At 39.4% G+C, this 139198-nt stretch overlaps 1 protein-coding gene across 4 annotated transcripts; it reads left to right on the forward strand.

Moving 5' to 3' along the window:
• The first annotated feature begins 236 nt into the window (after positions 1 to 236).
• Positions 237 to 111330, forward strand: USP6NL (USP6 N-terminal like). 4 transcript variants are annotated; one of them, XM_062491707.1, is made up of 15 exons: positions 237 to 312; positions 5337 to 5426; positions 51838 to 51911; positions 53945 to 54027; positions 70880 to 70919; positions 75566 to 75646; positions 84014 to 84121; positions 86001 to 86110; positions 88322 to 88370; positions 89964 to 90084; positions 93071 to 93165; positions 94706 to 94771; positions 94858 to 94957; positions 97094 to 97246; positions 108077 to 111330. In XM_062491707.1, exons 2-15 carry the CDS (start codon positions 5423 to 5425, stop codon positions 109513 to 109515), a joined length of 2523 nt encoding a protein of 840 aa, XP_062347691.1. In that variant the 5' UTR covers positions 237 to 312; positions 5337 to 5422; the 3' UTR covers positions 109516 to 111330. The 4 variants fall into 4 exon arrangements, with proteins under 4 accessions (XP_062347691.1, XP_062347692.1, XP_062347688.1 ...); XM_062491708.1 differs by lacking the exon at positions 237 to 312 and adding an exon at positions 1576 to 1603; XM_062491704.1 differs by lacking the exons at positions 237 to 312; positions 5337 to 5426 and adding an exon at positions 23176 to 23248.
• Positions 111331 to 139198: the final 27868 nt, after the last annotated feature.

Genomic DNA, 139198 nt, shown 5'->3' on the forward strand with positions numbered 1-139198 from the left:
GCTGTCCATACTTGGTAGCTCCTGCAGCACAGCCAAGGAGTTTCGAGCGGCACCAGGCCTGTTTCGTGCTTCCCCCCTTCCTCCCCACTGCAGCCCGCGGTCCCGGACAGGCTCCTCGTCCCGAGCCAAGATGGCGACCGCGGCGGGTCAGCCCTGTGGGAGGGACGGGGGCGGGGAGGGTTTCCATAGCGGCGGTGTCACATCGGGGCACTTCCTGGTCGGAGGCCGCCGGTCCCGGGGCAGCGAGCAGGGACGCGCCGCTGGGGAAGGCGGCGGAGGGAGGCCCCGGGAAGAGGAGGAAGCCGAGCAAAGGTAGGGAGAAGCCGGCATTTGCTCCGGCCATTGTGGGGCCACGGGGGTGGATGGCTGGACCCGTCCATTGCGGGGGTGCGCGCGCGCGCCCGTGTGTAGAGGTGCCGCGCCGGACCCTCCATTGAAGCGGGCGGGTTCCTCCCGGCTGAGGGGAGGCGGGCGCTACCATCCTCCCCCGGGGGGAGCGCTCACCCCCGTGGGGCCGGGGAGGTGGAAGTGGCGGGAGCCGGCTCCCGCAGGGCAGTGGGGTGCTCGGACTGTTCCATTGGCGGCGAAGGGGTGTGCGTGCGCCCTACTCTTTATGCTGGGAACGGGGCAGGGCGCGGGGGGCTGCGGGACGCGGCGGAGACGGGAGTGCTGGGGGAGCCCGGGGGAAGCCCTGTGGAGATTCCCCCGGTCCCATTGTAAGGCTGAAGTGGGGTGTGGCTGCGTGAGGAGCCGCAGTCAGAGCGGGGCTGGGGCGCATGAGGGAGTCACGGCTGTAGGTCGGATACCTGGGGCCTCCTTGAGGCCCCCCTTTTCTGACCATGTGGGAGGCGACACTGCCACCCTAGTCGGGAGTAGGGAGGATTTCGATGGCTGAACCCTTTAATGTGACTTTCTGGCACCGCCGCTCTCTCTGTACCTGTTCCCTCCTCTGCTTTTTGTAATGCTTCAGGTATGCGGTGGAAAGTGCCAGGCTGGAAGCGGTGGGCTGGGACAGAGGGCGTCCCCCAGGCTGTGCTCAGCCCTGGGTCTCCATGGCCCTCTCCCCGCCCTCAGTCTCCGCTGGGACTGCCAGCAAAGAGCCAATTATTATCAGGTGTTTCAGGTTCTTTCTGTGGCGTGGATGGCTGCCTGTAGAAAACCACCCAAGCCACTGAACTGCCTGCTGAACGAGAGTCAAGTGGTGACTTAAAAGCCACTGTCTCCAAACTCCTGTACCAGTTGTTCATCCGCATATGCTCCAGAATAACTTTCTTTGTGCCATTTGCTGCTTGGAGGAGGCAGCTGCACTGAAAGCTGGCTGTGAGGGGAGCTGGTTTTCAGCTTTCCCTGAATTACAGAGGAGTGAAAACAAATCCACATCTGTCCTGTTCACAACAAGTGTATCTTGTGGAGGATCATTTCAGTTAGGATAATTATATTAAATAATTGTTTTCTATGGTTTTCTAGCTTGCTGCGTGCCCTGCAATCTAGAGCTGCTGCGTGACAGTCGAAACTTCAAGTCTACCAGGCGTGTGTGTATTAAACGCAGCGGCCAATCAGCAATGCCTGAAACTAAAGGCGATTTGCCTCGACGCTTTGTAGTGTAAATATTCCTGCTATGAACAAAGGAGGGTGTGTCGTTTGGTTTGTTTCATTTGTACTTCCATGTGCTTCCTCATCTCTGGCCAGTCAGTGTTTCTGTGTAGGTTCTGAAACAGTAGCAATTTTACTTTGTTGTGAATTGTGCGTTTGTGCTGTCTTGGGCATTTTACTGAGCTGGAGTGCTGAGAGGCTTGGTGCTATATTAGGCATTTTTGTTGTGTTCTTTTTAATAACTGTTCTCTGAAGTGACTTAGTTTTGCTCATTTTTAACTTTTGTTGTTTCTGATTGTAACTTTTTAGTTAATTCAGCTGAGATGCAGTGTAAAATAACTATTTAGTAGAACTGCCTTTTAACTAGCTGCTCCTCTGCCCTCTGATTATGCAGCACAGAAACCACCAATTTCAGACTTAATGTTTGCTATCCAGCTGTCTGTGCAACTCTAAAACATAGTGCTTCTGAAGTCTGTCTGTTTTCTGTGAGGAGCCATAACGTTTGGTTTAAAGAAGATGGTAAATGACACTAAAATACTGATTTGTGCAAGGCAGGCTCTCTTTAGACTGTTTTGTCTTTGTGTGTTTAAGCAATGCAGTTGCATGCTGCTCCTGTGCTTGCTGGTTCTTGGGAAGTGAGGGTATAAATTCTTAATGTTAGCTCCTTGGTATCTAAGTTAAACAGATACTGCAGTAACACACACACAGGTTAGACCTGAATCTTTAATTTCCATCTTAAACGAAAATCTCTTCTCCGGGTGGAATCATACTGTGTAGAAGTACAAAATGCTGTAATCTGCTTGTAATCTGGCTCCTGCTAATTATCCTGAAATAGAGTATTGGGTAAAAAAAGACCTGGCACCAGCTATGGAAACAGGTAATTGAATGTATTATGAGTGTGTGTGAATTTGAAGTTGCAAAGAGCTTCACTCTGCAGGTATTCCTTTCAAATCTCAGCTAAAATGCCAGTAGTTTGACAGCTACTGAAGGTGATACTCCCAAGAGTGAGTAGATATGTGTCACTAGAGGAAGCATGGAGTGGAATAGAAGGGTTAGCTCTTCAGGAAAAGACGAAGATCAAAGGTGGGTGGGTGTTTTTAAAATTTTGTTTTTGTTATAGCCTTGTGGATTGCAAGGAAAAGCAGAAAGAGTGTCAGGCACTGTTTTGAATTAGAAGTTTTTCCAAGATGGTGTCTTTCAGAAAGACACTGAACAAGTAATATGCTTCTTTCTGTTTGGTAGTAGTTGATAATATTTCTGTGTGGGACAGAACCCTACAAGGATTGAAATAAACCAGGTTGGCTGAGAAAGCAAAGTGAAAACAGTTTAGTTTCTAACACACACCCCTAGGAAAAGGTGCTGCTATTGGAATGCAATAGAAAGCAGGAACTCTGCTGTTTGGCAGCATTGGCTTTCAATACTGCTTGCTATTGCTGTACTCAAAATTACAGATGAAAGAACAAAACTTCCCTTTTTTAAAGAAGTTATTTACCAGGGAAATGATATAAAACACACTACATATGTTATTACAGAGAACAACAACTGAATTTACCAGAAATCTGCATTGTCTGCTGAACAGATGCTAGCAATGGCTAAAGAAAATATTTAGACACTGAAGGCAATAGAGGAGTAGCACTTTATGGCTGGGAGTTGGAGGTCCAGTTGCTCTCGTGCACTGGAGCATTCACTTTTCACATGTTTAGGTAGAATAGAGCTTCTGTATCATCCCCATCTCATTTCCTCAGTGATACGTGACAAGGTTTTTATAAGTGATGAGGATGCATAATTAAGCTATTATTAGCCTTAAGTGGTTTTCAGAGCTGCTGTTTTGTTTTTTCCTAATGAACAGCCTTTTCCTGTACATCCACACAATAAAATGTCATGTAACACGATGTCTCAGAGGCAAAGTATTGTTAGTTCATATTTACAAAACTAAGGTGAGATAATGCTTCTGGAAAACCACGTTGAATGGGACACTCATCTTCCAGTTGATTATGTGTAAGATTCAAGAAGAATTTGGGCCCAAAGGTAATGTGAAACTGGTCAAAAGTGCTTTGGACCTGTTTGAGGGCTGTCTGATCTGTTTGATGTTCTTAACATAATAGGTGTTATTAGCCCAGTAAATAATTAAACATCATGGAAGTTATATTTGCTAATTTTGACACCAGTAATCAAGAGGAAGCTGAGAAAGCTGCAGTTCTAAAGATATGTTTTAACAGACACTTCTTTTTTTTGATTGGGCTTTGTGTGCTTAAATATTTAATTTAACAGACATTCATGGAAAGTTGACAGGGCCTGTAGTTCAAACTGTTTGCCTTCACTGATGGTAGCATCTCATGGCTTTGTGTTTATCTCTGCTTATTTAGATTATTTGTGTGTGGATTTTTTCAGCTGCTTTATTTCCCTACTGAGTCTCTTCCCTTTTACTTTTTCAGTGCAAAAAGGTTGGTTGTAATTTTCAGTCTGCAGTTTTACCAAAGGCTTTCTTTTGGCAGATGGATTTCTTTTTTTTTCTTTTTTTTTTTTTTTTGAGATGCGTGTGGCTTTAACATTTTTTAACTTTTCTTCTAATTGTTTTAGCAGTTAATAAAGGAACCTTCTTGTGATGTCCTGTGGTAGTTCCTGTACTATTTTGCCATGTGCTGTAGATCCGTAAATGTTATATGATCTCATATTTTAGAAAAAGTTACATCTCTTCTTACATATTTTTGCATTTTACTTTGCTTTTTTTCTTTTTGAGCATGAAGAGATCAGGAGAGTTGGGACTTGAAATCTGAGTCAGCACAAGCTAGCTGTCTGGATTAGCACAGGTGGTGGGGTTCTGCAGGTTCTAATTGGTTTTGAAAAGAGGAAATGCATCACATAATATTCCGTAATTTACAGATTTTACCTCCATTTGTGCAGGTATTAGAAGAAAACTCTGTGTAGCTTAGTAGATGTGTTGGATTTCTTCTTTTCATTTCAGCTGTGAGGTGAAGATTCTCTCATTTAACTGTTCTATCAGACTTGTATAAACTTGCTTTTAGCAGCAGGAGGGAGATTATATAATAATTTTTTTCAAAATGTACTTGCTGTGCTGTTGTTGTTGGAGATTAAGTCCTCTATATTTGGCTTCAGGGAGGGCCAGGCTTGTTATTAGTGAATCCATATCTGCCCTACTTGGGTATCTTCTTTTTAAATCAATGAGGAATTTGATGGAATTGTAGGTTTATAAGTGCTAAAAATGGTAACTTTTCCAGGTTTTATATCTGAGAAGGAAATATTGGATGTCAGTGCCGACCTGTGCATGTTTAGTAATCTTAATTGCCTTTCTTGTGTTTTAAAAAGTGCTTTTTTTGCATCGTTTTGCCAGCTGAGGTTGCTGAAGGAAAATACTACTTTGGAATTTTCAGTTACTATATCCATGTCATAGTTGTATGCTTTAACTTTTTAACTGCTCCCAAGAGATAACAAACATTATATTTTATGACACTTTTTTTTTAGCACATATGCAAGTTTTTAATTTGATTGTTAGTAGAAGGTGCACATTTTGAGTCAATAGACTGCAAAATATAAGCATAAAGCAGTAAAGCTCCCCAGTCATAACAAACACGTCTTTGTGTTCCCTTTTATTATTTTTTTTTTTTTTTTTACAAAGAGGATGAAAAGAGAGTAGGAAAGACAGTTTATATATATAAACATATAGTCTAGTGATTTGAAGTTGAAAAAATTACTTGTATTTTTTTTTTAACTCCCACCTTCAGGACATGTATACCTCTGAGAAACCTTCTCCAACAAGATACCTTGCTTCAAGACCTGTCTTGGATTATATACAAACAAGTTTCCAGTCATGAGTAAGTAGATTTCTTTCTTTCAGAAAAAAAAAGAAACCCTTAGTTTGTAGTAGTAGGTTTGGGGAGGTGGCTGTTCCTCAAAAATACTCATACTGAGTGTTGTATCTTCAGTCCTGTAAAAATAACCAAATAAAGCTAAGATTTGGAAGATGCCATTTTTAACCTGCAAGTTTTTGATCAATGTGTGCTCTGTAAGACTTCTCTGTAGTCTGGTCTCATTTTCAAGAGGTTGAGTTCTGTAACAAGATGATGTTTGTTTTGTTCAGTATAAATAAAACACGTAACTCTGAGGGGAAAGGGCCTTGGGTTTGTTAAGAATTCCAAAATTTGTGACTGCCTAGTGAATTACAATAATTGATAACTGGTAAAAATCCAACATGAAATAAATGGACTTCATTTTATAGGAAAAAAAAATAAATATGTTACTCAAAATCCAGTATAGAGGGCCGAGCCTAAAGGAATTCTGGCATGTATTGGAATGATCTGAGCCGTAGATAACTGTGACTTAATATCTGTTATGGTGGAAAAAACCAGATGAAAGACACCGGAGGTTTTGGTTTAGGTCATATCTGATGGGTAAGATAACCTCTTTTTAGTGAACTCCTTTGAGTATTTAAAAGCTCTTGTAAGTTTTGCAGATGGGAGACTTCATGCAACTTTTGTCAGCAGTGTTGCTTGGCCTTGCCTCATGTAGAAATAAGGATAAAACTTTGTTTGCACAGGAACTGTATTTGTAATGTAGCTCAGCTTCAGCACAACTGTACTGAACGTTTTAAAGGAAAAGCATCTTGTTCATAGGATAATTATATCCTTTGATAGTAAAATAAGACCATTTGGTCTCATTTCTGGGAGGAAGTAAGTAAAGAAAATTGTTGGTTAAATTTCTTGTCAAACTAAATGAAAAATGATTGCTCTTGACATCTGGAAATAAAAAAGAATGATGAAGGAAATGCTTGCTAAATGCAGCAGAGGGAAAATTACACCGAAAAAAGGCCTGAAAGAATTGCTGAACTATAGGGTTCATGCTGATAGAACTGTTTTAGTTCTTACACAGATTCATTTCTATTTTCTTTCATATTGCTGTTCACACTAGTTTGCTTTCTGATATTTAAAGTATTTGCTGTATTGCATAGAGGGCAATTTTCCAGGCAGTTATTGAAGTACTGGGATATCCTGATTTGTCAAACACTGTATGTGAATCTTCATTTGTTTTGTAGGGCTTTTCATGTGCAGTCATTGCCTTATGTACAGTCTTACACGTAACAAATAACTGAGTCATAGCTGCTGTGTTAAGTGTGACTTCCAGGGTGCTGCTGTGATGATGTTGGTTTGGGTACAGCACATGCAGACAGTGCTAGAGCAAAACACCCTTGGTTTTGGTCAGATTTTGAGCTGATTCTAGACTGGAAGGTTCAGCTATTAGGAAGAAGGAAGACCCTTATCAAAATGCAAGGCAATATTTTGGCAGTACTTTTTATGGTGGTCAGTAGCAATGTTCTTCAATGCCTGATGCTCCATTCTTGTGGTAGAGTAGATGCTTAAACCTGTGCTGTCATGGGCTTCAAGGGCACAACACAAAGTGCCACCCTTTAAAAATACAGTTTAGAGAGGATTAGATGTTTTATATTTGGCTGATGTTGAATTTCTTAGTTTATGGTTTACTTGAGAGAAACTTGAACTATAAGACCTTAGTTGTATGCTCCTCTTTCCTAAATGTTTCAGACAATAAGGTAAGTATCATATCTTATGAAGCTGCTTTTATTTGCATAGTTCTGTGTATATGTGCTTATTCACAAAATCTGTGGGCACCTAGATTAGCTAGATATATTAAAAATGGTGGGAGTCTGGTATTCCTAAATTGTGCATCACCTTGTGTCATTCAAACAAAAAAAAACTATCTAAAATGAGGTAATCTCAGCCTTGAGAAGGCCACTAGAAACTCAGAGTGGTGTTATGTGCAGGCTACTTGGTATTTGCTTGTGATGTGCTTGATTTAATATATATTTCCATTGCTCATTGTGAAGGGCCATGTTAGATGCTATCTAAGTCATAAAATGATTAAATCCTTTTTCTAATATCTGTCCTAAATTTCTTCACAGGCAGATCATATATTTTTGGGTTTTTTGCCAACTTTATTCTCTGTCTTAAGTAATTTTTGCCATTTTACATAAATCTTATTATTTTATTTAAATACCTTGTAGAAGTAAATTTGTTAATATCCTGGTACTTAATGAAGCACACACATGCTTATTTTTAAGCATGTTAAATTTTTTTTGAAAGTGAATGAGAGAACTACTTTTTTTGTTTAACTTTTTTAATAGTTACCAGGTATGTAAGTGCATGCTTTAGATCCTGTTGTACTGGATCTTCCCGTGTGCTGGGGAAGAGCATTGACAGAATTGCAAAGTTCACCATTCATGGTGGTAGTTTGTTGTTGGACAATACAAAAGATCTGTTAAAACTGAGGCAGTCCCTGTTAAGGCTTTTATTTCCATGGAATAGCTTTGTGTGCTTTCATAAATAAGGGTAAGATAGATTTGTGTTTGAAATCATGTTTTTTTCCATTGTATGCTGTATAGGACGCTGAGGTCATATCCTTAAAGGGTTTGCCATAGTATCAAGTGTAGCAAAGTGAAGTTGATTATTGATTTGTTTTGTATTTAAAGATAACTTTTCAGAGAAATCCTGGTGGATGCAACCTGTTTAGAATGTCTCACTACAGAAAGAGTTTATTTAATCTACTCCATATATTTAGAGGCCAGAAAGTGTGTAGTGTCATGATAAATTCTTAATATGATAAACTCTGGTCTTTTTGGGGGGGATTTTCCTGTGCTTCTCTCCTTTGAGGAAAGGTCACTACAATGAAATCATTTGAGCTGCTGCAGTGAAATTTAAGATTAGTGCACACTATTACAGCAAGCTGCTGACAACTTCATTTTTTCCCCCTTTAATGTATAAGATGCAGTGCCAATTTTTAATGCAGTATATTTCTTTCCTGACTTTGTCTTTCTGCTTGTAGTTTTATTTCTAACATACTAAAAACTTAATGCTGCATGCAGTTGGGAAGGTCACCTGTTTCTTTGTGCTTCATTCCCATCGATTCAGGTTTTCTTTTTGTTTAGCTGAGGGTAGGAACAGATTTTGTGTGAGAGAACGCATTTTGAGAGCTGCTGTGCAATGTTATTTTACCTTCTGCAAATGGTTGGTGTGGTCTGGTAATGATGGGGGCAGTTTTTGCCTCCCCAGTTCAAACCAAGCCCACAATGGTGTGATTAAAGGCTGCTTCTCTTTGATGATTGGTTACATACCTTGACCTCTCATTACAGCTATGGCTTTCTAGTCTGTGTTCACAGAGGAACCTAATGGTTTTAGGATTTCTAAAAACTTAGATTTTTTTTTTTCTTTCCTTCTGTGTTCTTGTAGCATATGTAAAGAAATAGTTTTGGCTGTCAATTTCCTTGTTCATGAACAGTGAACTTGGGAATTAAAACTAATGCTAAGGTGAGCCATAGCAGATCAAGATGCAGTGCTGTAACCAGTCCCTCTAGGCCAGGTTGGATGGGGCTTGGAGGAGCTTGGTCTAGTGGTAGGTGTCCCTGTCCATGGCAGGGGGATTGGAACTGGATGATCTTAAGGTCCTTTCCAACCCAAACCATCCTACACATTATTATTTCTGTGCTTGCAGCTGAGCAAAGTCTTCTGGGCATCTGTAGAGCCCCCTGTCCTAAGGAAAGTTTGTGAGTTAAGGCTGGCTCATTTTCCCCCCTCACCCCCAGTCTTCCCTCCTGGTGTGTCAGAATGAATCTGTAATGAACTGAGGACCAAGTCAGAATGTTCATACAGTAAATACTGGGAGGCAGACTTATTGTTTGTTTTACCCAAAGTGTAGGTGGCTGTGCATTTTATGAATTGTGGGTAAAGTGTTGCAAATAATTTTAAAGCTGAAGGATTTGGTGGAAGAGGCTTTATAGTCATCACTTCTTTGCAGTGATCTGAGATTGAATGAAAGAAAGGAAAAAGTCTAGGTTCTGATTCACTGAGAGGACTGCATGCTGGGAGAGGAAAGCTTACAAGTAAACTAAATTACTTTAATAATATATAATAAGGAATAGTTAAAGGATGTCAGATTATTATGTTACATGCTATGTTTTTGTTTTATTTTTGAACCATGAAGTCTGAAAGCCTAGTCATGAAATGCAAGTTTGAAGTTACGGTTAGTGAAATGTTTTCACAATTGTTGGGATTTCACAGCACAGTTATCTTCTAATCTTTATAAGTACTGCGACTTGAGAAATAAAGAAGCTGTTTTGTCTCCTGGGTTGTCTTTCCTGAATCTTGGATTAGTAATTCTCTGTGAAAAACTGAAGCTCTGCATAATAAAAAACTGTTGGATACAGGGGACAAAGAGACACAGTGAAGATGGCTTTGAAGACTAGTGATAAGTTTGTAAAAGTTTTTAAGAGTTAAGTAATACTACCCCCCTGCAACTCAGCTATGTGAAAAAGAAGGAAACCCACAAGACTCTTAAGTAGTGAACTACTATATATTAGTGACCCCTTAAAAATGGCTTCATTTATAATATCAGTGTTTATTTAATTTTTCCTCCTTTTTTATTGAAACTGTCAAAGGAATTCACCACTGTAACTGTAGTGACACATAATTTGGATCAGTAGTAGTGTAGTAATACACTTTTAACTCTTTTACAGTGGGGTGTTGAAGCATGAAAAAGATGTTTGGCTCTGAAATCTCGTAGTAGGAGAATTTGTCACTTGGTATTACTTCACTGTTACTCTTCTGTGTTTGCTTAATTTTTCATATCTGTTTTCTTGGGGTAATGCCTCTTGCTGCTCTATCTCCTCGTTATATTGCAGCTGGTGAGACTGTCAGCAACTGGGCTGGAGATAGTTTTTTGACTCAAAATACAGATTCAGACATCAGAATTAATGAGTTACAGAAACCTGTATGGTCTTGACAAGGAAGTTTGGAATGAAGTTTCATTAGAAAGGTCTGGGCTGCAGGAGCCAAGGTTGAACTCAGAGTCTTAAAATTTCATTACCTCTTTAAAATGTTGCCCATGCCAGTAATGGTTGTTGTCCTTTGCCTGCCTGAATTCCTGCATTCTTCCTTAAGGGTTCCAGGAGCATTGATGAGGCTGACTGGAATTGGGTGGGCTCCCTAAGCTCTTGCCTAGGTGGCTGCATCCATAGTTGCACTGCTGCCCTGCAGGGAGAGCAGTGCAGGGATGGGGATCAGTGATCCGTGGGTGAGATTCTGGTAAATGCTGTTTTTCCCTTGCTGGAAGTGTGCATGGAACTTAAGTTGTTCAGGAATGTGGTAATCTGGGACTTCCTCTATGCTAAGCAAGAAGAGGCATCTCCTGAGGGCTAATCAGATCTTGGATGACCCAGTTTCTCACCAATACCGTGATTAAACTGCTCCCATGAATACAAAGAGTGCATGAGTAGCAATAAAATATAAACCCAAGTATTTTGCACAAAACTGATGTATCACATGGGGGAAATGCAGGCACGCTAGTTGAAACTTACTTGTTGTTTTAATATCTGCATTTTATTATGTTGGATTTTTATTTATTCAATTGACGTAATGATGCAGCTTCTCAGACCTTGTGGATTTTTTTTTTGCTTATAGTACAGTTATTTAAATAAATAACACAAATGAAAACTTTTTGGAATTTGTCTGTATTTCAACAGATGTAAAATAAATTTAAAATTTTGTTTTCATAATCCTTCCTTTATTTTTGGTCACTTTTTAGGATATTTATGGCTGGTAAGTTGTTGCTTCCCTTGCACTTAAAATTTAGTTTTAGGTCAAAGAGGCAGATAAACAGTTTTTTGAATTTTATTGTCATGTATTTACTTGAACAAAGTAAGTCTTCAATCTCCATAGTCTGAAATGAAGTTACATCTTTGCAGGAGGTTGCAGTTATCAAAAATGTATTCATCAGATCCAGAATCTGTGTTTGCAGGTGGTAGGTTCAAATTCAGTAATGTCTCTTTTTATTGGGTTTTGCTAACAGAGGTATTGTATCATACTTACTCTTTAATTAACGTGTAGTAAAGTTAAATTTGTAAAACCCTATATATACATTTCAGATACATTGACTGAACATTTTTTAAAAGGTATTATATTTATTTTTAATTTTATTTTTCCATAAAGGGAACTTCAGATCTATATTCTTTCATTTGGACTTTTTCCTGGCAGGTTGTTGGGGCTTCTCTAAATAAATTAGTGCAACATGACACCTACTTTTAAAGATATGGAATTTCTGTTTGTAAACCAAACTGTTGGCACTGGCAGGAAAGTATTGGTAGTTTTGAGCTGACAGGGAGCTGTGGCAGGAAAATTACCATCATTAATGTTGTTGGAGTTCCAGTGTTTTTGTATATGCACACTGTTCCCCAAATGTGTCCTTTTTAGGCATTTGCACTTCACATTTATTCTGCTATGTTTGTACTGGAAATTAAGGTTGGATTGTTTTCAAATTATTTACTTTATGGTACACCAGCTGTGTGTGTCTCTAAAACAAGAAGGATGATAGAAGGATGGTTATGATAATAATTTATGTATATTTAAGCATTCATTGCATGCTTTATTTGTCATATATATTATGTAATTATTTTCTCTTTACAGTGTAAAACTGTATTCCAACATAAAATATATTAAAATTATTTTATTTATGTTTTTACAAATAAAGGAGAGTCATCTTTTAACACTGTCTTCCTCAGTGTTTTGATTGATGGCCAGTAAGGAGTGCTGAATTATTACAACTAATTGACATACACAGGAGTACATGCCTTTGGCATGATAATGTTCTCCCATTACATAGTTTTTTATTTAAATCTTAGTCTTTGGGCCTCTGTGCTTCTTTAGAAGAACATTGCACAATGATGCCTTTATGGTAGGTCTTTGGTGCAGAAAGAGTGAGTAGCACAAGAACACTGTAACCTTGTTCTCTGGAGTGAGTATCAAGTATCTGACGCTATGTAAGCAATTCATATTTCTAGGATCCTATTCATCCTGTGATAAGTTGAGGGTGGTGTTCAAGTACATTCCAAAGGGGAAGGATGCAGAAATTCACAAGTAAAATATAGATGAAAAGGACCAGTTAAAAATGTAGATGTTTGGGTGGGCACCCCCTTCTCTGCTTAAGGCATTGCCTTAGTGGCAGAACAATGTTGCAGTTACTGCAGGAGGACTTCTAAGCTTCCTAACGGTGGTGTTATTTCCTGTTGAATCAAAGAATTCACAAAACAGCTGAATGGGATGAAGGATTAGAAATGGACTAAAGAAGAACTTTCCCAACAGCAGTGTTAAATGAGATGTTCACAGGACTTTCCTTGCCTGTCGTGAGTCATGTTGATTCTCACTTTCCATGCAAATGATTGAATAATACACAGACTGTGTAGGAAAAGTGAAGTACTGCTGCTTAGTGGTGTAACTTTATCACAGATACGTAAAATAATTGAGCTGCAGTCTCATTCTGTGTTGTTATTCATGTTTATATTCAAGAAACAATGTGCCTGAGATGTGTGGTTATTTTAAGCTAAATTGACTGTGTTTCAAGAAAAACTATTTTGACATACTTTACCCAATTACTGATAGGAAGCAACTTCTTTGATTTGCAACACAGTTGGAAAATATTTGGGGTTTTTGCCAGAAGTGGGGTTTTGCAAGAAAGTCAGCGAGATTACTGGCTCCGTATTTGTTTAAATGTAAGATCTTTTCTTTATTTAAACTATCCAGCCTCTTATCCTTTCACAGTTTATGAGGATGGTTGCAGATGTTTGTGGTAACAAAGCCGCTGCACTGGGTGATATCCTATCAATCAACTAATTGTAGGACTTGTTTAAGCTCTCATTGCAAAGGACCCTCTCCCCTATAATTAAGATACTTTAATTCCTAAAATTATGTGGGAGATTGGCAAGATAGCACTGGAATTTTTTCAACGCTATTGGTAAACCTATGCTGCTCAGAATTCCTGAAGCAAGCACAAAGTTGCATAGAACTCCGAAGTTCTTCTGTTTGGGAAGCTGGTGTGATGTGTTGTTTTCTTTCTTCCTTTATTTCCTCAGTTTTATTTTATGTAACATAATGCTATCCAGAATGGAAGGCATACCAACACGCTGTAGAACCTGTGCTTTTGGCCAGAGCAGCCATTAATCTAAGAGATCACTAATGTAAAAGGGCACTTTGTTTTAATAAAGCACTTTGGTTTGCCGTAGGAGAATAGTCTTGAATGCAGTCTTTCTGTTTTAGCCTTGAAAAGCTCTTTGAAAACCTGCCTAATTCTGTGGTGGAGTACTGAAAGCCTTACTCAGAACTCTTTTGAGCACAGCTCACACTTGCCAGAATTTTTAGGGACATCGGGAAGCAAGTCTCTCACCAGAATGTTCTGTTTCATTCAATATAAAGCTTTTTCCTTCTCTTTTTTTTCGTTGCAGTAGAATTTTATACAGCATTATACAAGGGATTTTATTTTGTGGTGCTACTGTGTCTGAATTGTACAATCAGTACAATGGCATAACCTTCCCTTCCTGCACATCCCCAAATTCAGCTTTGGAGGTGACACTTTTGGGCTGCAGTTCTGAGTTCTTGGAGTGATGCTGTGCTGCAGCCATGCTTGTGGTCAGGCTGCTCTACAGACTGTTTGCCTTGGGAGCTTCAGCACAGTTACAGCTCGTATTATTTTGTATCTGGCTGCAAGAAATAGACAAGCTTTTAGCTTCTCTCTTCCCCAATTGCATCAGATTACTGTAAGAATGTTTGAAGGATGTCATGGTTGGTCTTGGAGAACAGGGGAGAAAAAATTTGGTCTGCTGTAAAGAGATGAGGTACAAATTGAAAAGTGTCAATTTTGCTTTTTATTTCCTCACTTGCTTCCCTCCCTCTCCCCCCTCCCCCCATGTCAGAAGCAGTGACAAAAATATTTGTACGTTTTGCGCTAAGTATGTGGTAGGAAAGTTTTCTTTTTAGGGCAAAGGCTAATGAGTCACTTTTAGTGACATTTCAGTATTTATTTATTCCTTGTGCATTAAAACAAACTAAAAGAAATAATATTTATGTGAAAGTCACTGTAAGGCCCTTGAGTGTTTTTTTCCCCTCTTATTAATGCAATCAGTCATTAAGTGGAACATCAGTTTAGGAGAAGTAGCACAATTTGTGTTTTTGTTTAATACTGTACATTCAGTGGACTTACAGGATGATATAGCAAGGCCTGGTTACCTGGGTGTTATTCAGTGAAATTTAACAAGGATAAATCCACTGCAAGGGGTGTCAATGCACTTCTGTTCCTTTAGCATTGCTGTAGTGCCAGTGGGAGTTGAAATTCTAGGTTGCGCTGACTGAATGTAATACTAGGTAAAGTATTAGGTCATTACCTAGGTAAACTAGGTAAAGGCCCTTCTTGTCTGGGCCATGGCAGTTTGTTGGCTGAAACTTGGCATGATTTTAAATTCTTCACAGCTGCAGAGAACATAGAGAACAGTAAATATGCTACAGTTTTCCATCTGTCAAAACTGTGACGGTGTTAGTTGGTTTCTCTGCTCTTGTTCATGCAATAAGTAGGTAAGACATTTTCCATTTGGATAAATTGGTTGTCTTAATGTGAAGCTGACTAAAGAAGTCTCAGATGCCCAAATGTTTCCACCATTTTTTCATTGAGGGAAAAGGAGAACTCTTCAACAGAGGAAGCATTTATATGTTTTTTATGGGAAATAGGATTGGATATGAAGGAACTGGGGCCTACTCGTTACAGTGCACTAAATAAATCCAGATGTAAGAACAGAGGCAAAACAGTGATAACCATTAAGGTAGCCACAACCAGTCACTTAGACAGAAAACATCTCAAATATAGCTCTAGCATTAACCTTAAGTAATCACAGTTAACATGATGGTCACATTCAAGTTCTAAGACTTGATTTTTAAAACACCTTAGTTAAAATTTGCTTTGAAAGACTGCATTTCTGGGTGAACATAGGAGGAGAGCAGGAGGCAGAAGTCAGAAAGTGAACAGGTAATGGTGTCTCCCATTAGAACACAACTGCAGGAAGCAAACAGACCCAGGTACACTTCCTTTTAAAGGAAGGTGGTTCCCTTCTGCTCTGTGTGACCTTTGGGTTAATTTCCATTGGGTACTTTTGAAATGTTGAATTTGTTCTTCTCTTTCAATGTCTCTTTGTAATAGTTTTTTCATGACTAAGGTAGGTTGCATTTCTGGGATTAGATGCCTCCTTGGAGTTAGATTAGACTATTACAGAACATTCAAAAGCTTGTATTGAAAGTTTTGATTTTTCTTGCAGAGACAGAAGGCCACACTGTATACTATTTGCTGTACAAACCATGGCTGCAAATACATGGACTTAATAAAAATAGTGTATATTTTGCAGTGGACTAATAAGGTTTGATGTTCTTCCTGGTGCCTCTCTATGGCTGCATTTTATTACTTGTAGAAATGTACATGAAGTGAAGGATGTAATCAGGGTAACAAATAGCAGTGCATAGAATTTTCTAGTTTTTCTTTGCCTCAGGGAGGTACAAGATTATTAGTCTCATTCATATCCTCAAAAGGAAATCAAGTAAGGGTTTAAATTAAAAGCAAAGTTTTTATTTTTCTTCTTTCTTTGAATTGAACACCCATGCACTTTTATCGGTCTATGCCTGATTAAACTAAGGAATGTACTTTGACTTCAGTATTAGCACATGTAAGATAGTAATGGGCTTGATTTTTGTTTAATATTGCAAAACTGAAAAAAGTCTTTAATGGCTAGTGTGGCTTCTTTCTGTGTGCTTTGGTTTTACAGAACATTTAATGATATCCTTTAGCTTAAGATAAATTTGTTGATTAGCACTACAGCCATGACCTAAATCCAGGCAGTGTAAAATTGCTGCATATTCTGTTTGAAATGATGTAAATGCAAAAAATACTGCATATTATTGGGGAATATAATTTAAATAGCTTTTGTTATAATTTCGACTTCATTCATGTCTGATTTCTTTTTGAGACTTCTAGTATGGAACCTTTTCCTCAGAAAAACCTTCATTTGCAGCTAAAGTTATATGAAAACTTGCCATCTAATATGAGGAAGACTGAGAAATCCTGTGGGGCATGTGCATTCACTGAGATGAGATCTTGTACTACCATCCTCTTTCTTCCTCCTGTTTAAAACACCCCACCAAACATTATTTTATCAATCATTTAAAATGGACTGCTTAGATTCAGCCTTTTTTGGAGGGAGTGTGGGGTGGTGGTGGAATTCCATTTGCTTTGTTGTTGCTTCCTTGACCATATGTTGAGCCTTATAAAGGGACCGTTTGGCCTTTGAAGGGCATGGTGTGAGTGTGAGGAGAAAGGAATTAATTTGAACATTCATAATAAGAAATACTCTTTTCTAGATTCTATTCTTACTAATTTTCATAACCTTTTGTAGTTTGCTTAGCACAAACCTAATCACATAGACCCAAAAGACATAAGTACCTTTTTATCTAAGGAATTCTGCACTGCAGCCTGAGCTACTCCTCTTGCCAAGTCTTTATGGGTTACATATCCAAGAGCTTTTGGAATCCTTTGAACTGTTGCTAAATGGTGCAGTTTAGATGCACTTGTATGTCTAAATCTACAGTTCTGTAGAAAATATATGAACAAAGAAGAAGCATTTTGTCTTGGAGGTGACAGATATAAAACAGATTTATTGGGAAAAAAATAAATTGTACATCTATACATGCTTTTTTTTTTAAGATTTAGGTGAGTACAAACTTCTGGTGCAGATCTCCATTTGTGTCTGGTGTCTGTTGTCAGGGTGCTAAAAGTGATCTACACAGGCATTTCCCTTGGCTTCATTGTGGTGCTCTGGGAGACTCCCTGTCTGTCTTCTTGTAGTCTAGAGCCACTTGCAGAATGTGTTGTAGCAAGAGCTGAGGAGGTGAAAACTGATGCAAGAGGGGTGACAATGAGAGCACTGAGCAGGGATGGGATTGTGCAATGTGTAGTGTTCCTTCACTGTGTGCAGTAAGCACTGGGGAATGTGGCCCTGTGTTTTTCTGTCTTCCCTTTTCTCCCAGTTATAGCATTTGTTTTTCTGTTTTGGGTTTGTAGAGTTTTTTTTCCTGAAACAGGTAGAATTACTTTCATTGACCACTTATTGAAGTTTTCCATCATCTGAATTTAATGAACAGCTTTCTTGCACATTTAAAGCATAAAGAAAAACAGACTTCAAAAAATAGCTTTTTCTTGAAATTATTACTTTTCCAGCCTGTAGATCAAGCCACTTTCTCTTCCCAAGAAGATGCCTTCTAAATAAGGCTCCTAGATCTTCATCAGTTTGTTTTAAAAACTGCAGCTGTAGTTTTGTGCTTTAAAATTGGTAGCAAGCCTGCTAGAAATGAAGAAATATTTCTAAGTGGATGCAAATTCCATTGGATTAAGCAGTAACTGACTCTGAAGGACCATTGAGAAGACTGTGAGGATGTTTATTTATTTTTATGGATGCTTTGCAAAATGCATAGCCAAAAGCAGTCATTTTTGAAAAATGAGCTCCTGAATAATAAATGGAGTTGTGTCACTGGTGCAAACATTTTTACAGGAAAGGATATCAGAATTTCACACAGGAATTCTTGAGAGCATTAGGTTTTCTGCTTTTTGCCTCTTTCATGCTTCAAAGAATGATCTGTAGAAAACAATGAAGATTAAGAATTTAAAGTTCCAAAGATTTATGGGGACAGTTAATTTTTGATCTGGAACTCCAGAATTCTCATCCAACTAAAATACATTATTGAGAGCAGTAAATAAAACAAAACTGTAGGCTTCAATTCAGAGATTGGAAAATTAATTCAAAATATTAGTGAGAAACAATAGATAACCTACTTCATAGCAGCTGTAGTAATAATTTGTATTAGGATCTATTGCCTGTCTTAGAGCTCAATGCCTAATTATTTTGAGATAATAATTTGAAGACCAGCTGTGACAGGAAAATTCAAAGAGGAGTATCATAAACCAAAATGTTCCTGGGGATAGTTAAGGTATTTGCCTTAGCTGCTGGATAGACTTTATCTGAATTCATTGTTCTTGCAAGGAATAAGCAGTGTTCTAATAATATACTCTTCCTTTTATTTGATATTTAAAGAATCTTTTCCCTGATGCCTGACTTGTGTTTCCTTTATCCTTTAATCTGTTCTTGAAAACTTTTATCCCGCATATGAGGTAGTGGTTCCTGATGGGAAAATCATCTTCATTTTCTGAGGCTCTTTGCTAAGATGGGTGGGACGATGAAGCGGTTGAGGCAGTTGTGCCATAAGTGGTTTCTGAAACTGTAGGTTTTAAAGCAAACATTCCAATGGGTCATTAAGAGCAGGTGCCCTCACTTCCGATGGCAGTGGAGTTTTTACAGCCCCTGTTGCAGACAGCCCTGCTGACTCACACCTTCTGGGTGTTATAGCCTAGAAAGGAGGGTCCAAAGAACAAATGCACCCTGCTCTCTCTCGTACATCCTCTTCTCCTGCCTCTAACGTCAGACTTTGCTCTATTGCAGAACTAGCGTCACCAGGAGTGTTCTGTGTATTTATTTGTTTTCTAGAGGACTTAAGACTTGATCCTGCTGCCCTTGACAGAACTCCCCTGGGCTAGGACCTTCTTGGCCATTTTGGTATGGGCTCTCCATTCCCTGGGGTGTCAGGCCTGAAAGCTTGGCATTTTACCCACGTGTGGAGTCTAGCAGGTAGGGAAAAGGACATAATTCTGGCTGTGGGGAGCACAGGGGAGGATGATGAAGCCAGACCTGCACAGGTTTCTGCAGAGATGTTGGGCATAATCAATGTGCAGAATATCTGAATCCTGGACAATTCAGGGTGATAAGAAGTCGAAAAAACAGTGACAGTAACTTTGCATCTTCGCTCAAATGTGTGCAGGGCTGTTGTTCATGTGAATGAAAGGCCTCAAGCCACTGCAGTGGATTTGGGGTTTTTTTTTTTTTGTTAGTAGCTTGTACATCTTTCTGTAAATGAGGACACAACAAGCAGGCACTTTTTGGGTAGCTGCAATGCTGCCTGGGAAAACCCTGAGGGTTCTTGATGGCTTTTTAATAGCCATTTTTAATAGCCATTTTTAATAGCCATTTTTAATAGCCATTTTTAATAGCCATTTTTAATAGAATGCTGTGAATATATAAACATTACAGATTAGAAGAAGAGAGTGGAAGAGAAAATATTAAGTCTTCCTCAGACTTAAATTCTGATCTTCCCCACCCCCTGTCAAATACCTTTGACAAATACTCACTGAGCCATCCTTCTGCAGCATCATTTGTGCTGTAAATGTGTTACCTCCTGGCAATATGCTTCATGAAAAAGAACTGCTTCCAGTTCAGTTAATTATAATTATGTTAACGGAAGCATTTTTATTCTGAATTATGGTAGCTGACTAATCAGGATGCAGGTAATTTTTTTTTTTTTTAATTATGCTTGGGAGAGATCAAGGGCTGAACACAGTGATTCATAAAATCCCATCCTGGTTAACTGTTCCTCCCAATACCAGTATATTTCATCAGGTTGATAACGTGCATAATTTCTGTATTCCCTACAATTTTGAAGTCGAGGAAGAAAAGCAAAATCCGAGAACGTTATCAAGCACATATTCCTTAGCAAGCTCTCTGTTGAAGAGGAAAAATGCTTGGCAGAGATCTGTGGTCTATGCCTTAAATATGTAGCACTACTTTTTTTCTCAAAGAGAATCTACTTGAATTGTTATACTAAACTTATGATTTCTTTGTGGTTCACCTTGTGACAATTCTGACAATTGTGTGTCAAAATTGCTGTGAACTTCCACCTGGTGTATCCTTGCCCACAGCAGGTGTTTGGTCAGGATGTGTGGTCTGAGAGGTGGCAGTTGTACTGACAGATTGTATGGAAGTATCAGTTGGTTCAGTATCACTCAATGATAAGAGTGAACTATAACCAAGTTCTGGCTCATGAGTAACAGATGAAAAGATATAATTTAACTAGTTAGTGTGTTTTATTTCTAGAAGTCTTTTTGATATTGCCTCTATACTAAAGCAGGTTTAGTGTTGCTGTCTTGGTGTATAAATTGATTTGAGGAAAGACAAGGACAAGCTTACTATGTAATTCTTGAAAGTTTCAGTGATTTGTTGAAATTTCTTATTTTTCATGCCTGCTTCTGACTTGCGCTATTTTCTTTACATTGCATATGGAATGTTGTTTACATTTTCCTAAATTATTTTAAGGCTTTGCAAGTTTTTTTCAGTTTTTTTCTACATGCCAATTGTCACAATAAAGAAGAGAAGGAAACCACTGTGCATATCAACTTCAGAAACTGCTTCATGTTGAGGAAGGCAGGTGTGTGTGAAAATGACTTGCAGCCCTGAAGTCCTGGGTGTCTGCCTTTAAAAGGGAGGACAGGGACCTGTTTCCAGCAAGGTAAGGGACAGTTTGGAAGAAAAAGGAATGATTTCCTTTTTGCAGTTGGGAATAGGTACTGAAGTGCTTCTTAGTTTTTAAATAATTTTTTCACCAAAGTAGGTACAAGTCATGCCTTCTAGTTCTTTCTTCCTCTCCTCCCCCTTTCTAACTGTTAATCTTTGTCAATCTACCATCCTCTCCTTGTTCCAGGACTTGAGAACGTTGCTGCAGTAATGAGATAATCTAGTTCATTTAAAAATCAGCTGTAGGATCTGCAAGGTGTGTTTTTGCTTTGGAAGGCCAAGCAGATGTTACTACTGAATATTTTATTCAGCCTTAATCTTTTTTTCTTCCTTACTCCTCCTATAAATAATATGTTAACAGAAGGACTATCAAAAGTTTAGTAGTTCTGTAGTAGGTGGGTATTGTGCACCATGAACTTGGAAGTCAGTTTTTTAGACAAAATTTGCAGTGTAGTATAGTTACAAGTAATGATATTACTTTGGTTTTATATCTTTGACTTGAAGGTAAGTTGTTTGATTACCCAACTAAATAAAGAGCAAACACATCATGGTGAGATGATAATGGAGGAAGTTCTTCCAATGGCAGTTTTGAACACTGGATTATTAAATAATAGTAAACCTTACTGCACAGCCCTGCATTTTACATCTTACTTAAATGTGCTGAAGTTACAGTTGTTCTGGAACTGTCTGCTTGTAGCGATCTTCTCCAAACCTTTCTTGGTATAAAGTCATTGGTCTTAAACCTGGAATTTAACTTCAGCTCCAGGAGTTAGAAATTATTCATAATATAGAGAAGTTGAGGATTCTGTCTATAACATTTTGAAGAATCCTTTTTCAGGAAGGGGAAAGTCATAGTTACACAGCATGTCTACAAGCTTCCTCTTGGGTGGTTGCTTGAATGTTTGCAGAGCGGGAGAAGAAATCAGCCTGGCAGGTAGAAGGATTTTACTTGTCTTTGTTTTGCCTAATCAAGTAGGATAGAACTTTGGGTTGCTTTTCCTTCTGGCAGAGATTAATGGGCAGGCTGTGAATGAGACTGACATAACAGACATTGTTGTTCCTGTGCTCTGTGTGATTCAAGAGACTGGCATGGACATGGATAAATACACCAGTAAATCTGAAAATCTGAAATGCTTGTGATGAGCAGCTGGAAATGGACAAAGGGAAAGATTAAGACCTCTTCCCCCCCCATTTAACACTTAAGCAATGGGAACAGAAGGTCTAAAGGCCAGAGAATGTTTTCTGTGGCCTGTGGTTTGTTTTCATGTTATGATTTTCAGAACATGTAGTTGGCTTCCTAAACTGATCTGTGTGTGTGCAAGGCCTTGCAGTGCTGCGTAGGAATTCAGTTCTCTGAAATGTTCACAGAGCCTTTTCAGGCCTGACAGTTATTTAAAGCGATCACATAAAACATGATTGCTCTTGATTTTTTTTTTCTTTTTTTTTTTGGGTTAGCTCTGCAGAGGCCCTGACAAAAGGCACTTCTGAAGGGCCTTTGTACATTTTCCAAATGTCATTAAAAATGTTGAAGGGCACATTCAGCAATCTGTCTGCCTAAAATTACCTGACAGAAGTAATGACAATACCTTTGCTGAAATACTTTTCTGGGCCTCTGGTGGTGGGTGAGAGAATGCCTGAAATACTCCCAGGATTTCCAGTGTGCCTCCCGGTGTGTGAGAATTCCTGTCACGTACAAGGGTGTCAGAGGTTTCTCTTTGAGGGGGGAGGAAAGGAACCCAATGAATGTCTTTAGCAGGAGCTTGCCTGTGCCTGATGGAGTTTTTGCAGGCTGGGTTTAATTTTAGTTCTGTTGGTGGGTTTGATGCTGGCTCTGCACTGCACTGGAGTCTTTCTTTGAGCATTACGTGAAATTTCATGAATTGAGATTGACTTGAAAAGAGGATGCAGCCACACTTGTTAGTTACTGAGCCTAGGGGAGCACGCTGCATCTGTCGGCAGTCATTTCAAGGGTTCTTTTTCTTTAACTACTTTGTGAACATTTTCTTTAAACTTTATTTAGAGAAATCGGTATGCGTTCTCTGCAGTAAATAATTCTAAAATGTTCTGTAGAAATACATTTAGGACTGCTTGCAGTTTTTTGTCTGCTTGTGCTGAAGTCACTTTAAATCCGTCACCCCAGACTGTAGAGTCGTCAGGCAGAAATCTTCCTGGGAAGGTAGATGAGTTCTTCCTGCATCAGTTTTGCTTGAACATACTGAAGAGAGCCATGTAATAAGGTGTAGTAATGAAACCTGTTGGAATTTTAGAGGAGCACCTCATTCCTTTGATCTTGCTAACGAGCAATGATTCAAGTGCTACAGATTGTAAAGGATCTGGTGTCGCCAGCAAGACGGAGAACAGAGGCTGCCAGGAAAGGTAAGAGCAGCTCTGGGATATACTCAGTATTCTCAGTAACTTGCTGTGAATCAGAAATATTTCAGTTTGATTGTAGTTAAATTGCATACTTGATACTTAAAATACTGCCATAATTTGGCTTAGAACTATATTAAGCATAATTATTATAATTTTTGCAACTGCCACTTTCCCAGAGAGAATCCCAGTGATGTTTATTATATTGAAAATTGAGTTTGTCAGCATCTGTATTTGTTACTGTTGTACTGAAGATTTTTTTTTTTAATTTTTTTTTTGTTGTTGTTGTAAGAACATTTTTGTTGTCAGGAGAGCTCAAGCTGTGAAAATAGCAGTTGTATTTTGTGTAATCCCATCAAAATAGTTTTTAGAGTCTTAATGCTCTAAATGAGAATAAGAGCAAAAACAGGCTTATGGAAATGAGAGACTGGGGAAGTACACAGCTGCACTGCTGGCTAGGTTTTACAATTAGATTATTTCTAGATTACAACCAACTTCAAAATCCAAAATGCCTCTTGCAAGTGCATGACAAACTACTTGAGATAATCATTGATTGTTTGGATTAAATTGATGTTAAATGCTGTTCTCATTTACTTCAGTGTGTTGAACAGTTGTTTTTTGTTTGCTAAAGTAGTGCCATCTTTCGTGGTATCTGGCACACATATCTAATGAGGAACTGATTAAACACTTCTTTTGTCTTTTACATCTTAATTATTTGCAACTGCTAAATATTTGGTTTGTAGAGGAACTAAATAATTTGTAGGAATAACTTAAAAATTTCATTTCTTTCTTACTAGAATTAATTTTCTAGGACCAGTTTTTGTATTGAATATGTTGTGAATAATTTAGAATTTACAGCCTCTGTCTGTTACTATGCTATTTTTCTGTTCTGCCCATGTGTGTAATGTGTGACTACAGGCAAGTACCTTTATTTCAAACCAAATAACATCAGGCTGCTCTGATTGTAACAAGTCAGTTAATGAAACACCTCTGTAAGTAAACAAAAGGCGTGAAGGTAGGATTGGGCTCAGCTGGTACTCTCTTATTCTGAAATTTAAAAAAAAAAGGTAAACTTCTTAAGTACTTCCTTAGATTTTTGCAGTGATTGGTTGAACATCCCCCCAAGAGTTGTGTAACTTCATCCCAGAGAATTACTTGACTTCAAATGTTCATTGTTCATTTTTGATTAGTGCAGCTTCCAGAGAAGGACGAAGGGGCAGAAGTTCTACTTGTCTGTTCTGCACGTACCTCCCTAGTCAGGCAGGATTTTTATAGAACTCCTGGAAGAACTGTTTAAAACACCAAAACCTCGAAAAATACTTATTTATGGGAACAGATTCAATGGAATTGAAAGAGAGAGCTTTGAAAAACATGAGGAAATGCTCTTTCTCAGTTCTAAAGCTTTCAGGGATTTTTTTCTGTTTGTTTCACTCCCTTGGTGAGAGATACTAATTTTGGTCAATTGTTTGGGTAGTATTCTCAAGCTGCTACTAACTGAGCTAATTAAGTGTTAGCTCTTAGAGAACCTGGTGGTGCATTTTGACAAAATATTAACATTTTAACATTAAAAAACATTCAAGTATTCTGAGGAAAACATTTACAAAAGATGCAAAATGCTGACAGGTTTTGGTGATTGATACTGTAATTTGAGTAGACATGAGGTTTTTTTCTTCACAGCATGCAACATTAGGCATCTGGTGTATAAGAAAGTCTGTATTCTGCAGAAATGACTCACTCTCAGCATTGTTCTCTGTAAATGGAAAAATGGACTTGGAAAGAAAGAGTTGCTAGGTAGCCCACTGTGAATGTGAGGTGAATCCATTGAGACATAGGGGTTGATGTGTGACGTGTTTACCAAAGTGCTTTCAAATTGGTGGTACTAAACTGCAGCATTTTTAAATCCCACTCCTGAGGTGCATCCTCCTCTTTCCCTTTAAAATGTGCTTTCATTAGAATATAATTTCTTGGGAGGTAAATGTTACAAAAGAGCACAGTGTATTAATTGCATATTTCATATATAGTATTAAGTTAAAAACTTCTTTAAGACTGAAGGTCCTAACCAACTAACTGTTTCATAAATAGTACATAAGGTTGGGAGGGAAAGGATTCCTCTGCCCTCCAATTTTCCCAAGATTTATTTTCAGACTGAGGCTAATAAGCACAGTTAATAGCCAAGAGAGTGTCTTTTTGCGTCCATCATTCAATATCAGAAGCTTGTTATGAGGACTGCAGTAAGCACAGCTACTATGGAGATGAAAATTCAATCCCTGCAGAAGAAATTCCTGCAGAATGCCACTTAAAAGAACCCCATTACTAATGCTTCATGAGTTGAAACGTGGATTTAATGGGGTAGCTGAAGAGCCTGACAAAGTTGTGGAGACTAATTTTGTTTTTTTATGGGCCAGTCTCTTTTCATTGTGGCTGTGACGTATGCCAGAGGTTAAGTTGAATTTAATTTTCTGTATCGTAAGAGGTTGATAAATAGGTGGTTTACAAGACCAAATCCCACAAAGAGTCAGGCAGTGTGAGCATGAGTGTCCACCTTGTCTCCCAATTCAAGACCTGCAGTTCTGCTTTTGTCTTCAGTCTTTGGCTGCTGAGGCTGACACCAGAAAATCAATCCTTCAGTAGGCCTTGGAGTCTTGCCTAGTGAATACATGAAGTGAGCAAATAGTCTGTTTTGATTTATAATGTCTCACATTCCCATACTTTTTTAATCTTGTGCTGTTTAAAAATTGAATGATTCAAGTTTTTTAGGAAAAAAGAGAGTTTTACAATTGCCTTCCATAGTCTAATTGCAGGGAAGGTGAGTGTGTAGAGTTTGTTGTTAGGTTTTTATGGGTTTAGTTTTTGGGAAACTCCAGATCCATACCATATTTAACTAATATCAGATTTGTTAGAGGAAAAAATTGCCACTAGTCATTTATTGTCAGAGGGGTAACACTTTACAAGCCGTGTAAGTTTGAAGGTGAACGTGAAGTTGTGAAGAAATTTTTGATGTTGCCATTATTTTAGTTATGAAATTGAAAGTCTGCTTTGAATAAAATGATAAATCATGGCAGTATAAAATTCTCTTGACAATTGTTCTAATTTGAAACAAAACATCTTATGAAATCTGAAACCCTTCTGAATTTAAAAAAAAGTTCAAATGTTACTTGTCCTAGAGAAAGCCATGTAGAGTATAAATCTATTTATTTTCTTCTGTTCTATCACTAAAACCCTGGTTGAAATCCAGGTTGTTTAAAATTATTGGAGAAATACTCGTGTTTACTTCTTTGCTCCCTCTTTCCTCTTACAGATGGCTACAGCAGAATTTAATTGGCAACATCACCTTGATGTTAGGATATAATAAGAGACATATTAAAACATTTCCAGCAGGTGGGACAACTAAATTGAAATCACAGAATTAGAAAGGGATGCAGTATTTCAGTGTATGAGAGAGAAACCTGAGAGAAAAATTCAGTTTGATACTATTTTTTTTTTTATTAAAAGCAAGAGGAGGTGGCATATGTTTGGTCACTGCACTGTTCAGGCCTATGAGATGTGTAAATGTTGAGCCAGCCAAGGGTAACTGTTTAAATTCTTTGGCAGTAAATGATGTTTGGGAAGTTACTGCCTGGAGTCAGTGAAGACAATGCTGTGGTGGTACTTTGTATTTCAGACTTAGATTTGACAAGAAATTAGCAGTGTTTTTTTGGTTTGTTTCTCTGGCCATGGACTAAGTTATTAGTTGCAAGATAGAGAAAATAGAATAAAGGTCCCACATCAAGTAGTCATGGTGTTTTCTCTTTACCTTTGGTGATAGTAGAGGAAAAGTGTGCTCAAATCAGATGGATTCCGTGGAGGCATCTACTGAAATATGGGAAATGTTCTTCAATCCCTTGATTTTTCTGTTTGTTATAGCATCTGTGCACAGAAGGCTGAGACTTTTGCCTCTTATGGGAGGTTCCAGGGTTAGCTGAATTTCATTTTATTTCTTCATATAATACTGTTGTAATCCCAGTTGAGTATTTTATCTGATAAATGCTGGAGTAGAAGTAAAAGTTTCTCTGGACTCATATACCTGTTCCTGAATTATTTAATTAATGAGCTCTTCAGTGATCTACAGAGCTGCAAGCAGGGAGAGTTTTTTTTTTTTTTTTTTTTTTTGGTCATTAAATATGAAATTCTGCCCACAGCAGTCAAGATGATATATTTAATCTGTATTGCAGATCATCAGTACAGGTACACAGCTTCAATTCACAATTTACCATGGCAGTTTCTAGCAGCGTGACAGAATTTAACTCTATTTCAACAGTTCTTCTGACGTTATTTGTGCTGAAGTTGCAGCTATGGTTTCACAAATGATGAATGCTGGCAAAAATTTTTCCTGCCTTGCCTCTGCTGCTAACTTGGCCTCTTCATCCCAGTTTCATCCCAGTTCAAATCCCCACAGTGCTTCAGCTGCGTTTATGTAGTCATGCAGTGGTTTGGAGTGGGACACTGTACTTTTCATTCTTCTTGAGCCACTGTAATCATGATCAGTTTAACTAATCCACCTGCTGGTGCAGTTCCACAGAGGTGCTTTTGAGCTCCAAGAAGAAGCCAGTAGTGGGATATGAGTGAATCCATGAGGACAGTCTTCCTTCAGTGGTACCACTGGCTGAAGCTAATGGGAAATGCTGCTGGGACTTCCTTCTGCTGGAGTGCCAGGAATTCACCTCAGGGTGATATAGACACAAGCAAGTAATAATACTGTTGGATCACTGCACAGCTGGACACACAGCGATTCATCCAGAGTGTTTTTACCTAATATACTCTGTTTCTGTGACTGTCATTTGCTGTCTCACTTTAAATAGCAGTAACTTTCATGGGTTACACATATGTCATGGCTTTTCTATTGAATTTCTTATCCTGACATTTTATTGCCTTTTTACTTCATTTGAAATTTTATTCTTCTCCTTTGTGTGATGCCAGCTGCAGTGATTAAGAAAGGTCCTGATGCTGTTTCACCATATGTAGCTGTTAATGGCTTACTTTAGCGTCTGTGTATTTGGTTATTAGGTTGGTAGCATCATTAAACCAAGTCTGTAGATGTTGTGTCTTGGGAATTGGTCTGTGGCATAACAGAATTAGTACAGACAGCTAGAATTCATTTAGCTATGGAGGAACTACAGAGAAAAGGAGTGCTACTTGTTCTTTCTTTGTGCAGTAATGTTAGTCATCTGAAATTAACTAATTTACAAGCAGGTAAGTGCAGCAAAGGCAACTCATGTATGATTTGTTATTCTAGTATGTATGGGGATTGTTTTTTGGATGGTGTGACCTGAAAACCATGAAATGTCAAATGTAATATTTTCAATAATCCTGAAATACAATTTTAGTGTTCTTATTTGTAGCATGTAGGAAGCTCAACATAAAATACTCCTATACAAGAAGGCTTGAAAAAGAATGAAGAGTAGGGAACAGTGCACTAGTGTAACAGGGAAGAGCACAACAGTTTTGCAGTGATGTATCTGCTAGATGGGACAGAAATTCAGTTCTGTGTGCATCAGCACAGCTGTTTTGGCCTCACTGAAGCTGATCTGACTTGTACTGTGTGGGGATCTGCAAACCCTGTCCAGCAGGGTGAAAAAACCTACTGAAAACAAGGTGGATTTGTTGGGTTCCTTGAAAGAAGAGGACAACTAATGATTAATTCAAGTTTTTGCTTTATATTTGCATTGCATCAATGAGTTACATGGTTTTGTGCTGTTAGGATGAGTATATTTGGCTTTCTGGTTTCAGTGATACTCCAGCTGAGACAAAGATTCTGTGTTGCCTGAGGCATTTGCCCACTGTGTTTGCCGTAGAGCCAAGCTCTCAAGTCTGGTTCTGAACATGGTGAAAAGGTGTTTGTATCCTGTGTCTTTCCTTCTCTACTAGTTCTTGTGCTTCTATCAATATGTGAATTTTACAGCTAAGACATTTTGGTTTTGGTTTGGAGACCTTTGAGAGAAGGCCAGGAATCTCTGCCTGAAGGATCTAGAAAAACAAGCCTCATTCTCAGTCTTGCATTTTCATAGTTCAGGTGAACATATTTTTCTGATCATGATTTTGGTGGGATGGCAGTTGTACATATGGAGTTTTCAAGCATGTCAAACTTTTTTCTTCTTGTTGACTGTCAAAGGGTAATGCTGATGTTATTTTACATGAGCAAGTATATTCCTTTCTTTGAAGAAAAACTTGTGCTTGTTGAGATGTGCACACTTAATGAGGGATCATCTGTTTTTTGTTTTTATGCGTTAGATTCTTAAGTTTTCAGTATTTTATCCTCATGCTTATGTAATTTGGAATCCAGTGTTAAATATGAATGCTGATGTCCATGTTTGTTAATGGGGAAGCTGGTACAGAACTTTTTAAATATGTTTGCCTGTTTGTTTTCAATATCTTAAAATGTGGTGAATATTTCAAAGTGACAGGGTCCCAGGTGGACATTTTCTACAACAGATAATTACAGCAGTTGGGTGATTTAGACAGTGCTTTGGTGCATAGTGACATTCACAACTTCCCTGGACATTTTATCCGGCTTCTTCAAAGTATTTTTGTCTTGTTGAGCTTCTAGATCTTTTGGTGTAGCTTGTAACTATAACTTCTCCAATCAGCTACTATCAAAGCAATTTTTTTAAAATTAATCCTGTTTAACAGCAAATAAAAATACTGTTTTTTCACTGGATTCCACTATTTCATCTTTTTCTTTGCAAGTCCAAGCAGTTTATTCTAAAGGAAATTATTTGTCAGCATTAGTATTAAACTATCCATAAAAATGTGAATTTGAACTGAATCTCCAGATCAAACGGAAAACTTAATTCATGTCAGTTAATTAAATTCTTGGTGGAAATGAGAAAATAAGTACACAGATGCCCAAGACTGCTGCTCTCTCATTGCTAATAAAGTAGCTACGGGAGCATTTTTAGCAGTATCTGGAGGGGGCAGGTCCTTGGTGAAAATAATTTCCTCAAGGAACATATTCTGCTCCCTTCTGCTCCATGTCCCAGGTGATGCAGGCTTTTTCCCCTGATATTATTTTCTGTAGCACACAAACAAATAAAAGGAAATACATGTGCAGGCACTTGTTTGCACAGTCTTCTCTCCAGGAGAAGAGCACGACCCCAGTGTCAGGTGTCACAGTTACTTAACTCTTCACCCAAAGCTGGGGTATAAATCTTGGGACCTGCCACGAGGGCTCCGTGTGTGCAAGTGGGCTTTGGTGTAAAATGAGTCTGGGCTGACTGGCCACAGCTCCCAGAAGCAGATTGTGTCCACATGGAAAAGCTCATGGATATTCAGCTTGTGGACTTAGAATACTCTTGTTTGACCCATACCACTGCTGGGTTGAAGATGTTCTCTGCTGCCACTGGGAACAGCTCAAGTGCATACTTCACATAGAATTGGTGGTTTGAGCAATAACTCTGCAAGATGGGATTTACCTGTTCCTTTAGTCTCAGGGTGTTCTGAAGACCTCGGAGTTTTGTAGCTTTTAAGCCAAGTATCACCATAATACACACAGTTGGAACTGTACATCCTTGAGGAGTGAAAGTTGTGTGCTGCAGTTGATATTTTCCCTCCCTTCCCACTGTGTGTGGGGTAGTGGTTTTTGTTGTGTGTTTTTTTTGGTGTGTTGTTTTTTATTTGTTTAAGAGTAATTTTTTTGTCTGGCGCTGCCGTGCTTTTCAAACAACACATTATCACAGTCTGGATGTCCCACTCCTATAGCACATTAGGCACAGGACTGTTATAGTCTAATGCAGATATTAATGAAATGTAAGTGGAACTAGGAAAAGCAGTCTCCTTATTTCCCTATGATTTAATTAATCTTCATCATTGAAAAACAGGTTTCTATTAAAGGATCTAAAAGTCAAATGTCTTTTTCTTAGCGTTCAGTTTATAGTGGTGTAAGTGATGGCTACACCTTCCCTTCCCTGCATCTCTGCTGGCACCAGTTATATCTGAAAGTGTTCAAATGTAACCTTCCTGCCTATTATTTTTCCAAAAGCAAATAGCAAAATCTGGTAAATTTTGTGGGCAAATCAGATTGCAAAAAACTTTCTGCATTTATTGACTGACAAATATTTTATTCACTGGAAACTGAAGGGGAAATAGGTTGTTTTTTATTTTCCTTGTTTTTAGATGAGACGTTTTTCTTTTGAGATGTACCTAATAAACCAAGCAAGATTAATATGTAAGCATTTGGAGAGGAACGTGAGTGTGAACAGGCAAGTTTTACCATGTCACTGTGTGCTAATTTTTTCTCCCAAAATATTTTGACTACAGGGCACTCTCCAAGCCCTTTTTTGTCTCCACTTAGAAGTATCTTACAGAGGCAGAGTTTCAGACTTATTTTTTAGAAATAAATCCTTCGAAGTTTTAATTAATAATCTTGGTTTACTTATTCCTGTCACAGTTAGAAGGGAAGTGAAACTTTTTTGTTACTCAACCTCATTTTTGAGTGGGAAATAGCAGGAGTCTCAAGGACATCGTTACAATGCAGTTCACAGGTCTCAACTGGAATGTGAGAAGTTGCCTTGATCTGAGATTTCCTCTTGCTGATGGAAAAGGAAATACTGTTTGTGCTAATGAAAGGACTGGTAACTTGAATATTCTGTGATCTCTCCTAGAGAAATATTTTCTGTTTCATTCGACTCACATTGTTTGTATTGGTGACACAATTCCTCATCACTTTCAAGTGTTGGGTGTTCCTGGGATGCTTCCAGGGCTCCCCAGTGTGCAGTATACTGCTGATTTCAGGCGTTGCACTTTGCTGTGTGATGTATAAATGGCTGCACCATTGCTCTGTATCCTAATTTTTCTCCTTCTATAAAGAAAAAACCTGACTAATCCTTTCCTTTTTCTAATGACAGCTGTAACTTGAAAAGACTTTTAAATGTTTTGAAAAATTTCCCTATCTATGCTGCAGCTGCATCAAGTCTTGAAGCCACCATGTCACATCGCTGGGTAAAGGAAAAAGTGTTCACAGACTGTAGTGTGGATCACACATTGCACAAATCAAAGATATGTTTTTGTCAGTTTTGTGCCGTGAATTAGTACCCTGGCTTGGTTTTGAAATATGTGGGATGAATGCTAGTATGGAGCTTGCCAAATCTATAGATGAAAAAGCAAATAAGCTACACAGACTCAAATTCCCACTACTGCTTAGTTTATAGGCATTGGAATGACCTTCTAATCTGTGCAGTGATAATTGCCTGTTTTACATAATGTGTAAAGCTTTGCAGAGGAGTGTTTGTAGTGGTGGAACATGTATTAAAAATCATTGTCTGGCAACTAATAAGAATGTAAAGCCTTTCTATAAATAGTGCAGATAAACTCTAAAAGGAGGAATGAGCAAATATACTTAGGCAAATCAAAGGACAACTGTGCTGGGGCTCAGGCTGGGCATTTAGCATAACAGTAGCTCATGAACTGTGTCCATGCTGGCAGTGAGTGTGGCATTGGAGGCAGTGATGGAGAGAGGAAAGCTGGGAGTTCAGCATTCCTCTGTGTTTTGGCAGTTTTTTCCAGGCTGGATCAAACCTTGACCTTATTCTTTGGGTTGAACATGACTTGGAGGTAGGAGTGCATCTCCCAGATAGTTGAACCTGGAAGGAATCCAGCTTTGCATACTTACAAGTCTCTTCCCAGCACAAAGTGGAGAACAGTAAATAAAGATGATGTAGAGCTTTGCTCCAAAGCCCTCTTCCAATTCAGACTAAAATGCTATTTATAGAATTGCATGGAACATCAGCAGTCCTTTATCCCAGATTTATGATCTTGGCATTGGATAGATAGAATAGCCTAATGAATTTTTTCTTGGAAATAAGTGGAATTTCTGGTAGGCTTGATATTTCAGGGGCAGAAAGGGGATCAAGAGATTATGCTGTAAAGCATTGAAGACTGACATTTTTGACTTGGGTTTATATATGCTCTGCATTTTGAGATTAAGTGCTAATTTAATGGCAGAGTTTCTGTTTGGCCACTTTTGGTAAGGCTTTGGTAGCTGGGGCTGCAAGGTGGCCTGGAAGTGTGAGAAGAGGCCAGGGTCTGTCCTGGCTGGACACAGCCAGACACAGCTTGCTCCAAAACAGGCCCATCCTTGGCCAAAGCTGAGCTCATCAGTGAAGCTGGTGACACCTCTGAGATAACATAGTTAAGAAGTGCTAAAAACCACAGTGCAACAGTTGTGAGAGAGTAGATAGATAAAAAAAATGTGTGGGAATCAACTCTGCTGACGCCGAGGTCAGTGGAAAAACAGGAGGTGGTGTTTAAGCACCAGGGCAGAGTCACTGGCAGCTCTGGAGAAGACCATGGTGAGGCAGCTGTGTCCCTGCAGTCCATGGAGGGAACAGAGATCCCTGTGCAGCTCCTGCAGAGCTCCTGTTGAAGCAGGCTCCTGGCAGAGGAGCCCATACCACAAACAGGTTTTCTGGCAGGAACAGCAGCTCGTGGGAAAGGCCCCTGCTGGAACAGTTTTCAGGGACTGTATCCCCTTGGAGGGACCCCATGCTAGAGCGTGTTAAGAGTGTCAGGATTAAGGAGCAGAAAAGCTCAAGTGTTATGGGCTGACCTATACTATTTTTAATTGGCAGTAAATTAATTTTCCCAAGCCAAGGAGGTTTTTCTCCTGAGTGTATTTGGTGAGCAACCTCCCTGTTTATCTTGATCCATGAGCTTTTTCTTCTTTTCCCCCAGTTGAGTAGGAGGAGTGAGAGCAGGTCAGTGGGCACGTGGCAGCCAGCCAAGGCTCAGCCCACTGCAGCAATGCTGAGGTTGTGGACAAAGTTAAACCTTGCAGGCTTCTTTTCCTGCAAGTTCTCTCCAGTCCAGATTCCCTGAAGCTGCTAGTGAGGGCAGCATGAATAAATTCATCAGCTGGGCTTTTCTGTCACGGGTTGCAGTGCACTCACATGATTCTGTTTACCAGCTCTGCCCGGAGCAGTAACTTCCAGCAGAGTGGGAGACAAAGAGCAATGATGTGGTCAACAAACACTGCAAATCCAGGACTGGATGTCTGAATGAATGGCCTCCTGCCTTTTCCTTTATGCTCTCTTAATGTACTCCTAGGTAAAATCTGTCGGGTTTTTTTTAATAAAAGAAAAAGTTAATAAGCTATGTAACATTTCCAGCTACTGGTGTGTAGTGATTGGTTTTGAAACAGTATGTACTGTTATGCCAGTGGGCATTCTTGAGCAATTTTGGCTGGTGTTAGAAATTCTCAAGTCATTGCTACCATTAGGAAATGTCAACAAATTATCCCTTGCATCCTAACTGTGATATAATTTAATGATATGAGGAGCTTGGAAAGGAGATAATCAAATTAGGGCTAAGGAGAATACACTTGAATGTGAGGTGGTTCCAGGGTCAGGTGGACAAGTGAACACAACATTTATTTGATATATTGGAATCATTCCTGCTGCTGTCAAATTGCTGTTTAATATTTTGGTCTGGGCTTTGTTTATTTGACTTAAGCTACCTTGGCAATTTCTGATTCCTTTTTAATTTAAAACACCTTTTCTGCAGTACTTTTAATTTTTTCTCTCAAACCAATTTTTACCTGCCTTTTCTCTGTCATGCAGCTTTCATCAGTTGAGTTCACAGATTTCCAATTAGTGGGAAAACCTTTGTTTCCAATTAAAAACTAAAAAAAAAAAAAAACAAACCAAAAACAACTTAGAGCTTCATATTTGGGAATAATTAATTTTAATACAAAGACATTAAAAAATGGCTCTAACATGAAATCTATTGCAGCTCTTTTATAATTTTAAATTATTTTTTTCCTCAGAATTAAAAAAACAACTTCTGATGAGCTTGTTTCCCAAGCATTCCTTTTCATTCTGAGCCAAATGTAAAAAGTCCTTCAGTTGAAATTTGGGCTAAATCCTACAGTCCCATATGAAAGGCTGTAAATACTTGGTATTCTATTTATATGAGCTAAGAAGCTTGAACTTAAAAATACTGATGGGTGAATGGTGTTTCAGGGAACTGTCTGATACTGGACTAGTAATGACATATCAATTTCACTGAGGAATAGTGACCTCTGAGATGTAAGAATAAGAAATTTGCCTTGCTTGCCCTGAAGTGGCCACAAAGCAGATGTATCTGATAGTGACATCATCACAGTGGCTTATAAATATGGCAGTTCCCTGTGTCGTATTCTCACATCCTTAAAACTTGGAGCTACCTAAAAGGTGGCTATAGAATTTTTTAAAAGAAGCTAATTTATACCTTATTTATATTACTTTTGTGCTGGTGAGTCTCAGTTGCGTGTTGGAGAAAACTCTGCTTTTCGAAGTTAATTACAGTTCATAGACCCTTCATACTAACTTGTGCCATAGCCTATTGTCCATTTTTTTCTATTTCTTCTTCATCTCATTGAGAATATGCAGTTGTTTTGCATCTGTATTTTGCCTCCATGAGTTTTCCTTTAGGCTTTTTGTTTTTAAATTTTTTTCTTTCATTTCAGCATTGCTTATGTAAGCAGAGAGAGATACTGAATGGTGCTGATGAAATATACAGGTGTGAAGGAGGAAAACAGGTGCAAGATGGTGGGAAAATTGGTACTCAGATTTGATGGAATGCTGTAATCCCATACCTCTTCCTGATGATGACCTCTGCATGCTTTAACTTGACAGCTAATTACATTCTAGCAATTTGGTTCCTCACCCTCTTTTAAGGTGTCATTCCTTAGCTAAAACATCACACTTCCTTTCCCCCTGCTTTCTGTATCCTCTAATTGTTTGCATTTGTACTGTCATTAGGTGTGACTTCTAAATTCTCACTAGTCTGTTTCTCAAGTTGCAGAAGGTGTTAGATTACCAGCAGACAGTGGCACAGGTCACTGGCTCGCTGTGGGCTGTGTGTCAGGGTAAAGGTTGCAGTGTCCAAGCTGAGCAGCAGTGCTCAGGCTGTGCTTCCATCAGCCCTGGAGCCCTGCAGCCTTCACCTGCATCCACAGCATCAGAATAGATTTGGACCTCTCAAACAGGAGGAGAGCTTCTCATTGCATTCCCACCAAAGATTTTTGTTTTATTTAGTAAAGCCTGATTAGCTGAGTTTCAAATCCATGGATTTGTCTTGTGCCTTCGCTTAAAATCCTGCTTATCTGAGGAGAAGTGACTTAGACTTTGTTGGAGCTGGTGGTTCATTGAAACACCACCTGGGCTCAGTAGCACCTGAAGAATAATGGCTGTTTGGGATATTGTTTTAATTGAGAGGGAACTTCCCCAGGGCGTGCAGCTGACTCATTTTTCAGAGAAACCTGTCATCATCACTGTGGTGGCCTGCCTATTACCCTGGGATTAAGCAGCCTCTTGTACCTCAGATACAAAGTACTCTCTGATGCTTTTGTTTTTCTACATTTGTAGCACTTGTTATCACAATAATGTGAACTACTGGTTCCTGTTGTCAATGCTTAGGTTTTGTGTGCTCCTTCAAAACAGTGGGTGGTGGCAAATAGAGTATGTATGAGTAATTTTATAGTGTTTAGTAGTTACACCCCTGGATTTTTCTCTGCCAGGGAATAAAGTGAGCTAGAGAAGGAGAAAGTGTAGAAATTCTGCTCACTATTTAAGTAGAGTAAGATTTATACTGGTGACTAATGCACACTAAAACTGATGTCTTTAGTATGGATTATAGTAAAACAAATTTAAGTTGAAAATTATATTTCTTCTTCTGCCACAGTCTTAACGGGAGACTGAGTTGTTTGTGAATTCTTTCAAGAGCTTGCTGTCATAACAAGAAGTTTGTTGATAAATTTGATGGTTTCAGAAAACGCTAAAACAGGAGAAATATTTGGTAGTTTTCATTCACTTTCAGAGTTGAGTGATAGCAGATGACAACTGTTCGTCTGCTGAAGAGGGAAGAGTTGATGACAGGCTGTTGGTTTTTTATCCAGTTTGAAGCCCTTGGAGTGACAGCTCCTTATCCTTCCAAAACGTTTTAATTGAAGGAACATTCATTATGTTCATCCTCTTGATCTCCCACCTGATTGCTAGACCTCTCAGGAATATGTTTGCAGAGATGGTTTCGGTTTACTGCATTACAGTTCCTTGCTTCAAGTAGAGGCTTTGGCTTTGTAGTAACATCAGAAATGCAAAGTTGTCGTTTTAACATGTATTGAAGAAATGTCTTCAGTGGTACAAGGGAACCACAATTCATAACCAAAGTATGTTATTCACTTGCAAGTAGTTTTGGGTCTGACTTCAGTGATGAAAATTTCACTGATGAATTTGCTGTATTTCCATGTGAGGTCGATGGATTTCAGAATGAGTGTTGCCCCTCGTGGGAAGGTTTCCTGCCTGACCACTGTGTTTACCTCTCCAAGTCAAAAAAATGATTTAATGGCCTTATAGGCTATGACCTCTAAGTTTTCTCTCTGCAGCTGGTTTTAGTTAGAGCTCAAAGCTGTTGCCTTGTGAAGGCTGGGTTGTTTGGTTCATGCCTGGGTAGCCAGTCAGCCCTGTTGCTCCTGGTCCGGCCGAGCTGCACAAATGAGAACTTGAACCCTCCCCAAAGTGCTGAATATCTTAATTGCATGTCTACAGGCACAGCAGACAGTGGGTGGATGTGTGTTTAAATCCCAGCTGGTGCTGTTCCTCCTTCTCTCTGGTGGAGAGAACAGCTCATGTCTGCCCCAGGGGAGGGTTCTGCAGTGGATCTGCTTTTCACAGGGAACAGGATCCTGTTTGCCAGGCTCAGCTCCACAGGCTCAACCAAGTCGTGACTCTTCCTGTGGATTTTTTATTTGTGTGGGATATGAAATTCACAGAGGCTGAGAGGGATCTGGTTGGGAATGAAATAGGCTATATGGACTGGACTGGAATCCATAAAAGGCTTTTTTTGTGTATTGTCCTGGAGCTTAATGCTTGTAACCTGGAATAGGGATTTGCAAAGTACTGCATCAATGTTTGTATTAGTTGAAGTAGGCTTTCTCAATTTACTGAGTTTAAAATAGCTTTTTAAAGTTTCAGCTAATTTTCTGCTGAGATACAAGAATCTGTGATAAACAGATTTTTCTGGGTCATGGGTGGTTTTCTTTGGTTTGGCTTTTTTCTTGAACAGAGTGTAATGGTTTTAAAGCAGATCATTATTAGGTTCAGTGCATTATTGACTTCAGCATAAACAAATGGATTTTTTTTTTCTTGATGCCTGTGTATAAGGCTTGGACTAGAATTAACATCATGTTTGTTTTGCAGTAGGAACTTAATAAACACATACTGTGAACACCTTGTTCTTCATTTTGCATTGGTGCTGAAATAAAAGTTGAGAGAAGTAGCAATGAAAACTTGATGGTGGGTTTGTATTATTGAAGTACCTCTGTGCTTATCTTCTTCTAAGTCAGTAAAAAGAAATTGTTACTGCTATACCTGTTCATGCACTGATTATTAAAGTTACTGTTTCTGTGCAACAGTAGTATAAATGAATAATTGTCATCTTATGCCGACACTGGATATTTGTAGAATGTTTTCAGAGTATCTAAAGAATAAGCAAAATGGTGCCTCTTGCTGTGATCCCTTACCTGAAGGAGATTTATAACCTCTTCTGAAAATTCTGTTCTGATCCTGTGCTGTCCTTTAACATCAAAGATTCAAACAAGCGCCTTTTCATTTTTGTTTTGTGGTCTTTTTCTGCTACAGCTTTGTGCCTGCCTCTCAGTGGTGCTGACATCTCAATGTTGTCTATTCTTAACTGGAGTCAAAGGTTGGGGAAAAAGACCAAGACCTTTTTTGGCACGTTCTCCTAAGTTTTAGGGATAGATTACATCTAAAATCTAATTTGGTACTTCCTCTAGCAAAAAAAAAAAAAAAAAAAAAAAAAAAAAGGTGATGGATATAATGTAGGCAGAAGGTTTTTCTTTACTGGTACAGTGTTCTGTAGATACACAGCCAGAAAGATTTTTATCTTTTTTCTTCCCCCTTTCTCCCCGCCATTGGGTTTGTTTTATCCAAACTCTGAAGTTGTTTTATATTGACAAAGGTTTTAACTGATGCAAACTAGGTGCTGGCAAACAAATTCATACTGGTATTGCTAATTAGCAGTATGAATGCAAAGTAATTGTGATTTGGTGGGTATGGCACTGGGATTTACTGTAGCTGCTCTGCTAGGTTTTCCCTCAGCTTGGGGCTGGGACCAGGCACACAGGACAGCCTTGGAGACTCTAATTCCTGTTTCGCATGGGAAATGCCGTGGCTGTTTACTTTGTTTTGTTTACCAGCCCTCAACCAGTGAAACTGAAAACAACAGTACCTCCTTGTCTACCACTCACTTCCTTTTCTCATAGCAAAGTTGAAGAAACTTCCCCCGTTTCTGCTGCCATTTAACAAACTTGTTTACCTTTCATCTGGTTGTCTCTTACTCCTCCAGCCTTTCCTATAACTGCTTTATAAACATAAAAAACATGGCTCTACTGCTGCCTGATGCTTCAGATAATGTCGAATGTTCAGAGGGGATTTCAGCATTTTTCTTCTCTCTTAAATGTCATTTTAGTTTTTAGTTAAATGAATGGCAGATATTATAAGTAGCTAGTTATTCAGCTCTCTGCTGTGTAGACGTGACTGATGCAAGCAGGCAGGTACCTAAATTTGCCTTGATGTCTTTCTGTGCACTTACTTTAACTTAACACAGAGCCACCAAGAGGAAGTTTAGTGTCATACAAGTTTCTTGGTATCATTCAGACTTCTCAGAGGATTCCCTTAGAGGATCCTATTTGATATTATACTTAAGATATTATACTGCAGTTAAAATGTTCATCTGCTCAAAGATGAATAGCTCAGAGACAGAGTAATTGAAGAAAGCTGTTCAGCTACAGTGAACTGAGTTATAGTGTGTAACTCAGTTTGGGTTTCTTTTGTGAAATGCTTTAACTATGTTAAGATTCAAGTTGAGCAGAGAAGGGCCTTACAGCTCCTTTCACTGTTACTGAGGTTTTTGGTGGTTCCTTCAGGTGTATCCTGATGGTGGATGGAGGGATGCCTGAGATCCATGTTCTGGTGTGGATCACAACAGTCTATCTAGGAGCCTGTAGTAACTGGTGTAAATCGTGTAACATGCTAATGCTGGAATAAAGCAAGAAAGGGTTTTTTTATCCTGCCACAACTTTCAGAATAGTTAAGATTTTATTTTTCCTGTTGTGTATTGGAATAAAGCTGAATTTAAATCTTGAAAGTGGATGCTGAGGTCTCTCTATGCAGAAGCTGTGCCCACAGAGGCAGAGCAGTAGCTCGGCACCTGGGAGGCTCAAGTTTAGGTGTGACCAGAGGCTGCAGGGAGGTTTTCCCACACTTTTGGGCAAGGACTTATCCCTCTGTGCTTCATATTGTCTCTTCCAGGAGAAGGCAGAAAAGTCAAAATCTGGTAGTACCTGCGCAGCTGGGGAGTAAAAGTGGGCCAGTGAAGTTTGGGCAGTGCCCGTTCAGCTGAGCAGCACCTTGGTGCCAGCCCTGAGCCTGTGGGCGCTGGGCAGGTCAGGGAGCTGCTGCTGCTGTGTCCCCGTGGTGCTGTTCAAGTTCCACTCCTGCCACTTTGTCAGAGCCAGTGTTTTTCTGAGTTGGCTTGGAGCTCGTTAGTCTTGTTAACTGGCAGAATAGCATCTATTACAAAACAAACCCTCCTTTTCTTCCCGTTGTAATCAGTTAAATCGGCTGTGTAATTAAATGATGAGCTGGACTGTGGGTATGTCAATGTATTCAAAGCTTGTCTGTGTAGAAAAACAAATCTCTTTATTTGAGCCAGTATAAAATGATACCAACATAGATAAAATGTTGTAATAAGAGACCTGCTGTAGCTTCTCTAGACCTCCAGAAGAAATAAATCAGCTTCCTCAAAAATTAAGAACTGCCTTCTTTTAAAGAGCTTCATCCAGAGTCTATATGAGTGTTGTCTTGGTGATGTTTTGAACTGGGAATAGACTTCACGTAATTAATGCTGAATTTAAAAATATAATTTGTTTGCTTCATTAATTTTGACTAATGCAGAGAGAAAAATGATTAATCAGGAGACTTGCCGTAATTAGTGCAGTGTGGCAACTGACTGCTTAAATATAATCTGTTAACGTGGGAAGCACTGTTCTTGTTATGAAATGTTCTACTTTGTGTCAGAATTGAAAGTATTAGAACCATTTTACTCTTCAAATTGATACTGCAAACCTTAGTGCTGTGAAAACATTCATATTCTACCACTAATTGTGAAGTTCAAAACAGGAAATCTGAAATTGTCGTAAATAATGTCAACATTTCAGAGAATTTTTAATGTTCTTTTGATTTATCTTACTGGTATATCCTGATACATGACATTGGGGAAGTGAAGAAGAAATTTATTGCAGAGAATTGCTATGTTCAGTCTTGCTGGAAGATGGTTTTGCTTGTGTGTTTAGTAGCCTGTCATGGTTAAAAGAACTATGAGCAGTGCCAGTGTACAGAAGGGATATTTTAGTTCTCAAAAGCCTCTGGGAACTGCAGACTGCAGGCATAATATACTTTTAAAGTACAAGGGATCAAAAAAACCCCCGGCATTTTCAGCTAAATTTGCTTATAAAATCATAACTAGTACATGAAAAGACACTGGTGTAAAAGAATGCCTTGACTTATATAAGGTTGAGGGTAAAATGCCTGAAATATTTCTGCTTTTCATGTGTCAGAACTGCTTCTGAGGTCAAGTGTCTGATCTTACCATATAATGCAGCAGATGATTTGCAGCATATTTTATTAAGATATAATTGTAAGGGCTAGGGCTAGTGCTGGGAAAGGTCATGGATATCAGGGGGAGTGTGGGAGTAGTACTCATGAGCTGTAGATGAAACAGATTATATGTTGCAGTGGGATCAGTTCTAGCCACAGTAGGAGTTCTAAGAAATGTAATCTTTTAGTTGAAGACTGTAAAATGATTTGCATGTAGTAGAAAACCTCCTGTGTTTTCCATGAAGGCTGTGTCTCTGCTGTTCCACGGCTGCTGGGTTATAATGTGTTCTGCACACAAGGCTCGCTGTGTCCCCTGGAACAGTGGGATGCAGATCTGCTCCCATTGCCACTGGAGCAGCTGCTTGCAGGGCTGGCATGGCTGAGCTCAGCAGTGTTTGCATCTCCTCAAAGACAAACACGTAGGTGAGTGACCATGGCCACAATGCTGCTCTTTTCATAGCAGTGAGGAAAAACTGTGATGAAAAGGCCAGATACCAACTACACCCTTGGGAAGAGAAGAAAAAAGGATGAGTTAAGCTTAGACATGAGACATTAGCTAGTTGTGGCACAAGTCAGACCAGTCTTTACATACTGGCAAGCCCCAAATTATACCCAGCCTGATTTTTTTACATTTAAGTCTATTAAGAGCTGCCCTAAATGTTTCAGGTTGTGTTGACAGAGGTCTGGGCAGGAGGGTGGGTTGTGTGTTGGTTTTGTTGTCTTTTTTTCTTTCAAGAAAGGAGCACTGTTCAAAATTGGGCTTACTCTTTCCAGTGTAGCTTGTTGAAAATTGGCAAGTATGGTTTCTTCTGGCTTTGCAACTGATTATGTTAACCTTCAAAAAATTAATTATCTTCTGGCTCATGTCTGCACACAACACTTTGTAAAATGGAATTACAGTAGAACCCTGCCAGATCTTGTCACTCCACTTTGTAACCCTTGTGGGAACTTTTATAAGACTCAGTAGAGAGGTGATAACATGAGCATTCCAAGGGCAGCTTCCAGCTGGTTAGATGTAGGCATTGCTGATGGAGTGATCTAATTTAAGGTGTAGTTATTTACATGGACCACACAGAAAAACAAATTGCAAATTAGGACTAATTAAATGGCCAAGTTGTGTTTTATTAGAGTATGTTCTTTTTCTGGTTTATTTCTGTTTTATTCTGAGTTTTGTGCTTTCATTTCTCCATTAACTAAAAGTGTTAGTAAGGCTATGTTATTGAAAATTATAGGCATATAGCAGTAATTGATTAATATTGGTAGAGTTTCTGTAAGCCCTTTAATCCATTGTTGCTTAAAAGCAAGATAGAGTATTTGGTTTAAATTCTATACAATACATAATTCACATTTCATGTTTTGACACAGACTTCCTCTGTGGAATATCACTTTGCAGGGCTGCCTTGATTTTTCTTGCTCTTCCTTTGGGGATCACTTCAAAATTGATTTGAGAGGGCTTTTAGTAGCAGTTAATTATACTAATTTCCAAAGTGACCATTTTCTATTGGTGAATGTGCAGTGTCTCATAGGGGATGTTGCAAAACTGCAAGAGCTCTACCATAGTGAAACTTCATTTATTTATTAAGATGAGAGTTCAGTCATGTTTCTTCAGGGAAGTTAAATCTTTGCTTTCATATTTTTCACTCATTACTGCTCATGCAGTAAAACTAGAATAGTGTCTACTATAAATGTTGATTATTAAGAGGGGGAGGGTGCATGTGTTTTGCTGTTGCAATGGACTTTTTTTAGTTTATATTGCTTTTTATAATGCAATATATTGATTTTACAAAGAGTTTTACTCTTTTAGATTTTATTTTCTTTGGAATAGAGAGAAATTTCAGTTAAGCCAAAATATTACCCTTTCTGTGTGTAAGTTGACTTTCTTGAAAAATACCCACAAAATCAGGCATGCTAAATTTGAGAGACATAAGGGAAGTATTAGTATAGATATGTGTGGTATATCTGTATATGTGTGTGTGTATGAGTAATATAGCTTATTGGTGCCTGGGATCAGTGTGTGGTAGAAGAGCAGCAGTGATGTGAAAAAGCAAGTTTTTTTCAAGTGGTGAAGGGGTGAGACAGTTAACCTGGGACAAATGCTTGTGTTCTTTGTGTGCGAGTTCTTTTCATCCTCACCACAAATATGCTCACAGATAAGGAAACAGAAAGTAGCTGGTTTCAGTTCAGTAGTTCTGTTATAAGCAAAATGGAAGATTATTTCTGTGTAGCAAGAGGATTGCTGTTGTGTGTGTCAGCAGTAAGAAAAAGCTGCTTTTGAGGGAAATGTGCCTGGTAGTGGACATGGCACTGGCTTAGTTTAAACTCATACTGATTCCAGAGACTAAACTATTGACACCTGGGCTTGGGTGGGATCCATGAGTAGTAATCAGTGGTAAAGACAAAGGAGCTGCTGCTCATTTCCAGGCTCAGTGCTCTGCCAGACGATATGGGGAGGAAGGTTGAAACAATTGAAGGAACTGTTCTTTTTTCAGTCTCTGGGGAAAAAGGAATAGTCTGACATGCTTGATCAGATCTCCTGTTCCTGGCATTTTAACACTTCTCTGAAAGTTAAAACCACAAGAAAACCACACAAGGGTTGAAGCTAGAAGAGACTTCTGAAAGTTGTCTGGTCCAGCCCTGTGCTCAAGCAGGGCTGTGCAGAGCTGGTTGCCCAGGATCATGTCCAGACAGCTTATGAACATCTCCAAGGATGGAGAGAGATTTCAGAGCCCCCCTGGGTAACCTGTGCCAGTACCACTGATCATCTTTCAGCTGGCTTCACAAAGTGTCTGGTAGTGTGTGTGCCCTGACTTGTGTTGGTTAGGATATGGCATTGGCTGGTTCCTGGGTGCAGGCATCACATAGCAGAATGAATGGCTTTGTGAGAGAGCATGTGTGAGGGCTGAAATCTGGGCAGGAGAATGGCTTCGTGTGTTTGTCCTGGGATATTTGGTATGGAGATCTGGTTTTCAGGTTTTACTCCTGAATTTCTGTACTTTTATCAACAAAAATGTTGTTGCCAACTCCTCACATCCTAGGTGTTTTAAGTTCCCAAGATATTTTGAACAGTAAAGGAGTTTTTATCAGAAAATATGTAAAGTATCCATCCTTTAAGTATGGATGGCAGTTGCAGAAATCTAAACTGTATTTTTAGAGTTACCTAATTTTGTGGTTTCTTCGGTAATAAGCCAGAAAGAGTGTACTTCAAGCTCCATTTCAAGTAAGTCCTTTCAGTAAGATCGTTTTCCTGCATCACTTGGAAAACACCAGTAAGAATTTTTGCCCGAGAGTGTAACAGTGATGTGTTACAGGAGCCCTAGCCTCTGAGGCTGTTTGTTCAAATTCTTTTGTTTATTATGAGCTGGAATGCAGGGCTGTGGGCTGGGCTGGAGAACACCAGCGTGGTGCCTTCATGACACTTGGCATTAACAAATGGCATCTTTGTTCCAGCCTCTGCAGCTCCTGGAGCTGTAGAGGGGCTGTGTCTGGAAAAAGGAGCACGTGTCAAGTGGCTCAGTTGTGTGGAGCAAATGCAGCAAGTGGAGGAGCAGAACTTTTCCCCTGGTCATTTTTGATAAGCAGTGATTTAGAATATGATCTAGAAGCAAACAGATTTACTTCATGAAGACTAAAACAGAGCTCTACAAGGACTGGGAAGAAAATGAAAATGACAGTCTAAAGACTGGTAAAGTGTTGTGCAACATTTTATGTACTGGTCTTTAATTGTTTATACTGTGCTATTTTGATTCTCTCACTTCAAATTAGTGATACCTGAATTTTAAATACTTAATAATATTTAAGGGATATGATTATATTTAATGGTGGAAGAAATGTAGCTCAGTTAACTTCTGGAAATACATATTTCAGAGAAAGTATTACTATGTAAAAGGGATTGTTCTTATAACTGACTAGTTCATTTTATGTTAAAAGTTGTTCTCTGTGTTAAAAGTTCTCTCTGCATGAAGAGAAAGTATAATAAATGATGCTTAATCCCTTTTGTTCAGAGCAAGTTTAGTATTGATGTGCAGGTATTTACCAAGATTCTTCCTTTTGAACATCGTGTACCCAAAACAAAATGCTATTAAGTGTACGTCATGGCTTTTATTTTGTTGTTGATGAGAATGAACTGGAAGCAAAATAAACAGCCTGAGTATTTAAGGGACTTGCTGCTATGACCAGAGACTTTGTTTATTGCTCTGATATGTGCTTTGAATGTGTAGATGTGTAGCAGTTGGTGGTAGTGCCTGTAGACAGGAATTTGTGCCGGTGCAGCTCTTTGAGCAGTGGGAAGTGTAATGTGCAAACAGGCAAGAATTTTAGTAAAGTCATGGGAAACAAATGAACATTTTAAATTGTTTTGGGATTTCCAGAGTGCTCTGCTGTTGGAGAGATGATGGTGGGTTAAAGGACAAAAAAGGGAAGAAATTGTTTTTCAGAATTTGGGATAAGGGTACACAGGATGTTCTTAGTATATTGAGCATCAGCCCCATAGAAAGAGGCATCGCTTCTGAGGGTGCTGGTCCACAGTGGGTGAGCCTGAGCCAGCAAGTGCCCGGGTGGCCAATGGCATCCTGGCCTGTACCAGAAATGGTGTGGCCAACAGGACCAGGGCTGTGATTGTCCCCCCGTACTCAACACTGATGAGGTCACACCTCAAATCCTGGGATCACTTTTGGCCCCCTTGTGACAAGAAGGACATTGAGGTGCTGGAGTGTGTCCAGAAATGGGAATGGAGCTGTGATAGGGTCTGGAGCACAGGTCCTGTGAAGAGTGACTGAGGGAGCTGGGGGGTGTTTATCCTAGAGAAAAAGAGGCTCAAGGGGGGAACTTTGCTCTCTACAACTCCCTGACAGGAGGGTGTAGCCAGGTGGGGGCTGGGCTCTTCTTGCAGGTAACAAATGACAGAATGAGATGAAACAACTTCAAGGTGCATTGTGGTGGTTTAGATTGGATATTAGGAAAAGCGTCATTTCCAAGAAGGTTGTGAAGCACTTGAAATAGACTGCCTAGGGAAGTGGTGCAGTCACCATCCCTTAGTATTTAAAAGCACTCAGGAGCGTGGTTTAGTGGTGGGCTTGGCAGTGATGGGTTAATGGTTGGACTCAACAATCTTAAAAGTCTTTTCCAACCTAAAAAAATCTGTAATTCTTCTTAAATTTATGGCACATCTGTAAGATGCAAATTATTATACTGCTGCTGATGCATGAGCACTGCAATGTATCTTTTACCTCCTACTTCTTCAGTGTAAGGAACTCACTGAGGCTGTCGGTGGTACTCATTTCAGGCTACCTTCATGAGGGAGCTAGTCCATGGTTGTAACCTTTGAAAGGTGAGCTACAGCCTAGTCATTTTTTAGAAGAGAGAAGAGTACACCAGGGAGTTTTAGTAACCCCAGAGACCATTCCTGTAAGTTGTATGACTGCTTTTGTAGGGACTAGAGATGCATGCTCAGTGGATTTCACATACAGATCACTTTAAAAAAGGCCGTGCCTTACTGGTTTGCAGTTCTGTAGCTGAACCGGATTAGAAACCATGCAGGATTAGACAAACAATTCAAAATAAAGGTACTCAGTAAACCTTGTAAAGCAGCAGCTTTTCTTTTTGTGGGAAAGACCAGTGTTTTACTGTCTTCTGGCTGTTCCTCCTTCAGCAGCTCAGTTCTGCCAGACTGTGATGAAAGCCAGGTGTAACTGTGGGCTCTGGGTTAGTCAGCCCAACCATGAGCTATTCAGCTCCTTCTTGACTGCTGGAAACATAAGGAATAGTGCTGCCAGTTCCCTCTCCTTAATTCTGGAAAACTGAGCTACTGCAGGGACTGCAAGAGGGATCCTCAGTGTTTATCTCAGTGATTTAAATAAATACAAAATTATGTTCACATAAATTTTTCCCCTACCTTCTCCCTACCCCCACCTTAAAATATATGTTTAGGTGGATTATTGGGGTTCCTTGGGTCAGGATTCTCTGGCTTCTGTAGGTGACTGCATCTACAGCTACTCTTCCTCCATGTGGAACAGAAGAGAGAAGATGGCATGAAAGCAAGAGTAAGGCAGGAATTTTTTTTTTTTTTTTTTTTTTTTTTTTTTTTTTTTTTAGTTTCATCAGATCATCAAACCATAGCTCTGTTTCTTGCAAAAATCTCTATCCTTGACAAGTTTTAGTAAAATTCAAAATCTAATTTTTACATCTGTTTGTAGGCCACAACCTTATTTTTTCTTTACTAGTGTTTATTTTTACTTAGATCTGTTGTTTTGCTGTTAAATGTCACTTTTGGCAGTTAGTCTGTTCCAGGTAATTTAGCATTCATTAATAGAGCATAGTGTCATATATTTTTAGTTTGCATTATATCTGTTACTCCTCTGGAGATTCAGGACACTTGGAAATTTTCACAATGAGAACAGCCGTTGGAATAATAAGGGGAGTGGTGGATTCCCCAAGACTGGACACTTCTAAGATTCAGCTAAACAGGGTGCTGGACCATCTTGTCTAGACTGTGCTTTTGCCAAGAAAGCTTGGACTAGATGGCCTTTGAGGTCCCTTCCAACATTCTGTGATTGATGCTGGACAGGGTTTTAGCCATGCTGTTTGTGCCTTGTAAGCCTGACTGTTTTGGGGGGACTTGAAAGTGCTGTTTGGCATGCCATCATTGACAGAATTTATCATCAGGTCATTGCTAATGTTTTTCCCATTTTTTAGTTCAAATCAGTTCTCTCTGCTATTTTATTGACTATATCTTGTCTACCTCATTTGAGATGTTATTGTTTCCTGTATAATCTGTAATGCTAACTTTTAATTAGTAAATTTAATCATACTTGTATCATATCGTTAACTGCTTTCACTGAGATAACACTGAAAAAAACTGTTAAGATGTCAGAATACCAGTTACTTGTTTTCAATTTCACTGTGAGTGATGTATTTTTGTGCTAAAGAAATTTTTTATTCCCATATTTAGCTTTTACATTATCAGGAATCAATGTGTAATTTCTAAGTTGGAGATATTTAAATATTTCCTTTTATAGGAAAAATCATGTTTAATGCTTATCTCCCAAAGTAAAACCTCTTGTCCACATCTCAAGCAGTTTCCTGGGTTTTCGGTATCAACAGATTAATGAAACATTGAACTATCTCACTGCAGCTGGAAGGTTAAGATGATTCTGGCAGAAAGCAAAGAGGATTACTTTAAAGGCAATGAATATGATAATTTACACATTAAATGTAATTGAATTGTCATGAGACACAGAACCTGCCAAATTTTGATTCACACATTGCTTATGCAGGGGAAGGGATGGTAAGCCATGGCCACGTTTTCAGCATAAATCAGGAACTTGCTTTCTGGTGCAAATACAGTTTGGCATTCTTTTAAGCAAAGGTTTGTCTTTTTTCAGCTTACACTGTTATTCTGTCTGTGTTTTTGAAGATCTATGTCCTTTTGAGCACATTTTAAAATAAAAATAGAAACCATTTCTAGTTCTGTTTAAACAATGTATCAAATACATACTATGTGAATGTCCTGACTACTGTGTATTACAATATTGTCTGCTTATATTTACCCACACTCTTTCACCCCTTCTCAAATTAAATCTATTCTCTTCTAGTAGGAAATTAGTGATAGGACTTTCTACCTATTTCTTGAAGCTCAGCAGCAAGTGTACTTTAAACAAGGGAGGTTTTCCCCACAGCTGTTCATTGGAGAAGTGGAGGTTAGAGTCAATCAGTACTTGAAGTTTGAAGGGATGTCAGGTTTCTAAGGAGGTTAAAAGTTTACTTTTTAAAAACCCATGATTGGTCTTCTGTAAAGACTTTCTGTAAGCACAGATCTGTCTTACAGAAGGAAACACAATTTAATTTTGGTTACAATTCCTTTATCTTCTCACTTTGAAAGTAAAACTAGGGTTCATCCACTTGCTTTTTGTCAGTGTTGATTTGGTAGCTTTAGTGGGCATCGTCAGTTCAGCAGACACGGTGTGTCAGCTTGTAAAGATTAGGAACCAGATTGTTGTAATTGTGCTGGGGGGGTAGATAGTGCTGGAATGCCTTCGCAGTGCTGTAAAATTGTGTCTGTGCCCTTGGGTGTGACAAGGCTGGGGAGGAGCTCTGGAGGGAGATGTGTCTTGTTTAGCGCTCCCCTAGGCAGCCTGGGTAACAGAGCCCTGCAATGGCTGTAAAGCTGTGCCAGAGAAGAGCAAACCTGCTTTGTGTCTTGAGTCCTCTTTTGGCTTAGGAATGAAGGTGGATCCAGCACCTGAAAGCACAGTAAGAGCAGTGCCCTGCTGGGACACACCAAAGTCTGAGCAATATGAAGTGGTTCTACTCACCCCTTACCTTACAGGGAGGAAATGATTTGTCAGCATTGTAGCTTAGAGATGTGAAGTTTCCAAATATAGCATACTGAATATTTTTTTTTCTCCCTCAAAAAACTGTGTAAATATAAGTGTGCTGGTTCTGTTGCACACTGGGAAAAAATGACAGAGCTCTATGTATTCTTAATAAACAAGAGTAATATGATTAGCAAATGATGGTGATAGAGGGGGCCAGGTGAGGGTAACCAAGTGTGACTTCTGGGGATCATAAATGAAAGCTTTGAAGAAGCAGCCAGACTTTCTCTTAGGGGAAGCTTGGGACAAGCAGTGCTTTTGTCTGAATGCTGGTGCTTGTGTCTGTGCTGGGTCATTCTGAGGTTCTCTTAGTGTTTCCGTGAAGAAAGGTGGAATGAAAACAAGCAGAGACCATGCTAAATCTCTTAACAGATGGCTTAGAAGGCCACCTGGGCACAACTTCTTGTCTAAACGTTGAAAAATATGTAGGTAACCTTTATTAAAGAAGCGCTAGATTTGAACAAATAATTATATTAATGTCATACGATAGGGAAGTGTAATATCTGGTATGTTTTTCTATTTCATGGCGCAGATGGTTGGTGTGTACAATTCCTGAAGTTGATTATGTTGCCATGAACTAGATAGTGGAAAAAACCCACATACTTGAAGTTATTTTTATAACAGTGTTAGATTGAAATATATTTTAAACCCTTTTCAAGCCTTGCTTTATCTGAAGTTCATTGTTTTTCAATAATCAAAAGAATTCAACTCTTGAATCTTTCACAAACTTATTAATAAAGGCTGATTTACGTTATTGTTTTGATATATTTGGGATATTGAAGTATGTTCTGTTGTTCAATATTCAAAACAGCAACTTTTCCTTTCTTGGTGCTCTCTGTTCCTGTCCATGTCCTAGAGATGGTTTCTGCTCAGGGAGCAGGATTGAGCAAAACTTGAACTGCACTCATGTAGTAAGTGTTGCATCTGCAGTGTCCTCATGTCCAGTGCTTACTCACACACTGTTTTTTTCTTGCTGTCAGCCTTCCTGTTGTCATATCCTTACACTTATTCCACCTCTGCCTGAGTGGTAGTTCTGACACTGTAAACAACATCCTTCCCTGTTTTCTGAGAAGTAAGTTTTAGGCAATTTCTAAGAAGCCATGCACTGTTTCTTCAGTATTCCAATCTCTACAAATCCTGTAAATACTTCACAATTTTGTTTTAAGCCTGTAGTGAATGTCTCAGCTTTCTTTGACTATTAGAATGTTTGTGGAATTGCCAATTAGTGGCCTTTAGTACTTTCTTCGGTCTTTCAGTTAGTGGGTTGTGCAGAATTTTTTTTTTTTTACTGTATTTAATATCTACATTGGTGGAAAATCAGAAATATTCTAAACTCTGCAGTAAAGGTACTATGCAGTAACTGTACTTTGCTTTGAGCAGTATCAGGACGTACACTAAGGTCATATTTTGCTTTGACACAACAGTTTTGGCATTTCTCCACTGAAGTAGTCTCCCTGAAGTTGATTTTCCAAGTATTTGGCTGCAGTTCTTTTTTCACAAGGGAGAAAATCTGAATAGCATTATTTTAATTCCTCTACAGGTGCAGATGCTGAGCAGGATGCTGCTATCAAACTTGCCCAGGAACGAGCAGAGATAGTTGCCAAGTATGACAGAGTAAGTGAACTTTTTAGTAATTTAAAAGACATTTTATAATGAATCTTAGTAATATGTCTGTTTAAAAATTGAATCATGATCCAGGTAGCTGTTGTTTAAAATATTCTGTTGAGTACTAATCTGATGTTTAATGCTACACTGGCCTCTAGGTGAATTAAACTCTCCACAAGAGTTATTCTGGATAATGACTCACCTCATTTTTCAGGTGCATAGCAAGTTACTTTGGGACTATTTCAGGGAGTGTATTGTATTAGAAGTAGTGGAAGTGGAGTGTATTAGGGATGCTCAGTGTGACTGTGAGATCTGAAGGACTTGTTTTTGTTTATTTAATCTTTGGCTATGGTAGTACAAATACTGAAATCATAGCAGACAAAGTAAAAGATGAGTGAGTTGTATTGTTTGTAATATTGTTGTGGGAAACAAGAAGAAATGCCCTGGTCATACCATGTTTGTTCTTGGACCCGTTGTCAGGAAAAGCCTGGCACAGAGTATGTCTAGAATGCTTGCACAGTAGTCAGGTATTTTTGTAACACTTATGGACTGTCACTGGAGTGTCACTGGAGTACAGAGCAATAGCCTTGTTTATAGAGTTCATGGAATGTTTTATGTGCCAGACTTGCGGTCGTTCACATGGTGTGCAGTAAATGAGTGGCTCACCTTGGAAGAAGGAAAAACCTGCCTGTGTGTGAGAGGCTGTCAACCAGATGCTCTGCAAAGCTGCTCAGTCACTGCCATCCTCAGCTGGGCAGGGGAGAGAAAATACAGCAAAAGGCTCATGAGTTGGGATAAAGGCAGGGAGAGATCCTTCACCAATGACTGTCATGGGCAAAGCAGACCTGAGTTGAGGGAATTGGTTTAATTTACCAATCAAATCAGATTAGGACAATAAGAAAATAAAAACTGGATATAGAACATTTTCTCCCCGACCTTCCCTTCCTGGGCTTAGCTTTACTCCCAGTTTCTTCTACCTCTTCCACCTGAGCAGAGCAGGAGAATGGGGAATGTGGGCTGTGGTCAGTTCATCCTGCAGTATTTGTGTGACTCCTTCCTAGTTGGAGGTTTGACTCCTTCAACTCTTCTGTTTTTCCAGTGTGGGCTCCCTCCCACAGGCTGAAGTTCTTCATGAACAGCTTCAGCATGAGTCCTTCCCATGGCCTGCAGCACTTGATGGGCTGCTCCAGCATTGGTCCCTGCACTAGGGCCAATCCTTCAGGCACAGATGCTCCAGCTTGGGTCCCCCATGGGGTCACAAGTCCTGCCACCAAACCTGCTCCAGTGTGGCCTGGGCCATGGCCAGTGGCAGGTCCTTACTGGAGCTGGCTGAATTTGTCTCTGTTGGATGTGGGGGAAGCTTCCAGCAGCTTCTCAGTGAAACTACCCCTGGAGCCCCCTGCTACTAAAACCATGCCACACGAACCCAATACACATCATGTGCTGAGTAGTGGCATGATTTCATAGCCAGTAATCTGCGCATAGCCCATACCAGAAGTACATAGAGCTGAAATGTAGTTACACTTCTGCAAGCCTTTTGTAAGACTGGCAATTGGGGAGGAATAATGGGACATGAATGAATGCATAATTGAGGGAAAACTCAGTGCTGCATTGTTGGACAGCTGCTGCAAGTCAGCATGGACATTAACTCAGGACTGTCTGCAGAATGTGCTCTTGCAGGTGATTGTTCAGGAAGGACGGACTTGGGAAATGAAACGAGGAGAGGGCACTCTGGGACCTTGATGGATTATTGTGGAGTTTAACAACAGGTGTGGGATTACTGTGACTCTGGTTGAAATTTATTTTGTGTATAGCAGTGACCAAAGGAGATCTCCTGTAATGAAAATGCTGTTGGTAAAAGCTAGGATAGGTGTTCTGCTCTCCTTTGTCTTGGCTGGTTAGTTTAGGACTGGTGTTCTCCTCCCCCTCCTCTAGCCTCCTGCAACCATGTCCCAAAGATGATGCTTTCAGTGGCTGAATGTGTCTTTATTTATTGTTTCATAAAATATAATTTGCCTTTTTCTATTTTCTTTTCCCCTTAGGGACGTGAGGGTGCTCAGATTGAACCGTGGGAAGATGCTGACTACCGTCTTTACAAAGTCACAGATAGATTTGGGTTTTTACAGTAAGTAGCAAGATTGTAAAGAAAATAAAAGTTGGCTGCTATTAATATTCAGGCTCTTTATTGTATTACCTATTTGATGAAAGTATTATTATGCCTTTAATAGATATTTTGGAAACTGCAGTATAAGTGTTGCTGCTGGCTAATCTTTCACTGTGCTTTTCAATTCAGCTTCTGTCTGGGTTTTTATTTCTGTAATTTGATCTTGCATAGGGAGTGAAATGTTTTAAAATATTTTATTGGGAAATGAAAATTCATAGTCTACAAAAAAACTTATTTCAAGCTGAATTGCAGATAAATTTTTGTTGTGAATAACTTAGTTGGATGTAAACGAATTTGAAGTTCTTGGAAGGGTTTATAAAAATTTCGTTAAAATCGTCAATTTTAAAAAGATCCCAACACATTGAGGTTGCTTAATCATTGTATATGAGCAACAGTGTATCTCAGTCCATCAAAGATTATATCTTTTGGCTTAATATATTTTTTAACCTTACTGAAATATTTGCTGATTTGGGACCCAATGTTGAATCAACTTTAAGTCAGAAAATGCCAGAATGAAGATGCAGTTCCCCTACAGGTGCCTCCTTTGTAACATAATCTACTCCTTTTTGGCAAATAGAAGATTAGAATACTAAATTCTATTAGGATTTTTTGGTTGGCACATGTAAATATCGAACTTGCAGAAACTAAATGCAGGTTGACTTGCTATTTTTGATATTAGGACTCTCTGAGGTTCTTGGTGTTTGGCATGTCTGAATACTTGAAATGCAGTTTAAATCCAGAAAAATCAGTGATAAGTGGAAAACTCAGTAATACCTTAGTAATATGTAATTCATAGTATTGGAAAGGGGGATGTGTATCTTCTCTTTTATGGGGGCCTTTATTTCCTTCTCTTCCTTCCTTTTTGCAATGTTACTGTTTTCACAAGCTTTCAGTTAAAAATCATCTTTACCTGCAGACTGCTTGTGCTTCACTGGGGTGAGTTAATTTGATGTGTGACATTCTAAGAGGCCTGTTGTACACAAAGAGGTCCTTGTGTTGGTAAACCCCAGCTGCAGCACCACATGCCTGCAGTTGTAGCATTCCTAATGGAGAATGGATGTCAGAATTATTTTATTTCTGGGGCAGAAGTAGTGGAAGCCACTGAAGGGTTCACCTCTGACTTTGGTATCCTTGTGAACTCTTGAACTTTTCCTGTTACTTGTATTATAATACTTTTATTTTAATATTTTTGAGTAGAAGATTCTTCCTCATGTCCTCTCCCCTTGCTGCTGCTGTTTGGTCATTACCCCAGACCTCCTGCTCAGGAACATCTTTACTCACCAGCAGTCTACTATACAGTCAACTTCAAGGGATGAAAGCTGAAAGATTTAAATTACATAAAGACTGCACAGGTTAACAGTATGTGCAGATAATCTCTTCACTAATTGTGCCTATTTGTAGCTTATCCATGTCTTGTTACAGCACAGCTTTCACCTGGGAGTGCTCTCAAGGCTGCTTTATGATTGTCTAAGACAAATTCAATGTCTTGCAAATTATGTTTTTATTTTCCTGAGAAGCAAAATCTCTCCTAATACAAGAAATAGTTAGGATAAACATATCAACTGTCTTGCCCTGAAATAGCAATTTGTATTGCACTATAGATTTTTCCTGTGGTCTGGGTCATGTGTGCTGTCATACTGGGCCTGCTGCATCTGAAACTCCTGTTCTATGAGAGTTTGAAATGCAGTAGGATGTAACAAAAGCCTCAAAAGTTTATCATCCCTAAGAGCCATAATTCCCTCTGACCTCTCAGGTGTTTACAGTGTAAATTAGCAAACAGGCTGATGCATATTGGAAACAAAATCTAAGGGCAGGATCAAACTTAAGGTGTCCTAGTTAAGGTCTACAGGGATTTGTAATCTTGTTTATACTGACATCTTTAAACACTAAGGAGGTGTCTTTTGTATCAGAAGGGTGCTAGGTGTGAGGAACCTGATAGAAAATTAGGGTTTGTTTTCTCAAGTAAAATAGGCTTTGATTACCACCAGTAGTTTTCTCTCTTTCCTTGTCTGTGTCCTGTTTGCAGCTTTCCTGGGCTCTGTGAAGGAGCATTCAAAGTTCAGCTGTTTGCTGATAGGACAGAAAAGATAATTTTGAGGGAATGAAGCACTCAGGCTGCACATGTAACTTCCCACTGGGTAGAAGATGGGAGAATGTAAAGGCTAGCGACATTTCAAGAGTGGTTGTGATTTAGATTTGCAGTTCTTATGGTGTCCCAGTGTCCTTATTTGTGTATTAAACTGGGAATTTGTAAACTTGAGGGACCTGAAGACTTAGCACTTCTATTGTCTTCCTGCCATACCAGTAAAGTGAGCTCAGGTTTTCCTCAGAGAGGAGTGAGAGGTAGAGGGAAAGTGCCTTTAAATAAAAAGGTGGAGAAGTCAGCCTGTGATTGGAAACAGATGTAAGATTTCCCTTCAAGTAAAATATGTCACTTTAACCTATTTATAATACCCTCAGTTGATGTATCTGCCATCTTTGGTCAATTCTAAGTGATGGTAGTATTTATTGTTTACAAGAGTTAGGTCCATCTTTACCCAATATTGTCTTCATTTTTTAGTAGCTGCTGCCTTCAGAGCACAATTTAATTTGTTTGCTGCAATACAATATTTTGCAGTTCAGCAAATGAATGTGAATGTTCTAATTAACTTTGGATATTAAAAGGAAAGTGGTGTGGACAGGTTACTAATCTAGCTATTTAAAACAAAACAAAAAAAAAATAGCTGAGTTATTACTTAATGAATTTAGAGAACAGGAAAGTGTGTTCAATGAGAAGTACCAGAGCATTATAATAATGAGACTTATTTGAAATGAATAAAGGGAAGTTTTAGAGGGAAGTTGGATGTGGGAAGAAGGTTTCCAGCAAAGTGAAGCTGTGAAATAACCTGTGGGGAGCCCAAGGGGACTGTCTCTTGAGATATTTAACACCAGAATATACAAAACAAAATACAGCTAGGAGTAGTTTGTTCAGTGGCACTGACTAAATTGTAGCAGTAATGAGCTAGTCTACAGAAAACAGAAATTGTACAGTAGAGGCATGCAGGAACCAGGAAGAGTGAAACTTATTAGCTAAATTGTAGAAAAATTGGCCTTTACCAGCTACTGTTGTTGCAAGGCCATAAGGAAGCAGTGGGTTGTGGTTTGTTTAAGTCATGTGGTGTTGCAGGCAAACCGGACTCAACTTGGAGAATTTTTTGCATAATTTACTGCCAGATAACATGACATTCTGACTGCTGACTTGGATGCTGGGTGGGAACACTCCACACCATAACACTCTAGCATGCACCTAGAGGAAACACCTGTCTCCCCTCTGCCTCCAGGACAAACTTCCCTTGGGTTTTCTTTCATGGGTTAGCCTTGGATCACCCCAGTTCTTTTGGTGAGGTGACAGGCAGTGCAGGAGCTCCTGTACATGATGACTTCCTTCTGCTGCTCCTGGTTTCTTACTTATTTTCTCCCTCTGGTCCTTGTGTCTTACATGTCTTCCCCCATGCTGACATGGTGTTCCTCCCACTGGGAGTGCATCTCCAGCATGTTCTCAGCATCCCCTTCCATGTGTTTCTTACATCTCTCCAGTTAGTATTATTCCTCTTAATTAGTACAAGCTTGTTTCTACTAAGTGCTGTTGATCTTCCTCTGTGTCTGCTGATATAGATGCTATACGAGGAATAGTATATAGATGGAATTAATACATAAATGAAATAAATTAAGTACTGCTATAATATGGAATGGCCTATTAAAAGAAACCCACTTCTGGAATGTTTCAGAGAATCCCACGTCAGGGAGCTTGTCTTAGTCATGGCTATGAGTATTGACAGAGAAAACCAGCATATTCTATACAATTTTATACAATTTTAGGTTTTACAAACCTAAAAATTTTTAAAGAAAAAGGGCAGCAATATCCCTTTCCAGAAGAACCTCAGGCATGCTCCTTATTCAATGCAATTTGTTTTCTGGTAAAAATCCTGCTGCTGATTTCACATGATAATGCAGGAATGCTGAGCAGTCAGGCTGATGTGAAAAGTGCCATTCAATTTTGAAACGAACATTTTATCCTCTGAAGTCTAGCACCAGTTTCTGTATACACAATCTGCCAATGTTTTGATAAGAGTGGATATTCTCTTCTAGAAAGTGCAGGAGATGGAGATGCAGGATCTGTGCCTGTGGCTGATGGAAGTCCAGCAGCCCATCTCTAGGGACTCCCATAGGGCTCAGATAAGGCTTAGCCTGTAATAGATGACTTCTGCAATCAAGTATTTTAGGAATGGGAGAAATGCCTAAGATCTCTTCACAGATAGTCATAACAAAAACTGGTTGAGCTGTTTTTGGAAATGAAAAAGGCAGAATGTGTTTGGTATTCATAAAAAAATTAAGGGTTTGTTTGCTCAGTTTTTCCTTTTCTTCTTTTTCCCCCTTCTTGTTGGCTATGTTGTATCTTTTTGGTCAGCATTGTTTGAATGTTGACCCTGCACCCTACGAAAAAGTAGTTCTTCTCTGACCTATCTTGGAACCTGGCTAAATTGTAAATGAAATGTCCTCAGTGTTTTTGGTGTGGACTGTTCTTTCATCAGCCCTTTTCTTTACCTTGTAGATAACTTAAATTTACATTTTTTCTATCAGCAGTCATTGATAAGGGAATAACTTCAAGGAAAAGAACCCTAAAGGAGTGTCTGAGTGTCTTGAAGCTCTTAACAGGCATTCCAGTAATGCTTCAGGATCTGGGATTCCCCCCTTCCCCCTCCTTGAATTATTTAGTTGATTTGGTGCTGCTTTGGAATGGTTAAGAAAGCCTCTAAAATAAATACCATATTCCTTGGGTGGTGACAAGTTCCCTACTATGAGGAATGTTTTAAAAGCGATTTTATTTCTTTAAACTGACAGTTTATATGATGTCTATTGATTTGTCTATTTAGAAGTGACAATTTTATGAATTGTTTTTATAGCTAAAAATTATTAAAGGTCTTAAAACAGTAAAAGACGGCAAGAAATTCAAGTGACAGTATTTTTGTAAGTAAATAAGAATTTAAGCTTTAACTAACTGTTGTTGAAGCACATACTTAAAAATATATTTTTCATTAATATATCCTTGTATTTATTTTTCATGAAACTCTCCAGTTAACTACAAGGACAAAATAACTTGATTCCTTCCCCTTCCTCCCTGCCCCACATAATGTTAAGGTTGAATGGTCACAAAAGCATTGTCTGAAGTTTGCAAAACAGCCCCAACTTTGTTCATGATCCTGAAGTAGGGTAGAAGCTGAGAACAGCATTTTGCAACTGTAAAGGTCAACACCAGTTTAAAGAGCTGATCCTCTTTGGGGCCTTTCAGCACCAGGCCAAAAGTCAGAGCAGGATAAGCCAAATGACCTCAGTGTCTTCCTAGAATGGCACAGAAAACTAAAATTCGAGCAAATCTGAACAGCATCTTCCTGCTTTAGGTCACCACACCACCAACATAGCCCGGTCAAGGTACTCCAGGTCTTGAGGGGCTTTGTACTGAAATTTGTAAAGCATTGAACAACATCCCCTGAAGAAGTATCACCAGCCAGGTTCATTTGCTTTGGTACCTGTTGGAACTACAGATTTCAGTTCTTCAATCATTTGAGGACCAAGCAAAAATATTTTTAAAAAATACAATGTGCCCCACTTTTCATTTTTAGCTGTAAGTTTATGTCAGGATTTATGTTACCTGTTTTTTTTTTTTTTTTTAACACATTCTTATGTGTGTATATTCTTGGTGATTCTTTTAGATTTCTTTCTCTGTATATCACCCAGCTGATAGGGAGGTGTTCTGTTTTCTTTTATAAGGAAACTATTGAAGACCACAGTTTTGCTTTTCTAAGTTAAAAAAAAAAAATGTTTTTGGAATTTGGGACAGGTGCAGCTGAAGACCAAATTTTGCTACTTGTCTTTGGGAGATATAGATTCTGACTTAAATACTCTGACTAATATATTGTGGAAAATGTTTTAAGTGTTCAGACCTTAATAGTTAAGTAGAAATAACAGAAGAAATTGCAGTTTATTTAGTGCAACTTTCCAAAAACTTTCTTCTTTCCCTTGTTCCCTGATGACTGCCAGTAACAGAATTGTTCTGGTAACTTTTAGTGATGAGCTGTGAAAGTCATAGCAGACATGCCATCATTCAAAAAACTTAAAAATACCTTCATTTCTTCAGCCTGCACTGCATGAGTTCTTTTCAGACCTTGTTATTATCAAGGTTTATGTTAACTTCTATTAGTAATTATTATCTTAAGGCAATAACCTGTATTGTCACAATTTCTGATCCGACTTGGATGGTTCACTTTGAACGTTTTTCCTTTTCCTACCACTCAGTAAATGGAAATGGGGATGTATATTTACTGTGGCAGATGCTGTTATGGTGATAAGCATTCTAGGATCAGCATAGTGAGACTGGGCAGATTGGAGGTTTATTTTTCAAGGTTGTTCATGTGGATTTTTATCCCCTAGAGACTAAAGAGTGGTACAGTACAAGTGCTAGTGGTAGAAAATACAGATGAGGTCTGCCCCTCACCCCATTCATGAGGCTCTCTCCATAATTTGGGTTAGATTCTTGTGCTGCTCTTACAGCAGCTCTGTGCTGATCATGATGGTATTGTACCAGTTGTACCAGCAGCTGGGAATGTGACTCATACCCTTAGTCTTTATCCCATGAGCCTGTTAAAGCAGTGAACATGCTTTGAGAATAGTCTGCTAATGATGGAGATTATCACATTGGGAGAGGTGCTTTTCAAATGGCAGATTTCATTCTTTCTGTTGCTGAGATGAGACCTACCTGCTCTTCTCCAGCAAACTTCACTCTAAAAAAAACATAGTGCATTTTTATTAGCTGCAATGCATTTCTACTGCATGCTCCAAAAACGAGTTAGGGGAGCAAAGAAATGCAGAGCTCAGTCAAGGATTGAGTTACTCCATTAAATGTCTCCAAATGAAACTAGTGATTTTTTTTTTTTTCCTTCCAGTATTATTATTTTACCCTGAACTTCTTGATAGGGAGCAGTATGATGAGCAGCCAGTTACCCCCTCTTGGATTCTATTTTTTTGGTAATTTGTATGTAGCCTTGCTGGAAAATAGTCCTCATCTCTGAAGTGTTGTGTGCATTCCTTAGTATTTTTTCCCTTGCGCCTGTTGAACCACATGTCCAAGAGCAATAACTCTTGTACAGCTCTCCCTGCTGATTTGGGTGGACTCACGAGTGAGTTCTCTCCAGATAAGAGCTGTAAGGACAGGTCTCTGAGGGTTCTTGGCAGCAAAAGATGTTATGCTGAGATGTTGGGTAATAGCAGTTAAAGAAAGAAAGAAGCATGTTTGATGTAATTTGGTAATAATCAAAGTAGCATTCAAAAAAATAGGGATTTTATATAATTTTAATTGCAAATGTTTTAGTAGGAGAGTCATAGAATCAGGGTTGGAAGAGAGTTAATATCGAGTAAACCCAGCACCATCACTGTAACCCCATAACCACTAAAAAACATCACCCAGTGCCAGATCCAGGAGCCACTTAAGCACCTCCAGGGATGGTGACTCCACCACCTCCCTGGGCAATCTGAAAATGCCTGATCACCCTGAAAATGAAACATTTTTTTTCCCCCAATATGTACTCTAATCTCCTTTGCCTCAGTTTAAAGCTGTTTCCTTTTAAGGCTGTTAATTCTGCACATCAGATTTCAAGGAAAGAGCTCCAAGGCTACTAGAACGGTTGCAAATTTATTGTTCACAGTGACATGAAGCCACGATTCTTAATTTTCTAGGCACAGTAAATACTGTCAAACATGTTAAGCAATGTGGTGATGTACTAAACTAGCAATGAAATGTTTATTCTTAACAGTTCAATTATAAATGTCAATCTTACTGCATTTTATTTATGCTGGTCATTCAACAGGGACTTGCTGTCATTTTCCTCTTTGCAGCTTTGTGAGACAGGGTCAGACCCTCTTGTCAGGAGAGTGGCTAAACTCTTCCTTCTCTTGGGAAGAGTGTACTAAGTTCAGGCTCTTTCAGCTGCCAAAGTCAAATCTTTTTTTAAATAAAAGTTCACATCTCTCTTATTAGGGAAGAGTTGTGTTTCTCTTCTCCTAAATATGCTACAAATATGCATAATTTTGACTGTTTAGAATTTTTCATGAGGCGTTACAAAGATTTACCATGGGAGCTCCACTGAATTCTCCTCTCTCCATTGGAATCTTGTATTAAGTGCCATAGATTCTGCGTTCTCATATGTGATACACTTGCCTTGACTGATTTTGCTGCAGAATATTCATTGCTAATCATATTGAGGAACTGCTGTTAAAAAAAAAAACAAAAAACCAAAATAACCCAACCACAAATTTCAGCTCTATTTAGCATTCCTTCCTCTTGTCCTAATATACCGTGAGGGTATTATCTTTATTTAAGAAGAGCAGTGGTAGTTTTCTTGGGTTAGTTATTAAGATTCAAGATGCCTTTTTTCAGGTTTATCTTCCTAGCATTAGACAATTTTTTTTTCTCTTCGCATGCTTCTACAGGGAACAGCTTTTAAAATAATATTTTAGTTGCATTTCTGTATGACAAAACCTGTTTCGGAAGCACAGCAAACACAGGAATTATCAGTTATGGAATTCCTGATAAGTTGAAATGAGTCCTCCCTTGCTATGCAGTTGTGAAGTGGTGAGGCTGGTTCAGGGACCAGGATAAATAGGTAATTTTATTTAAACATCCCTGACAATGGAAGAGTACATTTGACTTGCTATAAAATTTGCTTAGTCCTGTCCATTCTGACTGTTTACAGCTCTGCAACACTGTTCTGTGAATTTGTCTGTAGTCGTGGTGGTTGCATTCTGAGTCTTTGCATTCATGCATTTGAATTGGTGTCCAAAATCATGAGCTGGCTGTGGCAATTTGCAGTATTTGCTTCCTTAAAGTGAGGTCTTGTTTTGCAAGAGCATGTGGTCAGAAGTGTTGCTTTAGAAGGTGTTTTGGTTACTGTGAGGAACTCTTCAGTGCCTTTGTTGTTCGCTTTTTCTCACACTTGCTATTTTAACACGTATTATTTGTCAGCCTGATGGGGAAAAGTGGTTGTTTATTCAAAGCTGTTTCATGAAAATTGTCTAAACCAGACGAATCACAGGCAGAGGAACCAGACCTTCTCTCTGGGGATTGCCTGGGAGCTTTATAATTGCATATATTTGCACATCACTTGTGTATTTAGTGGTAGGACCACCAGGAAAAGGAGGATGTGCCAAAGTTACGTGTCTGGAAGTTGCCAATGAATTTTTCTGTGACTTGGATTGTGCATTTAATTTCTTTTGCAACACTATTTAAGACGTTCATCTCTTTTAAAATTGTTTGTCTTCCCATTCCCCTTGTGTTATTGTGATGATCTAGTGTATGGTTCTTTTACTTTTCCTTTCATGCATGTTCTTCCTGTGGAAGGAAGAAATGTTCTGTTGTTACTGCTGTAATTCAGAAAGGTGTGGTCTTATTTTTTTTTTTCCTTCCTAAATCTGTGTCACAGTGTTACCCCTTTCTTTGGCTTAGCTTTATCCTAAGCTTATTTTTAGGACTCAAGTTGAAATTTGAATTTTAAATCCATTCTTTCAGCTGAGTTAGTCCAGGCTGTCACTTCAGCAATCCCCTGCAGATACAGAAGGAAATGAGATGAATGCAATCCTGCAGATTTGATGGCAAACACAAAAATAAGCTGCAGGATAATTCTGCCAACTAAGGGCAAATAACTTGGTTTTTTTGTTAACAGCTGCTGCTACTTGATTTGAGTAAAAGATCACCCAGTGTGTACTAGGAATTCATGAAGTACTTCCTTGTATGAAAAGAGATATTGGGTAACAGACCTGAGGAAAATGATTGACTATGTTAATATGGTTTAATTTATACAACATTCATAAAGCCATATGCAAAGGTTTTGAGTTACTGCTTAAGCTCTAAAACATAAGTATGTAGCATAATCATTATTAGCTCATATATTTCCTGCTAAATTTAGCATTTATAGAAGATTAAAGTAACTGAATGTAGGGAATGGCCAGAGTGCTTCACTGGTCCAGGTTGTAGCTGATGCTAAAATTTTGTGTGGACAATTTTTAGAAGTGCAAAGATGCTGCTACTCTTGACCCAGTGAAGGACCCACCAGAATGGGATTTGAGACCACTGGAGTTTATTTCCCCAAAGAAGCAAGTGTAGGTACATAATGCTTTGAACTTCAGCAGTGAACAAGTATATATTGCTGGAACAATACTGTCTTAGTTAATGTATGTTGAAATAGGCTTTGCATAGCGCATTAATTTTAATGGGGATGAAGCTGCCAACATGCAAACCATGGATTGCTGTTAATTTATGTTTTAAGTGATCTGCTCAGGAAGTAACCTTCGAGCAGCACTTCAAAACATGAGATATGTTGTCTAAGGAGAAAATCCTAGGTGTTTTAGACATTTATCAAATGTAAATTAAAAGCAAGGTATTCTCTTCCGTTTGCCTTTTCAACTCTTGGGAATTTTAAGGTAGTTTAGACTAATTTTTATCTTTCTGTAAAAATGTGATTCTGAGAAGACATTTTTAAACTCAGTGTTAATTTATGTACAATTAAAGTGACATCAAAAATCACTAGAAATGCTGATGTGCTCAATTTAAGCTGATTATAGATTTTCTCAAAGGTATTCTGATTCCATGCTGGTGAAACTTTCAAGTTTGCTTATAGAACATGCCTTTTCACTAAAAAGAGAGGGAGGCACATATTTTTAGCATTTGGCAGTGAAAGCATAGTTCTGTGTTTTTTGCTATGAATTTCTTGATATTTTTTCATATTGGCATTAAAAACTTAACAGCAGAGTCATCTTTCAAACAGCAAAGTATTTTACTAAAAAGTCACCGTTACGAGATTTAGTTGAGTTTGATAAAACTTTGATTTTATATTATCTCATCTCTCAGAGTGCACATTGCTTGACACTTTCTAGACAGGAGCTACATGTTCATGGCACTGGGCTGTGCAATTTGGCAGCAACATCCACAGAATCTGCAAATAATAATTGCAAATAAAACCTAGTCACAAAATCACATGTGGTCCAGCCTTTTGCCAGCATTAAATTCTTTCTTGCAGCATATTTCCTGATAATTATATTGTAGAATGTCACACTGGCTTATCCCATATGTTAATTAATTGCTTTGGCTTGCTTACGAATTTTAACAAATCTGCTGAAAGCTGTTTTTTAATCTGCTGTAGTCACTACCCCCATACTGTGCAGAGGTTGTTCGGTGAAAATTCCAAGTGGATGATTACAGTAGCAGAACTCCAATTATTTTGAGAGACAGACTCAATCAAAATTGTGAGTTTGTAAGTAAATTGTGAGATAGAAAGAAGGAAGTGAGCCGCAGAATTTCATGTGTGAAAAACAACACCTTTCTTACCTACTCCTTAATATTTCAGAAATCTTTTCTGTATATTATTTATTTTGAAAATAACACTTTTGCTTTAATTTCCTTTGAAAAGCTGGAAGATTAAAGCGGTATTCGTAGTCAGGATTCCTCTGAAAATTGCCTGTCGCAAAGCATGGTTGTACATATCCGTAATACCCCATATTACCCTGAGAGCTTTATGTGCCATGTATCAGACACTGAGGGGGAGGCAGACCTAACAGAACACCTCATTAGTGTGTTTATTGCTATAGAATTGGTTTCCCAGTGTGAATATACTCTTTTTTTTTTTCTTTTTTTTTTTTTTGTATCTAGTAAAGCCATAGACTCCTACAACTCACTCCTGACAAATCACACAATTTAAAACTGTACTTATCTGGGCAGATTTACTTTTTCCTAATATATGTGGATACTGTAATAGTGCACGTTGTTACTTCAGCAATCTGAGTTTCATATTGTACAGCAAGACAATTCTATTTGTACTAAAGCTCTTTATGTTCAGACACCTGTCAAGCGAATTCTTCCATTCTCATACCTTACCCGTGCATGATCACTCTTACAGATTTATTTCATGTCACTTTTGGTTTTGAGTTCTATACCTTACTAACGTTTTTTGTGGATGTTTCCTCACAAATTTTTTGATCATGAAGGTTTCAAAATGATACAAATGACTGGTTTTAAAAATTTTTAAAAATACTTCCTTCAAGATAAGTCTCCTGGGTAATAGCAAGTATGCTTTCCTTGTGGATTTAAACACTTAAATGTGCATCACAAATGACAAGTGGAATGCACAGCATTTGTTTCTTCATGATTAACTCAATGAGACCATGAAGATCAGTGTTCTGCAAGAAACTTCTCCCACATTAGATTTAAAATGTGACGCCTGGTATGATTGTGAAATACTTTTCATTTAAAATGAAACTCTGTGCAGTGATACAAGGTGATGCTATTGCACTTAGAGGAGAGCATGAGAAAATAATTGAGTAATAGTTTGAGAAGACCTTTTGCATAGGTACTGCTTTGCAGGCTTTATGAGGATTAAACATTTTTAATGTCTCTGTTACACTGGGTTCAGTAATATAGAAATATTGAATGTAATTGACTTTTAAATTAGATTACTTGTGTGTAACACAGTTATTCCCAAAACTGTTTCATGAAAATAAGTCCCAAAGTTCTTCACAGTGCCCTGGCCAGTTCTGAAATAGAAACTAAGAGAGAAATAAAAAACATACCAAAAGGTTTTGAACATTACAATTCTTTGGGCAAGTAAGCTTTGTAGTGTTTTTTGTCTTACTGTGGTCCATTTTTGCTACTGATCCGCCCCCCCCACCCCCCCCGGTAAAAATTTTATTGTCAGGCCTTGTCCAACTTGTAACTGTGAGGTAATGAATTGATCCTCTGGAATTCAGAGTTCGGGGGCAACTAGTGTATCAAGGTTGATCATTGCACTAAATATCTTCCATCCTCAACTGAAGCTGTAAAGGACATAGGAGACTTCGCATTTCTTCAACTTAAGCAAACCAGAAACAGCAAGATCCTGTGATTTGAGTCAGCGGGAAGAATACTTGGGATTTAAATACAAATGTAGGAAAAGAATAAATCTTTGAGTGTCTGATATAATAAAGTCTTTCCTTGTGTTTGTATTGAGCAGATACATCAAAGTGCTGTTTAAAGATTACTGATTTAAACAACAGCAGTGGGTTGGGGACTGTAAGCTTGTTAAGTATTAGACTTTTCTATCTTTTTCAGTGACCGCTGTTACTCAACAGCTAATTACAACATATGCTATAATAGTCAAAACCATAGATCTCCATATTTAATGTTCTGGAGTGTCAGATGTTCATGCATTTGCCATATTTATTTATTTTTTTAAATTTTCTTGAAACATTCATGAAAACCTGCGTTAGCCAGCCTGATGGATTTAAGGATGTATGATCCCTTCATCCCTTGAAGCGTAATTTAAAAAAGACAGGGCACTTTCAATCAGGTCTAATAAATCAAGTCTTGTCTTTGACTTTAGAGACCTTCTCACCAGAAGGTGGAAGTGAAGTAGTCCAGACTGAAAGATAGGAAGATGGGTTTGGGCTGGTGCTGCAGATCACCACCAGTGGGGACCATGAGTAGAGATCCTAAGTTCCGCTCAGACCTTGGAATCCAGTATTTACTTTCTTCCAGTCAGCTCTTTGAGGAACCTCATAGTAGGATGACCGTCAGGTGACTTACTGTAGTTGGGATTTAATTTGCAGTGGTTTGCAGCTCCCAGACCTGGAGACAAGATCTTCAGCCCTTTCTCTTAGTGCTGTAACTCCAGAACTGCTTGGCAGTGACAGGCAGAGCCCTGAGCCGCTATTGGAATCCTGTGTGACTGCAGCTGGGAGCTCTTGTTTTATGGCAAGTCACAGACCAGGTGTAGTGATTGTTAATTCTTGGCTCATTCAACAGCTGACTTTACCTATTCAGATTTTACTTTAGGGTGGACAGCAGATGATTAGGATCTCATTTCTGCTGAGACCTTATTTTTATGACTTCAGTTAAAAGCATCCCTGTGACTCCTCTCTTGGATATCCAGGACTGTATGCTTCCAAGCCAATTATGTTAATCAGTTCTGTTTTCTCTGGATCCCCTAAATGAATATTACTTGAGTCATTAAGGAAAACAGTCATCTTAGGGAAGGATATAGCTATATTATGTTAATACTGTTAACTATTTCCCATTATTATTTGGTGAAGTATGCAGATAAAAGCCATGGAGAAATGCAAGTTTAAATAGACTTGGAATGGTTGGAAAAGATTATTTTTTAAAAGAAATAATTAAGGTGTAACAATATTAGATTGGCTTGGCTGTGAAAGGAGGGGAAAGATAAGTCATAATAAAGAAAATATAGACGGTACAATAAAATAACAGATTCATAGACATTAGTTGATTTTGTGTCTGATCCTACCTAATAAAAGAAAATCTCTAGGGTTCGTCTGCATAGAAAACACACTAAACGGAAACATATTTATTTAAAGTACCTTTAGGGGCTTGAGAGAGTTTTTGTGCCTGCATTGCCTTTCCTGCAGTCCTTACAGGATAGATTGTAGTTTTTACATATGTGAGTATAGGGGTACAGTTGATGCCATCTTGTTAGTTGAGAGGAAGATTTCCAGGAGCTCCTGCATGACCAGTGAGTTATTGAGCAGCCCTGGGCAATTCATTTGGCTTCTGTGCTGTTTGCCAGGTGCTCAGCAGCAACGTGGGGAATGAAAACAGGGGCCTGCCTTAATGTGCTGCTGTGGAATGTCAGTGTAGCTCTGTGGTATTAGTGCAGAGCTGTGCAGCTCAAAAAAATAATGAGAAATCTGGGCATAAATTTGATGTTGGATTAATTTAGTGTCTGCTTCCCAGGACACGAGGGCTACCTTTTCCTACTCAGGAGGTTCGGCCATGCCTTTTCTGTGTACATTGATGATAAATCACAAAATTAGCAATTCCTTAATAAATTACTGAAACTCCTTTTCCTTTTGTGAAAAATAAGACTTGATTAATCTTTCATGTGATCAACTTCCATGCCAGTGTGAAGATAAGCTGTCAAGGGGTCCCAGTTCAGCAGAGAAGCTGCTGTGGCCAGTGTGAGTCCATGGGGATGTGGAGCTGTCAGATCCTTGCCTTGCACAGTGCAGGCAGCACTGGAGGAAAAAAGGGTTTGTTGTGTGTTGTGTGCACAGCCAGCTGCTGGTGTGACCTCTCAGGGCTACGAAGAATGAGGCTGCTGTGGGAGGCTTGTGGAGGGCCTGCAACTGTCACTGAAGAATTAAGTGAAGTGAAAAGGCTTAGCAGCCTTTGTGCATCAAACCAAACAACCACCACCCCAGGCAGATTGTATTAAATGGAATTTTTTCTTCCCCTTTGCTTTTTCTTTCCACTTCAAATAAGCTGAATTTCTAGGTGATGTTTAACATACTAAAGATCTTCTTTCAGCTGATTTAGTTATATGAGAGTGTGCACAATACTATAATTTTGTTAACATTTACAAATAGCACTGACTGGAGGTTGTTTCTAGTGCGTTAGTCATTGGTCAAGAGTTTTTTTAATTATGATGCTGTACAGCAAAAAAACTTTCAGATTTTTGTTAAGTGCTTCTAAATGAACGAATTATGCTTTTTGCAATGCTGCTCGAAAGCAACAGCCTTGGTTTTAAAATTAGTTTCTTAGCTGTGGACTGGAAACTTTGACTTGTTTGTGGTCTCTGTGAAGGTGTTAATGGGAGCAAGTTTTTCCATTAGATGAAATGGTTCAAATGTATTTCTTTATTCTGTATGTCTTTATTCTAATACAACTTCTGAATCTGAAACAGCATCTTATAAATGAAATGAGATTGAATAGAATTCAAGTGTTTTGTATCAGTGCTCTTGCACTGACTTGCAGCCTTAACTTCTGTAACCTTCCCCAAGGTCACCCTTGAAAAGAGTGGGTACAGGTCTAAAATACTGGTGTTTAATAGCTTCTCTATAGAAAGCTATAATGATGTGGATATTAGGTTTTTTTTTCTTAATATCAAGACTCAGTAGGAATTTTTAAAAGTATTTCACGTTTCCTGTGTTTTAGTCCCTTTTAAACATGGTTTTGTTGGGTGTGTTATTTATCTGACCTCTAGAGTAGAAGGGAGTTGCTTTTTACAATTGAACTGCTGTGTTTTCAGAAGCTGCAGGGGAAGGCAGGCTCACTTGGCATTAAGATGGTCCAGTTACTTTTGCAGGAAAAGCACAGATTTCTTTGCTAAGAAAAACAGAAGTCAGATGTCTCAGAATGAAATGAAAGTAATGGAAAGTAATGTAAGATGTGTCAGGTCAAAGGTTGCTTTTCAAGCTTTCAATTCCTAAACTGCCCTTTTGGGCTTGGGGTAAGAAGTGAAAATACTAATTTTTAGTATTACTTAGGTACCTAGTAACAAAACTGCTGTTTTTCCTGCTTGTTACTTAGAGTGAGATTTGTAGTTTGTAGTAGAGAACATGTGAGTTAACTCTCCCAAGTCAAGCAAAGTCTTAGTGCCTTTCCTTGAGCACAGTATTAAAAGAGAATGTGTTTTTTGTTGGTAAATCAACTAACAATAGTATGGTCAAAGAAACCAAAACAAAAATCATGTGGGTTTCAGTTCAGTAGTACAGTGTGGGATGATTTTATAAAAGAAAAGTTTTCCTAAGCTATGTAATGTTTGTCTCAAGTTATGCAGCTACTCTGATTTAAAGTCCTAGTTCTGTGCTTTAAAATATTAGTTCTTCTTTACAGTTCAGAATTCTTGTTCACTTGTTAACACAAATTGCTGGTGTAAGTGCTGACTTGTAAGACTCTATACAGAAGTGATTTTGTGCCAAGATCAACCAAGACTAACATAAACTTTGTCTTTGTTTTCAGTCCAGAAGAGCTTCCAGTCCATGATGTGATGATAGAAAAGGTAAGCCCACCATCCTCCAGGTTTTTTTACTAGTAAATAAACATGTACAATTTACAGCTTTTAAAAATATAAATCATTGTGAAATGAGTTGGTGAAAGATTTTAGTGATTTGCTTTTCCAAAGAAGCACATTCTGACTCCCCTACGAACTGTCACAGGTCCCTGGGGGCCCACTCATTCTTACATCGGCTCCTGTCAGTAAGAGTGAATATTCCACACCTGTTATGTGGCCTAGTGAAGGAAATGGAGCTGCTTAAGAGCTCACACCCAGCTCTGCCCTGAAGGAGTGAAAGCTGTGGTCCTGTGCCAGGAGCTGCCATCAGCTGTGCAAGGGGGTGGATGATGCGAGCGAGGTGGTGGCACCAGCACCGAGGTGTGCGCCGCATCCCAAGGAGTGTGGGCTGCTCCTTTGGGAAATGGTGACAAATATCCTGCTGCCACTGCAGTGTGGTGACCTCCCTTGTAATGCGGTGCTGGGTGTATTCTGGATGTGCAGGTCCTGTTGGCAGCTGCTGTGGGTCCTAGTACAAAACTCCTTCTGCTGCTGGAGGGTTCTGGAGAAGTAGTTTGGCAACTGATGTGTTGGGAATGTGGGAAAATAATGGGGAACTGAATTTCTGCTTGTCTGGGCCTAGTTACTGTTGGTATTTCCCCTTGGTCAGTCAGGTCTGTTGTTACCTTCAAAACCAAATCAAACCAGAATAATCAAGTTAAAGTATTTAAAGCTGTAAGTTTAACTTAGCCTTGGCTGCACGAATCAGTAGAAAAAAGGAAAAAAGGATGGGATGACTTATTTCAAGGCAGCTCAGCTCCTTGAGTGTTAAGAGCAGTAGTGCTTCTGAAAATTAATTATTTTGCACTTCGATTATGTACTGAAGCTAGTAAGAGATGCTTACTGTAAAAAAAGTAGAACTTGTCTCTTTTGTTTTGCCTTGGTTCATGTGTGGTTTTGCATACACAGCCTGAAATAGCTGCATTTTGCTGCCGTGTTTCATTACATTTAATAACACAGTGAGTGTAATGTATAATTTCATTTCCATCAGAAGGACACAGCAGGGGGTGGGGGGGGGTGTGAGTGTCTGAGCAGAAATATTAAGCAGCTTGCAGCTACTGTGGTAGATATGTTTTGAAGCTCTGATTCACTGTGGCTTTGTAGTTAGCCTTAAATTATTTGGGGGAAATAGTATCTCGGTTCTCTGTCCCAAATTGTATCCGTGCTGTCTCGAAGTGTCAGCACAGGAACTGTATTTATGAGTCAGTGTCAAATTTCAAGTCGTGTGTTTTTATAGTTATCCAGTGATGCTCCTGCATTCCACTCCTGATAGTATCCTGACCTCTGCTGGTCTGAGCTTTATTTGGCTCTTGTCAGTGGGATTTGAATCTTTGCAAATTTCAAAATACCATTCATAAGGATTACTGTGTTATGTTAATGTAGGCTAAGATGAAAAGCTTTCTGTACAATATCTTTTGAAGTCACTCAGCAGAACTATTTATGCTTTCCTTTTGCCTTATGAATTTTAAAAAATATTCGTAACTCAAGTTTTCATTTCATTTGCAGCTTAGGTAAAAGGTTGATATCCTTGTGAATTTGGAATCTGTTCTTCAGATACAAAAAAACCTTTAGGCTAGGATTTCTGTGTGTGTATTTGTGTGTGGGTATTTCTGGTCGTCACACTTTTACTCTGTATAATGATTATTCATTTTGGTGCTTCATTTACATTGCTGCACATTTCATGCCTTAAGTGTGTCATATCATTGTCCTACTTTATGAACATCTTGAGTGAATCATCCAGCACATCTCAGATAAAACAAGGGGAGGAAAGATTTTTCTGGAGGAGGAAAGGAGAACTGACCTCAGTAAATCTAGAGTCTGTGTCTGACTCTGATTTTGAAGTTCTATGAGGTGTTTTGTAAGTAATTTTCAGTTAGGTTTTGTCATTGGTTTGCTTGATTACAAATTCTCTGCGGAGTGGTTCAGCAGGTTTTGGTTTTGTCTCAGACTTTTGCTGAAGCACCGTTTTAAGCCTCAGCCCCTGGCACATGTGCTCTCCGGGAAGGTGGAGTGCTGCACACCAGAGGAGTGCTTGCTAACTTCATGATTTTTTTTGCTTTTCCTAGTGCATTGTTTACTGACAGGAGAGTAGGAAACCAGCTCTGCTTCAATTAGGCATTCTATTACACCCAAAGGCAAAAATGCTTCAAAGTGTAAAATGTACTCAGAAGACAGATAAATGGACTTTTTTTTCCTGTTTTTGGTGACAACTATATGGAACTTGTCTGAAATAGCAGCAGCATCCCTCTGCTCTTCAATGAGCTGCCTCAGATCTGTCTGTGTTTTCAGTGTTGTACCTGTTAGACATGAAAGTGAACATAATTCAGATAGGGAAAGAAATAGCTAAAAGTTTTCAAAAACTGAACACAAAAGTAATTGCTATTTTGACTACAGTAGCATCACTTGAGAATGGGTAAATTGACACAAAGACATAAAAGCTTGAACAAATATACAATTGAAGTGAGCTTCTGGCTCAAAAGACCAAAAATCTTGAAAGCAGATCAAACATACAAACAGAAAGTCTGTGGAAGCAGATAGGGTTTTATTTCTCTTACCAATTACATGAAAAACCTGTTGAGGGCAGAGACCTTTTCTGACTTCATGTTATTCCTGCAGCTTAAACTATGTCTAAAGAACAGCTGCTTTAAGAGATGTTGGAAATGCTGATTTCTTAAAGGGATTACAAGTATGAAGGAGAATAAGAAACAGTGTTGTGAAATCTTGGAAGCGATAGTTTTTCTAGCCTTCCCCTCTAAACATAAGTCTTAAGAAATGCCTTTTAAAAAAAATTTAAAGGCAAGTATTTGAGATATTACCCAATACAGCCAGAACCTGAACAGGAATGTGGGCAGTTGATTGCAACATGAGTAGATAGATAAGGTCAAAAGAGTAGAGCCACTCCTTTTCCCCATAACATTTTTATAGTTGTGTCAGGCTTACAGAATTTGAATGCAAACAAAAATAACTTGAAAACCCAAACCAGCTTATTTCCAGGGCATTTTGTGGACCTATGATAGCTGGAGTGAGCCTAAACTTCATCAACCTATACTTTTGCTAATGCAAGGCTTTGGGCTCCTGGATTAAAGAAGTTCACGAAGTTAAAGAAGCCCATTTTATTGCATTGATAGCCAAGAAAGAATGCACAGATTCTGATGGGTAAAAGCTAGAAGTAAAATTAGGATTCTATTTGGATAATAAGAAATAATTTTCTTTTATATTTCCCCCAACATTTTGGATGCAACTGACTTTATAAATACTTAATGAAAGTGTTAATAAATTTTCAGCATCCTGCAGAGCTTTAAAATTAAACTTTTACATTGTTAACAGATTGAATCACTAACCATATGAATATCCTTCCTGTCTTTATTAATCCCTGGATTTGAAGTTGGAAGTAGAGGGGCTGTAATTTACAATAAAACTAAATACTTGTTCATATTCAACACTGAAGAGAAAGCAGTAGCCACACACATACATTTTTCTGCTTTAACCTTTCCAGTCTGAATCTTCTGCTCCAAAGCTTTTATTGGGAGAGTTGAAATACTTTCATTAAAAACATGTTAAAACACACAGCTAACTATTAACTTTATAGTATACTCAGAGACGCTTTGCAAAATGTAAAACTGAGCTGTAAAAATAAGTGCTGGAAGTCTTATCATTGGATCTAACAAAATACAGATTTTTTGGTTGTGTAGTGCCAAACTGCCTTGAGATTCCATGGACTAGGGTGGCTGATTCCAAGTACTTGTTTGGTTCCCAAATTTGAGAAGATGATGGCAACTCTAGCAATATTTTCATAGATAGAAGGGCAGTTTCTAAGGTAGCAGTCTGTTTATTTTGAGGATTGTTTATTTTGAGGAGATAGGGTTTGTTGTAGTTTGGATTCTCATTCTGTCACCTTGTTACTGAAATATTCTTGTCAGTAATAAAATTTAAGCAAATAGATCTTCAGAAGAAATCTTTGACATTAAGTTACAGGGTAATTCATGTGAAAATTTGCCATGCCAGGGAGGAGAATTACAGCAAGGATTTATAGATTTTAATGTCTTAAAATCAAAGCTTATTCCCACTTCTGCTCCTGTGCTGTCACTCTTGCATGCGCTTGTTTTTGTTCCTTTTTAATTCTGTGCCTTTTAAGAAGGGATGGTTTGTGTGATCATGTGCAAACAGAAGCTAATTATGTTTAGGACAAGTCTGGGGAAATAAGATCATTTTAGAGACGGCTAGCTTTTAAGTGGCTTGCAGCAGAAATTATTTGCCTGAGAACTGAGTATAAAAACAAATGGAAGTTTTTGTTGGGTTTTTCCCCTTAACTTTCAAATATATAAAAAATAAACTTCTAGAAATATTGTGCTTAACCTCCTCTTACAAAATGCAGTTTGTCCAGAGTGCTGAAAGTAAGAGTTTCTGCTTGGTTTTGGGTTGGCTGGTTTTTTGGGTGTTTTAAATTAACTGATGTTACTTTTTGCTGTTCTCAGATGACTGAATAAAAAGTTCATAATGCTCTCTTAAACTTTTTCTTGATGTTTTAAAAGAAACATGAACAACTTTAAATGCATTTGTTTTGGAGATACTAAAACTTTCTAATTCCTTTTTAGCAAAAGCACCTTGAAATTGAAAGAACTACAAAATGGCTTAAGATGCTGAAAAGCTGGGAAAAATACAAGAATAGTGAAAAGGTAAAATTCTGCATGCTTTTTTCATTGACTGTCACTTTGGAAAGAATGTGTACCCCAAAATTAGATTGCCTGTGTTTGATATCTGAAAAACAAGCCCCATACCCCGCACTGAAAGAATAAGATTTTTTTGTTCTTTCAAAATGCAATAATACCTAATAAGCCAACAGTAATTACCCAATAAAATTGGTGATCAAATGCGACAAATTGTGTTCAGTATGTTCATGTGTGCAAAATAAACTGTGGAGAGAGTGGGTTATATCAGGTGTGCCACTATTTCCCAAATAATTTTACTTGCTTTAAAAGCTAGTTGGGACTCCCATGTGAACAGTTTATTTAGTGAAATTGTGGTCTTGGTCATCCTAAAATTATGGAAGAATTTTAGGTAGAAAACAACTTGCTGGAGAGGCTGTATTCCCAACACTGCGTTCTGGGGCGGGGGGGTTTGCATCGGGTCTTGTGGCTGGCTAGTGGATAATGCACAGAATCCCAAATTCAAGTTCCTTCTATTCCTTCTTCTCTTCGACACAGCTTAAGACTTGCATTTTCTGTTGGTATTTTTTGATGCTGCTGATCCAGCTGTACTGTGCAGAGGACCAAGGGCAGCTGTTACACATCCCATGTTCCTGCCCAGTGACTGGCCTGGAATTGCCTTATTCCTTTACTGGCCTTCTGCTTAAGTAAACTATCTATGCAAAGTTGAGACCTTAGAAGAGAGGGATTGAGAATATTTGTTAACCTGATGAGCAGAGAGCTGAGATGCTATGAGTAAAATAGAGGGAGAAAGTTAATCGGCATGTCCCTTGCTCATCCTGTTTGCTCACTACATCTGTCTTTGAGACTTCCGTTGTTAAAAACCTAAGCAAGTGGTTGATCTATTTCAGGGTATAGCTCAGAAACTAAAAAGTCCATTTCCTTAAAATATGATGTGAATACATGAAAAATAATCATTTGTTCTCGACGTTTTTCTTACAATCCTACTTTCTGTCCTACTATTTTCTCTGGGAGGAGAAACTAGAGGTCTTAACTGTTGTGACTTTGTTTTGTTAATGTGGCAGTAGGGAGGTTTTACAATCAACTATGTTCCCAAGTCAAAGGGACTTTTTACAAAAAAACCCAAAAATCAGTAACTCTGTAACAGCTACTTTGTTTGTGAAGAGAATGTTAAACATGGCCATTCAGCTAACACAATAACTACGTGTCATCTAAGCTGCAGTGGTTGTGCTCTTCAGCCGTGGGTGACATCAGTACACGAGACACTGACTTAAATAAATAATCCTCTCTTCACCAGGCATGCAGAAGGTCTAGCAGATCAGCCGAGCAGAAAGAGTTTCAGTTCATGTAACAAATTATAGGCTGAACTATAAATAGTGGCTGGAATAATTCAATATGTTCATAAAGGGATGAACTTCACTTGAGGCTAGGAAAAATTTTCACTCATTGTTAAATGCTAGTGAAGCACATGAGATTTAAAAAACAAGGGTGTTTTCCTTAGTCTGTCTCACATCTTATGTGCTAAGTGAACCAGGAGATACAGAGTAAAGAATCAGCTGCCTCCTGAGCATCCAGTGGAAAACCAGACATTATTTGTCACTGCTCCTTATGGAAAGCCTGGCTATGTTCTCAACTGCCCCTTATGGAAAGCCTGGCCGTGTTCTCAAGAGTTGTGCAAAACTCACAATTAAATGCAATTTTTATCTGGAAGGGTGTTGGAAGAATACACCAGCTTTCCAAGCTCACATTCTTGAAGCATGGAAGGAATAGTTGCAGCAACAGTTCCTGAGTCGTGTTTTCTGTCTTCACTTGACTGGATAATGTGATTAATGCTGGAGGAACAAATTCTAAAGAAAATGAGCAGCCTGTGTGTTGTAAGACTCAAATCACCTGACACTGCCAAGGTTTCTGTGCAGTCAGGCTGCTCCTGAAATGAGTGTCCTTTATAAACAGCACTGAAGGGAACATAGCAGCAGCAACAGTAATAATGTTACAGGAATATAGATTATAATTGTAGTGATGCCTTGGTTTTGGAAAATGGCATATTTGAGACATGCTTGTACTCTTAAATTGGTAGGAAGGGAGACTTAGAGAAAGTGATAGTCCCAGGTATGCAGCAGGGACGTATGTAAAAAATACAGGACTTTGTGATCAGCCTTCATAATTTACAGCTAAGAGAGATTTGCCTTGAAAGAATCTGTTCATACTGTACACATGCTGTAAATGAATCCATATATTTGATTCCATTATCCCAAGCTGTCATATGCTTAATTGCAAACTAGTTTTCATTCAATATTCTTGCAGAGCTGCCTATAGGCTGCTTCTCAACTTGTTTCTGACATAACTTCCCAAAGAGAATTAATGAGAAAACATTAACACACTGGTGGATGTCTGTGTGCATTTGGGATGCTTCAGTTTACATCTTCTCATGGTCTTGACTGCTGAAGAATATATCAAGAAATAGATGAGGCATCTGGGAACTGTTTTCCTATTAGACCTCTTGTGCTAAATGTAAAAAGGATGGGGTGCGGAATAGAGATTGGGAATGTACGACCATGAGGATCTGAAAAAAGATGGAAGAATTGTCATATTGACCCCAGAAATGTGCCAGGCTCTACCATACATATTTGGGTAATAGTTCAGAGGAAGTGAAGTATGATGCAATAAAGTGAGCCCCATGTACAGCTCCATAACAGTGCAGAATCACAGAATCATAAAACGGCCTGGGAAGGAAGGGACCTTATTGATCATTGAGTTCCAGCCCCCTACCATGGGTTGGGCCACCTTTCTCAGAGCCCTGTCCAACCTGGCCTTGGACACTTCCTGGGATGGGGCAGCCTCAGCTTCTCTGTGAGCCTGTGCCAGGGTCTCACCATCCTCACGGGGAAGAAATTCTTCCTTATGTGGGAGTTTTTCTTATTGCCCCAGATTTGATCTCAGCAGGGCTTTAGCTCTCTAACCTGATCCCTGGCTGCTTGGACAGTCTCTGTATTCCTCCAAACTTCCTGTCCTTGCTTCCACCCCATAGGCTTCCTTTTTTTTGTTTGAGATTGTCCAGGCACTCCTGTTCATTCATAAAGGCCTCCTGGTGCTTTTGTCTGTCTTGCTCTTTGTGTATAAAACTCCTTGATTCCTGTGTGGTTATTTAAGCAATTCTTTTAGTGGAGTTGCCATGGTTCTTACACATGCCACTCTGAAGTGTGTAACTGCCCTTGTGTCTTTGCTTGATATTTGTCAAAATAAAGCTTTCATCTCCCTGTCAGTCATTTCTTATGCAGGAAGTGTCACAGAGCAGCAAAGTTTGTGTTTCAGTATGGTCCTTCTGGTTTGTGCTTTTATTTCCTATTTGTATTCTGCTGCTTAGTAGTTCAGGGTACAATCAACCACCCACAGATAGTAAATCCTTCCTGGCTTAGTATGATCATAACTTTCAGGAAAGATTAAATAAAACTGTTATATGTTGTATTCCCATTTGAGTATTTCCACCAAAGTATTTCTGTCTTTCCCTGTCTGCATTCATTTATCTGTGATTGAAGTTGCCTAAATTGAAGGGGAAAAGAAGAAGAGAAACTATCAGGGTATCTGCCATTTCCAGCTGTTCTGGCATTCACACACAGTATAATAATCAAGTCTCCAGTTCGTTTGGAGCCTGAACACAGAGCCTTAATGAAGAACCCTCTTTGCATTCCTGAGATTTTTGAATGAGATGGATGGAGCAACTCTTCTTTTTGCACTTATTCTTCCTTTTATGCAGCCCACAAAAGCTGAAGAGCCTCTAAAGGTAGCAGCCTTTAGAAATATATTTTCTTTTTCTTATAAATATACTTTTCTTGTGAGAATTCAGACTTTAATTCATAGGCTTCTCATCACTGATTCTTTTTGAGGTGGCAGAGTCCCTTTGCTACTTGTGCAGCTCTTCCTGACAGCTGAGAACATTTTATTTTCAGGAAAACCAGCCTTATATCTTGCAGGAGCAATGATGCCAGTTGCTACACTTCAGGCCAGTGCTGTATGACAGTGGCCTCGTTTCTTGTCCAGAAACCAGTTGGTTTATGGGCTGGAGAGATGGGGGCTGGGCAAGGAAGGAGAGGTTGTATGTTTTCCAGATGTTTTTGCATTTTGGACTTTATGCATTTTGGCCTTCATTGAGATGATAGCTATTTTTTTTTGTCTTCTTGCTTTATAAGGATTTTGGTTCATTCTATATATTCAATGTGTTTATAGGTCAAATTTATTTTTGCCTGAGAAGCTTCTTTGAATTCCCAGGTGACAGGGCCTCATTTAGTGTCAGTTTCTCTGACCTACTTCAGGATCAGCAATCTTATTAATAATTGCAAGACTTTGACTACAGTCCTTGGCTGAATATCACCATAGCTGTGCTACAGACCTTAAACCCCTATATTTTATATAAAACTGTATATGTTATGTATCCAGTGTTCATATAATTGTATGTTTCGAGGATCACTTTCTTTTTTCTGTCCTGTACTGGTGGAAACATCCCAGATCCCATAACCCCATTCTTTGAATGATGAATGTTTCACAGATGTGGTTTTTTTTTAATCCGAACTCTGAGTTTATATGTTTGTGTTTTGTTTTGAGTGATTATCTTAAGAATGCCTTAACCATCACAAAGTATTTAAAACTAACTCAGCATTTAATCTTCTCAGAAGCAGAAGAAAAAAGTAACTTCCTGAATTTTCTACTTTCTGTTTTAATTATTAATTCGGAGAGATCAGAAAAGTCAATGAGAGTTCTACAAGTACATAGATACAAGCAGCATTTCTTAGCACATTTTTTACCCGGAATTACATAAGGGCATAGAAGACAGCAGAGGGCACTAGCATGGTGCTTATGGTACAGACATTCAGCTGGCTAATAATCAGTGTGATTATTTACATTTTCTTTAACTGTTTGGTGACTGAATGATTATCAGAAATGAATTTTGCAGTGAAGTGTGTGTGAGTTCCCCCCCCACCACTCCCCAAGATGCAGCACAGCTGTGTCATTTTCACAGAACTGCAGCATTGCACAGGGTCACAGACAGGTTGGGGTTGGAAGGAGCCTCTGGAGATCACCTGGTCCAGCCCCCTGCTCAAGCAGGGTCCCCTCCAGCTGCCCAGGACCATGTCCTGATGGCTTTTGAAATTTCCAGGGTTGGAGAAACCACAGCCTGACTGGGTGACCTGTGCTAGTGCTCTGTCACCCTCACAGTGAAAAAATGTTTCCTGATGTTCAAAGGGAATCTCCAGTGTTTCAGTTTGTGCACATTACCTCTGGTTGCACCAGTGAACAGAGCCTGGCTCTGTCCTTTCTGCACTCTCCCTTCAGGGTGATGCAGAAGCCAAATTGGTAAGATCCCCCTGAGCCTTCTTTGCTCCTGGTTGAAGAGTCCCAGCCCTCTCAGCCTCTCCTCATGGCAGAGATGGTCAAGTCTCATCATCTCTGGAGCCATTTGCAATGTGCCCATGTCTGTCTTGTGTTGAGCAGCCCAGAAATGGACTCACCGTGCTGAGCAGAGGGAAAGGATTACTTCCCTCAACATGCTGGGAACACGTTTGTCTGATGCAGCCCAGGATACCATTGGTCATCTTTGCTTCAAGTGTGCACTGTGCTGGCTTCTGCTCGACTTGGTGTCCACCAAGATCCCCAGGTCCTTTTCTTCTGAGCTGTTTTCTGGCTGGTGATCCTGAGAATGTTCTGGTACCTGGGGCTGTTCCTTCCCAGGAGCAGGACTTTGCACCTCTCCTTGTTGAACTCTGTGAGGCTCCTGGCAGCTCATTTCTTCAGCCTGTTAACATCACTCTGACTGGCAGCACAGCCCTCTTGGTGTATCAGCCACTCCTCTCAGTTTTCCATGTCATTCCATGAAATTCACACTTGTTTCTGTGTTAATGTTTGTGCAGTGGAGCCTATGCCATGACTGAATGACATTTCTCTGTTCTGTATCAGATAGTGAAAGTCTTTGCTCTTGTGTTCTGCTGAGTCTGGAGGCAGGATCTGGTAATGACTTGGGATGACTGAGAGCTTTTTCTCTGCCTCAATAAAAGAATAGATGGAACAGCAGAGTCAGCTGAACACAGATCTAAAATGGTTTGCAAGAAGCTGTGAATGTTATTTGGGTTTATTCTGTCAGGTAGTGCAACAGTTCAGAACTTAGCTACTAAAAATGTTTGATTTCCTACATTTTTTTTTTTATAGCTGTAGTGGGCTGATGAAACTGTTCACTGTTATATTTGCAACTCGCTTTTCAAACTTTTCTGTGAAAAGCGCTTCCACAGTTTCCTGTCTCAGTATTTACTTACTGCTTTAAGGGCTCTGCTAGCATTTGGCTGTTTCAACCTAGGCAGTGCAGAAGATGGGAAAATTGTAAATGCCACGGTCTTCTCTGAAACTGGAGGTTCTTCTCCTTCAGTTTTATTTTCCAAAAAACTCCTGAACAATTTCACACTTTGGATGGATGGTTTGAATTGTTTTAATTCTGTTTGGATAAGAAGCTATTATTATAAAGGCTTATTTCTGGCTTTTATATCCACCTGACCTTCTCCCAGAATATTAATTTATACAACAGTAGTCTTGAGAATTTATTCTTCAACCAGTTGTCTTCGTTAATAACTTTTTGTTCTTGGAGATACTTGAAAATTAGTTAAAACTTTAGAATTAGCTGACAGAAATGTTTGTTGTGAAGGTACTCTGTTGGTGGTCATGGGTCTGAGGAATAAAACTACCTGTCACTGAGGACAATAATCACTGCATTTTTTTCCCCCATAGTTTTCTTCCAAATTTCCAGAAAATATTGCAATTTGGTCTCATTCTGCTTTTCAGTAGACGGGCTAAGCTCTTCCTAGGATGACTCCACTGCAGTTGGGGGTGTTTGCCTTTCAAAAAAATGAATTTTCTTTTCTTCTGTCTGGCTTGACGCACCCTGAAATCCTGTGTGACCGGAGCTCAGGGTATCCATCTGTAGAGAAGGATGCTTTGGAGCTCTGTGTGTTGTTCTTCCTCTTACAGAAGAAACTGTACTGGCACAGCTGTGCTCACACTGCAAGTGTTGCTGCTTTAGCATCCTTAGTATTAACGCAGCAAAGTTTTCTTTATGAAGCACAATATTTTTTTTGTGGACAGCCTCCAGGACGGCTGTTGTATCTTATACAAGTTTATGTTTTTCATTTGCAAAAGGAACAAGAGAAGAAACTTCTAACCTTACTTGTGCAAGAGTTACAGATGCTGCAATCCAGACACAAATCCTTGCTGGCATTAAAGACTCCTTTAAAGAGCTGATATATTCCAAATGGCAGGAGGTTTGGAAATACACTGCAATGAGGGGTTCATTAATTTTCCAAAACTGGAGATGGGAAATACATGAAAAGAAAAACAATTCTGTCTTTGAGGAGGACATTGCTTTTAAAATATTTCTTACTGCAAACATAACTTTTTAAAAAATGTTTAAAGGAAGTGGTAGGTTTGTCAACTGAAATTTTTAAGGTCTAACTTCCACTGTAGGGTAAACATGAAGAAAAGAATGGAGGGTGGTTGTGTGTGGTTTGTTCTCTTTTAAACTTAATTGTCTCCCTTTGTAATCATTAAAGTAGTGGTAAAAACGTAACTTCAGAAGGGTTCATTTTCTGTGTCAGAGTTGTCTTTTTAATTTTCCTTGTTTTAGATATGTCTTCAAAAGATGATAACGCCTTTTTGTGTGCTTTTGTTGTTTTTGTTTTGTTGTTTTTTTTTTTTTGCAAATATTTTAATGTGTATATAGAAGACTTATTAGTTTAAAAATAGAATGTGAGATCTGTTAGCTTTAGAAATGACACATTCTGGTTTTTTTTTTGTGATCTCAGTTTATTTCCTTGCATCCATACATTTCAGCATACTGTCACAGTTTTAGAAGAATTAAAAAATCAGTTTTACTTTTGGGTTTTTACTGATAATTTTTAAAGCTTTGTGATTTTACTGCTTGCATTTTGCTATTTCTATTTATAGATTGTAATTACAGTGAGTTATTTGTGGCTTATCCTGAAATAGTGTTGCTAAGAATGTGGTTTTTGGATCTAAATTACAGAATTTGCTGAGCAAAGGTGATGCAATTTTGGTAGACCTTCCTACATGCAAAAAGCCCTGTCTTGAACACATCACCTGGGATAGTTTGGCCTGTGTGTCTGTTTTATCCCTGTGCTTCTGGATTCTGTCAAAAAGTCCCAAATTGCTGGTCATATTCCTCAGAACCCACTGGAACACTTTATCCCCAGCAGGTCATCCCTTTCTTGGGGTGCTTGGTATAATTCCATTTTTCTCTTTAGCATGTTGTGCGTCACTGTTCCTTTTATTCAGAGCATTGTAAATTGTGCTGCATTTTTACCTTCCTTTCTTCTTTTGCAGTTTCATAGGAGAATTTATAAAGGCATCCCACGGCAGTTCAGAGGGCAAGTCTGGTCTTTGTTGCTTGATGTTCCTAAGATGAAAGAAGAAATGAAAGACTTTTATAATGTGAGTTTGTAGAACTTCTACTTAATATTAATTTTAAAATATAAGATACTAAAGCCACAGGCTTTATTAAGCCTTTGCTGTTATTCAATGTTAAAAAAATAAATTAGAAATTACATTGCACTGTTCTGCTTGTTTTAGCTCGGAAAAAGGCTAGAGCTGAGCAGATCTGAGATTGTCTGAGTAGATGAGGAGTCTTATGAAAGAAGATTGGTGTTGGTATTGATGTTATCTAAATTTTGGTGTCTGTTAACTTCCTCATATTTCTTGCTCTTTAGTCTAACAGGCTGCTCTTTCTGACTATTATATTTTGTTTAAGCTCCTCAATAAGACTAGTGGGAGATCCAAAGGAGGTGAAACAGAGGTTATGCTGAATGATGTAGTTGTGGGAAAGAATGCCAGGTAAAATTAGAAGCATTTAAAAATAGGTGAAATAATCTTTGGGAATTATTAAATGTCATCTAATGCTCAATGCAAGACAAAGAAATGTGTGTAGTCCAGATACAGAAGTAGGAAGAGTTTATTCCCTCGTTATATGATTCATTTGTGATATACTCATCTTGCTGCTCTCTATTTTCCTATTTCCTGAAGTGATATTAGCACTGCTCACTGCAAGTATCACTTACAAACTGCACACCTTAAAGTCAGAAGGATAATACACATTTATTGTAGGTCAAACAGCTTCTTTCAGTTCTCTTTGCAGGGGAAGGACCAGTTCTTGACTTTCTATCCTTCCTGTTTCTCAAACTTTTGGTACCTTTCTGTTCTCTCACAAGTAAAGCTGCCATGATTGTAAGGGCTCAGGGTGCTTATTTTCCTATATTCTATCAAATCACAAGTGTTTAAAACTAGAAATTTTCCCCTTGCTGCTTTTCTGTCCGTCTGGGGGACAAATCATTCTGGGTGTTTACTGAAAGGTGCACACAGCTGAGGTTGTGGTTAGTGTGTTGGTTCAGTGACTTACAAATAATTCCTTATGTGCCTAAAGCTTCTGGTTGTGTTCAACAGACTTGATGCATGTTATTATTCCCTTTGTTTTTATAATTTTTGACTTTGCTCTTGTTTTCTTGCAGCCAGAGTCCATAGAGTTTTGCCTTTTGACTGTCTGTGGTATTCCCTACTAATCAGAAGTAATGTTTTAAAAACGCCATATTGAATCCAGGGTCTTGCAAACTTAAGTTTTATGGGCAGAAGTGAGAATAAATGAATGAGAGTCGAGAAAATGATTGTAATGCAAAAAATAAGGTGTCAGTCTAAACCTGTGCAGGTTTCATAAGTATTCAATTACAGAAATGGATTTAATTATAAAACACTAAAGCAAGTGCTAAAGTAGACATATTCTACAGCTAAATTAGGTTAGAACAGAAAGACAGAGGAAATTATTTGAGTAATGTCCAATATCTGTATTTAAATAATAACTGGCAGCTATGTAGCTATTACTTCTGCTAGAGAAAAATACCGGAAAAGTATGAAAACCACACTAAATAATTTGCTTAAAGCCTAGTCTAGAGCACTTGCATCTCAGGTTCTTGTTCCTGAGTAGCAGAATTATTTTTCTGTCTTTCTGTAGTGCTGTGCCTGCCTGAGAAATGGCAATAAGAAATTCGAAATGCTGAAACAGCCTTAAATATGAGTAGTGAATGATGTGTCCAAAAAACGTGTATTATGGGATTGGTCTTTATACATCTTTACTCTGTGGCTGTTTGTGACTCATAGAATTTGTACATGTATATGCTTATTTTGGAAGTTAAAGCTGTTAATCTTGTGAGTTGTTATTCTGTATTGTTTTGAATCACATGATGGCAATTCAGTATAGCTGTACAGTGAAGCAGGTTTCTGCTTTTTCAGAGTTCACAACTTTAAACTTCTGTTTTTTTCCCAGAAATTGAAGTGTCAGGCACGAGGGTCTTCACCAGATATTCGGCAAATTGACCTTGATGTGAACCGGACGTACAGAGACCACATCATGTTTCGGGACAGATACGGTGTAAAGTAAGTAAATTTTATTCCCAGAGATTTTAGCCTTTCTCTGCATTTTGTATTCTTCTTCTCCCAGTATGTAATTCAGAACCAAATAAAGAAGTATTTTTGTATGTGAGCATTTAATGATTTACAGCTTAGGCTGTAATGCTTTTGGATTTCTTCAAAATGTTTTGTTTTGTTGTTTTTTGCTGCCACTACATGAGGAATATTAGGCAGCTGTCATCCTTAAAAATGTTTAGTAGTGAAAAAAGTGGAGATACAAACATCAGTGTTGTTGTTCACTTGCAGCATCATCACCCTGCTTGAGAAGAGGGTATTTTTTTCCTTCTGTGTCTGTACTAGTTGAGTTTTTAATCTCCTTTTCTTGCCAAGGCAGATTTTATGGTCGTCTGCTGTTCTCAAAAAGTGGTACTCAAGAGCTGTGGACTTTAATGTGATAATAAAAGGAACATTTTCTTACATTATTATTCTAGATATTTTGTGGAAAAATCCTAAATCAGGGGAATTTCTCTGATGGCTGTAAGGAAGCGGAGCCGAGATTCACAGGCTGAGATGGTTCTGTGCAGCCAGTGCAGTTCAGATCCATTTGTGCACGGCTGGCAGTGCCTGTGCTGCTCAGGCCTCTCTTGGTTGTGTGCACACACTTTAGATGTCAGCAGAAGCTTGTTGCCTCATCAGTTTGGGGTTAACACAGACACAGCCAGCTCCAGTCCCTGTGGTTGTTGCAACCATGCCCTCAGAGTCCACAGGAAAGCCTTTGGCTGCCTAAAGCAATTTCACACTTGGAATAGATCTCAGAATTACTGTACATATATTATGCATTTCCAGCAATGCCTCGATGAAAAATTCAGAAATCATTTCATATAGCAGTGAAATAAAGTCTCCATGGTAAGTCAACTGCTTGATTGACTTTTAAGTAGCCTGTATGTCTTTGAAGGTTCATTCTTTTACAGGTCTTCAGTTCTACCATCTTAGTGTAAATAATACTGAAATCACCTTTATTCTGTGTATGGAACTGTGACTGAGATTGAGTTCTTACACTCAGTTTCATATGGTCAGCTGAGATTACAGAAGGTTCCTGTGTACACTGGGGACATGTTTGTTTGTCATTATAAAATGAGGCTCCAGCTTAATATCTAGTACCTTGTCACACTGTTCTTTGGTTACTGAAGAATGCCTGAACTTCAGTTCTGCAAGAGGGTAAACCAAAATGCAGATGTTTTGATAAAATTCTCCAAGTATAAATCCTCTTCCCAAAAGGAAATAAACACCTTCTGGCTTATGCGCCTTTTTTGTTTGTTTGTTTGTTTGTTTGTTTCTTTTAGCCTGCTAGTACTGCTTTCCATTCATTGATTAGTAATAGGAAGAAAATTTTACTTGACAGAAAAAGGACAATATGCATAACTCTGCTGCTAAATTTTAGCAGTTTTACTTGTAGATGAAAGCAGGCATTCAGGTATCTAGATTCTCTCCTGAACAGGCAACAAAAAGTAGCTGTAAGTTTAAAAGTTGATTACTAGATCTCTCCATTGTTACTTTCATATACAACTTGGAAAGCGCAGAGTTGTGCTGGTTTGGTGTTTTTGGGTCTTTTTGTCTGGCTACCTTCACAAGTGAGACTGTTTTACAGAAAGCAAGGGACCTCTACAAAGCTCTTTGTAATTGTAGCTCTGAAATACCCAGAGATCAGCAGAGGGCTGAGCACAGGATGCTGAGCCACAGTTAATAATGTTTTTCTTCAGTTAGACAGTAGCAGTCACTAGAGCAGACTTTAATTTTGGTGCTAAGATTAAGACACCTTTGTGGCTGCTTTGTGTATTTCACATCTTCACTTGTACATCTCTGTTTGGAATCAGTAACAACTGTTACTGTTCTGCAGGCAAAGAAATCAGGTTTGGGGTGTTTAAATTGTTTGAAATGTCACCCAGTTAATGTTTCGCTTTACCTGTCTGCAAAAATGATGATGTGCCACCACTCTCTTCTAAAGTACATTGATACTTTTTGCAACATTTCAACATTCAAAACATCATAAAGGTGCTAATTGTGAAATAGGCTTGAAATCAGAAGCACTTTACATTGTGAAGTGTGGTTTATCCTGTTTTTACTGCTAGGCAAGTTATATTGGGAAAACATTTCCAAAACCCAATTCACTACTTCTGTGTTTTTCTGTTTTTGGAAAAGACCATACTAGTTTCTCACTTTCTGCTCTTCTTTCTCCAGGCAACAATCTTTGTTCCATGTTTTAGCTGCATATTCCATATATAATACGGTAAGCTGTGTTCCTTCACACTTATATCTGGTGTCTCTGATTATACTGTAAGGTAATAACTTGCATCTCCTTCTCCCTAAAAAAGCCAACAGACATTTCAGAGACCTTTGGAAGTACATAGAAATAAATTATTTGTTCACATATTTTGAGCTGAAGTTAAAATAAAGCATCCGAATTGTGAGTTTTATTGGACAGACTGAACTATGCTTACAATTTGGGCTGAAGCCAAGGATTGTGACTAATAAGAATAATTAATTTGTGCTGTGCTGGAGTGTTATGTCACTGATATTTCCATCCATTATATTTTCTGCCTCTCTTTCATTTCAGTGATGAGGAAAATACTGCCAAAAGATACATGTTGAAGTCCACAGGGGTATTTCATTACCTGAAACGTTCTAAAAATTTGAAATTAGTTTAAAAGCTTGCATCTTCTTTACATCGACCCTTGGTCTTGGCTGCACTCCTGAATGGGGATTTATTACAGTGGGGTTTCCAGACTCGGTATAAGGGTTAGAAGCTTATGTATTTTGTAATGTCTTTTGGCTGTATGATAAAAATAGAAGAAAAAGAAATGTCTTCATGTCCACATTTAACTGTGGTTTTAATGCAACTGTCCCTTCATTCCTTGGGCCCATTTTGAGCATTTCTGTACATCTTCCATTCTGTATCCATCAGCAACTCCCTAGAAGTCTATATATTGGTTTGTTTGGATATTTTAAAAGTTCTAGGAAATGTAACCTTTCTGTCTGACCTTTTATACCGCCTATAAAACTTTGGACTGGTATTTTCAAGTTGCATAAATATTTATGTTTAAAATAAATCATTGACATGTAATGATGAGAGTATTATAGTGAAGTTTTTATTTTGCTCTTCTGTTGTATTTTTCTTCTTAATGTGTAGCAGTTCTTACGCTTTGATTTTATCTCTAGAACAAAGTTATGCGTAGAAATTGTAAATCTGAAAGAACTTACTCAACAATTAATTGTTCTCACAGATACTTTATTGATGGGGTTATCTTTGCAGCTCAGTGATAGTTACAGCTGGTTCCTGCAATAAAATTCAAAATTAATAGCAGAGGAAGTACTCAAGTTCAGTTTTGGAACAATAAATTTTTTCTTTGGGTTTATTACAGTTGCTTGCTATCGGGCCGCTAAACTTGAGCAAGTTTATAGTTACAGGTCACTCTTGAAAAATCCTGTGTTTATCAGATGGTACCCTGACTGTAAACCAGAACAAAAACAGATACTCTCACCCTCCATAAAACCCCCCCAAATTACAACTAAATGAGAAATGCATCCATTGGACAAAAAGATCATACAGTAACTTGAAAATATTGGTACTGACCAAGGATTTAGTTCATCAGTAGTGAGTTCTAATGAGCAATCAATACTTTCAGGTTACTTTTCAGTTGGAGGGTTGTGCACCATCCCTTCTATCTATCAATATTTTTAATTCTTAAATATGAAGTGTGTTTGGTGGGAAGCTCTGCCATCAGGACAGGCATCATCTTTCCTCCACTAACTCAAGGAAAAGCTAAAAGCTCATGGGGCTTTTGTTTCCAGCATTTTAATATTTCCACTGTATGATTTTCAGGAAGTTGGATACTGCCAGGGTATGAGCCAGATCACAGCTTTGCTCCTGATGTTCATGAATGAGGAAGATGCCTTCTGGGCCTTGGTGAAACTTCTCTCTGGTCCAAAGCATGCTATGCACGGTATGGAGTTTCATGTCAGTGTAACTAGGTTTCAACCTGTCCAATCTAAACTGTAAATTATTTGAAAATGAAACTATTCTGTTCTGATTGGTCAAAAATAAAACATAATGGGAGCTTTATATTTGGGGGAGGTATTGGATGTTACTGGAGCTCTCATCCATAAGAGAGAGTAACGGTTTTTATATGTGATATCTTTCAAATAGCTCTTAATGAAAATCAGATGGTTTCCTCTTCTCTTATTCTCTCAGGGAATGTAACCAATTGAAAACTGGTTATGTAGACATCTGTATAGTAATAAAATAATAGTGGAAACCTAATACAGGATGTGTTAAATAATATTGCAGCTGTGCTATCATTTGGCAGGACAGGAATCTACAGTAAAAAATGGACTTGTGTCTAGGCATTAACTTCAGGCTTCTCAGTTTTATCTCTGTGTCACATAGAATTTCCTGCTCTCATGGTATTGTTGCTCTTACATTATTGGTATTTCTCTCTCCATGCCAGATTTAGTATGATCTATGCATATTCCATGGCTATTGGTATGGAACAACTCCAGGAATTCCAAAACCTTTGTGATGTACAGTTCTGGTGATTCAAAAAAGCTGTAGTTCTTGGAAGCCTGCAAAAGTGAATGTCATCCAGAACTTGGGCTTTTTAGCAAATTTCCAACAAGCTCTAGGTGCTTTTCCCTGCTGAAGAATTTCTCATTCTGTGACATGAATCTTTCTCATTCTTCTTTCCCAGGCTTTTCATTATTCTTACATGTTCTCCATCCCCAAAACAAAGGGGTAGTTCGTTATTTTGCTGTTTACAGTTCTGCAAAGTTGTCGACCCAGGGGGAGGGAAAAAAGGGTGATCTGATGTCAAGGTCATAAATGAAATTTTGAATTCATCAAATGTCAGAAGATTTTTGTGGAGCTTTACACAGTGATAACACAGACTAAAAGCATCTTACCAAAAAATCTGTAGATTTCATAATAATCCAAACCTGTGCAACTGCAACCCTGTAGAATACTGAGCTCCTCAAAGCTCACAGAAAATTCTAGATGTTTTGGGGGAAGTAATTCAAAACCAGGTCCTTATTTACCAAATCATGTGCATGATAAACAAGAGGATAAACACAAGATGCATTGCTTGACGTGTTGCAGACCTCCCTCCTTCCCTTCTTTATTCCTGTCACACACCTGTCAAATGATGTGAGAGGAAAGGAGGGAGCTTTGAGTAGCCCAAGGCTTGATGAGCTTCTCCACAGGGCATATGAACTGCTGTGCCACAACTTTATTTTACACACTGAAACTGCCTTGGCAGTGCCTGTTGGGCAAGTTTGCATTTATAGATATGTTGATAAAACTTTAATTATAACTCATATGTTCCAAATTTATCATTTATTAAAAGTTGCCAGCTAGTCTAAGGTTCTGCTTTCAGCAGGTTGGAGCAGATAATCTCCAGAAGTCCCATCCAATCTGGATTTCCTGTGATTCCTTGAATGCATCTGTTTTAAATATCACTGTGCATCTGTAAATGTCACTGTAGATTTTGGAAAGGAAACTTCAAAACTGACTTAACTGATGACATATTACAGTTTGCATTTTCTATGTTCTTCTTTGGGCACAGTAGCTTAAAGCACGGTTTGTCAACTCTTTAAAGCTTAAGTAATTTCAATTCCAAGTTGCCAATATCCATGAAGAAAAAATGTTATACTTGCACTTAATGCCACTGACATCAGATAGTTCTCTGAAATGGGCATCTCCCTATGGAAATCATAGGGGTGGGCTGGTAGAAGATTCAATTAGAATCATATTGGCAAGATTAGGATGTTAAAAAACTCCTCCCCACAGATAAGGCTTTTCATGTGTTTTTTTACTTTTACCTGGAATACTTTTTGGGTGCAGTCCATTAGCCAGACTAATTTCTAGTATAAAACTACTTGAAATCAAGAGATGAATTTGGCCTCTCTGGTATTTCATATTGTATGGATGATGTGAAGTCTCTAAATAGTAAAATACAGACATCTGACCCTGAAAATCATCTGCTTTTTTGGAAGCCCTTTCCATTGATCTTTCTGTAGTCTTAAAAATTCAAGATAATGAGTTGGTGTATGTAAATGTGAAAGAGCAACCTTCCATGGAACAAGTACCTTTATTGTTATTGTTGATGGCTAATTAGCTCTGATGTAGTCACTGTTTACAGTAAGAAAAAACCCAAATGCCTTACCTGTGCTATTGAAATTTCCTAATATGCAACCTGATATTTAAATATTGTGGAATTTGAATTTGTATCTATGAAATACTAAACCTGTGTGAATCTGAGGTAGTAAATCCTGTGTCTTAGTGACTGTGCACTGAATTGCACAACTGGTAACTAGAAAGACTTTGCTATTTGGTTTGGGACTTTAGTAATTTTGGGTTTTCTTAGAGTTTTCCTTTTCCATGTGTAATCACTAAGACAATTAGGTGAGGATTTTTATGCCCTTTGTTTCTATTGTGTGAGCTCACAGTCTTTACTTACAGGATATAATAATATTTTTCTTGCTAGAATATCCCTCTTGTCCTTTTTACAGTCTTTTCTTCAATGCAGACAGTTCTAGTAGATACCTATGCTGTTTGCCCTTCTATTATGAATGTTCTGGGCTATAATTGCAATTTTAGTGGGTGAGGGTTGTGATTCTTTGTTTTGGTTTCCTTATAAAGAATAACTATAAATGTGGTTTCCACATGATCTTATATTGGTTTGACTAATGTAGGACTGATGGATCTGCTGTCGTTTGTCATTCTGTTCTAATAATTGTCACTAAGGGAATGTATTGATTGTAGCTATTTAGGGAGGAGTATGTGCATATCTGCATAGAGACATCAAAATATTGTTATGAATATCTGTTCAGATCTACTGATCTTATAGAAAGATAATGTTCTTGGAGCCTTAATGGCTTTTTTAAATGTCATTTTATGGTACAAACACCTGTTAAATGGTCATCATCTTTTCTTAGGTTTTTTTATACCTGGTTTTCCAAAACTGTTGAGGTTTCAGGAACATCATGACAAAATACTGAAGAAATTTTTGTCCAAACTTAAGCAGCATTTGGTAAGTATTTATTTCACTATACAAGCAATGCTAATTTACAGCTTTCTACCTTGTTTCAGTTCAGGTGAACCCACTAGATCGAGAATATTGAAACCTCAGGAAAAAATGCAAAGTTATAAGAGGCAGAAGTGCTGTTGTTTTCATTATAGACAAAGTTAGGGTGCATCTTTACAAAGTTATGTTAAAATCGGATCCTAAGACTGATTAGTTTGGGTGTCTGGCTCACTTGGGACCTCTGAGTTAAGGATGATGTGTGGTTCTTCTATTTGGCCTTGTGTGAGATTCTGTAAGCAAACTGATGCTAGAACATTTTATCAGGGCTTTTTTGTATGCTTAGCTCTGTGGTTCATCTCTGGACAGAGGCGACTTTAGGACCAATCAGTTTTAATCTCTGTTTAAAAAAGAACCTTTATAAGAGAGGTTAATGGTCCTTTAAAAGTACTTCTATTTTCATGAAGCTACATGCAGAGTTTTATCTCTTCTAATGCTTTTAAATAGAAAATAATATGCCCTTTTTAATATTGGCTTTATTTTTTCTAAGATGTAAATGAATTTTCTAATGGGAGAAAAATGCTCTTCCAGTACGCATCAAGAATTTCCTTTTACAGTACATTCTGGTACTGCCAGATTCCATCACCAGTACTAAAAAGATGGTGTAAGAGGTCTTTTTCCTCATCTCTTCCTGTGAGCGTGTCACTAAAATGAGTCAATGTTAACTCCTGAAAGAGAAAAGTAAAGCCTGCACATAAACCAAAGGGATTTGACCCATTGTTTATTCCGTGTTTATATAACTAAGTTCTGGAATTTGGTCCCTAATTTTTGGAAAAGCTGAATCTGGCAAGCATAGAATATGATGTTATCCCACAGTTAAAAATCAGGTTTTCTTAACTTTTCAGCTTTTACTTTGGCTTTTCTTCTTACTGTGGAAAGGACTTTGAAGAGCTCCATGAAGCTGCAAAGAAATTTCAACAATCTTTGACTGGGTGTCAATCCATCATGGATTGTCTGTGCTGTAGGGGAAATTAGGCCCCTTAATCAAGAAATAAAACTTATCAGCCTACATCCTGATTGAGGCCCAGTGATCAAAGAAATTGGTTGATTTACAATCATTTCTGGTGGATATGTATTTTTGTAAGAAAGTCCTTTCAGCCTTGGGAATGAATTGTCAGCCTTGCTACAGAGAAATGAAAGACTTAATGGATCTAGTGCCTGAACTTGGGTTGCTCCAGAATACTGATTTATTTTCTTGAGAGAGGATTTTATCCTCTGCTACCTCTGTCCCAAGAACATGATAGAAGTCTAGGATGTATTAATACTTCAGCACCTCCAAGTGCATGTTCTTCAGGTGGTGAAATTGATGAAGAGTTATAAAAACCAGAAATTCCATCTGTTGAAGTAACACCATCTTATGTAGTTAACTTAATTATTAATGGTGACTATAGAGTATATTTGCCTCAAGGGGAAATTGTTTTTTTCATGCTGAGTGCAAGGCATTACTTGGATTTTTGGAAGTATTTTTCAACTTCTATGTTGTTTTCAGGACTCCCAGGATATGCCCACCAGCTTTTACACAACCAAGTGGTTTTTCCAGTGTTTTCTTGATCGTGTGAGTATGTTTTTCTTTCTGTTGCTGTTTTTAATTTTGACTTGGGGCAGACTGTTTTCACAGCATTGGTGATTCTGTCATTGCAGACTCCCTTTACATTAAGCCTCAGGATATGGGATATCTACATACTTGAAGGAGAGCGGATTCTCACTGCAATGTCTTACACAATTCTGAAACTGCACAGAAGTAAGAAATCTCAAACATTTGAAACCTAAACAGAGGTTCAGCAAGTTTTGTTCTCATTTTGTGTATTTTGACATTTACGTGTGAAAATTTTAGTTTGTCATGTGCCTTAGGCTGCTTCTGACAGATATTTTTCATTCCTTATGCTCAAAAAGTTAAAAATATTTGCCTTATTAATGTGTGCATGTTGTGGGTTGATCTTGGCTGGATCCTGGTGCCTACCAAGATGCTCTATCGCTCCCCTCCTCAGCAGGACTGGGGAAAGGACAAAACAAGATGGAACTTTCTATAGACCAGTGCACTGCACAGCACTACGAGAGCAACTGTGGGGAAAATTAACTCCATCCCAGCTGGGCCCAATGCAGTGTGATTGTCAAACAGAAGTATTTATTAGAGTAAGAAAGTTATTTGGACCTGAAGTCAGTGTTATTGCTGACTAAACAATGGGGAAAAGTGTGATAGTTTAATGGCCTGGAAGTGGCTTCTTAGTCCCTACTTGATTTAAATTAATGAAAAAAGCACACAAAGAATCAAGACTGTGCCATTAAATGCTGAAAATCTACCAGCAAATATCTCAGCAATAAGGAATCACCAGTCTGTGTCACTTTATACCACTGTTTGTCAAGAATGTAGTTAAAATCAAGATTTTCTCTAGCCTGCCTGTGTGATCCCTTTAATCTCTTAACTTTGGGTAATGTAAAATTTGAGGTTTTGAGCAGAACTGTCTAAAGCATCTATGCCTGGTTCCCCAAAGTGACGTGGTATCCTGAGTTCCAAGGACCCAAAAAGCTTTTGAGGGTGGATGTTGGCTACTAAATAGATTTGAGCATTTCTAAGGATGACACCTTGTAGCTTGACTCTAAGACACTCCTCCTGTGGGACTTTGGTTTCTGAGTCAAATCATTTGACTCTCTGTAAATGGAGAGGTCTGTGTGGGGCCCATAGAATCAATGTTATAATTTCCTTGCTAGTTTATCCTTCTTGAACTGTGGTGATGCTACCTCACTGTGTCAATGGGATGTTTTCATTAGTTTGTTCATAAACAACTTTAAAAAATGGAACAGGTTACTTTGTACAGTATTGCACTTGAGAAAGCTAAACATGTAGAGGCAAATCATTAGGCTTAACATTTCGGTTTCTTTTCTTTATTTGCAAATAGATATCTACCATTTTTTTTTTTATTTACCACTCTTTTAATGGGAAGACCTGAGGAAAAATTCTCAATGTGGATTTGCTTGCTTAGCAAGTACACAGCAACTTCCTCCATGATCAAACACTGAGAGAACCTTAGGGCAACAGAGGAGATGAGAGGGCTGGCAGAAGACAGATTCGGATTTGTTTTCCAATTTCTTGTCTACCCTCAAAAACATGGATGGTATAGCTATTCAGTCAGTGTCATTGTGGAATACATGCCAGTAGCATTTTTATTACAACACCGAAACATTTTTTATGGTTTCCATATTGAAATTATACATCTAAAACTTTGGATGACGTGCAAATGATGGAAAAAAGAGACATTGGTATGCAGTTACAGCCTTGCAATCCTCTTGGCCTTACTGCTGTGTAGAAAGGGAAAGAAGAATAATCTGATAACTATAAAATGACTTTCAAAATACGACCTGAATTTTCAGGGAGCCTGAAGCAGCAGTTCTGAAGTGTGAACTGCCATCATCATTTCACTGGGAGTTGATTCAGTTGTGAATGAGGGTACTGTAAATAGCAATTTTTAAAATGTTTTTCTGATTTTCAGAGCCTCTAATAAGAGAGATGATGTGTGTTGTACAACCACAGCAGTGGTTGTAAGTTGAGGATGCAGGCTGACAAGTAAGGACCTGAAGCTGTTGGACATGAGAAGGCTGAAGGAGGGTGACTTGTAGTCAGTTTTCTGAAGATGCCTCTTTTTAAACAACACTGTCCTAAGTAAAGAATAATGTGTAGAAAGGATTTCTATGGTGTCTTGCAAGTGAATTTTTATTTTATTTTTAGACCTCTGGTTTTAGAAATCTGTTACCTGCCTAATTAACAAGTGTTTTTCATTGTACTTTGAAAACAAAAGCACGACTCATGACTGAAGTACCTTTTTGAGTGTTCATTATCAAGGTATCTTAATGTATAATGTAATATTTTCTCCTTATATAGAACATCTGATGAAATTACAAATGGAAGAGCTTGTAGAATTTCTGCAGGAGTCTTTAGCGAAGGATTTCTTCTATGAAGATGACTTTGTAATAGAGCAGCTCCAAAATTCTATATCAGAATTGAAACGAGCAAAGCTGGATTTACCAGTAGCTGGTAAGAAACTTGCACATATGCAGAATTAGATATTTGGAGTTATTCACATGTGTCTAATTTTTAAAATGTTAATTAATGCTTTTGAAATCTGTGCAAATATTTTCCTCTTCATCACTGCATAGATTTGGGGAGTTTTTACCCAAAAATATTTTACAGTGCAAAATCACCACTTTTCCTTTAATGAATTTCCTCTTCTTTTGGTGTTATAGTCACTGTTTTTAAGGTAATGGTAAAGCTCTGTAAAAAATACCACGTTCTGGTAATTTTCATAACTTGAATTTATAAAACCTTTCAGATAGAGGATCAAATATCAAGGTTTCAAAGTGTCTGAAACACTATATTGTCTGAGAATCCAGACTGCTTTGTAGATTGATTAGATGTGGACCAAACTTCAGGTCAAATAGCTCCTTCTGTTTGTCAAATCCAGATTTTTAATTTTACACAAGTGATAGACTTGCTGGGTATTTAATGGAATAGTTTTTGTTATTTCTTTTTAGCCTTTGTGCTTTTTTGGTTGCAGGTAAGAGATGGTTTCATGTGGCCTTACTTACAAAATGTGTAGGATCTCTTCTTAAGATTCTATTCTCTTTTCTATCCCTATCTCCATAGTCTTTAGTTAGAGTTTTTCTTGTGATTACTTAGTCCTTTTACTTTATCTTTGCTAATTGTAAAAAAGTATGTGAGAAATGTTTTTAAAAAAATTACAACCATGGCAGAATTTACCTTGAAGTAACTTTATTAAGTTGCTATGGTTAGCTTTCAGAAGTTAAGAACCGTCAGAATAAAGGTTGCCCGTGTGTAGCATTGTTGTGATAAGTTGTTCCTTCATTAATGAACCTAATTTTTCTGTTTCGGTTCACATTATTTATTGCATACAGTATTGGGCTGTGTCAGAAGTCCTCATCACAAGTAAATACCTGTTTTACCTGGTTCTTCAGATCTGGTCCTATGGAGTACAAACACTTTCTGTGTATTTGTTTCTTATTTTGGTTCTTCTCAGAGTTCCCATTTCTCTTATTCCCTATTCATGTGTTTTGCCCTGTTTCTGTAAATTCTGCACAATCTGTCTAGCAGAATTTCTTCCACCCACAGCAGGTCTCAGTCTACTTTCTGCCATTGCCTTTTCATCTGTTGCTTCCTTTTCTCAGCACAGCATTCCCATTCTACCATCTCTCCATCCTTTTTCTCCAAGCTAGTTTGTCTTGACTTTCTCGTCAGAAGAAGTTGCTCTTAGACCCTACACTTCAGCCAGGTGCTGTCTCAGGCTTCTTGTGCACTGGGGGCAAATACGAACAGCTGTGTCTTTTAGCATCAGTTGCACACCACCATGGTACAAGGAGATAGATCCTAGGAGTCCTGTCTGCTCAATCCTAAATACAGAGTTTTCCGTGGTTGTGTTTGAACCATGAGGGGATTATCCCAACAACTTCATTTGTTTGTACACACATAGATTTTCTTTTAATGGGTGTGGTAAAGTAAATTTCATCAGTGAAAAGTTCCACTTGAAACTGTGGTAGGGGAAGAATTGGGAAACATTTTTGTAGTTAGCTACTTGGTAGAGGTAGTATATCTTCCAGCCTAGAAAATCCCATGCATGTAAGTAATATTGAGATTTTTCTGTGGAAAATATGGAGTTTACGGGAAATTTTCTTGATGCAGAAGACAGAAAGTCTGTTCCTAACTTAGTTGTTTTACAGCCTTTGTTTTGGTAGAACATAAAATGCCTTCAAGTGAAAGTTTATTTGAGAATACTCTGGATTTTCATAGAAAATTCAAGGAGGATTTAGGTGACATAAGAGTCACCCCCCCTTGTGACAGAAAATGTGAGTGTCACTGAGTCTTCTTATGGATACCAACAGCAAGGAATGGTAATGGTGTCTTCTTCCTGAGGCACTCTGGCAGTGGGATGTAGCTTTTGGTTTCACTCAGTGCACACTTAGGTAACTTCTGATACAGTGAGCTGACAGCATGCTAAGTGTTTTGGGCCACATTGGTTCTTAATTTTGGTAGCTAAAGAAAAGTCAGTAACAAAATGTCTTGTGTGTGTTGGGTTTTTGCCCCTGAACATGAATGAGAAGGTTTAATTTTAAAATGGGAAGAGCAAACGCAAAGTGAAGTGTATTTTGGTGCTGGAATTGAGCTTTTCCCTTTTTGATTTCAGATTAGCCTGGGCAGGCCTTTCTGTGTGGTATGTTTTCGCTAGGGGTAGAAAGGAACATTATTTAACCTTTCACAGACTAAAAATAAAATGCTTTCATCCTAATCCTTGGGAATCTAGCTGATTTGTCTGCTCCTATCTCTAGCTGAGTGAGGCTGCCTCATTTGTTCTTTGTATGAATTTCAGAAGCCTTTGGTTTTATTTTTTTAAGATTTTCTTCACTCTTCTAATTTTGGTTTGATTAATCACTGTCTTCAAGCAGTATTCTTTTTCAGGTTCTGAACACTCTCTAGACATTCAGCTTTGCTCATGTGTTGTGGCAGGTTAATCGTGATGGGGTACCAGGTGCCCTCCTCAGCTGGGCAGAGGAGAGAAAACAAAACAAGATTTCTGGATAAGGACAGGGAGAGATCACATCACAATTGCCATCATGGCCAGAACAGACTTGACTTGAGGAAATTAGCTGAATTTATTATCAATTAAATCAGAGTAGGATAGTAAGAAGTAAAACCTTTATAAAAACCTTCCCTCACTCTTAACCTTCTTCGCAGGTTCAACTTCACTTCCATTTTTTTTCTACCTCCTCCTTCCCAGCAGCACAGGAGTCAGGGAAATAGGGTTGTGCTCAGTTCATTATACGTTGCTTCTGCTGCTTCTTTCTCCTGAGATGAGGACTCTTCATACCCTTCCCTTGCTCTCCAGAGTGGGGTCCCTCCCACAGGCTGTCAAAACCTGGCCTTGCAACCCCCATGCAAATGTCTGTCTGGCTCTACTCTCTTTACTGCCTTGAATTTCAGTCTATCTTCTAATTTCATCTAAAACATATGAAACTACTACATGTGATACAGCCACAAAAAATACCAGCCTGCTCATTTAAGTTTTCACTGTAGCCTGAGAAAATAATGTTTATTTTAGTTTTCTCAGCTGAAATCAAAGCACTTCTTCCTATCTTGTACTTTTTTATTTTTTACACTGAGAAAAATTACACCTTAAAGAATTAAAGTAAAACTGCGTGCTAGGAAAAAAGAAAAAAAAAATCTTCATCTTGCAGTTGCATCAGTATCAGTCATCCAGGAATAGCAGTGAGCTAATTAAGCTCAGTGGAATTTTCCATCTGGCATCCTTTGTTAGGCTGTATAGATTTTTCTGCCCTAGTAGGGTAAGCTGCAGTAGGATATTAAAAGAGGTAATAACTTTTGTGTTACTTTAAAGTGGATGTCTATTTATGTCTGATGTAGCTTTCTCTGGCTCACTTCCTCCATGGCTTCTCTCACTGAATTAAGGAGCAACTCGTTCCCTTCAGAGCAGAGAAGGAAGGGACTTGTTTAACATTTTCACACTCTGAAAGCCCTTAAAATGTCCAGCCAGAAGACATGGGTGTTAAGGGGATCTTGCTAATTTTGGATGCCAGTCACTGGCACCGTTTTTACCAATACCAGGGCTGTTTTGCATAAAGAAGGCCATGGATTTTTCTCCCTTTCTGTGCTGATTTCTAGTCAAGTGCTGACCAGTGTAGGGTAGTCCATACTTAGCAACTACAACATCCAGAGGGTGGTTTGAAACTCCAGTGCTGTTCCTGCAAGCCAGGGTGGGCATCCCTCTATTCCCATGGCTCTAGAGACAGGGGCCTGTGTGATAGGCACACCTCTTACTGGGAGCTGTGGTTTTTGAGACCTTGGAGAAGGGAGGCTGTGACAGCTGTACACAGAAACTGCCCTTGAATGTACCTCTCTGACACAGACTCAAAAAGAAGAAAAGGCATTTGGTATTCTTTGGATTGCCTGAAATGTGATGAAGGATGTCCACATCATGGCTGACTCTTGAAGAGCACTTTCACCTAAATCTATGTGACTTTATAGTCACCTGGAGCCAGATCCAGTGTAAATTCAACAATCTCTTCCTTAATTCAAGGGTGATGTTGAGAGAATGAGTAGAATTTTCTTGGTATACACCGTTGACTTCCAAAATTCCTAGATGCCAGTTCTTTCCTTGTCTCTTTTTTAAAACAGCAACTAAATTCTATAAATGCACACAAGATGTGGATAGAAATTCTAGCTTTGCTGTATTTTTTTCCTGTAGGACTACATGAATAATGCAATGCTTAATAAACAGTATTTATATATGGATAGATATTTATAGTGTCTGACTTTAATAAACAGAAGTGCTTACCAGTGAAAGTTCCATATTAAAAATACGTTGCTGAAAATAGTTTATTAATCTGGTGTTTTGTGAACAAGAAAGCCAGGCCCACCTTCAAGGCATGAAGCCCCTCTTGTCTGTTCTTGAGACAGTTTCTCACCTGTGTTTTAATATAAGGGTCCTGAAAAGGGTGGGCAAGGGGTGCCTGGGTTGGGTTTTTATGACTGAAAGTTTAATAGACCTTGCAGTAGCTGAAGGCCTTAAATCAAAGAAAACGGTCTTGTACCTTAATTTCAAAGCGGTATTGGCAAATTTGGAATCTGTGTCACTGTGTTTAACACCAGTTCTAGTTTTCCCAATATTTTCTGTGTTCAGGGAAAACTAGCAAAGTTTGAATCTCGCATTTGCCATAAATTTTAAAATGTTTATCTGATATTTATCTTTGAAGTTATATGTTATTAAATTTATTAGTAGTATCTTTTATTTGATGATCTATTATACATAGTCATCAGTGATAGTGTAAAAATGTACACTACCTCTGTAATCTATTAAATAATGGCTGTTTTCTCCTCTTAATGAGCCTTTTGACAGCCAAAATAATAGAAATACATAAATCAGCTTGACTATCCTGTTTCTGATGGTGTCTTTCTTTGGTTGTGTTTTGTTTCAGAGGAATTTTGGATTTTTCTCTTGCACTTCAAGAATACACAAGTAGCTATTTCAGACAATGCGCGTCATACTTTAATCAACTAAACTATTTTTTCTGCCTTGTTTCTTGTGTGATGCAACTACTTGGCAATAGTATGAACTAAAATAATATGTGGAGTTATACTAATACAGTTAGTATATTCTCTTAGCAGTTTTAGACTTTGGCTTTGCATAATCTAAAAATCTATACTGTTTAAAACTTGCATGATCTTTAAACACATGATCCAGATAGTTGTGTTGGTCACTGTTTGTATTGCTGTTTAAAACTGAATTTCAAGGAAGTATATTTTCTGGAGGAAATGTGGAATTAGGAATGTAAAGCAGTGGTTTATTTCAGAGATTTCTGCAGGGGCACCTTGCAGACATGCAGCTGCTCACCTGTATCTTCTGGCTAATAACCAAATCTGTTAAGATTTCTGTTGTCTGTCTGAATGCAGATGTTTACTATAAAGGTGACACAGCTGCAAGAGAGGCAAACAGTGCTTTCAGTTCTCTCTTCAAGTTGTCCAGCAGTATTTCATTTAGTAATTCCTTTGCTGATGATGGCATATAAAGGAAGGAGGAGCAGAGGTTGACTATCAGACAGCAGCTTGAGCTTCTAGTGCAGGCACTTAAATTTCTTTAAAATTCTCTTAGACTTGTAAACTGAAGAAGATTGGATGTCACTGATCGAAAATAAACACAAAATTTCAAGATGTCATTTTAAGAGTTGTTTTTATGACCATTACCATCCTTGAAAATTGTGTTAGAACAGTCAAAGTGCATGTATTCTGGTGCTGAAATTAAGGACTAGACTGTTATTCACGGGAGAGAGCACTTAAAGCACTTTACTCCAATTATATGTCTGCTACTCGATGCACGAGGCTGTTAGTGCCTCCTGAAGCAATTATCTGTAAAAGTCTTGTAGTGGAGATCGACTTCCACTGGGTGGTGGTCAAGGCTTGTTTGAGCAGGAGGAAGTCAAGAGGCAAACCTTCTTTAATATGGCTTGTATTTCTTTTTTGGGGAACAGTCAGATCTGCTCATATTTGCTTTGCTCCTTTTCATGTCAGGGAATATGTTTGCCAACAACAAACAAGCACCTGGTTGTTCTTGTTTTGCTTAAATTGTCTCCCTCTACTTCCATTGCTCTCCTTCCTCACCCATTTTTCACACTATTTCCTTTGTTGTTTGCCTATTTTATGCTATACTGCATAGAAGCCAACTAAATCACTACCTTTCTTTTAAAGGAAAAATGGAAAATCTATAGTTCCTGCTCTGTAAACTCTGATACAAGCTATTATAGTGCATGCTTTTGGGAAAAGCCAGTAACTAAACTATCTGGAAACCTACTCTCTTGGAGGAAGGAAGGAGAGAAGGATGAAAGTAGAGATATCCATATCTCACAGGAATACTGGCAGCTTGGGAAAAAATCTCATTGCCCAGATCTCTTCAGAGGACAAAGGGACATTTCTATGATTGTACAGGTCAAAACAGTCACAGCTGAACTAGGCAGCTTTGTCTTAACTTCTCGTTTCAAAATGCTTTCAATTCTTGTCTGTAAACATCACAGACTGTGTAGAAAAGCACTCGTCCCAAAAGTACTTCTTGTAGAATTCCGCTGTTTCTCTATTCCTCAGTCAGACAGATATGTCCAGACAGTGAATTAACTCAGATCTTGGATCAGCAACACAAACAGATACTCAACTGAATTTCCTTTAAAGCATCCGAATAAAATTTCTTCATGCTCAAATCTGAGGAGCTGGAAGAGTGAGTGCAGTTGACGTAGTAAAGGAGATGGTGGAGAGCTGTGTGTGAGGCTTTAGGCAGGTCTGGAGTGGAAAAATGTTAGATAAAAAAATGGGGCTTGAAGGAATTGGTGCTTTTGCATGCTTGTCTGGTGAGCTGTTTGTGTACCTCTTCAGGTAGAGATGTTTGTTGTGACTTGGCTTTTGTTTGCATTTGCATTATGATTTCCTCAGCTTTTTGCTTTTATTATCTTTTTTCTTTCTTGCTTTCTGAATGCATGCAGCATCATGGGTTTCTTCCTGTTATTGCTGATAGTGGACTGCTTAAAGGAGTCCCAAGCACAGTTGGCATGCTCTCTGTGCATTTGAAGAGTGTCCCATTGTAGTCATGTGCACAGTGGTAATTTGGTTATCCTCTACTTGTTTATTTGTGAACTTTTTTGGAACTTCAGGAGGTTTTATGTATTGGTTTTTCTAAAGTTCTTGTTTCACTGGAAGTGGCAAGTCTGTGTGTGTATGTAAGGGTATTTATGTATCATCTCTACACTTCAATTAGAATTAAGTAGCCATTTTGCAGTTTCCAAAAATTTCCTTTAGAATGTGATTGGTTTGCAAGAAGTCTTTTTGCTGCAATGTCATAGATCCTTACACAATTCCTTTCCTCCCAGTGCTTTTTATGGTTGGACGTGATCAGTGCCGGAGCACCTTTGAACCAGAACAAGGCCTGTTCAGGTAGCCTTGATTCCTGAGCTGGTACCTCCAGCAATGTGGCCTTGCTTAGTTCCACAAGCAGATGTAGGTGACTGAGCAACCAGTGCCACTTCTTGGTGTACAAGGTCAGGTTAAAGCAAATTTTGTGGCAGTCCTGTGGCTGAGATTCAACCAGTATTTCTTCTTTTCCCCACTGAGCTTTCTTCCACATGTTCTGGTTGTGCTCTGTGTTTTGTTTTCCCTGACAGCACTAAGCTCTGGTGTTACCAGCCTATAAACACAGTATCATGCTGTTAAAATGCAGAGGTTTTCTTCCGAATTGTCTTGCAACACTTTCCTTGTTACTCAGGATATGAATTAATGTTGAGTTCTAACAATTCCACTACGGAGATGGCAAGATTTCTCTGATGGTCATTTTACAGCTGTGATTCATGTTACAGGATACATCATCTAGAACATGCAGCCCACATATGCCTGGTTGTAGGGTGTTCCTTTACCCTGAATGAGAAGGAAAGGTGACACAAAACAGCCTCAGTAGAATTCAGTAAAAATGTCTGCAGTATTCTCACTTGGGTTTATTAGAGCTTAATGGTAATAAGAAAACCTTAAGTGTGTGAAATTAAAAAACAAAAACTCACACAAACCCCACTTTTATTGTGCAACCAAGTATATTTAAAGGATCTCCTTTTGCTCTGTAGGCATTTCTTACAGTAAAAGCTGGGAGAAAATAAATCAGTTCATGCTTTTGATGACCCTAGGCAAATGAAGGAAGCATTACAGCTATCAGAGGAACTGGTCTTCAGGTTTTTATATATGTGACTAGAATATTTTCACTTCAAGTGTGGAAGAAACTTTTTCTAAAACATGTCTTCCATACAAAGACAGAAGTTAAATAATTTTGCAATGTTGCAGAGCCATTTTCTTGTGCTATTTCAAAACTACTTTGGATCTCCTGGAGACTATAAATGGATTAGCAGCCCATAAAGATTAGTTCAGTATGATTTAGATGGCAGGTTTTTGGTATGTATTTTGTACGTACCAAAGTATTGTTTCTTAATGGAGACTTCATGGTATTTTCCCATTCAAGATTAGTAAGACTGAAAGCACTACAATCTGTGGTTTAAGAATGAGGAATATGTATTTTGTGCAAAATTCAGTTTTATTCAAGAGACAAGATCTTCAGCTTTGCCTAACTGTGTATTTGAGGATGTACATGGAATTAAGTGATACAAATACATCTTGCCAAACAGAAGCAAGTTCAGAAAGTGAACTCTTGTTCATAAAGACCAAAGGACAATTTTGGAGTGCAGCAGTCAGTGTATTGCAGAGCTGTTAAATCACCTCTTTTACAGCATATGTGCAACTCCTTCCTCTGTCACCTCATCTGTTCTTACAGTGGTGGAACACTGCCTTGCTGGGGGTGCAGGTCTGCGATCTCTGTTCCAAATTTTATTGGGGAATAGTGGGGGCCCATATGGCAAGAGACCAAACGTCAGACTTGTAATTCCAAGAGCCACTCACTGGAGCCTAGTGCTGAGGCCTGGCCCTACTGTTTGTTCTATTTCTGAAGTTATTTCTGAAGCAAAGGGTAGGTTTTCCATATGACCTTTGGACCTTATCAAGAAAAATCAAGAAAGCAGTAGTTTAATTGTTTGGAAAATCTAGGCTGTTTCTATTAAGTGCATTTATTTAGTTATCTTATTGTGACAGCACCATTGTGTTCTTCTCTGCTGTCCTCCTGCAATGGCTTATCTGGTTCAAACTCTGAGTTTTCTTTTTGTTTATATAGCAACTGATCCATGTTGGTAGTTTGTTATGCTGTTATAACAAATAACAGTGAACTTGGCTGCTGGCTTTCCTCAGTGTATCTGTATCATGAACCACTCATCAAAGATTGAGCTCCTGCTCATGCCTGTATAAATGAACATAGCTCACTTATGACTACAGCACTTCTCAGGGAGACACATTTGTGTGTATTCACTCCTGAGAACCCTTATGGACAAAGAAAAAGAATTTAAATTACAAATAGCTAGAAAGTGAGGTGCTAACTCTCTGATCTCTGATGGGAAGAGATTCTACAGTCCTTGCTTTAGGAGGAAGCATGGATTCAACAAATTTTTTTACCAACAGCCATTTTGTGTCATTTACTTTGAATAGCATTTAAGCAAGGCTAGCCATTTCTTTTATCCTCCTTACAACAAAGCTTCTCTTTATAAATAGGTACACAGTGAATAGTTGTTGGGTAATGCTGACTTCAAAACTTCTGTGATTTTTTTTTTAAATGCTGAACGTCAAATGAATTAAATTTAGATTAATACATTTAATGAGAAATGCATGACCTTTTTTTCTTGTAATGGGAAAGTAATGGATTACACAATTAAATAAGTTGTATGCAAGTAGATATGATAAAACACTGGCTGTGATTATGAAGGGCATTCACTACTAAGAAGGGTTGCAGTAGAAAATTTGATGCGAATTGTTCTGTGAGCAGCATCCAGCCATGAAACACTTCTTTATTGTTTCTGTATGCCAGTGTGGGTTGCTCTGTGTCCCCACACAGTTGATGTTTACAACAGGCTGTTGCAATATGTTGAGCTCCAGTCTGGGAGAACTTTCCATTAATGTCCTTGTTCTGTAAATGATGCCCTTGTGCCCGGCAAAACCCCTTCATGGAACACTCAATTGAAACCATGACGTAGCCAGTATTGGTGTCAGCTGCTTCAGTTGTTCTGTATTGATGAAAAGCTGAACTGAAAAAAAAAAGATTCCATGTACAGAGCCTTTTACTGGAGGTTTTTAATACTGAGGATGAAATTTCTAGGCAGGAAAGGGTTTAGGGGGAACAAGGTCTTAATTGTGTAGATTTTAATGAGGAGCTCTGCCCAAAAACTGAAGTGAGAGTTCAAAGATGTCATCTGGGAACTTCATATATATGAGGAAAGAACTGATGGTGTGGCTTGCTAGAGGTGAACATTAAAGGATGAATGAATGGAAAACAATTGATTGGGAGAGTGATACTGGGAAAGATTTTTAAAGCAGAGATGAAGTAGTTTGTTTAATGTAACAATGTGAGGAGGGTTCCATGCAGAGTAGGTACTGTAACCAACATGTCATCTAGGAAAATGGGGTTTTTTTCAGCAGTGTCATGATAGAGCAAGAGCTTGGTGAGATTGCATCAGCTGTAGGAAGAAATAACTGGTTGGGATGAGAAGCCAAAGAAAATCTGTATTCAATGTCAGTGTGTAGAAGAACCTTTGAGGTGTTCAGCAGAATGGTGACCCAGAGAGAGGCCCAGTTAATTTCTAGCTATTTGTGCTTGCATGATGAACAGATCAAAGAAGGCTTCTGCACAAAGGTGATTTTATGTTATTCCTGTTCTTGTTTTAGGTAAAGAAGATGAATTTCCAAAGAAGCCATTGGGGCAGATTCCATTAGGACCTCTGCCTTCTGTGCTTAATTCCAGTCCAGTGCTTAATGGACAGAACAGTACTGGTACTCAAGCAGCAAGGACAGAGAGAAGACCATCCACAGAAGAAGAACCAGAAAGTTCAGCAAATGACCGAAAAATAATTAATTCTGTGGAAAAGAAACCTTCCCTAAAACAGCAAAAGATTCGACCAATAGGGACACAAAACAGTTTGCCTAAGAATGAGGTAGATACCAGAAAAAAGCCTCAGCCAACAGAGCAAGACAACTCGAGTCTATACAATAATGCAGCTGCTAATCAAAATTCTAATGCCACTTCCAATACAAGACGGGAATTTGTACCTAAGTGGAATAAACCGTCTGATACCAAAATAATGGAAAAGACAATGAAACTCACTGCAGAGGTGAAAGGGAGGCCAGTAAACCATTCTGTTTTGGGCCCACCACCAGGTCCTGGAGAAATGCAGCCTTTGAATGTAAAGCAAAAAGTAAGGGTTTTGGATGCTGATGAAGGTAAGCGAGGGTCTAATGCATCTCAGTATGACAATGTTTCAGAGGATGAAACTGAGAATGAGAATCTTGTTGAAGATATGCTTGAGAGAGCTCACCCAGAAAGTCCTAGGCATGTAGCATTTTCTAACAGCCCAAGAAAGCAAATGGAAAAGATACCACCTCCATTAAAAATACCCAATAATTACACCTTCACTTCACAGCCCAGATCTCCAAAATATGCATTTCAGTCTGATGGTCCATCTGATGGACTGAATGTAAAACAGCCACTGCCAGGTTATAGTAATCCCCCTACTTACTATGGGAATGTTCCAAAGCATGTTTCCAGTATAGGCAATGCAAGCTCTGCACCTCTGCATTACCATGGGAATCGACCCAGCCCCTCTGGAAGACCGTACGCTCCTTTCATGTCAGTAGATTATTCTCCAAATAAACTGCAAATTAATTCCTATTCTGCCAGTCGCCAAAATCCTCTTTCACCAGCCCCTGCTCAGACAGAAGTCACTCCTGTTGATGCTTACACCAGCAACTCAAGGCCCTCCCCAGGTGTCAAGTTCATAATCCCTCCAGTAGATTATTTACCAGAGGAGAGAAAGTGGCCGGATGCCGCCTACGTCTACAGACATGAACCCTACAGGCAACCCTGGAGCCAAGACCTTAACAAAGGCCACTTGGATAATTTCCAGAAATACCAGCATTTTCAGTCAACACCTTTACAAGACCGCAGTCTTCCTGCTGTTTCTGTGGATAGTCCAGTGAGATACAGGACTTCCCCAACCTTTGAAGAGAATGGTTCCGCACAGTACCAGTATCCAAACCCATCAGCTCAAGCCCAGCACTATCGGAACAGAACTGATGGATTGTCTATGCATGAATCTGTGCTTCTCTGAGAATCTGGCTATGCTTAGTAAAATGGCAGCAACCAAAACCAGCTGAACAGTACTGCGTCAGTAGTAGTCCACCTCAGTTCTCTGAAATGTGAATGGTTCATGTGAGTTCAAAAGTGACGACACTATTTCAGAGATGTTTCAGACTCTGGCTGAAAGCTGGTGGAGTTCTTGGACTTGCATGGAAGCTACTGGAAGTGATCTAATGCACATAGACATAGCAATAAGCTCATACACACCATGTGGTTCATGCTGTTATTGCTCCTTACATATTTGAATAACTTGTGTTACAATCCTGCTTAAGACCTGTAACACACTGAAAAGTTTTATTTTGACTGACATTGTTAATGCACTGTACAGATGTGTATGTGTGTCTGTGTGACTGTGCACTTACAGTACACAAACTCATACGGAAAAGAGCTAAAGAGTTTAAATGCATTTAACTTCGGGCAAAGCTTGTGAAGTACTTTTTTTTCATATTAATTTTTCTTTGTAATTTATTTGGGAAGCCATTCATTTTGAATGGGAATTTCTGTCATTTTTATACAGCTGCCTCAGCATCCCAGTATCTGTTCTGGGCAGGAGAGATGCTTTGGGATCATTAATTTAATCATATGTGAGAGTTAATTTCCTCTCCTTTGACTACTGTTTGTCATTTTCCTCAGCAGGAAGGAGCAGGCAGGCAAAAGCAGAAAGCCAAAAATGTCTCTCTAATCTGGCTAAGAAATGGTGCTTAAATTCAGGGCAGTGTTTAGGGGTTTTGTAAGTGCATTGAAAGGGGAGAATTTGTACCTTCTCACCCAAATCTACCTTTAGAATGTTGTTCTATATGCAAAAGACTGGAGCACCTTGAGACTAATGCCAGATACAGAAATGGTGCTGCACCCTTCACTTTTTGCCATGCTGTGCTGTCAGACTAAAACTGGTTGCAGGGCCAAATCTCACAGGTATCAGAGAATTGCACAGCTTGTTGACATCTCTGTGAAGTGCATGCAGGAGTTTGAGCTTTGCTCCAATATTGATATTCCCCGAGGTGTGTGAGTATGCAGTGTCCCTTCTCTTAAGCTTTTGTGGAGTGGATTCTGTTGTGTTTTGCCCTTTTTCCCCCCCCAAATTGCTGGCAGGTTCCTGTCTGTGATGGGGTGTGTGCTGCTGTGCTGTCGCGGTGTTTCACACTAAAATGACCCTGACTGTTGTTAACGGGAACCTTAAACTCCTGCTGATTTAAGTAATTCTAATTAGTGTTTGCAGCCTTTTTCTCCTTCGTGTTTTCCTTTCTTTGACTGTGAATTGGGGGTGGAATTAAAAGCAGGTGAAGAGGCACATGTAGGATGGAGTCCTGTGAGCTGCGGGAGCGCTGACCTCTCACCGAGAGCTGAGGCAGAGGAGGGTCTCGCCAGGAGAGGTCCTTGGAGTGCTGAACAGAGAGATTTCTCTAATACTGAAGTACTGAACATTGGTATCAACACCAGTTTGGAAGGTTGTCCTGTTCCCTTTTGTTTTCTAAGGTTTGTTAACTGAAAACATAGAAATGGACATTATTTTTTTTTTTTCCTTTAAAGAATGAGCTTTAGTGCCTATTATTTCTGCAGATTTGCTCTGTAAGTTTTAAGGTACAGAAGTAAAAAAATTTTTACAAATGGAAGTAACATTTGCTTAGTATGTTTCAAGAAAACATTTTTTTTGTGTGTATATAATGTGTTTGATGTAATTTTTAATAACTGGGCAATTTTATATTTTGAAAATTGCAAACTGCAGCAAAGTAACTGTAGCCAAGCACTACACTGAAATTCTAAACTAAAATTGTGAAGATAAATATGACTTGGACTTAATTTAGTTCTGATTGCTTACAGCAGCTTAGAAATGTATGTATATAATATTGTGGTTAAGTGTAATAATCTCTGTGTTTAATGATGGTTCTGTAATTCATAACGAAGCTGTACAATTTATTTGTGCAAACAACATGAGGCTCCAGAATATGTATCAGCATTAGTAAATACTGTAGATTTTTATATATAAAATATATACACACTATTTTCTTATTTCATCTGCAACAGTTTTATAACTGTGTACCCTATTTTGATGTGACTGTATTTTTAACATGTTAAAATAATAATAATTAAGCTTATGTTGTTTTGTCTTTCTTCTTAATTATTTGATTAGCTCCAAAATGGACTTTTGCTATTCTGAGCCCAAATAATTGCTTTTCATAAATGAATCATGCATATATATATGTATATATATATATGATGTATGCTATTTAATTTGTACATGTTTATTTTTACTCTAAGCAATATGGTTACAATCTATATAGTGCTTTTGCATTATTGCAGAAGCAGCAAGATTATTGATTATAGTTTATTATACTGCCAAACCTTAACCTATCATTTGCAAAAGCTAGGAGTATAAACTGTGATTCAAATTCTCTGGTTTTGTTCTAATAATCTCATCCAATACCAGTTTAAAAGAGAATTGTTGGCATAAGGAATTTGCAAAGCTGCATTGATCAAAGTGCGATGTAGTAGTCTGACTACTGTGACTTCTGTCTTACATGTTTGGAGGATGCTACTGAGTTGTTTTTTTTTTAAAAAAAAAGCAACCCAACATTATGTCATCTGACTATAGTGAAAAATACATTTTTATTTTCATTTAACTGGACAAACCAGACTCAAGGTACAGCCAGATTTGAGTCTGTCATTCACATCAGAAACAAAGCCCACTTGATGTAGAGTGGGGTGAGACATAGCTATGCCAGTGCCTTGCTGGTGGAGGGGCTCATCTCAGTGTCATGGATTAGATATCCTCATAAGAGCTTTGCTGTCACTGTTTTCTTTAATCTGGAAACAGTGGAGTGGTAAGTATCAACATAAAATATTAAGGATCTTTTTTTCTTCCTATGGTTTCATAATTTTCCAAGATCTCTGCTTTGAGCTGTATAAACTGTAGGCTTCGAGTCCAAGTTAGTTGTCACAGCTTTCCTTATGGTTGGTGAGACAAATTCAGTGTAGGGATTTGGAGAATTAACACAGACAAACACAGAAAACTAAGAAAGGAGACATGTCTAACTTCTGTATGGCAAAAATAAGTGAAATTAAACTAATGAGTATTTAAAGGGAAAAGAAAGGACCTTGAGTATGTGCTGTGGTTGCTTTTCCTTTCGCTTGCATGTTCTGCTAGATCACATCTAATGACTTCAGTGTGGTACTAAAGCATTTCAGTCTTGGGCAGTACAAATTGTTGTGGCCATAGAAGAAAGACAGGAAGGATCACAGGTACTCAGCCTTTTTGGTGAGTGGGATGTGATTGCGAGATCCAGGTGCTTGCTTACCTGTATAATCAAGATATTTTATGCACTGCAAGTGAAGACAGAAGCCATCCCTGCTTCTCCTTCCAGGGGAAGATTCTGGCATCAGATTTAGTGATGAGTCTGAATCTAAACATCTACTTGCCCAGGCAGCTACGGAAGAGAATCTGACCTTAGGAAAATTCTTTCCCTTTCCCCAGATCCGTCTGTAATGCTTTAGGGAAAGCAACACCAAGGAAAGAGAAAACCTGTTAAGCCAGAAGTCTCTTAAGAAGAGTATTTCCTCCTATACCTGCTGATGACTACCTAAAGCCTTAAAAGCATGATATTGTTTGCAATTGTTTCAAAATTATCAGACTGGAATGGACAATCCTGTTTTTTTTCAGGGCCAGGATGTGTAAATGCCAGTTACCTCTGTAATATCTGTCAGCAGGGTGAATCCCTTGTTCTAAAAGTTACTGCTCTATCCTCACTATCAGTAAATTTACAAGACAAATAGCCAGAGAGTTTTAGAAATCATGGAGGATGCAGAAGAGAATTACCTTATTGCTAGTCAAAGAAACACCATTGTATAAACCACAGAATAATTCCAGAATTAGATGCAAACAGTAAACAACATTGAAATGTCAAAAGACAAAACAGCCTTCCAGTGTGGGGAAGCAAATCCAAAGCTTCCCTGAGGTACATACACATTTTCCAGGGAGATTTTTCTCAAGAATCCTATCCTGAATTTCACATCATCCTCAATATGACTTTGAAATGGACTTGCAAATTGCAGACTTTTTTTTAATCTCCCCCTTGGGTGGCATTACACTGCATGCACAAAGAAGAATACTATTTAAAATATGCCATCAAACGCCCACCGTTTCATTTCCAGCAGAGAGCATTCCACTTCCGATACTTCAGTGAGAGGAAAATACAATCTTTTTTTGTAGTCCTTTAAATACTGCATTTTTGTAAAGTTTTATGAACGTTGCATAGTTACAGTTTAGCAGGTATTTAACCAAGCATCATTCAGGCTCCTCTTTAGATGGCATGAAGCTGCTGCATAATTTGCTGCAGTTTATTTTTTCTTTTGGGCAATATTAGGACAATCCAAATGCTTTTAGTGGCAGAAATGCAATGAGGAGATGACTGGGCCAACAGTTGAAATTGGAAATATAATTGCAGTCACTATGGAATAGCCTTTAAGTGTTTGCCAAATCCTGGGAAAGACAATTTTCTGGGTTCTTTGTGCCAAGAGAACTTCTTACTGCGGCAGGGAACACATAGGTCCCTCTCCTGAGTGATTTGATTCTCTCTGCTCAGACCAACTGTTTTTCCTTGTGCTTATGGAGTTAATATGTTAGTAGAAAATCAATGGAACTTTCAGAATGCATAATCAGAAAACAAAGCTATCTTGTTCTGACTTTCAGTTCTTCCTTTTTTTGCTTGTTTTACTGATTTTATTGTCAGCCTTGTCAAGGTGAGCTGTGTGTGATGTTTCTGTCTTCTTTCTCTAATAATGTGCCAACGTGTTTTTCAGAGGCTTTGTGATGCCTTTTTGCTGCTGTTTCTGCTGTATATCAGAGGTTATTGTTTGCCTCTTCAGCTTTTCCTTTCTAGATTATGTGCAAATTAAGGGAACAAAAATTATATTCTCAGTATTGCAGTTGGTCAGAAATTCTCCAGGAAGGGTAATTCCTGAGAGAAAGCAATAATTGGGCAATTGGTTGAAGGATGCTGTAGGGTGGAGACTTTTGTACAAGCCTGTGGAATCCAAAGTCTAAGGTTGCTTCTGTTTGGGGTCAAACACCCAAAACCATATTTCACACAGGCCAAGGAAGAATTTTATGCAAAATGCTGTGTCCTGCCACAGAAAGATGCCGACTTGGAACTACAGCTGACCTCCTGCCAGTCTGATATATTTGATTTGGTTATGTAAATAACCTATTTCCTGGTAATGCATTGCTTTTGTAATTTTTTTTCTGCTGGAAATGAGGTAAAGAATTGAAGCCTGGGCTGAGAACCCCTGAGAACTGGGGTGCCTGAGTTCCTCTCTTTAATCAGGAGAACTGAAGTTGGCTTTTGATTCAAACCATCCACTTCAGTCATTGTATTTGTAAGTTCAGCAGTATCTTTTAGAATAATTTGTGGTATTGTCCCTTATGACTTTTTTTTTAATAACAGAAGTCTGTTAGATTACTTTGTCTAATCTGTGCCTTCTTTGTAAACATCCCTGTTCCCATATTTCCCCAAAGAGAGCTTTTATATCTGGGAATGACACCACAGGTAGTGATCTCCAGTGCTACCATCAGGTGGGTAGGATGGTATTTTCAGGCACGTTAGCACTCAATGTGAAAACTGGACTTTTGCAATGCAGATAAGTAGAAGAGCTTTACTGGTGCAAGCTCCCCTTGGACCCAGCAGCAATGTGTGTTTTGTTGTAAAACTCACACTGCTTTAGAGCAGAAGGCATGGCTCTCAAACATGGTGATGCTTAACTGCATTCACCTTTGGGGGTGGAGTTTGGTACAACTTGCTTGTTTCTAGCAACACCTGGCTTTTCTTCCTCTGAAATTTCCCTGGGAAGGAAACCACAAGGATTATCAAGTCCAACTCCTGGCCCTGCACAGGGCACCCCCAAGAGTCACACCCTGTGTCTGAGAGCACTCTCGAAACTCTTCTTGAACTCTGTCAGGCTCGGTGCTGTTACTACTTCCCTGGAGAGTCTGTTCAAGTGCCTGACCACCCTCTGGGTGGAAAACCTTTCCTAGTATCCAACCTAACCTCCCTTTACACATCTTGAGGCCATTCCCTGTCACTGTCACCACAGAGCACAGATCAGTGTCTGCCCCTCCTCTTCCCCTCACGAAGAAGTTGTAGCTGCAATGAAGTCTCTCCTCAGTCTCCTCCAGACTGAACAGACCAAGTGACCTCAGCCGGTCCTCATGTGGCCTCCAGACCCTTCACCATCCTTGCTGCCCTCCTTTGGGTGCTCTCTAATAGTTTAGTATCTCCCTTAAATTGTGGTGCCCAAATCTGCACACAGTAGTCAAGGTCAGCAGTATCCTGGCTGGAACACATCGTGGAGAACCCGTGCTCTCAGAGAAGGAGTTGGGTCCATTCTGGAAGTCAGCAGTTTCAAATGCCTGGACATAAACCCTATGAAGGTAACCTAGAACAAACTGGGTATTATATTAAAGTGGTTTTAAAACAGTTCTCTGGGCTTCAGTGTTCCTTAGAGACAACTCACCCAATCAACCTTTCAGTCTCCAAAGAAAGCAGCTCTGTTAGAAGATCTTTCTTTGATGTCGTTTGTTCAGATTGTGTCTGGAACTCCTGAAACCCTTGAGAGTGCTCTCCCTTTTTGTTCCCCAGGTTTTACTGTGTCAGATTTTTTCCATCTGAGTTTTTTTCAGTTCCAGTAGAGATATCCACCTGTTTGCTTCTCCAGTGAATGAGTTTTCTTTCAGTTCTTGTGTCAGCCTGTCATGAGCTTCATGCTTTGTGTCAGTTCACTGCATTCTCCAATCTGTCTCAAATTCTGTCTGCAAGTTGCAGTGCTGTCACTTTGCTTTGGAGAAAACACTGAAAAAAGGACAAAGTACATGATTTGGAGATCATAAAACAGAAATTATGAATGTAAAAGCCAATCATAAGCACTTTGGGAAGGTCTATGTGGTGGCTGTGCTGTGAGCAGCACCTGCCTCATCATAAGGGATATAGGTGCTTATCTATTACCCCATTAATTGGAAGAGCTGGGGTGATCAGTGGCTTTGCTGAGCTTTTTTCCCCCAGTGACAGCTGGCTTGTGTGGGAGGTTGTGCCCATGACTTGACAATTTGATGCTGGTCAGCACAAGGGAGCAAGTCAGCCTTTATTGGACGGCTGAGCATAGGATTCTCTGTAAATATTTCATCCCATATAGTGAATAAAGAAGGAATAGTCTCTCCTTGCCATAGAATGAGTATGCTCACAGCTACAGAAAGTAATCTGTGCCTGCTGGAGTTGTACAGAGCTATACCCCAACATTTTTGGTGCTGTACATTGTGACTGTGCTGTGTAATGTGTAAAAGTACAACACTTCCCTCTGGTGTGCTTTTTGCCATGCACTTGTGGGCAAATGGGTGGGCAGTGCCCATCCTGCCAGCTCCCATTGCTTTCTTGGTGGGCTCAGTTTCTGTTGGGCACACCAGATCTAACAGGGGAAGAAATTAGTCTCGTCTGCTCTAAGTATTCATGGCTCCTCCTGGGTGCTGGTTGTGGGGTATATTTGTTTTGTGACAAAGCTTTAGAATATGTTCAGTTTTCACATCTCCTCATCCTCCCAGCTCTGTCCAAATTTTGCCAAATACTAAAGGACAGGGAAAAATTATGAATTCTGGAGTTAAGATCTGTGGACTTGACCTGCTGGAAGTTGTGCAGCTCTGTCTGCTCCCCACAGAGAAAAGTTCTGGTAGCCGAACTTCAGAAAGGAACAAAATAGTTTTGCTCTTTAAATGCCATTATAAAACCCCATGATTTCAGTGACTGGGTGGGGTGCCATGCTGGGCACACATTTATCATTGTAAATGTTATGTCTCAAAGGCTTTGAAATGCTTTTCAGAATGTGTGATTTTGGGCACATAAGTAGATCACTTTTATTATAACCTTCATGTTACGCTCAATAGGGCTGGTCAGGTGATGTTTTTCCCTGTTCATTTAAGTGGTTTCTTACAGAGGCCTTTAAGTTCCAGAATAATGTTCTGTGCAACCCTGATAATTACTTTGTTATTAACTGGAAGGCCAGACTCCCTTGTCTACCTCCCCTTTTAGAAGTGAATCATGTTCTGATATTAAAATGACCCTAAGCTGAGATCTCAAGTTTCCTTTCCAGCTGGACTAATGGGGCTTGTAGGAGGGAAGCCAAACTTCCATGACTGCTAATTATCCTCGGATTGGATTAATAAAGGAAAATTACTTAACTACCCATCCAAAGATGGAGAGTTAGCTGTACCTTTGAAAAGACTTGCCAGCTGCTAACAAGGTAGTTGAACTGGATTTGCCTTTTTTAAAGATAACTTGAGTATATCCCCCGAGTACTGTTTGCAGAAGGATTCAAGCTTGTGTGCAGTTTGCTGGAAGGGCTCAGCAAAATCTTAGCTGGCAAGTTGGCCATCTCAGTAGATGTCTTTTGAGCTAAACCAAGGACTGTGTTTCCATCTAGGAGCCTAACCCATGACCTGTGGAGGCCATTGGGGGTTTACAAGTAATTTTAAGGGGTTTATCTTCAGAAAAGGAAAGTGAGCTGTCTGAGCTTCTGTCCTGCAATTCTTTTCTCTTTAAACAATACAGTTGGAGTGAATTGCTGTGGTGTTGGAATTGTTTCCAGCCATAAGAGCAAACAGTGCTCAGACAATGCTGAAGGAGCACTTTCCATGATGATGCTCCTGTGATGGAATTGCATTTAATTATTTTAAATCATTGAAGCAGGCCAAAGAGTTGTGTCCAGGCTCAAGTGACTCAGTACCCACTATTTTTCATATAATTTGAGAAGCCAATGTCCATGTCACTTAGGAAGGCAAGTAAGAACTCCTGCCTTTGTATCCTTGGCACCTGACAGATGCTCAGTTTTACCATTAGCATAGCTGAGCTGCTTTATAAAACCTGCCCAGCCTGCATCTTCTGTCTGACACTTCCTTGATAGTGTTGTTCATATGAAAAACCTGCAGCCCTTTTATTTTTAACTCCCCTGTTAATGATGGGGATGCTTAGGGAGAAATTCCCTCTTTTCTTTTTTGCCTTTGCTGTGAAAAAAATAATAAATGCTTGTCAGCCTAACAAGACTTAAAGTGCCTCCCCTGCTCTGTAACATTTAATTCCTGAGGTGTCTTTGTAACTGCACTTTGTTATGCTGAACAGAAAATTTCAAATATTTTCTATCACATCAACTTGTGATAAGTCTAGTCTGACCTTTTGGACTTATTTTTTGGCTTGGGGCATTGTTTTTCAGTTACTGCCTGGTTCCTTTCTGTCCCAGCTAGGAGCTGAATAGACCTAGAGGATGCTGGTGGTGCTTTGAGGTGGGTATACCTGAACCTCTCATTGCAGAGAGCTAACAAAAGAAAATGAAAATGGCTCTTTGAATTCAAAAAGCTTTATTAGAATGTCAGCTAGAATACTTAATTGTCTTAATTAGAATTCAAAGCTATGAAGAATATTCTTAAATATTTAAGTGTTCTCTGCCCTTGTCCATTAAGTCTCTTCCTGTGCAGATCTTTTCTTCCAATTCTTAAATCAACCCAGCTGTGTTTTTGGGGGTAATTGCAAGCTCTGAGCTGCCCCTTTCATCCACAGAGATTTGTCCCCATGAGATGGTCACTCCCTGCCCCTTTCAGCAGGTTTTAAACCTCTCTGACAAGTCTTTCATTGCCAAGTTTCTGCTCTTGGCCCTTTCTGCTGCCAGAGCACCCTCTGCCCTCTGTGGAGCTCTGTCCTGTGCAGGCTCAGGCACACCCAGCCCAGCAGCCCTCATCCTTTGCTGGCTGAGCCCTGCCCACCCCACTCTCTGTCTCCTTAGCCTTGGGAGCTGAGAAACCACCAGGCACAGAACCACAGCAAAGGCTGGGGCAGATTTGGATGGGTCTTGCCTGGTACCTTCCCTGCTTCTTGACTGCAGCTGGAGAGTTCCTTCTGTCCTTGAGAGGAAAGCCTTCCATGGCAGCAGATCAGTCCTCCAAGAGTGTAAATACAGAAGGCACGAGCCCACTGAGCTCAGCAGAACAGGGATATTTATGTGTGAGAGAATTTTCCATAAGCAAAGTGAAAAACCCATCAGTCTTTGGATGTTTGGTGCCTGAGATTAAAAATTTTGGGCAGGTCTTCATAACTGTTATTGATACATTTCATGCAGGGTTGGCACTGTACAAACAGCTCTTCCTGTGTCTGATTTCCATTTTTGTTTTAAATCACATTTCTTTAATCTTTAATTTCTTTGGGCTTTTTTTTTTTTTTGCATACACAGATGTGGGATGATGCTTTTATCTTTTCTCAGAAGTAATGAGATAAGTTTGTTCTCTCTTAGTTTCTCTGTAGGATACCAAATATTTTCCTCTCTTCAATATAGGTGAACCTGTATTGCTCTGCAAAACATTTATTAATTCACAATGAAAAACTTTTTTTTTGTTGTTATTTTAATGGGAGTCTTTTCTGTAAAGATGTTGTTTAAAAGCATGTATTTGAAATGAGACTTTTATTGTAACTGCTCCAAGAGGGCCCTCATAGCCTTGACATCTGAAGTCTTCCAGAAGAAGCTAAGTGGGCTCTGTGTTTGAAGTGGCAGCACAATGCGAAGATGTAGCAGGAGGGAAGTGTATTGTATTAATTCTAACAAACTTCAAGAAACTTATTATATCTATGAAAGTTCTTCACATCTTTGGTTCAGAGGTGTCAGATATAAAGAGCATTGAAATCAAGGACAAAGATGCCAACAAAGGCTTGTGTAAGATGGGGGACCCAGACCTCCTCATGAAAGTGAGACAACTTCTCTTGGGCTTCTTTCAGATAAATAACAATAATAACAACAATAAAAAGCCACTCAGCAACATCTCTGAACACAAAGAATGAACAAGTCTCTGTCCTGTGAGACTGAAAGGATTATTTAATAGGTAATTAAACAAGGACAGTTGTCATATGAGGTAGAATCTGTGTTTGTGACTTTGGTTGCTGGCTCAGGTCATCCCTTGTCCCTAGACAGGCAGGATCAGCCTGTGAGTGCCTATTATATTTTGAGAGAAATTATTGACCTGCCTTGCCTGTGATCCTGGGGTTTTTTAGCGATATTTGATGTGGGTTTTATGAGTAACAGAAACTTTCAAGAAGACATCTATTATTTTGCTGTAAAAATGGGAACAAATCAAGGGAACTTAGACGTTTTCCTGTTCTCTGCTTCTAGCTGGCTCATCTTAAAACTTAGAGCTGAAGAACCTAAACATTGTCTAGAAAAATAAATTTCCAGGGTAGAGAGTGGATTTACAAAGACACTGACTTCCAAAAAGCACTTGATATCTTGTTTCTTGTTTCTGCAAACTATTGAGAATTTCACTGATGCTATTCGATTGGTGACTGTGCTACATATCACAACTCTTTACAGATTTTTTATTATATTTTAATGGCATATGCAAATACTTTGGTTCAATAAGTGTGTTAATATGAAGCACCCATGAAACTAAGCTTTTTGTTCCCAAGAAAAGATTCTCAAGAGTTTGAATCAAGACTTCTATGACAGACAAGGATTCATAATGCTTTGGCTTGCAATTTCTTTGGAAATCTTCCTCATTCCCAGAAGGATTTCTTTGTGCTTAGTTATGTTTGAATCAATTTGCCTGTATTGTGATACTTAAAAAAAAACCTGAACCCCAAAGACAAAACAACAAAAAATACCCCATCCCCAAACCCAGGTTCTTTTGTAAAACTAATTTCTGATCATCTGCTGCTATCCTATCTGTCGTCTACAGAAATTTTTACATGAACATCTAGAACATTGATAAAGTATTAAATAATATTGAGCCAGGAGTTAGTCCCTGGGGAAATCTGCTGGAAAAAGCCCCACCAGTTCCTATCTCCCACTAATGTGATTACATGAAGTTGCCTTTTGATATCAGTGGTTACAATTTTAACATTAATGTCCAACAATAAAGCTGTACCTGACACTTGGGATTTCTTTGTTTCAAGTTGCATTCTTTATTATGCTGAAGTCTTGCAGTTTATAAAGTTTTCATTGAATTTTGTACTCTCCATTATTACTTGTCTGTATTTTCAACCCGAATGAAACTCTTTGCCATTTCCTGCTCTGCTTTTAGGTTTTTTTTGTTTTTGTTTTTGTTTTTTTTTAATTTGTACTTTAAACTATATGTATTTTTTTCAGATCACAACTTTTTACATGTCTGCTGGGTCTGTTTTGTTTTTTTTTTTTTTGCTGCCAGGTGAAAGGCCTTTTTTTTTTTTTTCTCCAGAAGCTCTGTATTTTGTTAGGTAGCTGCAGGCCATGTCCAGCAGTGCTTGCTAGATAGATTAGCTTTCCTTTCTCTACATTATACAGTAATTTTTGTAGAATAGTTCACTCTGTTGTCTCACCACATCTGTTTGTGTGCTCAGATGTCAGTGTTTTACTGATCATAACCCTGAGTATTCAAAGATCTTGGAGGACCAAGCCATAGGGTGGACACTTGTCCATGAGGAGCTGAATTAAAACCTGATAATGATTTTGAGAGGGTAACAGCATTAAATACATTTCCTGTGCACCTGGATAGAAGGTGTCTTTTCTGGCTGGTAGAGGTATAAGAAAATATTATCTATTTCTATACCTACTCCAGGTATAAATATAAAGACAGTGGTCAGGTGTATGGCTCAGCTAGCATTTATCTGGAAGGAATATTTTGCATAACATTTTGCATAATAGTTATTTACACCCTCCTCCAGAGCCAGGAATCCAGCTGCACTTGCCATTGGAATGCACAGACAGTGTTAACAATACTTGTGCCAGGAAGATTTTCCTAACCTCCTCATATTGCCAAAGGATTTATTATCCTTTACAGGCAATACTTCATGGACTTGTGTTATGAATGTTTATTGTTTAGAATTTGTCACTGAGGAAAGGCCAATTCCAGACATGGTGCTCTGGATTTGTGATGTTGTGCAAAGCCTAGGTCATTTTTCATAATTATTAATATTGCTTTGGTGACAGTCCAAAGGTGAGTTGTATCTGCTCGTCTCCAAATGACCCTGTGAAGATGAGCAACATTTGTAATGATTTTGGTCAGTGGCTTCTTAGCTGCTCTAAGTAATTTCAGAGCCCAGCCAAGGGATTTACATTTCCATAAACAGACCCACCCGCAGAAACTGTCTGAGCATGAGGGATCTGGAAGAACTGGCTGTTCCATCAGTGTGTCCAGAACAGCTTGTCTGTGAACTGGGAAGACACCCCAGGTGATGACATATTAAAAGGACACAGAGCATTCCCCTTCTTTCAGAACATCTCTCTCTCCTGCTGGCATTAGGTGATGCATTTTAAAGAGCTTGTGGGGTTTTGGTCAGAAGTTTTTCTGAAATAATTTTGTTGAATATATTTCACTGGATGAATTAAAGCAAAAGCCCAAAAGACAACCAGGAAAACCAAACAAGATGCTTTTCTCTTTTTTAAATGAATTTCTAGAATTTCTTTTGTTCAGAGATTTTTTTGGTTTTTGTTTGTATTTGCTTTTTTTTTGGGTGAGGGAGGGGGCAGGGGACATGGGCACAGACACCTGAATGGAGGAACCTGATTTTTAACACTAACCTTAAATGTTAGCAAGCTCAGTCAAACCTTCTCAATGGGGATTGCAGAATTGAAATAGGGTTTTTAGACCTGCAGCTGAGCAGGCTTCACCTTTGCCATTGGGAGCAGCCGTGGTTTGCTCCCGTTCCTAAATGAATTCTGAAGAATAAATATTTCCATGGGGCAGTCCAAACAAAGGGGATTTTTTTTTTTGGGGGGGGGGGGGGGGGAGACAGAAATTGTTTAGATGCTATTTTAGGAAGACTGTGTGCTGATTTAGCTACTGGGATACAAAAGCTTTAGGGACTGATAGCACCCACCTCTGGAGAACAGAGTGTGTTGGTCTGACTTGACCTCTGCACACACATCACCTGCTCACTGTTGCACTCCTCTGGCAGTACCTGATAGGGCCATTCCCAGAGGTCCTGAAGATTGGAGCAGAGAGAGAATCTGTGGCGTTTGTGGCATAAAAAGACAAGCAGGTGTTGCTGCAGGTCTTACAGTGGGAAACATACCTGGAGTACTTCCAGTATCCCAGGGACATCCTGTATAAATTAATGGGAGGTTGAAGGAATACCAGGTGGGTGAAGAAGAATTCGCTGCTTTGGAAGTTACAAAAAATTTAAAGCTTCATCCTACCCCAAGCTCCTGGCATTTGCTGTCTTGCAGGAGAAAGTCCTGGGAAGAATATGATTTAATACTGCCAAGGTATGGGAAGACACCTGGGCAGTTTCTTCAGGATCCATCCCTGGAGACAAGCCACATAGTCAGGGCAGCAATGTGAGTCCTCTCCTGTGCCAGCAGAGCAATGCAGGAGGAAAAAGACTGTCCTGGTTTCCCAGGAGTAGGCGTATTTGTAGTGTCTGTGCTTTGGCACACAGCAAACCTGGAGTGGCTCAGTGGAGCCATGTTGGGAGCCACAAGCTGCTCCCAAGGCAGGCTGCTTTGGGAAAACATCTTCCCAGCAAGCACAACCACTCAACACTCCATCAGGAGCTAGGGGAAAGCTGGAGGATGTGCAGCATTCAGACCACCTGCCCAACAACAGGAATCTTGCACCAGATGTGATGGACAGCCCAGGAAAGGGAGAAGCTGTGATTGCTCTGACCCATTTGCTTTTTGGTTTTTTTTCAGACCTTTTGAGAGGATTTTCCTTTGAAGACACTCACCCTAATGTTTATATTTTCTGTCATCTCGTGTTTCTGCTTACGATTATTCACAGCATCTCAAGGGTGACTTCAGCAAAACCCCTGGGTCCATGGTTACTTTCCTCAGGAGATATTCCTGCTCTTGGAAGCAATTTTATGGTTACTGGGGAGCTCAGCTCTCTCCTCTAGAGCAGCCCACTGGGGGCTCAGGTGCTTTCTGCTCCCGCTCTGTCAGCAGGGATTTGAGAAGATGTTTTTTTTTTCCCTGGTGAAATAGATCAACTACGTTTGACATTTAAATTGTCATCCAGAATTAACCTGCCACTGAGATAACAGGAGGAGGAGAGAGCAGCTTTTTCTTCCAGCTATTCCCCCCTCTCTGGATTTTCTTCCAGAGACTTCAGTTTCTCCTCTGTATCCTTCTCCCTCTTCAACTTTGCATCAAGCCAGACCAAAAGAGCAGCAATTCCTATATGAGCATTCAATTAGTCCCATATTTAAGTCTTGTCATTGTGACCTAGTGAATTATGCAAGGGGCTGGATACCAGAAATCAATTGAGCTCTAATTCCCATCCCTGGCACCAGATCTCTCAGCATATTGCTATAGGCAAGTTATCTCAGCACATTTTCTCTCTCCATTTCTTCCCTATAAATTGCACATGTTAACATTAGGTGATGCAGCAGCATCACAGATGTACTGAGATATTTGGATAGAGGAATTACAGCAGCACATCCCACTCCTACATGGTATGCTCAGGGCTTTGCATCAGTTGTTTATTTAAAAATGCATCCACAGCAAAACATTCCCCAAACATGAGATGATTCAGGCTTTATCTACTATTAAAGATAAAAGGTCTGGGGAAAATCTTTTGAATTATCACATGAAAGTTTATGATCAAGTGGTGGTTACAAGAGAGTAAAATACTCAGTATTTTCTATCCCAAAATGCTAAGTTATCACTTACATGCAGTCCAGGATGGTGGCAATTCAGAGCCATGGGAGTCCTTATCTCCCATGGCTCATGCAGAAATTATTGCATATGTTGTTGTCAAGAACAGACTGAATCCAGTGTGAGAGGCTGCATCAGTGAGAAGGGTGCCATCACATGCAGGGCCTTAGGATTTTTTTGAACTTTTTTTCCACCCTGATGAAATGTTTTTAAGAATGACTTTGCAAAAAGTCAGTGCCAAGTCTACAGTGCTCTTCAGTGAAGATTCATGATGCAAAGGAAATTTAAGTATGAAAGAGAAAAAAGGAAGTATTATAGCAGTTTACAAGCCTTTCTTGTTGGTTTCTTAGAAACATTGGGTGAGTACTTTGTCTCCTATTTGCTCTCTGTTGCTCCCAACCTGGTTCTTCCCATCACACTGCACTCACAAGGTAATTGCTGCATTTTGCAGTTGTTATCCACTAATGGAGGAACACAAGTGACTTGTGACAGAAACTTAAATGTTATTTATATAAAAAACTACTAGAATATATGGAAAACTACTTGTGAACAGTGTTTCCTGAATGGTTTAAAATGTCATCTGAGACCGAGTTCTGTTCAGCTGTTCTCCAATGTGATATTTTCATTCATTTGTGAGGTGTGGGAGAGCCAAAATGTGAAGGCAAAGTCTTTAAGTTGTTTAGGTGGCTGCATGAAGTATGTTGAAAAAAGAAGAAGGCAAAGAGGGAAGAATAAATTATATAGTTTACCTGTCCTTAATTTCAGTTAAAGATGGTAGCAGTGTATTTGGAAATGTGTTTAGCCTGGTAACTTCCCTCTAACAAAGCACCCTTCGTGTGGCTTCCAGGGATCCAAATTCTCTATCTACATTGCTGAAACCTCCTTGTGTCACACAGACCTTGTTTGCACATCCTTTCCCTCCAGCCCTTACTGGAAACTTTCATCTGAATGTAAAATCCTTTGCCATGAGGTGATTAATTGGATAGAATATGTAATTCTCTCATTGGTCTCTGAATGTTTCAGCCTACTGATAAATAATCAAGAACCTTGAATGCTCCTTTCTGTCTGTCTGTCTCCTCAGAGGGTTTTGTTTGACTCTCAGTAATTTATGGTGAGTGCATTAAAGGCAATCACTGTAATGTCACAGACATGAATTACCACAGTACATTCTGTCACTTGGTGGCTTTTTCAATGCCAAGCACCCAGGACAGGGTGTGTTTGGGCTTCTTGCTGTTGTTGTCATTTTGCTCCTCTAATGTCATTTGTTCCTCTCATTTTGCTCCTAATTGAATAGTGAGACTGACAAAAAAAATCAAGGTTTTACACATTCTTCCAAAATCCAAGTGCCATTCCCAATGAGGGGCTTTTGGGTTACTGTTGGGTGGCTACAGCCTCTTTTTCCTTCCCAACCTTATAATCTTAAGTCCAAACTTTTTGACCTTGATACCTTTGTTATTGTCTTCTGATTGCCCAGGTGAGTGAAATGAATGTCTGTGGAGGCAGGTCCTCCAAGAAGAGCTCTGCCAATGGGGATTTTTTCCTGGGAGGTCAGTCACAGAGTCTCAGCCTAGGTTGGCCTCCCCTCCTTTTGCCTCCCGGCAGTGCTTGCATCTCAAATGATTGCACTCTTGAACCGTGAACTTCAAGGCCTGTGCTCCCACTGCTGCTTGGCAGGAAGAAGTGATTTTCTGTATGGACTTAAAGAGCCTCCTCTCTTCCCCTGATTTAAAAAATCATTTTAAAAAGACTTTTCCACCCCACATCTTCTGAAGTTAGCGATACACCCTGCAAGGCTGGCAGCCTCTGAAAACAATTAGAAAGAGACCCTTGAAGGCAGGATCTGGACAATCTTGCAAGAGACATAATTTTAATCTCACAGAATGTCTTGGCACACTCGGTGAAAACAGGCTTTGTCCCTGGCATGAGAAATGATTAAAGCCAAATTCTATCTTGCGGTGATTATGAAACAGGCTAAAGCACAACGCAAGGCATGGCTAAACTGGTTGTCTTAATCCATGGTATAATAGACTCTAAAATATCTCTCCTGAATGGGGAAAGGAGAGATCCTCTCTTTGGGTGTCATCTGCACGCATGTCCTGACCACCCTGACCTGACTTACATCCCCAGCAGCCTCTTCTTCCTCCAGCCTGACTTTGGCCCACTGCCCTTCCTGGCATCTGTGGCAGTCCAGCACCTGCTCCTGCCTCCCCACACACAAACACACTCTTCACTGCCCTCTTCTCTTGTGCAGCCTCTCCCTTTGCAGGCAGATGGCTTTGGGCAGGACATTCCCCCCTCCTGTCTCCCCACAGGATGCTGCTTTATACTCTGGCTACACACCTACACACTGCTGCCTCTTTTAGCAACCTTTCAAAAAGCTCTTCAAGGACAAACCCCCCAAAATACAAGAGATAATCCTAAAAAGGAAAGTTCCCCCTTCCTCTCATTTAATCTCATCCTAACACGTGAGAGTGAATGCAAACCACTGTACAGAAATTTTAACCTGCCAAGCCTCATTGTTTTGAGCTGGCCAGCCCCCCGAGATGGGCTGCTGGGACCCCACCAGCCCTGCAAAGAGCTGGAGGTTTCACACAGGGATCACGCTTAGTTTCTGAGGTAGCAGCAAACCATGTTCCTCCTGGTTTTCATCAGAATCATTAGCCAAAACTATGGAATTTTGAAAAGCTGACTCAGGAGACAAAGCCCAGGAGATTGTTGGCACTGTATGAATTTACATATTAAGTGTACAGGGTCAGTTCCTAGGTGCCCAAGCAGAACCAAACACAAGAAATGTTCCTGATTAAAACTCCAGACCTCTCTTGTCAGCACTGCAACCTCAACCCCATCACATTAGGCTCCTTTCCACACCTGGGAGTTGAGTGATGAAGGATTTGGGCTCCTTTAGCTGCCAGGCTCAGGTTTTATCCACCTGGTCCAGCAAAAATACTTCCCAGACTCCCAGAAAACACTTTCATCAGCTGTTCTGCAACCTCAAGAAGACTCAAACATGCTTTGATTTCAGGTGAGGATGTGCCTTTGTGTTGGCTGCAGGTTTATTTGGACATCAGTAATGAATGCATGCAAATCTGGGCACTGAGGGCATTTAGTGCGCTTTATAAAACCATAAATCACTTAAAAATGGGACAAGGGAACTGTTTTCCTAGCAGAGGGCTTGACTGGTGGCAGTCTGTGCTTGCAGTCTGTTGTAGAAGTGGAGGTGAAATAAGGAGCAGAGGTATCACCAGCATTTGAGGAGATGCAATCCTGTGTCCAAATCTTGCATGCGTGGGTTCTTCTTTTTTATGGTTTTATAGGTTTTGTTTGGTTTTCTTTTTTTTTTTTGGTTGTTGTTGTTTGTTTGTTTTGTTTTGGTGGTGTTGTTTTTTTGTTTGTTTGTTCCCCCTTTTTTTTTGGTGTGTGTGTTCTTGTTGTTGATTTCGTGGGGGTTTTTTTTGTCTTTTTGTTTTGTTTTGTTTTGTTTGTTTGTTTGTATTTTTTTTTAAGATCACACAGACCTTGGTCACTGAGATCTGTAGCAATAACTACACGGGGACAATCTGGAGCTTTGCTGTTGTGGCTGTACCAGTTTAATGTGGTCGGGTACTCTGATTAAGGAGCTGTGGTGTTTAGAAGTCACTTGGCAATCAGTGGGTTAGTTTTCATCATCTTTGTGCCGACAAGGGTGTGAGTGAGGACAAGATGTGGCAGTGAGATAAGGAGAAGCTTTTAATTCATTTCGTAGGTGACCTAAATTCAGCCCCTGTGGCCATCATGTCAATCCCACAGTCCTGTCTGCTAGATTACTGATGTAAGTAATGGTGACACGTGTATTTATCGAATGTCCTTCTCTGTGGCTTCAGGAAGGACATCTCAGGGGGGAAAAAAGTTACTTGGAGATTTAATGATACTTGTCATCAGTTCTGTTTTCTGTGAACTCTGGTTTATCCTAGCACTGAGAGAGCATCTGACAGCACGTGCCACAAAAATGTAATGTATTTACGTAAAGTAACTGTGAGGGTAGCTTATGTTGTGGGAGATAAGGCAATCTCTTCTGCTGCTGAGGCAGCAAACAAAAGAGTGCATAATTGGTGCAAGACTTACTGAAAATAATTCAAAGTGCAGACCTGGTTCCTATATTGAGATTGGAAATCCCAAGCCTTTGTGCAGGGTCAGAGCTTTTATCGAGGCTACACAATCATGTGATCTCTCTCTCTCCAGCTTTACATTTCCTCTGGTACTGCAGCAGTTTTGGGAGGGGAGGTGATGTGTCCCATCTCTTGCTCTGAAAGAAGTCTCTGAGCTCCTGGGTCATGAGACAAAACCTGTGCAAAGTGTCCTCCCCTGTGCTTGATACCTAAGGAGAAGCTGAGACTGCTGAGGGAACTTAAGCACAGAAAGACGTAATTTGCAGATCCCAACAGGCATGTACATGGCAAACCTGCACAGTCCTGCTGAGATGACAACATTTCTGAGCACAGCAGCAAAATTCCAGATAGCTGGGTAATTACGGTGGCAAAAATTATGTGTTTATGGCCCTGTAGGAGCCTCAGGTGATAAACGTTCTGTGCATTGCATTTCTACATCTGAGTGCCCACACTCTATCCAGGTATCCTGAGGTTCCTCATGCAGTCAGTGACACTTTGGGCATGGTGTGTGCAGGCTGCTCTAGTTCTGAATTAACTTCTCCAAAGTAATCCCAGTTTTCCCATCTCCGTTCCACAGGTCAGCCCAAGCTCAGCAGTGGCCCAGCAGCACACCTGCCCTTGCACACGTGACTGAACATCTCCTGCTGTGTGTTTCATCTCAGCACTGCTATTTCCTAAAGTTAGAAGCAAATAAAAGTCATGCTTCATGAAAAATAAACCTTTGTAATTTAGGTCTCCTGCACCACCTGCTCTTCCATCCTCTCCCCTAACCTCTTCCTGGATAACATTTCCTGTGCTGATTGTATTAGTGTAGCATGGAGTGAAGTACAGTCAAAGGCTAATCTTTTTGTGATTGAATGTTAGATTCCTCATTTCAAGAGGCTCTTGCAAACAGCTTTTTGTAAGACTGATGGAAGATGGCAAGGATGGAAGAGAACTTGAGGGAAAAGTACATGTCTCTTCCCATGGGTTTTCATTCTCTTTTCCTTCATAGCTTTTACATTATGGCAAATAGTATAATTTAGAGTTGTAATTTCAAAAAAGATGTTCATTACTGAGAAGGCAGCTTGACCAAATCTTCTTCAGAAGACATTTAATTGGCAGTGTTTAGAACTGACAACACACCTGAGATGGATTACCAGCGATTCATCCTTGAAGCAGAAGGAAAGGAACAGAAGAACAAAATGGAGAGAAAGAAAAAGCCATTGAGCTGGAGGGTCTAAAATGGAGTAAACATTCAAGTGAATAACACTGATCCTGTGCTTCCTGAACCATCTTTAGAAGTGTATAAAATTACAGATTAAAATCCATAAATTGCTACATTTTGCAGGATGAAGATCCAGGACAAACACTGCTGCTCCTCAGGCAAAGCCACTCCACCCCTTATGCAGAAGGTGGGATGTTTCCAAGGGACTGGTCCTCCCAGGACTTTCCATTCCTGTCTTAAAACAGCCCTCTGCTCTTTCTTCTTTTAATCACTTTTAATAGCTCTATGAATTTCTCTCTTCTCCCTACTCCCAAAAGAAAATACTTGCATGCAGGCTGGAAAGGGTGGTGTCCAGAAGGGACCTGGCAGTTAAAGAAAAAATATACACGTGATGCAAGTGAAATATAATATAACAACACATAGCAGTGGTGTCCAACCACTACCTGTTTCTGGAGGGTCTGACTTTGATTATGTCTCTCCTTGCACTTTATGAGTCCTCTCTATCTACATTTGCTGCTGCCTCAACAGTTGTACCTTTCATGTTAGGTAAAAGCAGGAAAAGATACACTTTGAATCCTGGTTATTTTTGTTTGTTGTGGGAGGGAGGATTAAAGATAAAGGTTCAGAACTTCCCTCTTTCAGAAAAGTAACTTGGTTTTGCTTGTGCTGCTGTCTAGAAAATAATGTGGGATTTGGGATGTTCGTGAGAATACTGGGCCAAACAAAGCACAGGGTCCCTGCTTTGTCACCTCACAGTTAAAGCTCTTACTATGAATTTGGCAGGTGAAGGAGGGAGGGACCAAAACTACTTCCTCTGCTGTTTGTGTGCTAATTGTGTTTGTGTTAACATAGATTATAACACTGATACCCAGGAGGAAAGGAGGATTCTGTCCAAAGACCCTGAGGAGATGGAGCTGCTTCCCTTCAAGCCTGGGTGAGGAGCCCCCAGGAGAGGTGAGCTTACAGATGTGTCCCTGTGTGCAGCATCCTCTGTGAGCTTGCACTGACCTGACTTTCTGCTCTGTGACTGGGTTTTTTCTTTTGTGGGGGTGCCCTGATCTCTCCCTGTCAGCTGGAGGCAAGGCAGCTTCTGGATTCACTCCCTGCAGTACAAAAGTCTCAAAACAAAACACTGTGTCACCTAATTGCGAGAGCTGAAATTATTTATGGACCTGGCCTTTGGAGTCAGAGCCTCAAACTTCTTTAATTGCCTTTGGGGATCTGTGCACAGGATACCATGGTGATGAGAATAATATTTGGAATTCAAGTCTTGTCTAGTGTGCTTTAGCAGCTGGAATGGGCAAGCAGCTGATCATGACCATAACAGAAATAATGCCAGAAACCTACATGCACAGAGTTTGGAGTGTTGGCTTTTTAATCAGATGCATAAAACTCGGGTTATCTTTCTTAAGCCCTTCTGGAAGCAAAATTTGGAAGGAAAGCTCCTGTTCAATATTCAATGTCCTTGTGCAGTGTGAATCTTTACCTATAAAGCTCCTCACCAAAGGAGGAAAGACTAGAATGTAAATTGTTGTCTTGATAACTGCTATCTGGAGTATTAATATACATCCACTACAGCCCAAAAACTGAGCATGCAAATTATTCCATACCAAACAGGTCCATACCAACATTGCTGAAATTAGTCTGAATCTATCATTGCTTGATTCAAACTTTATAAAATTTCTGGGGACAACGCAATGTTTAAGGTGATTTGTTTCTCCAGGGAAGCCATCCAGATGCATTAGCAGATCATGGCAATTGTCAGAACTGATGCTATCTGGAGGCAGTTGCTGCTTTCCAGCTCACCTCTAAGGATCCACTGAGGCACAGCTACACAGGGCTCTCCATAGGATGATGTCAGACTTGGAACCACAGACAGCCAGATCATAGCACTAATCTATCAGCCTCAGACACGTGGGATTCATCTGAGCAAACAAACTGGTTTTCTAGTCTTTCTTTGGCACCACGGGGAAATTGGCACATTCAAGGCATGATTCATCTTGCCCTAGAGCTGATATCTAAAGTAAGTCAGCTGAGCACGCTATAAAAGTGCCTGTTTCCCTTCATAGCTACAAAGGATAGGAGGCTCAGTGAGGCACAGATGTCTCCAGCGTGGATGTTTTGAATTAGGCAAGATGAATCCTGTCTATGCTGTATTTTTTTAAAAATGCTTTGTGTGATGGATGCTCAGGTCTCAAATTGGAAGTACAAGTTCAATTATAAAGTACAGTGTCCTCAAGGGCCCTCGAAGAAATGAATTTACTCTGAGTTCAACCCTGACCCAAAGCCCGGATGCATCTTTTCCCAGTATTTAGTGACTATAACTTGACAGACAGTTCACTGTTAAGTCCTCTCTATCACTTTCATTTAGCAACTGAATTCAAAGATTTAATGGATATTTTTAGAATTTACTCACATAACTTTAAATTGTTTGAACCAGGTAGCATAGACATTTCCCACTTCTTCCACAAAGAGCTCTAAGATTTGTAACAATGAAAGCATGACTTTCCCCCAAATGGCTGTTTTCTTCATTCCTGCCCCCCTCCGCCTTTGTCTTGCATCATCCATGCCATTTTGATTGTGCCACAGCTCAGAGAGTTTTTTTGAGTAGTTTGGAGCATCTTGAGCTTTGATTCCTAATAAATCTGTACTAACAGCTATGGAAAACGGTATAACAAGCAAGGCCTTTTCTGTCCCTTTCTCTTTCTTACATTTGGAAAAATAAATCTGAGCAGCAACGTGAGTATTGTGTAATTACTCTTCCATTTGTATTTCTAGACTTGTCAATCTGGCAAGCGCCAGAGAGTGGGATTAAAAGCTTTCTCCTTCTCTCTCAATCAGAGATTTCATCTGCTTCCGTGTTTTACAGTAAATATAATCAGTTCAGCAGGAGATGGTTTTGTTCTCTGCAGTGATGTCTTCCTAGTTGAGGGGGTTCTTATTAGCAGCCCGGATGCAAAGCCAAGTGACAGGACCCCCAATACAGAGTGCCACTGCAGCTGTGATCAGGGCTGGAGTCCCTGTGGGGCACCTGCAAATGTGGCTCCTCGGCAGGATCTCTACTCCTCCACTTCTGATTGGGGTTTAGGGGCTCCAAACGAGAGTCAGAGTCAGACTCAACCACCTTCCAGGTGGGAGCAGGGGGTGCCATGAATCAGCTGCCAAAAACAGTCTGCGCAGATGAACCTTGACTCTTGTTTAGTCCCAAACATGGGGTCTCTGGGAAGCTCCTCCAAGCAGACACAGTCCACAGCTGGGGACACAGGGAGTTTTGCTCTTTTGCCCTGGAATTGGTCCCACTTTGGTGGGAAGGGAGGTGCATGGCTTGGCTGTGGGATGGAAGGGCTTGGACTGAGGGCCATCAGTGTGGATTGCAAATTATTTAACTTGCTGTAGAGGAGAGAAATAAAGGAATTTTTGAGTAGTAGAGAATTGTACAGTGGGCATTTCAATATCTCCAAGTTTAGACAGTAGCAGAGCAGAGAGTTTAATTATTGCTTTCTGTGCATTTAAGCACCTGAATTCCACTGGCACCTCACTTAATTTGTCCTTTTTTTCACCCTGACTTGCAGGCTCTCTGTGTCTTGATTTCCCACACATAAACGCAACACAAAATACAATAAAAAGAAATTGGAGACACTTTGGTTAAGCCTTGACGACAGCTGCTATGTAAATGCAAAGACTTCAGACTGTCTCTCAGTACAGAGCAACCCTTAGCACTTAGTTGTTTATAAGTTTTTCATAGTCAGACCCACGGATACGCCAGTGCTCTGCTGCTTTCACTGATTGCTTCCTTTCTCAGCATTGAATCTGAGAGCAATGTCTGGTTTCATGCATTGTAAGTCTTTTGCCAATCCTTCATTAAGCCAAAAGCAAACCTACCCCTAAGCCCCAAGGATTTGTTTCTTTTTCCCCCTATATCTTTTCCAACAACTTTAATCCCTTTGTAAGGAAAAAACTGTATATTTTTTACCTACTGACTTTGCAAAAATCAACCTAAGACTTGATATTTCTATTCTTTCCTGTTGTCACCACTAATAAATATTCTGTGGTGGGGCCTGAGCTGACAGCTGTGATGAAGGGACGGGGTGGCACAGAAATGCTTGATCCTCTGTGGCTGTGCTGACAGCTGGTGTGGACTGGCACGGCTCCAATGGAGATCTGGCCCCCGGTCCTGGATTCATACAGGCAATCCATCTGCAAAGACAGAAGCCATTTTACAGACTGCATTTCCCCTTCAGCCTGACAGGTTTTAATAGCTGATATCAGGGTGCCGTTGCGCTGTAGAAGGTATTGTAGAAACTCATAATTAAGAGCATAATTTAATTATTTGCTTAATCTAAGCAAAAAACAAATGGACATCAGAGGACGCAAGGGGAAAGCAGTGTGGCTTTCCGGGCAGGTGAGGCGTGAGGCGCTGTGCTGATGCTATTCGGAGGAGGATGCTCCAAGCGTGGAGTTCGGGAGCGCTCCTTTCCTGACAAGCGAGGAGAGGCTGCTGGTACAGCCGGGCAGCCGGCACCCCGTGCCGCCCAGCGAGGCCTCCAGCTGCAGCACAGCCTCTCGGCAGGCCGGAGCGGGCCGAGCCGGGAGCAGGGAGCCGAGAACCGGGAGCCGGGAGCCGAGAACCGGGAGGCGGGAGCCGAGAACCGGGAGGCGGGAGCCGAGAACCGGGAGCCGGGAGCCGAGCGCTGCTGCAGCCGCCGCCGCCGGCAGGGCCCGGAGCGCTCGGCCGGGTTTGGCAGCGCAGCCCCGCAAAGCCCGGCTCGGCCAAGCCGCGCCCCGGGACTGCGCTGCTGAGCCTCGCAGATAAAGAGGCTGTGCCGGGACCGCTTTCCACACAGCAATTAACGGGAGGAGACGGCACCGAGCAAATATTCCAATTGCGGAGCCAGGAGGCGCCAATATGTTTTGCCGTTCCGCGATTGTGTTCTGTGCGCTGTTCAGTTGGCATTTCTGCTATAAACCCAATTTTTGAAAGGGGCCGTTTTTAATTAATAAGGGGATTAAAGTTGGCGCACGAGCACTGAAGGGCTGTTTGTTGCTGGTTTAATTTATATTTTTAAATCCAATCTGTTATCCCCATCTCAAATAACATTCTTTGTTTCCACTTGCTGGGATTGACTTTAAAGAACTTTCAAGATCTCTATGTGTATGTGCGTGCTTATATTTATGTGTAGGAGAAAAGAGTTTTATCAAGAGTAGGTGAGCAGACTGCTGAAAGATCCCCACATTCCCAAAGCTACCATAACTCATAGCAGCTATGGGCTGGAACAGTGAATGCAGAAGCAGTTGCAAATTTTTTTGCTGAATTTTGCGGAATGTTGTCCACTTGGGACACGCAAAAACTTTTTTTTCCAAACTTAGGCATCATTTTTATGCACTATACTTTGATAAATAGATACTAGTATTGCACAGCTTCAAAAAGAACCAGGCAGCTGCTGGTAAATCACTATTAGAATACAAAAATCCATGTAAGCACAATGATACTGTAAGTAGTGTAAATAGACTATATTATTCTAAATCCCAAAAGTTATAGGGCCATAAATGTCTCCACATCAGAAAAATTTATTCCAGTTCTCTATTATTCCAGCCATTGGAAAGTTTTCTCCTCACATTTAAACTGAATCTCTCTCTTCTTAGCTTAATCCTATTAATTGTCCTATATGCCCCGAACCTGGAAAACAGACTGTCCCTTGCCTTTTTCAGCACACTTTCCATGTACCAGAAGGCCATTGCCTCTTGGCAGTTCTTGCTTCTTTGGGCTTTCCAGCTTTCCCAAAACAGCCTCTGAAAATTTGTCTATCCTTAAAAAAAACTGCGTTTCACCTCTTCCCACCTGGTCCAGCCTTTCTGAGAGCGATGAAGATTTTGGGTGAAGTTTCAGCAGAGTCCTTGCTGCTGTCCCTTCAAGCTCAGCAACATTGCACCTCTCAGTCCCTCTGCCCTTTCACAGATGTTTTCTCAAGCATCATCCACAGATGACCATGATACATGGAGTGTGCAACTGGACTTGTCAGGAGGAATGGCAGGATCTGTGCTTTTGTACAAGCGCTTCATACAAACACCCAGGTGGAAGGGTCTGCAGCTGCCTGCATTTGAACCCTTGAGCTGGTGACTGGTGGGTCCTTTGTTGCTCACAAGACTGGAGCTCTGGGGTGAGTAGAGGGATAAGAATGAAGTGTAAATCCCTCAGGCTCTACACTGCTCTAGAGAAACTCTGCTGGCCATGTGAACCACTTGCACAGTTGATATAGCCTGTTCTTCACAACACATACACCCTTTGGTCTCACCAAAAGTCACATCCCAGATCAGCAAGTCTGCAGGTTTGGCCACAGTCTCTGGGCAGCTCCAGGAGTCCCTGAGCTGGTTTGGTAATCACCATGAGCTACTTCCCTCTGTCTGTGATGCCTGTCAATTTTGTTGGCCAGTGGTCATCCCAGCTGATGTCCATTGTCATCCTGTGGCTGCTCTCCCATCTTTATAGATAGACAAAATGGAAATTCTCCATACAAAACAGGTAACAAAGGATGGGTTTCCCTTTTAGTTCTAGAACTCAGGGTGTGTTTCAGCCTGAAGTGACATACACATTAGGTTTCTCTGTACATGCTGAAGTCTTTACCTCCCATTATTTTCAGTGGAGATGAAGCTGATCTCCAGCAATTAATGAGAGAGCAGCACAGTCAGGGCAGAGCAGACAGGCAAAGCCTCATTTGTTTGACCCAAGTCCAGGTGTCAGTGCAGAAAAGAAGAACTCTTGTTTAGGTCTCATGTCATACCTGCCCCATGCCCTAAGCTTAACTTTCAGTGGAGCTGACTTGCCTTATGGGATCTGTTGGGAACCCAGGCACCAAAATCCCACAGTGTTATTTAAATCTGGTGCCTCACAGCTGAGGTCTGTCATTGACACATCACCTCATCTGTTTTTCAAATGAAACACTCCAAATGGATGGGGTTTGGAGGACTCTTTGGTTAAATCTGCAGAGAAAATATTCTAGGTGCAACATAGCTACTACATAGATTAGCAGTGATTTTTATAACCCTGCCCTCCCTCTACCTTGATGTGCAACCGGGTGTGTTTCCAGACTCAGATTTTTGATAGAAGTACAAGTTAAAAGCCATAGAAGCTGTTGAATAAATCCATGTGCTTTGCTCAAGTCCCTGCACTATCCATGGCCACACTTGTGGGCAGTGCTGAGGGCTCAGTTTAACTGATCATTCCCAAAGTGAGAAAGGGGTTCTGTGTGAGCAGTGACCTCATCTCAGTGATTACTTTTGGCAGCACACACTCCCCCGGGCTGATTTCACTCCATTCAGAGGTGACACAACATCCAGAAGTCCAGAGCACTGCTCAAGAAATGTTGCTGCCTTTTGTTCTCTGGGTGGGAAAGTTCCTTGCAAAACTTTGGTTCCTCTCTTCTGGTGGCATCTGGGTGGGAGGCGAAGGGCAAGAGCAGGGTGTTCCTTTCCTGTGAGGGCTATTTCTGATTTGAAGATTTGAGGAAGGGCGTTTTGGCAGAAGTGTGGCAGTTTGCATGGCCTGGGGCTTGTTTGTCCCTATGAATGCTCTGCCCCCAGTGATGGGGCCGCAGGTTGAAGGGGTGCAGCAATCACTGCTCCCCAGTGTGATGGGTTTGTCACCAGGGTCGTGCTGCTCCTGGGGTGTGTGTGCTTGTCAGTCGAAATTTGTCTGCAATTTCCTTGATGGGAGCGTTGAGTGACATGCATTCCCTCGGGAGATATTTCCATGTTTTTATTATCCTTCAGGCTTCTGTGACATTTCCCAAGTCCAGTTATTGGAGCCCCAAGTTGATCATCTGCTCAAGGTGCCAGCAGGGATAATTTGACCCTTCAGCAGTGATTATGTTGGCTTCTGCAGCTCATGGTATGCACAGTTTGGGAGTGGGTTTCTCATGTAAAACCTCAAAACCCACAGTGGAAACCTCTGTCACTGGGTGCTCTGTGATACAAGGTCCAGTTCAATTTTTCACTCCCATGAATTCAAACGATGGCGTGAAAGTCAAGATTAAAAAGAAAACTAACACTGCTTTTGCTTTCTTTTCAGATCGAGGTACATACAGGACTGAAATTTTCAAGCTTTCAATGTGAAACTGTGAGTTTCTTGGTAAAATCGTGATGCTTTACAACACCAAGCAGCAAACAAAAGCTACCTAAAACAAACTGTTCTTCTGAATGTCTTATCACAGCTTGCACTTCTCTGGCCTGAATATTGGCATTAGATCAATTAATTAATATTGAGTTTAAAAATCTGTGGTTGGCTGTGAAAGTTTACTTGTCCCTTCAGACGTCTCTGATGACCCTGGTTGAGAGTGACAGGTTGTTGATGGATAGATCATGGAGTTGTTGCATCTTTATCACAGTGAAAAAGAGAGAATGTCATGTTTAACCCCAGCTGGCAGCTAAGTACCTCATAGCTGCTCATTCACTCCCACCCCCTGCCCCAATGGGGAGGAAAACTGGAAAAAAAGTAAAACTCACTGATTGCAATAAGAAAAGTTTAATAATTGAAACAATGTAAAATATAATAATGAAGTTTATAATAACAATGATAATACTAATGGAAAGGACAGAGGGAGAGGAAGAAAATAGTAAAAAAGAAAAGTGATGCAAAATACAATTGCTCACCACTCACTGGC

Source organism: Cinclus cinclus, chromosome 4 (assembly GCF_963662255.1).
Source record: "Cinclus cinclus chromosome 4, bCinCin1.1, whole genome shotgun sequence".
Lineage (NCBI taxonomy): Eukaryota > Metazoa > Chordata > Aves > Passeriformes > Cinclidae > Cinclus > Cinclus cinclus.

What these genes read in the sequence shown, in the direction of transcription:
- USP6NL (XM_062491704.1), top strand. Translation starts at nt 23,176, where the DNA reads ATGATTCAAGTGCTACAGATTGTAAAGGATCTGGTGTCGCCAGCAAGA. An exon ending in CCAAACTTAAGCAGCATTTG is followed by an intron (nt 93,166 to 94,705) that starts GTAAGTATTTAT and finishes TGTTGTTTTCAG; the next exon opens with GACTCCCAGGATATGCCCAC. An exon ending in AATTCTGAAACTGCACAGAA is followed by an intron (nt 94,958 to 97,093) that starts GTAAGAAATCTC and finishes CTCCTTATATAG; the next exon opens with AACATCTGATGAAATTACAA.